The sequence below is a fragment of the Bos mutus genome, chromosome 2 (assembly GCF_027580195.1).
Source record: "Bos mutus isolate GX-2022 chromosome 2, NWIPB_WYAK_1.1, whole genome shotgun sequence".
Lineage (NCBI taxonomy): Eukaryota > Metazoa > Chordata > Mammalia > Artiodactyla > Bovidae > Bos > Bos mutus.
In genome coordinates, this window is record NC_091618.1 from 122,332,288 (window position 1) to 122,454,183 (window position 121,896).

General features: G+C 36.2%; 1 protein-coding gene across 1 annotated transcript; it reads right to left on the reverse strand.

The window, feature by feature from the left end:
* Positions 1-13,686: 13,686 nt before the first annotated feature.
* Positions 13,687-119,513, reverse strand: NCKAP1 (NCK associated protein 1). Its single transcript, XM_070359272.1, has 31 exons — positions 119,131-119,513; positions 104,529-104,639; positions 81,745-81,837; positions 81,531-81,587; positions 80,670-80,812; positions 80,497-80,587; positions 77,760-77,897; positions 76,693-76,741; positions 71,809-71,965; positions 69,158-69,214; positions 66,269-66,365; positions 66,087-66,193; positions 65,231-65,363; positions 61,326-61,407; positions 59,626-59,684; positions 53,147-53,292; positions 51,115-51,247; positions 48,407-48,526; positions 47,622-47,761; positions 46,997-47,128; positions 43,815-44,033; positions 43,498-43,628; positions 43,163-43,260; positions 32,701-32,794; positions 28,358-28,440; positions 27,855-27,935; positions 22,205-22,298; positions 19,552-19,668; positions 18,867-18,976; positions 17,606-17,695; positions 13,687-16,621 (listed from the first exon to the last, which is right to left on the reverse strand). The coding sequence occupies exons 1-31, from the start codon at positions 119,236-119,238 to the stop codon at positions 16,505-16,507; spliced, it is 3,387 nt and encodes a 1,128-aa protein (XP_070215373.1). The 5' UTR covers positions 119,239-119,513; the 3' UTR covers positions 13,687-16,504.
* Positions 119,514-121,896: the final 2,383 nt, after the last annotated feature.

Genomic DNA, 121,896 nt, shown 5'->3' on the forward strand with positions numbered 1-121,896 from the left:
AATAGTTACTAACCCCATTCTACATTTAAGGATACAAAATCAGAAGAGTCAAGCAATTCATCTATAAGTGAGAGTTGGATTCAAATCCCAGATTAATTTGATGACATGGTATCACACTTCACACATCAACCCCTAAAACCCTACCAAGAACCAGTGAATGCTCATTATGATTAAGACTACATGAAGCAGTATCACACAGCACAAAGAGCACGGTGCCAAGAATCAAGAAGACAGTATCCTAGTTCCAGTCTTTTTCTATGCAACTTTGGTATACTTAACCCTTGAGTAGTTTGAAGTAGCTAATTTCTAAGGCTCTATCTAGGTAAAAAGACTAAAATTCTCCTTTATTATAACCACTGCCATATTTTTCATTCAAGTATTATGTTAGCTATTATTTTGAAGATAAGGTCATCTTTCATACATGCAGAATCATTTAATTAGTCACGTTTACAGGGTTCCCTACACTAAGTGTAATACTAGACTAAATGCTGACTATTCCAAGGTAGGATCTCATGTCAATAGCTGGGTTAGCATCACAAATTCACTAAAATATAATTTCTCTTAACATAGAAAGTATAAATACTACATGAGTTTGAGCCTCAAAATGAAAATGAGTATTTTCAAAATTGGTAAATATGACGTACTATCTATTACATATTGGAGAGGCAGGGGAGCATGAAAACAGACTAGGAAAGAAATTAGGGTTGGTAGAGATTAAACTATGAAGGATCAGAAAGAAAGTGTAGAGGTAAACTCTGTCATGAAGGACAGAAAATGCCAGGAAGAACAAGCTCACTGTTCTTTACCCAGAAAAACGGTTTTCACTGTTTTGGCAAAGTGCACAATATAGTAGAAGTAGAGGCAAGAACTGATGCCTTTGATTGTGGTGCTGGAGAAGACTCTTGAGAGTCCCTTGGACAGCAAGTTAATCCTAAAGGAAATCAACCCTGAATATTCATTTGAAGCACTGATGCTGAAGCTGAAGCTCCGATACTCTGGCCACCTGATGTGAAGAGCTGACTCACTGAAAAAGATCCTGATGCTGGGAAAGACTGAAGGCAGGAAGAGAAGGGGAAGACATAGGACGAGATGATTGGATGGCATCACTGACTCAGTGGACATGAGTTGGAGCAAACTCTGGGAGATGGTGAAGGACAGGGAAGCCTGGTGTGCTGCAGTCCATGGGGTTGCAGAGTCAGACAAGACTGAGCGACTGAGTAACAAATAGGAGAGAAATCCAACAGCCATCACTAAATAATTTTAATTATTAGTGCTGTCACCCAAATAATTTTGTGACACCGGGGCCAGGGATTTAAAGCTGTGAGACAGCTTTCTATTTGTTTATGAAAATTCAGAAAATAATCTCTACTGAGTAATTTGGTTTGGAGATCAAATGAGATAACTAAAGAACATGAAAACGCCTAGCATTGAGAGTGACACAATGTAAGCACTGAGTAAGGGTTATTCTTCTGCTCCTTGAGCTGCAGTTAAATTAGTGAAGCTTTAAATACTTTTGGATTAAAAAAAAAACACAAAAGCCCACTCATATATCAGAGACAATGCAAAGATAAGAGTACAGCTCTGGGCCAGATTTAAATCCTGGCCGTGCTACTTCCTTGCAGTGTGAGTCGGTCAGGTTACTTACCTTCCCTGAGCTTCTGTATCCACACTGGTAAATGAGAATAATCATCACGTAGGGATACTGTGAAAACAAAATGAGTGATACTTAGAGGTTTAAATTAGATAAAACTTATACTGCAGTATCTGGTAAACAGGGATCTCTCAGCAAACATTAGCTCTCGATTACCCTAGCCAAAATTTTCAGTTTGGACAAAGCCCCTTTTAACAGTTAAGGTCAAATTTTCTCTTGGCTCCCACCTCAAGTTTTGCCAGCTGGGCCTTGCTTCAGCTGCACACAAGGACCCTTGTACATTTATGATTGAAGGTAAGAACTAGGAATGAACTAAGTTCAGCTTCTGCCTCAGAACTTTTACCTTATCTGCTCCACATTCAGCCTTGGCAAGGTGTAACACCTGAACGCCTACTTCAGTGTGTGCTTTCTGGCACCCAGAGCTTGTGTACAATCAATGACTATGTAATTAATTACACAAGGTTATGGTCATACTTAATTAGCATGGCATCTCGATTTATAATTAATCATTGAATGTTCTCTTTCAAATAAAAACTTTAGATGTAACTTGGAGTGAAAATCTCCCCGTGTGCTTTACATGTTGAATTCTATCCATCAGTTTAAGCATGAATTTGCATTTAGAATGCAAGTATTTCTTACTTGATACTTGCTGTAAGGATCCTCTTTCTACTGCAGAGAAGATGCTGAAATTGGTATGAATGTGCACGCAACTAAAAATGATATGTAACTTGAAATTCCAAAGCCATATTTTTATCTTGACAGCCAGTCACATCGCTTCATTGCCACATTGCTAGAACCTACATTTACTGACAATTGTTTTCTCAATCAAATGTGTGATGCAAAAAAGCTATGCAAAAAACATTAGAAAAAATAAACATGGCACCATATTTCAGGTTTGTTTTTGAAAATGTTATCCAATAGTGCACAGTTCCAGTCTGTGAGAATAATAAAATTTTATCATCACCACTGATCCCCAAAACTTTAAATCCAGGAGATAAAGAGGAACTGTTGTTAACTAACTAATGGAGTTAATGATGTGATAGCAACTTAATCATGAGTTGGTCTCTGCTGTATACCTGACAGTAACTATTTAATACCTTAAATAATTAGTTTAACATGAGGCTGGGAGCAATTGGGCAGTTGACAAAACTGAGAAATAAATGATTCTGAACTACAATTTTTTTTCTTTAAAAAAAAATTATTTCCAATTGAGAGATAATTACAATATTGTGTTGATTTCTGCCATACATGGATGGCATATCTATGGATCAGCCATAAGGTATACATCTGTCCCCTCCCTCTTGAGCCTTCCTCTCACCTCCACCCCATCCCACCCCTCCAGGTTGTCACAGAGCTCTGTGACACCTGCTCTGTAGTATTAAAAACTTTGCAATTTCCCCATGACATTTCCATTTTTATGAATCATATCATTAGGAGGGCTTCATTGTCCTATTAATTTGAGAGTGCAGGAGCTGCCTGGATTTTGAAGCTTTGGAAACAAGAGCTGTGGTTAAACGTGAGCTTCTAGCAGGTTTCAGGATATAATAAAGAGTGATGACACAGATTCCAGCTGCCGGATCCTGGAGATGCTGTGGGACCCTTAGGGACTGAGAAGAGGTAGGTGAGAAGCAAAGCATGCAGGAGAACGAGGAAGATATAAACATTGGACGGTAAAGCAAAGTAGATGGTTTAATTTTTTTTTTTTTTCCTTTTCTTTAAGGGGCAAAGTGAAGCAATTAGGAGAGTCTGGAATATGCCCCTGAGTGCTAATCTTGACAAACTTATGAGATCAGGTCAGATTTATTGATGGTGCCCATCAGCTTTCCATAAGCCATTTAAAAAGTAATACATTGTCAAAATATGTTTAAAATCCTCAGGTTGTTGGTTCTGTAGCTTAAACTGTGAAAGGAAGAAGCTGAGTAAATGGATAACTAATAATTGAAATAGCTTGAAGAAGAAAAAAGGCCCAGATTTTATATCTCTGAAATAGGATCCCATTAATGTGAATGCAATTTGCTTTTTCTCAATCTGATGATGACTTTGTTTCTATAGACCAGTTTCCAGAATGTACTGTCTGTAGCCTTGATTACCACCTAAGTTGCTACTCTGAATCTTTCCTATATAGAAATTTGATAGTCAAGAATGTTCAAAGTCATGGACTTCCCTGGTGATTCAGGGATTACGACTCCTTGCTTCTCCTGCAGGGGACATGTGTTCCATTGCTGGTTAGGAAACTAAGATCCCACATGCAGCATGGCATGGCCAAAAAAAAAAAAAAAAGACAGTTCAAAATCAAATCTTTCTCTGTGACCATTGGATACTGCCCCCTGCAAACTACCTTGCATAGTTCTTCTGCTGGGCTCCCATAGCTATTGTGAATATAAATACAGTTGACCCTTGAACAACACGGGTCCACTTGTAAACTGATTTTTTTCAGTAAATGCATTACTGCAGTACTACATGATCCAAGGTACGTTGAACTGGTGGATGAGGAACCACTGCTTTGAAGGACAGATTATAATGCTGTATAGATTTTCAGTTGTGCAGGGGTTGGCATCCCTAATCCCTGCATTGTTCAAGGGTCGACTATAGACACATTTTTTAAAATATAAATATTTAATTGGAGGTTAATTACAACATTGTATTGGTTTTGCCATAAATCAACATGAATCTGCCACGGTATACACGTGTTTCCCATCCTGAACCCCCCTCCCATCTCCCTCCCTGTACCATCCCCCTAGGTAATCTCAGTGCACCAGCCCTAAGCATCCAGTATCATGCATCGAACCTGGACTGGTGATTCGTTTCATATATGATATTATGAATGTTTCAATGCCATTCTCCCAAATCATCCCACCCTCTCCCTCTCCCACAGAGTCCAAAAGACTGTTCTATACATCTGTGTCTCTTTTGCTCTCTCGTATACAGGGTTGTCATTACCATCTTTCTAAATTCCATATATATGCGTTAGTATACTGTATTGGTGTTTTTCTTTCTGGCTTACTTTGTATAATAGGCTCCAGTTTCATCCACCTCATTAGAACTGATTCAAATGGATTCTTTTTAATGGCTGAGTAAAATTCCATTGTGTATATGTACCCCAGCTTTCTTATCCATTCGTCTGCTGATGGGCATCTAGGTTGCTTCCATGTCCTGGCTATTATACACAGTGCTGCGATGAACATTGGGGTACACCTGTCTCTTTCAATTCTGGTTTCCTCAGTGTGTATGACCGACAGTGGGATTGCTAGGTCATAAGGCAGTTCTAGTTCCAGTTTTTTAAGGAATCTCCAAACTGTTCTCCATAGTGGCTGTACTAGTTTGCATTCCCACCAACAGTGTAAGAGGGTTCCCTTTTCTCCACACCCTCTCCAGCATTTATTGCTTGTATACTTTTGGATCGCAGCCATTCTGACTGGCGTGAAATGGTACCTTATTGTGGTTTTGATTTGCATTTCTCTGATAATGAGTGATGTTGAGCATCTTTTCATGTGTTTGTTAGCCATCTGTATGTCTTCTTTGGAGAAATGTCTATCTAGTTCTTTGGCCCTTTTTTGATTGGGTTGTTTATTTTTCTGGAATTGAGCTGCAGGAGTTGCTTGTATATTTTTGAGATTAGTTGTTTGTCAGTTGCTTCATTTGCTATTATTTTCTCCCATTCTGAAGGCTGTCTTTTCACCTTGCTTATAGTTTGTTGTGCAAAAGCTTTTAATTTTAATTAGGTCCCATTTGTTTATTTTTGATTTCCAATATTCTGGGAGGTGGGTCATAGAGGATCCTGCTGTGATTTCTGTCGGGTTGCATTCCTATACACTAATAATGAGAAAATGGAAAGAGAAATTAAGGAAACAATTCCATTCACCATTGCAACGAGAAGAATAAAATACTTAGGAATATATCTACCTAAAGAAACTAAAGACCTATATATAGAAAACTATAAAACACTGGTGAAAGAAATCAAAGAGGACACTAACAGATGGAGAAATATACCATGTTCATGGGTCGGAAGAATCATTATAGTGAAAATCAGTACACTACCCAAAGCAATCTATAGATTCAGTGCAATCCCTATCAAGCTACCAGTGGTATTTTTCACAGAGCTAGAACAAATACTTTCACAATTTGTATGGAAATACAAAAAACCTCGAATAGCCAAAGCAATCTTGAGAAAGAAGAATGGAACTGGGGGAATCTACCTGCCTGACTTCAGGCTCTACTACAAAGCCACAGTCATCAAGACAGTATGGTACTGACACAAAGACAGAAATATAGATCAATGGAACAAAATAGAAAGCCCAGAGATAAATCCATGCACCTATGGACACTGTATCTTTGACAAAGGAGGCAAGAATATACAATGGATTAAAGACAATCTCTTTTAACAAGTGGTGCTGGGAAAACCAGTCAACCACTTGTAAAAGAATGAAACTAGAACACTTTCTAACACCATACACAAAAATAAACTCAAATGGATTAAAGATCTAAACATAAGACCAGGAACTATAAAACTCCTAAAGGTGAACTACAATTTTTAAATACAATTTATATAACAAAAAGAATTTTGGAGTAAAATTTAGTCATGTATTTTAGAACTTACATCCTATGATGGGTATTTTTTAACGTTCAGATCAGATCAAATCAGTCGCTCAGTCGTGTCTGACTCTTTGCGACCCCATGAATCGCAGCACGCCAGGCCTCCCTGTCCATCACCAACTCCCGGAGTTCACTCAGACTCACGTCCATTGAGTCAGTGATGCCATCCAGCCATCTCATCCTTTGTCGTCCCCTTCTCCTATTGCCCCCAATCCCTCCCAGCATCAGAGTCTTTGCCAAATCAGAGGGCAGACACACTGAAACCATAATCACAGAAAACTAGTCAATCTAATCACACGGACCACAGCCTTGTCTAACTCAGTGAAACTAAGCCATGCCGTGTGGGTCCACCCAAGATGGGCGGGTCATGGTGGAGAGTTCTGACAGAATGTGGTCCACTGGAGAAGGGAATGGCAAACCACTTCAGTAGTGTTGCCTTGAGAACCCCATGAACAGTATGAAAAGGCAAAATGATAGGATACTGAAAGAGGAACTCCCCAGGTCGATAAGTGCCCAATATGCTACTGGAAATCAGTGGAGAAATAACTCTAGACTAAAGAATGAAGGGATGGAGCCAAAGCAAAAACAATACCTAGTTGTGGATGTGACTGGTGATAGAAGTAAGGTCTGATGCTGTAAAGAGCAATATTGCATAGGAACCTGGAATGTTAGGTCCATGAATCAAGGCAAATTGGAAGTGATCAAACAGGAGATGGCAAGAGTGAATGTCAATATTCTAGCAATCAGCAAACTCAAATGGACTGGAATGGGTGAATTTAACTCAGATGACCGTTATATCCACTACTGTGGGCAGGAATCCCTTAGAAGAAATGGAGTAGCCATCATGGTCAACAAGAGTCCAAAATGCAGTACTTGGATGCAATCTCAAAAATGACAGAATGATCTCTGTTCGTTTCCAAGGCAAACCATTCAATATCACAGTAATCCAAGTCTATGTCCCAACCAGTAATGCTGAAGAAGCTGAAGTTGAACGGTTCTATGAAGACCTACAAGACCTTTTAGAACTAAGACCCAAAAAAGATGTCCTTTTCATTATAGGGGACTGGAATGCAAAAGTAGGAAGTCAAGACACACCTGGGTAACAGGCAAATTTGGCCTTGGAATATGGGATGAAGCAGGGCAAAGTCTAATAGAATTTTGCCAAGAAAATGCACTGGTCATAGCAAACACCCTCTTCCAACAACACAAGAGAAGACTCTCCACATGGACATCACCAGATGGTCAACACCGAAATCAGATGGATTATATTCTTTGCAGCCAAAGATGGAGAAGCTCTATCAGTTCAGTTCAGTTCAGTAGCTCAGTCATGTCCGACTCTTTGTGACCCCATGAATCACAGCACGCCAGGCCTCCCTGTCCATCACCAACTCCCGGAGTTCACTCAGACTCATGTGCATCGAGTCAGTGATGCATGCCATCCAGCCATCTCATCCTCTGATGTCCCCTTCTCCTCCTGACCCTAATCCCTCCCAGCATCAGAGTCTTTTCCAATGAGTCAACTCTTCACATGAGGTGGCCCAAGTCCTGGAGTCTCAGCTCTAGCATAATTCCTTCCAAAGAAATCCCAGGGCTGATCTCCTTTAAAATGGACTGGTTGGATCTCCTTGCAATCCAAGGGACTCTCAAGAGTCTTCTCCAACACCACAGTTCAAAAGCATCATTTCTTCGGCACTCAGCTTTGTTCACAGTTCAACTCTCACATCCATACATGACCACTGGAAAAACCATAGCCTTGACTAAACGGACCTTTGTTGGCAAAGTAACGTTTCTGCTTTTGAATATGCTATCTAGGTTGGTCATAACTTTCCTTCCAAGGAGTAAGCATATTTTAATTTCATGGCTGCAATCACCAAAGGCAGTGATTTTGGAGCCCCCCCAAAATAAAGTCTGACACTGTTTCCCCATCTATTTCCCATGAAGTGATGGGACCAGATGCCATGATCTTCGTTTTCTGAGTGTTGGGCTTTAAGCCAACTTTTTCACTCTCCACTTTCACGTTCATCAAGAGGCTTTTTAGTTCCTGTTCACTTTCTGCCATAAGGGTGGTGTCATCTGCGTATCAGAGGTTATTGATATTTCTCCCGGAAATCTTGATTCCAGCTAGTGTTTCTTCCAGTCCAGCGTTTCTCATTATGTACTCTGCATAGAAGTCAAATAAGCAGGCTGACAATATACAGCCTTGACATACTCCTTTTCCTATTTGGAACCAGCCTGTCGTTCCATGTCCAGTTCTAACTGTTCCTTCCTTATCTGCATACAGATTTCTCAAGAGGCAGGTCAGGTGGTCTGGTACAGTCAGCAAAAACAAGACCGGGAGCTGACTGTGGCTCAGATCATGAACTCCTCTTTGCCAAATTCAGACTTAAATTGAACAAAGTACGGAAAACCACTAGACCATTCAGGTATGACCTAAATCAAATTCCTTATGATTATACAGTGGAAGTGAGAAATAGATTTAAAGGACTAGATCTGATAGAGTGCCTGATGAACTATGACGGAGGTTAGTGACACTGTACAGGAGACAGGGATCAAGACCATCCCCATGGAAAAGAAATGCAAAAAAGCAAAATGGCCATCTGAGGAGGCCTTACAAATAGCTGTGAAAAGAAGACAAGCAAAAAGCAAAGGAGAAAAGGAAAGATATAAGCATCTGAATGCAGAGTTCCAAAGAATAGCAAGGAGTGATAAGAAAGCCTTCCTCAGCGATCAATGCAAAGAAATAGAGGAAAACAACAGAATGGGAAAGACTAGAGATCTCTTCAAGAAAATCAGAGATACCAAGGGAACAGTTCATGCAAAGATGGGCTCGATAAAGGACAGTAATGGTATGGACCTAACAGAAGCAGAAGATATTAAGAAGAGGTGGCAAGAATACACAGGAGAACTGTACAAAAAAGATCTTCACGACCCAGATAATCATGATGGTATGATCACTCAGCTAGAGCCAGACATCCTGGAATGTGAAGTCAAGAGGGCCTTAGAAAGCATCACTATGAACAAAGCTAGTAGAAGTGACTGAATTCCAGTTGAACTATTTCAAATCCTGAAGATGATGCTGTGAAAGTGCTACACTCTATATGCCAGCAAATTTGGAAAACTCAGCAGTGGCCACAGGACTCGAAAAGGTCAGTTTTTCATTCCAATCCCAAAGAAAGGCAATGCCAAAGAATGCTCAAACTACTGCACAATTGCACTCATCTCACACGCTAGTAAAGTAATGCTCAAAATTCTCCAAGCCAGGCTTTAGCAATACGTGAACCGTGAACTTCCAGATGTTCAAGCTGGATTTAGAAAAGGCAGAGGACCAGAGATCAAATTGCCAACATCCGCTGGATCATGGAAAAAGGAAGAGAGTTCCAGAAAAACATCTAATTCTGCTTTATTGACTATGCCAAAGCCTTTGACTGTGTGATCGCAATAAACTGTGGAAAATTCTGAAAGAGATGGGAATACCAGACCACCTGACCTGCCTCTTGAGAAATCTGTATGCAGGTCAGGAAGCAACAGTTAGAAGTGGACATGGAACAACAGACAGGTTGCAAATAGGAAAAGGAGGCTGTATAATGTCACCCTGCTTATTTAACTTATATGCAGAGTACATCATGAGAAATGCTGGGCTGGAAGAAGCACAAGCAGAAATCAAGATTGCCAGGAGAAATATCAATAACCTCGGATATGCAGATGACACCACCCTTATGGCAGAAAGTGAAGAGGAACTAAAAAGCCTCTTGATGAATGTGAAAGAGGAGAGTGAAAAATTTGGCTTAAAGCTCAACATTCAGAAAATGAAGATCATGGCACCTGGTCCCATCACTTCATAGGAAATAGATGGGCAAACAGTGGAAACAGTGTCAGACTTTTTTGGGGGGGGTGCTCCAAAATCACTGCAGATGGTGATTGCAGCCATGAAATTAAAATATGCTTACTCCTTGGAAGGAAAGTTATGACCAACCTAGATAGCATATTCAAAAGCAGAGACATTACTTTGCCAACAAAGGTCCGTCTAGTCAAGGCCATGGTTTTTCCAGTGGTTATGTATGGGTGTGAGAGTTGGACTGTGAAAAAAGCTGAGTGCTGAAGAATTGATGCTTTTGAACTGTGCATATAAATAAGTCAATAAATATTTTTCAATAGGACCAAATAACTCAAAAATCATTTCTCACTAAAGATTAAAACATTTAAGATTTCAAACTGATTCTTTTCCCCAAAGAGGGAGAAAGAGGTCATAGTGTACCTTTAGAAAAAAGAAAGCAAGGTGTCTGTTTTGAAATTCAGGGCAAGACAACAAATGAAATGATGGTTCATGCTCAAGTGACTATAAAAAAGGGATGAAGAACATACATGAGTTACACTACTTTAAGGATTATTCATTCACAAGTCTTTACAAATAACACAGGTGAAGTCTCCCAGAGGCAAGTCATTGTAATAGAAAGGTGTACATGATTTCATGCACATTAACTAGCAGATTATAGTTCACTGTCTGATAGAACTTGAGCCTGGCTTAGAAAACCTGATGGTATATAACAGACTTTATCATTCTCATATCAATGACACAGCATTTGTAAGTTCAGTTCATTTCCTTCTTTATAACCTACTTGTCTTGATCGGATCTGTAAACTCTTAATATACAATCAAAGAACAAAGCAAGACAGGCAGACCAGAGAAAGGAAAAGCTCTAGCTAGCCAAATTAGGCTCTGTCAAGCTCACCTTATGAAATACTAATTTGTATACTTCTACTTCTCATGTATGCCAAGTTTGTTTTTGCCTTCTGGGGCTTTACCTTCACTGTTCCGTCCATTTCTGGTTTCTTTTCATCCTTCAGGTCTTATAGAGGCCTTCCCAGATGACACTTTCCAAAGTGGTGCCCCCAAGCAGCTCTTTGATTCCTCAGCCCATCATCCCGTATATTTCCCTATCACCATCAGAAGTTTCCTCCTTTTCTGTCCATCATCGTTAAGATGAGAACTTAAGTGTAAAGTGGAAACTTCTTTATTTTGCTATTATACCCAGGAATCAATATATATTTGCTGAATGAATTAATTAGCAGAAAAGAAGAAAATGATTAGGAAGACTGCCAATGACTAACTGGAGAATCCAGGATGGAAGTCATGGGAAGCCTGTGTGTCAAGTTCCATGGTTACCTCTTGTAAAGAAAAGGAAGGGAAAATTAAGAGATAAGTTGAATAAACAAAAGGAATAGGAGTCTAACAGAAAGGAACACCTTATTTTAACTCTAAGGTTCTGTTTTAATGTGAAAAGTATTAGTTGCTCAGTCACATCCAACTTTCTGCAACCCAGGCCCGCCAAGCCCCTCAAGCCCCTCTTTCATTGAGTCACAGTCAGACATGACTGAGCAACTAACACTTTCACTTTTCACTGTTGTAATAACTGAGGAAACACAGGCTTGGTAAGGGATTGCTACTTTAAACTACACTGATCTCATCTGGCCAATACCTGGGCTTCCCTGGTAGTGCAGCTGGTAAAGAATCCGCCTGCAACGCAGGAGACCTTGGTTTGATTCCTGGGTCGAGAAGACCCCGTGGAGAAGGGATAGGCTACCCACTCCAGGATTCTTGGGCTTCTCTGGTGGTTCAGATGGTAAAGAATCCAACCCGCAATGAGGAGAGCCTGGTTTGATCCCTGAGTTGGGAACATCGCCTAGAGGAGGGCATGGCAATCCACTCCAGTATTCTTGCTTGGAGAATCCCCATGGACAGAGGAGCCTGGTGGGCTACAGTCCATGGGGCCATAGAGTCAGACATGACTGAGCGACTAAGCACACCAAGCACAGCATCAGCCAATATTTACTCAACTGCATCAGACTCTCACAACTATCACCATAGCACTGTGCCAATTACAACCCATAAAGCCAGGTTCTGACTTAATTTTCTGGACTCAATCTTCCCTTAACTCTAAGTTCCCAACTGTTTTTTCTCCTGAATAAACACCAGAGCCCTAGTCCTATGGTAGTGAGAATCTACTATTTTGCTATTTGGGGTGGGGGAGGCGGTGGTTTAAGAAACTGGCGACACTAGCACAATAGAACAAACAGTTGATTAAATTATGACTTAAACCAGTACAAAGTTCACTCTAAGGTCCTGGAAGGCAGGGGTAATCTCTTTCATCGTCAACAGTTCAGACACGTGCTCTCAAACCGACTGAATAGAGGACACTTTGTGCTCAGAAATCCTGCATTAGCTCTATCTAAAAAATAGTAATTACAGTAAATAAAGAGAAGATGGATTAATGACAGCTAAGGAGTGATTTCCTTTCTTAATTACATTTAATATATGATGTAGATTTCTATTTCCTCTGAATATTTAATAACAAAATGGCCACTTTACCTAGGTTCCAAAGTATTCCGTAAAAAGGGAACTTTCCAAAAAATGAAGTCTGTGCTGGAATGAATGATAGAAACACAAATTTAGCAAGCACATTAAAATATAAAGAGCTTTACAAGTTAACTTTACAGGATGTGATTTAATTGGCTATTTTATTGGTAATTTGAAAGGTCAGTATTAATTATATCAATTTAGGGGGAAAGTGTTTTTTCTTTAAAGTATGTATACCAGGCTATCAGTATGAAAGGCAAGGAAAGCCTTACAGCTTTTCACCTTTTGATTGGTAGATTTTTTTTTTTTAATTTATTTTAATTGGAGGCTAATTACTTTACAATATTGCAGTGGTTTTTGCCATACATTGACATGAATCAGTCATTGATTGGTAGATGTTTTTACTTGAGAACATAAAGTTTTCAAAATGACATATCTGAGAAATGAGGTTAAAATTTTTAGATAGTTTCCTACATATAGAGTACCTTTTGGAATTAGCTTACTGAGTAACTTAAAATGCACCTGTTTAACAGTTTAAATTTAGAATTAAGGAATTAGTGTCCTAGCATAATTTCAATCTACTCTGTAGTTTATATACTTAAATTGGATATATTTTCATTTTTTAAAATTTATTTTTATTTATTTGGCTGTGCCAGGTCTGATCTTCAATCTTCATTGCAGCGTATGGTAGTTGCGTCATGTGGGATCTAGTTCTCTGACCAGGGTTTGAATCCCAGGCCTCCTGCATTGCAGCCTGGAGTCTTAATCACTGGACCACCAGGGAAGTCCCTTCATTCTTTAACAGGTATATACCCTTTTATAGCAATGTTGTTCGGATTTGAAAATAATGCTTTATACTCCTAAAGGTCAATTAAAATTCAGTAATCAGAGTAGCTGTATACTAACATTAATTATTATGCACTATATTTTAATAGTCATATCACTATACTTAATATTGTTTGGGGGGGTGTTTTCAATTCTAAATACAGGAACATAAATAACACGCAAACGTGTCCCATTAGCATTTTTAAAAAATCTTTGGACCATTCCACTTGAAAATGAGTAATCCATTAAATAAAAACAACAAATAAACTTAAAAAAGATATTCCACTTTACTAATAAGCAAAGATATGCAAATTAAAACATTTATGTTTCATCTTTTAAAGAGGCAAAGATGCATCAACAACAGTAAAATTGGTATATATCAACAGTTTACCACAGGAGGAAATTGTACTCAAATACACAACTGTAAGAGTAAAACTGATATAATCTCATTGGAGGGAAATTTAATATGTTTAAAATGTATACACCCTTCCACCAAGCAATTTTACTTGTAAGAAATTATGCTATTTTTAAGGAGATAAAAGCCCAAGTTCACCAAGATATTATTTATAATACAGGAATACTTCCTTTTATTGCGCTTTCCTTTATTGCACTTTGCAGATACTGCATTTTTTATAAATTGAATGTTGGTAGTAACTCTGCGTTATCAGATGATGGCTAGCATGATTTTAACAATGAAACATTTTAAATTAATGTATGTGTTTTTTTAGACATACTATTATTTCACAGTTAACACACTACAGTGTAGTGTAAACATAACTTTTATATGCACTGGAAAATAAAAAAATTCATGTGACTCGTTTTATTGTGATACCCACTTTACTACAGAGGCCTGGAACTGAATCAACAATATCTCCAAGGTATGCCTGTAATGAACAAGAAGAAATCTGCCTAAATGTTCATCCAAAAGAAACTTTTAAACTAGTTATGGTATACAAGGAGGCATTAAAAAGAATATCAAATAGCAGACTTTTTCTACTTGAGTGAAATAAATAGATTACAGGCAAGTATATATGTTATGATTACATTACTGTAGAGAAAACAACAAAAACAGTATGTTGCAGTATAAATTCAGAAGAAAATGAGAAAAGTTAAGACAAACAAGATGTTAAAAATAGGAGTTGTCAATCTACTTTTAACTTTATTTAAAAATTTGTTTGGGGGGAGGAGCAGAAAGACTCTCTGCAAAGAACAATCCCGTAGTACACCAGTTAGTCAGTCAGTTTAGGAATATGAGAAAAAAACTGGGGCAAGATAAACTTGACAGGACTATGAAAGAGTGACTTTTCTCTTCACCTGAAGAGGGGTAAATAATGTCTTCACCCTTCCACATACTACCCCAATGGAAGTGTATATATTCAAAATGCCTGCTTTACCTTCGAGGATATTACTACTGACAAGTTATTACCGCTCTAGGATCCTAGTATTTCAGAGCAAACAGCATTTAATCTTACTTTCAACTGTTTACTGTGTATTTAGGTTATTTCAAATCTAAAACTATGTCATTAAAAAATTCCTGACCACTGGAAATTTTCAACAGATAGTGACAACTATTCCCTGCTTTAAATATAAACTGGAGAAACCATACACAAAATAGAAATATAGTCTTGTGGCACTTCAATTTCATTCCAGTATCTGAACTACAAAAAAATTATAACTAAGTTCACAGTAGCTTTCTTTTATCTTAACACAAGTTACCAGTGTATATATAAGAAGCTGTGAACAACAGAAGCTCTATGATATCCAGATACACAGCTCATGAGAAAAAGTCTTTACAATGCTAGTCAAAGAGCAAAACATCCACTTAGTTTTCAAATTAAATGAGGTGCTCTGCCTTCCATGCCAGCTGCCAAGCAATAGTCTCTTTATGTGTTTCTCATTCATTACTGACTGATATAGCAGTTCTCAACATTTTCATTAGTTCTGTGATCATTCCGTGTTTTTCCCCTAATCTTTCAAATAAATCTGTCCATTTTCTTACTGATAAAAATTAGCAAGCTAATGGCACACAAGTTTCCTTTTAGCGCTTAACTTTTAAAAAGTGTTATGCAACTTTATTTTCTAATTTTAATATTTTTTCTAGTGGAATATGTTTCAAAACATTTAAGCAAATCTTATAATAGGTGACCTAGTATCAATGTGCTACTTAGATATACCTAAAATAAACTAAAGTTTATTTTAAACTAAGTTTAAACAAAAAAACTTCCATTTTACTGAATAAATTTCTGAGGATCCCAAAAAGAAATCATTCAAAATGTGATAGTCTAGTGTTTATTTTGTTACGGCAGGTACACTTGAATTTCAAAAATTTAAAACATATAAAAAGTGGTTAGGGACTAACATTTGTATCAACAGTTGATAAATGTCTAAGATTGTTTATTATACAGCAGGGTACAATGGTAGTGCTAACGCCAACAGGGCACTGTGGAAATTAGTCTAAAAATTATTATTAGGCTTTATACAAGCAACATCATTTGCTGCTGTTTTAGAATTTGGGGACACAGTCTGCTTCTAATGCTAAGCAGTCCATGAACACTTTTAATGTTATACAGTGTTATAGTAATTAGTTTGGCAAATGTTTCAAAATAAAGTAGAAATGTATTCATAACATCACAGAAATGCACATCCAGTTTTGTTTTCAATAAGAACCATAATAGGTACAGGTCAAAACTCTTCCCTATATGAAATAATTTACACACGATGAATGCTATAATATCACTATCTAAAATAATCACTAAATACAATTATTTTTCAGAAATAAACAAGCAAAGGTTTTTTTCATTATCAAATATCAAAAACATAGAGAATGTATGTTTTTCAAACAAATGATATTCTAAAATTATTGGAATAATTTCAATGAATTCCGTAAATGTGCGACCTAAATCAACCAAGTATACTGAAGTACAACCATATTAAGAAATTGATGATCAGAAAATACAACCATATGAAATAAATTTATAATCCACAAAACTGTTTTTCAGGTCTTAAGGTCAAACAGTTCCACAGTTTACAGATAAAACAGAGGCAACAAAAATGCGTGCTTGTCTTCAATAAGTAGTTATTTTATGCAGAGGATGTAACACTTTGCTTGTAGACAGCATGGTATGCATTTCTCAGCAAGACATAGGGAAAACAAGATTCCAAAAGATCCATTGTCAGGAATGGGGATTCCTGCACAATCTGAAAAATTCCAAAAATGTATTAATTCAAGTTATTTATAATGGAAACATTTACTGACAATGAGTAAAGAATAATTTTATATTGCTCTTACTGGGAACACATAAATTTTTACTTTTACTTTTAAAGTACTTTACTTTTACTTTAAAATCTGAAATGTAAATGTGCCATAGTGCATGCATTAAAACATTTTAAATCACTACTTCTCAATTAAATCAGTTAATCAACAGGAAATACCAAGCACTTGTATTGCCCTCAACAATATACCATTTATTTAAAATATGGTCCATATCATCAAGTCTAATTGGTAACACAACACTAAGCTAAAAAGCCAAATCAAACCTCAGACCATCTATGATTAAGTGGAAAGCTGTTAAATTCTAGAGTTTTCAAAAGACAAGAAAAATCAATGTAGGCTAAAGTAATCAGTCTATCTAAAAAGGGATCTGAGCTACAAGTACGTGGAATCATTATTAGGCTGCTGTGGAACCATTGTTAAGCTAGACACAGACCTCTGCAGATAAAGGAAAGTATTCTAAGTGAGGAAACAATCACACTACAGAAACAAGCACAGCTGGCTTCATGGCAGTAAAGAGAAGGAATTGACTAGGCACAGAAGGTTGTAAGAAATGTTATTAGATGGGTGAGATGGAGTCAGAAAATAGAACATTCAGAAAACTAGGAAGAGATGAAACTAGGAAGACTTGGAAAATATAAAGCCTGAGTGTTTCCCAATAGGTTGAAAAACTATTTATAAAAGAACACTCTACAGGTAATGGTGATTCATTCTGTTGTTTTCTGAGATCCTTACCACATGGCAGTCTTTTCAGCGATTATTAGAAAGTGTGTGGCTTGGGTGGAGTGACTATAAATTGTCAAAAAAGTACATCAACTCTTATTACTATTTAATGACTAAAATACCAAGAAAATACTATCAGGAGTGACTGGAACCTTTTTGTGATTAACAAAAATTAAAATAAGACTTACCATATCTAGCAGTAAATAAACAGATTCTCTATTTCGTGTAGTTGTTTTATCTGTCTCCTGGCCAATTTTCAGTAGACTGGAGGATGCAAGCTTAAAAGTATACATACATTTTAAGTAAATAAGTTTTTTTAAAATAAAACTTTCACTATATATTTATAGTGAAAACTTTCACAGTATATTTATCTTCAGTACGCTTCAACTTGCAACACATTTCAATAACAAGGTGAGCTTAGGTTCCATACTTTCAAGCAACAATTTAAGAGCTATTAAGGTATAAACAGACACAAAGATAATAAATGATACTGAAAAATTATTAGAATGATTTCCAATAATAATTATTGGAATAATAAATATTTGGTTAATCAAATATTTTTACTGGTCTTTAAAACTGATTTTTTTTTAGAACAAGTTAAAAAAAAAATAACCACAACAATTTAAATTCCTTTTTCTCTTCCCAACATCTGTATTAACTGTATTTCTTAATTTCTAAATAAGAAAATTTCACACTGAGTTTGAGTTAATACTACTACAGTGAGATTGACATTAGGTCTTGAATGAAGGAAATAAAATGAAAAAGAAAAATTTTAACTCTTAATACTGTTTTCTTTGAAATAGATGTTATTTTATTCTCCAATTAGTACTACATTTGCTTTAAAAATTAAAAAAAGAATTTTTAAAAGCTAACAGGATTTGTAACTTGAAAAGATGCAAATATTCTAGTGCTCTTATATCATAAGTGCGTCTTTTAAGTAAAATATGAAAAGGTATGCTGATACAGGAAAGAAAGAGCTACACTACCACAGAAACTAAGAGCAATACTTCATGAGGCTAGAGTCAGCATTACTACTTTCTTTTGGCAGTGAGTAGTATTCTTACTTTTGAGTTTGTCTCCATTCACAGACTTTCTCCAAATAAATGGAAATAAATAAAATATATCCTTTTAGAGGGAACATTCATCCTTTGCCTCTATCTTTCTTTGTTTTGTTTTGTTCTCTTTCAAACACTAGGCAAAATTCTAGAGCAGTCCAAACATCAGCTCAGAAAAAAAAAGTCATATTGCAGAGCTCTAGAAACAAGAGACTGCTAAGCCAAAGGGGAAAAATGCTAAGCTAACTGCTCCTTGATTTTAATACCCTATCTTTACCTGTTTCTTCTTCCAAAAATAAATAAAGAGAATTTACTTTGTTACACCCCAAAGTTGTGATTTTTAATTTTCTCTAAAAAAAAAAAAATGTCATGAATTTTGCTTGATTATACATACCGCCAAAAATTCTTTAAGCCGATCTTCAATGCTTCCTTTGTGAATTGTAAACAAAGCTGCAGCGATCTGGTTGATGGCTTTGGCCAAGCAATGTATGTTGTTGCAGTGCCCTGAGAAAGTGCATATAGGGTTTGTGGTTTCTGTGTGACTCCAAAATATCAAATCTCTAATGACTTTATAATCTACATAAATAGTGGCATGATTAAAAACAGTTGGAGCATAACCTGCCTTGCCCTCTCTTCACTTTCATGAGAACTAGTGCTTTTAAAAACAGTGTAGAAGAGAGCAACAACCATTGCTGTATTAAACAGGCACATTTTCAAAAACCCCTAAAAGAAACCATACATCAGTTTTACACTGTTTTGGAAACTTATTAAGTGCTTAGCTGCTTTAAGAACATTTCCCCATTCAATCCTTAAAATAATCCTAAGAGTTGGATAGTCCCTTCACTATCCCCTGCCACATACACATGCAGGCACCCATAGGCTCACATGTATACACTTCATATGTGTATGTGAAACTGGGCTTAGAAAAAGAAAAATTCAGTCTTTTAAGATCACACATCTAGTAAGTAGCAAAACTTAATCCACTTTTTATTGTGTTAAAAAAAATGCACAATTACTTGAAAAGTACCTACTATATCAAAACTCATAACTCTCCTAATGACAAAACAAACTACTATTACCTTCTATAGCAGGGCTATACTGAGACATCACATTACTGGCCAGTGTGGGCAAAGAAACGGCCACAAACACCATGAGGAGGCAGGCAATTTTATATTCTTCTTCTGGACTTATGTTTTCTAAGGCAGAAAAATTACAAATAACATCAAGGTATTTCTTTCAAGATTAGTTAAGAGTTGATGATCTAAATCAGAAAAAGCACATTTTAATTTTTATGTATTTTACTCTCTATAGAGCTGATTATGATTTTGTTACAAGAAATATAGAATGCATAGAAATAATACACAATAGTATCAGCCATTATCAAGCTGTTAAGCATATTTCAAGGACATCTAAAAAAACAGTAATGCAAAATTTCCTTTTTCTTTTTTAAATTGTAAGGTTACAGGACTAAAAATATATTTAGAATAACTGGAATCCTAAAATCTTCTACTTGATAACTAATAATAAATTATTTAATAGGAAAACTCTATGTTTCAGTATAGAAAATTTATCTCCTAACTTACTGTGCCAAATCATCCAAAAAACTTCATTTTTTTTCTAAAAGATATACATGTGATCTGATATTTACTATTAAAAAGATATAAATGTGTAAAAAAAAAACTGGATTTCTAACTTCTTCATTTTAGAAGACAGGAGGAACCAGTCATAAATGAATATAAGTAACACTGTCCTAACGTTTTAATTATTTATTGTAAAATAATTTATCTAAAACATTTATTGTATCCATATACTAAAATCTGTGTGTTATCCAGGTACTTCACTTATCTGGCACCTGAGAGTCACTCCACTAACTATATATAATTAAGAATTTAACATAAGACAAGAGTCAGAATATATTTGAAAAATCTAGCTGATTATGACTATTCACAATAGCCAAAACATGATATCGATCCAAATGTCCATCAACAGATGAGTGGATAAAGATATCCATCAATAGATGAAGGGAATACTACTCAGCCATAAAAAAGAACAAAACAATGCCAATTGCAGCAACATGGATGCAACTAGAAATTATCATACTAAATGAAGGAAGTCAGAAAGAGAAAGACAAACATCATATGATATCATGTGGAATATATACCATATAATATATGTGGAATCTAAAACATGGGATGGGCTTCCCTCGTGGCTCAATGGTAAAGAATCTGCCTGCAATGCAAGAAACCCAGGTTCGATCCTGGGGTCAGGAAGATCCCCTGGAGAAGGAAATGGCAACCCACTCCAGTATTCTTGCTGGAGAATTCCATGGACAGAGGAGCCTGACAGGCTACATACAGTTCATGGGGTCTCAAAAAATCAGACATGACTGGGCAACTAACACTTTCACTTTCAAACAACAAGGTCTTACCATAGCACAGGGAATTATATTCAATATCCTGTGATGAATCACAATGGAAAAGAATATTTATGTGTATAACTGAGTCAGCTTGCTGTACAGCAGACTGGCACAACACCGTAAATCAATTATATACACTTTAATAAAAATTTTTTTAAACCTGGATGATTATAAAAAATACAGCCCTGGTAAATCAAGCTAGTTTCAATAATTATCCATGTGACTATAATTAACATATTGCATAAGTGATGAAACAAAACTAATGTCAAATCAAAAAAGAACTGATGAACTTAGTCAAACACCATGTTACATCCAAGGAAGTAGGGGAAGGCATTTTAGTACCAGAAACAGATGAAACATTTTACTTTGTGGAAAAAACTAGAATTCTGAGTAAGACATTTTAAAGGGCTGATCTTAAAATATTTTAAATATTTACATAATAATGCACAGACTTTCTATGGTAAGTAGCTCTAGTCCAATTAAAATAGGATATACTTTCATATTTTTTATACATTTAAAAAATTTACATATTACGGTTTCTTTTTTTGGCTATGCCACAGCTTGTAGGATCTTAGTTCCTAACCACTGGACTGTCAGGGAACTCCCAAGACACCCTTTTCTAGACAACAATGTTTCTATTAGATGATTTCCATCAGCAGACACTTATTTTCCCATCTGAAAAATATCCTTCCCTTGATTTTACTCTTGCCTCTAGCTACTACAGTTTTATTTCTTTGCTCCCCTTTATACAGTAAAACTCTTGCAAGAGAGTTGTTTTATACTCATTATTTCTAATTTCTTTTCTCCTATTTTCTCTTCAGCCCTCTTTAGTGAGCTTTTTGCCTTTAGGACTCCACTGACACTGCTCTTGTCACACCTATTAATTCTACACAGCTGGCCATTTCCTTTCCACTCAAATGGAAGTGATTCTTTCCTGGTTTGTCTTCTCCTTCACACGCCCTTCCTTCTCAGTTTTTCTTTTGGTAGTTCCTCCTCTTCTCCCTGAACTCTTAAACATGAAGGTGGCCCAGGACTCAGACTCTGATCCTCTTCACCTCTGCATACTAAATAGGCTTAATAACCTTATCCAGTCTTAATACTTAAATATCTAATCTCTGTGATGACGGTGCTATAACATAAGCTCCAGTAGACAAGGATCTTGGTATTTTCTGCACTGATATATTCCAACTACCAAAAAAATACACAAAAAAACTCACTGATATAAAGCAGACACTTGAACAGATAAGTATTACATCTATATTTGTGTTGCCCAGGTTATTTAATAAGACCACTACATAATTACTAATGTATTTTACCTGATTTTTGTGACGAAAGAGCTACCACCAAGGCAGGATCAATCTCACAAGGCAATCCAGCAGCTGATGATAATTCATACACATTCATTGCAACCTAAAAAATATAAAAACTAGAGTAAGAAACATACCAACAAATTTCTGAGAAATCTCACTTTAGTAAGAAAAAATACAGAATGTTTAAATTCGAGTTGCCTATAAGAACACTCAATTCAGTCAGTTCCGTTGCTCAGTCATGTCCAGCTCTTTGCTATCCCATGACTCCCAGCACGCCAGGCCTCCATGTCCATCACCAACTCCCAGAGTTCACTCAAACTCATGTCCATCGAGTCAGTGATGCCATCCAGCCATCTCATCCTCTGTCGTCTCCTTCTCCTCCTGACCCCAATCCCTCCCAGCATGAGTCTTTTCCAGTGAGTCAACTCTTCACATGAGGTGGGCAAAGTATTGGAGTTTCAGATTTAGCATCAGTCCTTTCAATGAACACCCAGGACTGATCTGCTTTAGAACAGACTGGTTGGATCTCCTTGCAGTCCAAGGGACTCTCAAGAGTCTTCTCCAACACCACAGTTCAAAAGTATCAATTCTTTGACACTCAGCTTTCTTCACAGTCCAACTCTCACATCCATACATGACCACTGGAAAAACCATAGCCTTGACTAGACGGATCTTTGTTGGCAAAGTAATGTTTCTGCTTTTGAATATGCTATCTAGGTTGGTCATAACCTTCCTTCCAAGGAGCAAGCGTCTTTCAATTTCATGGCTGCAAACACCATCTGTAGTGATTTTGGAGCCCCCCAAAATAAACTCTGACATTGCTTCCCCATCTATTTCCCATGAAGTGATGGGACCAGATGCCATGATCTTTCTTTTCTGAATGTTGAGCTTTAGGCCAACTTTTTCACTCTCCTCTTTCACTTTCATCAAGAGGCGCGTTAGTTCCTCTTCACTTTCTGCCCTAAGGGTGGTGTCATCTGCATATCTGAGGTTATTGATATTTCTTCTGGCAATCTTGATTCCAGCTTGTGCTTCTTCCAGCCCAGTGTTTCTCATGATGTACTCTGCATAGAAGTTAAATAAGCAGGGTGACAATATACAGCCTTGACGTACTCCTTTTCCTATTTGGAACCAGTCTGTTGTTCCATGTCCAGTTCTAACTGTTGCTTCCTGACCTGCATACAGGTTTCTCAAGAGGCAGGTCAGGTGGTCTGGTATTCCCATCTCTTTCAGAATTTTCCACAGTTTATTGTGATCCACACAGTCAAAGGCTTTGGCATAGTCAATAAAGCGGAAATAGATGTTTTTCTGGAACTCTCTTCCTTTTTCCATAATCCAGCGGATGTTGGCAATTTGATCTCTGGTTCCTCTGCCTTTTCTAAAACCAGCTTGAACATCTGGAAGTTCACGGTTCACATACTGCTGAAGCCTGGCTTGGAGAATTACTTTACTAGCGTGTGAGATGAGTGCAATGGTGTGGTAGTTTGAGCATTCTTTGGCATTGCCTTTCTTTGGGATTGGAATGAAAACTGACCTTTTCCAGTCCTGTGGCCACTGCTGAGTTTTCCAAATTTGCTGGCATATTGAGTGCAGCACTTTCACAGCATCATCTTCCAGGATTTGAAATAGTTCAACTGGAATTCAATCACCTCCACTAGCTTTGTTCATAGTGATGCTTTCTAAGGCCCACTTGACTTCACATTCCAGGATGTCTGGCTCTAGCTGAGTGATCACACCATCGTGATTATCTTGGTCATGAAGATCTTTTTTGTACAGTTCTCCTGTGTATTCTTGCCACCTCTTCTTAATATCTCCAGCTTCTGTTAAGTCCCTACCATTTCTGTCCTTTATTGAGCCCATCTTTGCATGAAATGTTCCCTTGGTATCTCTAATTTTCTTGAAGAGATCTCTAGTCTTTCCCATTCTGTTGTTTTCCTCTCTTTCTTTGCATTGATTGCTGAGGAAGGCTTTCTTATCTCTCCTTGCTATTCTTTGGAACTCTGCATTCAGATGCTTGTATCTTTCCTTTTCTCCTTTGCTTTTTGCTTCTCTTCTTTTCACAGCTATTTGTAAGGCCTCCTCAGACAGCCATTTTACTTTTTTGCATTTCTTTTCCATGGGGATGCTCTTGATCTCTGTCTCCTGTACAATGTTATGAACCTCTAGAGAATTTCAAAAACTTGGCTGAAGAAGGAACTATACAGTACAACGAACTACAGTGAACAGCTGACTTAGTACTGTGTATGTGTTGCTGATTATAACTTTATACTATCAGGCCAAACAAAACTTGTGTATTTGCAGTGACAAATTCCAATAGAATCATTCTAAACCTATTATTTTTCTTGGAAACATAGGTGTAAGAGCAAGATCAAGCCAAAAGGTATGAGGAAAAAAAAATGAATCAAAATTAATGACCTTATGTTTATGTCCATACTTTAAAAATTACCATAGTTCAGTGCCTAATCATGTTGTATATCTAAATACAGTAAATTCTTTATTAAAATAATTTTTAAAGAAGTACTAATTTAAAACCGTATAAAGCAAGTTCTAATGACTAGTGTTTTTTGGTATCACATATGGATCTCAAGGATATTCTGACTGCTCAACATTTCAGTTCAGAAACTACCTAAACAGGATCGCTTTTGATATTACAACAGCTTTACAATCTAATATAAATTTAACTGTAAAAACCCAGCTATAATACAAGGTTGAATATATTTAATTTTACAATGAACAAACAAAAAGTTCTCTGATAATACTAAAAGGAAGAAAAGGAAGAAATGAATACTTGGGGATTCAGGAATATTTCTTAGGAAATGGCAATTGAATCAGGCTTTAAGATAAATAGATTTCAAAAGGCAGAAATATAAAAAGCCAGGATTTTCATGAAGAATAATTACAGAGCAAATCAGAAAATGTGAGAAGGTACACAGCAAAATTTGGTCATCTTACAGGATCCGGATGAGAAGAGGGGAAAAGTAACAAAGTGAGGCGAGCAAGAGAAGGATGGAACAAGTGATAAAAGCCTCAAAAATAAATTTGAGAAAACAGCTGAACACCAGACAAAAAGTTTAGAAATAACTTTTTAAAGTCAAGGCTTTTCAAACTACACAAAACAAAATAATCTTTCTGAAACATGAAGATAATAATCTTTAAGAAATAGTAATCTTTAAGAATAATAATCTTTAAGAAACATGAAAATTTAGAAAATATGGATAAAATAGCTCACTTACTAGATGTGTGTGCATGCATGCGTCCTGAGTCCCCTCAGTTGTGTCCAATTCTTTGTGACCCTATAGACCATAGCCCACCAGGGTTCTCTATCCATAGGCTTCTCCAAGCAAGAATACTAGAATGGGTTGTCATGCTCTAGTCCAGGGGATCTTCCCAACCCAGGACTGAACCTGTGTTTCTTAGGTGGATTCTTCACACTAGCGCCACCTGGGAAGCCTGTTCTAGATGTGTAACCACTGGTAAATACTTGCTGTGATTCAGTCAGTGGCTGTATTTCGCTGCCAATAAATCTTCAAAATGAAGACTCATAAGGTTACTAACCTTTCTATTTAAAACAGGATATTAATTTAAAAATTATAACCCATAATTAACATCCTTTTATAAGACTTTTTAACATCAATTTTAAAAAGCTGAACTTAGCTTTATTTAAAACACAACAACTCTCATTTCATTGGTTTTTTCATTCTGCTTATGACCATGTATTGGAAAAGGAAATGGCAACCTACTCCAGTACTCTTGTCTGGAAAATCCCACGGACTGAGGAGCCTGGTAGGCTACAGTCCGTGGGGTGGCAAAGAGTCAGACATGACTGAGTGACTTCACTTCACTATGACCATGTATAAATAGCTATCAGTTTAAGGAAAAGGTGACTGACCTGCATCACCAAGAACGGCCTGGAGAGCATCAACCTGGGCCTCTGGTGATGACGGACAGTGAGAAGGTCCGGTGAGGCCAGCAGCATCTGTCTGTCCCGCCTGCCCAGTTTGCCCTCCGGCCATGGACGCGGTGGGGCGATGACCGGAAGCCCCTGGCTCCCTTCCCCTCCCCACTTCTTGTGTGTGTGTGTGTGTGGGGGGGGTGTCCACCTCTGCAACCCCTGCCCCTCTCCTGGACAGTCTGCCAACCACCCACTCCTCCCGGAGGAGGGACTGAGCTACTGTGCACCTGGAAGTGGGGGTTGGGATGGGGGTGAGCAATCCCTCCAGCCCTGGGGAGCTCATGAAAATGTGTGCCTTCACTTAAGCTTTCATTTGAATACTGTGATCTGGTTTTTATTTCAAAATATAAAAAAGCAAACCCAACTACAATAGCCTTTTCACCCTTCTTACACTTTGTAACCTATCCCAGTCTTGCCTCATCGCTCCTCTGACAGCACTCTGTTACTCATTCTCATTTCATTCATATTGTCTGTTTTTGTTTTTTTTTTTTAAGAAACTTGACATCAACTTGTCTATCTTTTTCTACTGAGTATATATATTATATAAATTATACATACACACATACACATGTGTCAGGCTAACTCGTTTTAGTTTATTTTTTTCTCTGAAGCCCTGGAGTTCTACAAGAGAGATATTTTGAGACTGAAACACTTGTGTGCCTGGACTAGGAAGATGCCCATTGGGTTTGTATTTCTTTTTCATTTTGGCTTCTTCCCAAACCCCATCCATCCGGTGTTTCCCACTTCACATTTCTGGCTCTTATTTTTCTTTTTCTCCTTGTTTCTAAGCATTTGAAGACCCAACCGTGCTCCTAAATCTTGACTTAATTTATATAGCACAAATGTGTGGGAGACATGAGAGTTGGACTGTGGTGGTTTTTTTTTTTTTTTGGGTCTGTCTTGAGATGCAGATTGTGTCCTGAAAATGATGATTATATATGCAAAGCCTCCGCCCTGCCCTCCCTCTCTTCCACACTTCCCCACGAAAAAGTCACAGTGAGGCTTCCTGTAGGGAGCAGAGGAGCTGGAGCTGGCTTATAGAGGCCTGGGGCCCTGGTGTGAAGAGGAGGAGACTGAAATTCATGTCTTATGGCTATTCTGTTAATAAAACAGGTGTTGGTGGGTTTTTTAAAATTCTGTTTCTAAATAGAGGATTATACGCCTTTCTTTATTTTGATGGGGGTTGGGACTTGTGGCTTTAAAAAAAAAAAATCACTTCTGAGTAGGATGTATATTTTTCTGTTGGGGTTTTTTGTTTGTTTTTTTTTTTAGAATCCTCCACAGCAACATGTGAGACCATGGAGTTAAAGAAACCCAGAGACCTTAATCAATTAATTGTACTGTTTGTGAATTTGTATAAATAATAACAAAGATCCTCTTAAAACATTTACATTCTTATAGTAAAAGGTTAAACTGATATTTATATAATAAAAGAGGAAATATGACGTATGTTTTTTGAAAAGAAAAAAAAGGTGACTGATATTAACCCATTTTACATTGCTAGAGGTGATCAAGGAAGACCGACTTTCAAAATGCCTATATAGTATTTTGGTGCTGAGCTTTCAAAGACGCATTTTCAAAGGCAAAAATGTTAACACATTACTCTAAACTTTATAATAGCTTAGGATTTACTAAATTTCACTTCATATATAAGTTAAATATGCCATTTTAGAAACCGTAAAATACAAATAGAAGTTTTACTACCTTCATATCAGTTTCCCTTGGAATGTGATCCTTGAAATCTTCAATTGAACTGACAAGAAAAGGAATGTGGTAGGATAAGACCTAGGCAGGAAAACAAGCAATTATTTCTTAAAGGCAATCTCTAAATTTATGAAATGTTACCACTCAACTACTTTCAGCTTTCAAACAATTATTTTACTGTCTATTTTCAGATGATTTTCTAATGTACCCATTAATGGAATGCATTTGATGGCAAATTGAGTATAGTCAAAATGGAAAATGCGTTAATGAAGAAAAAGTTGGAAAAGTAGCATAATATCCAGGCAAGTTGTATCTCCTGAATTATATCACCAAAACAAAAAATAGTAACTACGATTTCTATATGCTTTATTTCACATAAACTATGAAAACTGGCATTTTAGTTATAATACTGCCAACTATAAATGGTAAAAGTTACTTTTAATTTCTGGGAAATTAAAAAGGACTATTTGGCTATAGAATATGTACTTAAAATGGCTTCTTACGTCTCTGAGTGCTTCCTGTGCCAGTGATCGGAAGGATAAAATTACACCAATTATTGTCATCCTCTTCAAGACACTGTCAACAGCTAAGTGTGAAGGAAGGAGAAAAGAGAAGAGAGTGAATTGGATTCTTTCTTAACCTTGGAAAAACTCTTTGTCATAAAACCCCATGACAAAAGGCACAATTAAAAACAATTTGATTACAACAAATGATTAAAAAGGCAAAGGTATTGAAAGTTGATATTAAAACTAAGGAAATTACTGTTTACTTTCAGTGGAGTACACTGTTCTTTAAAATGGCTTAGATGGTTCATCAGAATCTTGAAATAATCCTGTAAGTAGCCTCCTGTATAATCCTATCACAGTAATCGTAGAGGTGGGAGGGAGGAGAAGAAAGACTAGGGAAAGAAAAAGCTGCTGATCAGAGTGGATCCTTAAAATCAAATGGCCCTGGAACTAGGAGATGCTACATGTTGAGGTCCAGAGTCCAGAAACAAAAAATAATTATGTAGATCATAAGCAATAAGACCAGGTTTCTGAAGACTATGAATGGATTTGATCATTTACATTTTGGTTAGAGAACATTATTCTGAAGTTTATTACCATTATATTCAAAATTAAAACTTGGTTAAATAAAATCAAGGGAAATTAGGATTAGAAGGATAAATACCTTCATTTTTAAAAAGCCAACATTTATTGAATTACTCCTCATACACAAGGCACTATACTATGTAATAAGAAAGCAGATACAAGTAGAACAATAACCTAGACCTTAAGTAACAATTTAAAGGCACTGTCAAGAAAACTAAGAAAACAGAATCCTATTTATATGAAACATATATACACACACACATATTTGTATATATATAACAAATTGCTAGACAGATGTATAGAGAAACTGTTAACTGCAGTTATACTTTTGAGCAGTAGGAATGAATTATTTTGTTTTGACTTCCTACCTCCTGTGGGGTTTGTTTAAATCTTTACCATAAGCATCTTTTATTACTACACATGAAAAAGCATAAAATAAACCAAAATGTGATGACAATCAAAATAGCAGTGTTAACAAAACAATGTAAGTCACAAATACAAATTCCACATGAGCAAAGTCCTATTAATCTTTTTATCTATAGGACTCAGCAGAGTGCCTAAGACCCAGAACACAAGAGGATGTTTAATGAAATAATTAGTCAAGAAATGAGACTAGGAAGTTGTTACTATCCAGAAAAGATGAAAGAAAGAGAGTAAAAGAAAAGATTCTCTAAGAATATGTCATCCAATTTATGGGCATTCAGGAGGAGTGAGAACAAAGGGGCATGCCAGTCTTAAAAAACAGGACAGGAAACCCAGAAAAAAGAATACAGAGAATAAGGCGAGCAATCAGAAAATAAGTAGTGTGATACAATCATATACTTCCCAAAGGATGTTACCCAGAATTTAACAAAGTTTGCAAAGACTGCATCTATAAATTCCTCTTAAATATGCACAATAACATATTAAAAGTTCTGAGAAACTTCACAGTAAGAAATCTTGTTTAATTTAGTTTCAATAAATAAAATAAATTTGTTCAAGTCACACAGAAATTCTGAAAAATTCAAAAGTTAATTGCAGACTGCTTCCCAATTCAGAGCTTTTTTGGTGGGGGGGGGCCACAGTGTGTGGCTCGTGAGATCTTAGTTCCTCCACCAAGAACTGAACCAGGGCCACAGTGGTGAAAGGACCTAACCACTAGACCACCAGGGAACTTCCCAGAGCTACTTTTAATAAATTACATAGCTTTCTCTTTTTAAGGGTATTTAAAAGAATATGTTAGCTGACTATGAAAATCAAACTGCTACAAAAGTACATCAATTTAGCACAAAGGTAAAAACGAGATTAGAGACAGAAGAGTATTCTGGAAAATAGTTCAACTCAAAGAGTAGCTTTCTCTATCCCCTAAGTAGATCACTCTTTAGCAGGCCTTTTATTTTTCCAAATCACAAAAAATATTTTGTTTCATTTCAACAAATAGGAGAGTTAAAAGTAATAGTAAACATGAATTGGACCTGCAGTGGGTTAGTTGCCTCTAACCAGATGATATAGTCAGAATGTTGTTTATTAGTATGAAATTCAGGCCAGTAAGGCCAGTTGGGTAGTCAAATGAGTATTTAAAAAACAAAGAAACATGAAAAATAAAAATAATAAGGATAAAGTAAAGCATACTAGAAAATATAAGTATAGAGTAGACCAATGAAGAAAAGAGATCAGATAGGGATTTAAATAATAGTATTCATTCACACTCCTCTTCTGTATAATGCTACCAAGTCAATCTTTTTTGTTTTAAAATTTTCATTTCCTAAAGTTCCCAAGAGTAAACCTGACTTTTCCTCCTTTCAGTGTACAGCTCTAGGAAAAACTTTTAACATGTGTAGATCTACTTATCATCATCACCACAGTGGCAACGTTTCATCACCTCCAAAACTTCTTTTGCTGCTTTCCCTCTAAAGCTACAGCAAAGGCTGATCTGCTGTAAAAGGCAACCTGAAATGTAGTTTAGTGGGACGTTTTTTTGCTTTTATTTACTTTTGGCTGCTCTGGGTTTTCATTATCGTGCATGGACTTTATATCTAGTTGCGACGAGTGGTGGCAACTCTTTGCTGAGGTGCTTGGGCTTCTCATTGCCGTGGTTTCTTTTGTTGGGAAGCACTCGCTCCAGGCATGCGGGCTTCAGAAGTTACAGAGTGTGGGCTTAGGAGTTGTGGCTCACAGGCTCCAGCGCACTGGCTCAATAGCTGCAGTGTATGGGCCTAGTTGCTCTATGGTATGTGGGCCCTTCCTCCCAGACCAGGGATCAAACCATGTCCCTGCATTGGCAGGTAGATTCTTAAATCACTGGACCACCAGGGAAGTTCCTGTAGTTTAGTTTTATATTAATTTTAATTAAATAAGTTTGTATTTTTAAAAGCAAGATAAGCTAGCCTAAAAAAGTGATTCTCTAAGTCATTTTATAGTTTTATAAAATTTGATATAGCTGCAAAACACTTAAAAGAAAAATATCAAAGGGGAAGTACATAAACTCTATCCATGTCTTTAATTTACTTCAGGATTATCTTTTATTTGGGAAAATAAACTCTCTGGTTTTCTCAAATATAGAAAGTATTTTATTCAGGATTTCACTAAGTCTTTAAAGTTGGAAAGGCTTTTAAATTGAATCAATAGGAAGTGTGACTTTTAGTTTTTAATTATAACTCTGAGTTCAAGGACAAAAAGCAGATGAAATTAACTGAAGTGGATCTAAAATAGTTAACTGGATAAACATACTTTAATAAACACTTAAGATTCACTGTTATTTCACAATATATCTCGAACAAAGAATCAGTATCAGGAAGATATGTAAAAAAAAATTTTAAGTTGGAGGCTCAGGTTTTCATGCAATGAATCCTAGGTTAGCAATACAAAGGAACAAGTTACTGATTCACATAACAAAGAGAGGTGAATCTCAACAAAATACACAAAAGAGTATACACTGTTTATACAACAGAACAGGCAATCTTAATTTATCATTTCTATGGTGATAGAAATGAGATCAGTCATTGTCAAGGGGTATGAAACTGACTACAAGGAATCATGAGTTTTCTGAGGTGAAGAGACTGTTCTTCCATGGGGCTGCAAAGAGTTGGACATGACTCAGCGACTGAACTGACTGACTGACAGACTGACGTACATCTTGACTGTGGTAATGGTTATGTGGATGTATGGCGGTGGTGGTTTAGTTGCTAAGTCGTGTCCAACTCCTGCAACCTTATGGACTGTAGTCTGCCAGGCTCCACTGTCCATGTGGATTCTCTAGGCAAGAATACTGGAGTGGGTTGCCAGTTCCTTCTCCAGGGGATCTTCTCAATCCAGGAATTGAACCCAGATCTCCTGCATTGCAGGTAGATTCTTTACCAACTGAGCTATGAGGGAAGCCCATGTGGATGTATACATCTGTCAAAAACCATCACACTCGTTCACTAAAATGCACATTTTACTTATACAAGCTATATCTCAATAATGCTGATTTTTAGAAAGTTACAGACCCAAAAGTTCAATCTCCTTTGGTCTAAATTAATGTAGATTAACTTATTTAATGGGTTCATGAGTTAACTGATAATGATATCAAATATTTAATATGTGATACTAAGAGTATGGTAAAAAAAAATTATGAAACAGATAAGCCATTCACTTAAAAGATCCTTTCACTGCTAAAATGTTCTAGTGAAGAATGCTTTTCATAACTTACTACTTGTATTTACATCTGAGCAAAAACTAATAAAGACTGAGTTTCAGGATCTTCTTAATTCTTATAAAAAGCATGAGTTACCCACACGATAATCTTTTAAAGAGGGCAGCCATCTGGTCGGGTTTGTCAAAGCTGGTCCGCATTTGTGTTAGCACATCAACATTCTCCACCACAAGTTTCTGAGAAAAAAAAAAAAAAAACAAGAAAAGAAAGATCTTGGGTCAGGCACAGACTTCCTTATGGTTGATGAGACAAGAACATGCTTGGTAATTACAACTGGCAAGTAGAAAAAACGATACAGAAAATCCAGATGCTCTATGCTTTGTTTTTGTTATTTTCATTAAAATAATCTTAAAATTAAATAAAATTAATGTTTTCCTTCAGCTTGCAAATTCAAAAGGGAGGAGTTCAGGAAAAAGCAATAAAGATAAGGAGTAGGATAAAGGATTATCTTATGCTTAGACACAGTACAGCACCTACAATAAAAAGCAGACACCAAAGTGGATATAGAAAGCAATAAATTCCAACCAAAACAAAAAGAACTTGCTAAAGTTAAAGCTGGCTAAAGATAGCCTAGAGCTCATCACTGGATGATATACATAAAAACAGAGGGAGAAAACCATAGGGGTAGGGTACCACTTCATAAAAATTATAAACAGAGCAAAGTTTCCCAGCACTAAACAGAAATGTCAACATCTACCTCCTCTTCCAAGACCACTGAGAAACGGGAAGAGAGGGAAGGGAGTGAAGGATAGTTAATTAAGAAAAGTACAACTCATTAAAGAATTCTTTTCTTAAAAGCAGTACTGGAAAAAGTAATTTCATTTAAAAATTATAACTAAAAAATATAATTAACTTTATTCTGGCAGAAATAATGGATCTGTATATTTGGAAAGCCTGGATATGTCAACTCAGCAGGTCTAGGTTTGGAGATGTTGCAAGCATACTGTTAAAATGCCACAGGAATTGTGTTAAAAACCAATGGCCGATGATAAGAGATTTAAGGGAAGCATAAAAAGACTATATGGAAAATCTATAAAAATAATTTTTCTTATACCAGTATGAATTTTATGTTACACTTTGGATTATTTTTGCTTTTACTCATATTCAGATGATCAGTTCCAGTCACAACTGTTTGCTAAATTCAACCTCTACAGTGTCTAATTAGAGACACTGCCTGCTCTCTCTGAGGCCAATTCAATACTTGTCTCATCAGTCAATACACACTCAAATATATGCCCAAGCTCGACAGTGTTCATACATCTTGAACATAATATCATGTATCAGTGAATCACAGACAGCATTGAGTTTTAAATGCACCATTATTTTATGTGTCATTAAGAAAAAAACTCTAATAATTAAACTGACACAATATTTTCTAATCATATAAGACACATATAATTTCAGAAATACTAATATAGGGTAATTTTGTTTCAGAATCAATAAAACAAAATAGTATATATTTAAATAGATACGGTGATCATTTTTAACTTCCTCTACTAGGCAATTTACAAACAATCCCATTTACCCTGATCCAAATGAGGAAGGTGACAGTCCACAATTTCACAACTGAGAAAACTAAGGCTCAGAGAGGTTAGGTAACTTGCCCAAAGTTACAGATATTAAACAGTGGAATTTGAATTCAGGTATGTCTGATTTTAAAATCCATGTTCTTAAACTCTAAAGAAATGGTTGTTGATCTTCAGCGTGCATCAGAATGATCTGGAGGACTTGCTGGGCTCCAACCCCACAGGTCCTAATTTAGCAGGTCTTAGGAAGAACCAAAAATTGTGCGTTTTTAATTAAGATTCAAAGCAAGGCTGCCTCTGCTGATCTGGATACCATACTTTAAAAACAATCAGCATAAAGTATTTAATTGCACATTACTCTTGAAAAGCTAATGATGTCTCTTCCTGACAAAGTATAGTTTATATAAATTTCTTCTCTCTCTCAATTGCATCCTGAAACAGAGTTTTCTATATATTTAAAGCCATGATGAATGATTATCTCTGACAAAGGGCCCCAAAGCTGGAAAACTAATACTAGGAATTGTAACTAAATGATATGGAACAACCTGAGATTAATCAAGTGAAACAAATCAAGACTACTAAAAAAAAAATGCTGGTTTTCTGTTCTAAAGTGTTGAATTCTTGGCACAATTCATATTTAAATTTCTTACTTCATTTGAAAAAAAACACCTTCTAGGACTCTGAAGAACTACAGAAGAAATGATCTGTAAAATGTCAAAACAATTCTTCTAGCAGGACTGGAAGAAGAAATTGACTTGATGGGCACAACTCCAAACACCCCAAGAATTTTAGTAGGAATGCAGACTGGTTTTCTTCTACAGAAAGTAATAAATGCGTTTTATCATTAGTACACATGCATAGTGTTGACTATGTCTCTGACATGATTTATTCACAACCATTAAATATAGAGGGGCTTCCCTGGTGGCTCAGCTGGTAAAGAATCCACCTGCAATGTGGGAGCCCTGGGTTGGAAAGATCTCCTGGAGAAGGGAACGGCTACCCACGTTAGTATTCTAGCGAAGAATTCCATGGACTGTATAGTCCATGGGGTCGCAGAGTCAGACATGACTGAGCGACTTCACATTAAATACAAAGAAACTTTTCCTTAAATTTATTTTATTGGCCCACAAACTTATTCTGAAACAAAAAGGTCCTCAGCTAAAACAGAAACTAAAAGTCAATTAATGTACACTTAAAGATAAAAAGAAGATGCAGCCACATAATATTTATGTCAGTTTAAATATAAAAAAAAAGAAAATTAAAGCTAAAAAGTTACAGAACTATCTTAAAAATATTACAATCTCCCAAAACAATGTACTCATTAATTTCAAAAAAGATTAAAATGCTATATTGGCACCAATATGCTTTAACATGCAGAGTGTGAGTTAACAATCTTTTCCAAAGAATATTTGATAATATCAGAAAGTAATGTAAATATTCATACTCTTTGATTCACTATCTGTAATTTTTCCTATAAAAATGTTCAAACAAGTATGTAAACCTCATGAAATGCTGATTAAATGTAGAAAAATCTCTATATATGTCTAAACTCTGCTTCTTCCAAAAATCCACTGAAATGAGGAAAAAAATTAAAAAGGCATAAATCTACAATAACAAAGGAAACAATAGAGGAAACAAGACCTAATGAGACAGCCCAACAAATTTCTAGAAGACGAAACCTGGAGCAAAGAATATGTAGAGGTGAGAAATTTGAGTAGTTAAGTTCTTTTAAGGGAGATAAAGCACAGAAGGCAAGTAATGGAAGCCTTGGAACCCAGGGAGGGCTCAGAAATTGTAGGCAGTGGCATAGAAAGGAAGACTTCGATTTGATAACAAGAGGGTCATTATATGCCTGTCTGGGGCATCTTCCACACCCAACTTCTCAAGTGATGCTGACAAGAGGACGCTACATTCAGGAATATCAGGTAAAGAAGGTGAAAGACAAATTAAGCAGGATTCCTTTCCACTCCCACTTTGGGTAGGCTTTGTCTTGGGTTTTGATTATAGAGCTCCTTGCTCCACAAGACCACCAAGACTACAGCTGGATCTTACAAATCTTACTTCTAAATTAGCAAATGTCTTCACATCAAAAGTGGCTTCCAGGGGCACTTCCCTGGTGGTGTAGTGATAAGGATCCCAGCTTCTACTGCAGGGGGCACAAGTTGGATCCCTAGTTGGGGAACTAAGGTCTAGAAATAAACACCTCACTGTCTTTTTAGCTCTTCTTTAGAAGATGCCTGTCTTCCTTCCTTTCTTCCTATCTCTATCTAGCTCCATTTTTAAAAAAAAAGTTGTCCTTAAGGTAAGAACTGACCTAAATAATCTAGCCTACCTGTACTGGAAGCAAAAATCTGTGTTATTTCTATTAATATAATTTTATAAACTCAGTATTCTAAGCAAAGTAATTTTACAGGACACTGAAAATGCAAAATAAAATTAGAATCAGCACTGATAAACAAGTACGAGGAGATTTATCTCAATAAAATACAACAGTGTAAAACAAACTGAACTTGTCTATATGAAACACCATTATATTATGACCATAATATTTCTTATAGAATAAAATATAAGAATACACACTAAGTAGGCCTCAGTACACCGAGGCTGAGAAAACAAAGTTATGAATAATACCTCCAGTTCTTAATAATACACAAGTGGTTACATTCACAGAAATCTGAATTACAACTTGGGATTGGTAAGAATGATCTCTAAGAAAACCACTGTAAAGTGCTGTGCAATTCCAGATAACTAAATCCTTAGGACTAGCTTTGTTTTGCAGAAATCTAAATGATAACGGGCACAATGCTGGAAATGTAAAGCTTTCATATTTATGGCTGACCACATTAAGAACGCTTCTGAAAAATGCTTAACTAAATCATGATTTAGTGCTGAGAAGCAAAAAAATAAAAATATAAAGCTCCTAAACAGCAAAACATAACCATGTAGTTTTTCTAAAAGTCTTACAATTAATAAAATATGCAAGGTTTTATGAAGGTAAACTGAAAACTTATGTCAAGTAAGGAAAATCACAAAGAAGATTACTAAAATCAGAAGTTTTAAAGAAAAAAAGTTTTAGTATTATAAACCATCTTGGTTTTGGGGTATATTACATTTAATGAGAAACCCAAGTTAACTCACACTGATATATCTCCAAAGATAATAAATCTAAACTCTTACCCAAAAAGTTTCTTTTGACTAGCTTTTAAACTCAGGTTTAATACTATCAAATATCTGAAAAAGAACCCAGCCAAGAAATAACACTCGAGTCAGAAAACCCATAGTATTCAAAAAGAAGTCAACATTATTTATAGTATTATTACATCAACTTTAAATTTTAATATCTAAGAAAATACTGTCACTCAGAGATATAAAAGAGAAATGTTAAAACATCAGCTTTTACCATTTATTTTAAAGAATAAGAATATACTTGATAACATTAACAATTAAGGACATAGCTAAGACAGTTAAGTTTATAAAAAGATTACTAAGAGACCATGAGAAAAATCTGAACTCAAAAAAGATCCAAAAATAATGAACAATAACAAGAAAAATTATGAAAATAATAAAGGTCTAAAAAACAGTATCATACAAAATATAAGATGTGGAAAACCAAATAAACAAAAGGGACCTAATTAAACTTAAAAGCTTTTGCAGGGCAAAGGAAACTATTAATAAACAAGATTAAAAGACAACCCTCAGAATGGGTGGAAATGGGAGAAAAAACCCTGCAAATAAAACAACTGACAAAAGATTCATCTCCAAAATATATAAGCAGCTCATACAGCTCAATATCAGAAAAACAAACAGCCCAATCAAAAAATGGGCAGAAGACCTTAACAGACTTTTCTCTGACATACAGATGGCCAATAAACCATCTGTATGTCTTGTATATACTAAGATTAACAGATGCTCAACGTGACTCATTTTTAGAGAATACAAATCAAAACGACAATGAGGTATCACCTCACACCAGTCAGAATGGCCATCATCAAAAAATCTATGAATAATAAATGCTGGAGAGATGTGGAGAAAAGGGAACCCTCCTACACCATTGGTGGGAATGTTACACTGATACAGCCATTATGGAGAATAGCATGGAGATTCCTTAAAAACAAACAAACAGGAATAAATCTACTATGATCCAGCAATCCCACCACTGGGCATATACCCTGAGAAAATCACAATTCTGAAGACACATGTACTCCAATGTTCACTGCAGCACTATTTACAGAATAGCCAGGACATGGATGCAACCTAGATGTCCATCAACAGATGAATAGATAACGAGGTAGTACATACATCCAACGGAATATTACTCAGCCATAAAAAAGAATGCATTTGAGTCATATCCAGTGAGGCAGATGAACCTAGCATCTATTATACAGAGTGAAGTAAGTCATAAAGAGAAAAACAAATATTGTATATTAATGCACAAATAGGGAATCTAGAAAAGTGGTTTTGATGAACCTATTTGCAGGTAAGGAATGGAGACTCAGATGTAGAGAAGGGACTTGAGGATGAGAGTCCGCAAGGAGAGAGTAGGATGAATGGAGAAAGTAGCTACATACATACACTGTCATTTACTAAACAGATAGCTGGTGAGAAGTTGCTAAGAACACAGGGAGCCCAGCCTGGCACTTTGTGATGACCCAGAGGATGGGATGGTAGGAGGAGAGGAAGGCTTAAAAGAGGGGGTGTATGTATAATTAAGGCTGATTTGTGTCCTTGTACAGCAGAAACCAACACAACATTATAAACCAATTTTCCTTCAAATAAAAAATAAATTAAAAAAAAAGTCAATCTGAAAGGACAACATACATTTGTTATGGCTTCCCTGGTAGCTCAGCTGGTTAACAATCTGCCTGGAATGCAGGAGACCCCAGTTTGATTTCTGGGTCAGGAAGATCCCCTGGAGAAGGGATCAGCTACCCACTCCAGTATTCCCGGGCTTTCCTGGTGGCTCAGATGGTCCCCTGCAAAGCGGGGGCCTGGGTTTGATCCTTGGGTCGGGAAGATCCCCTGGAGAAGGGAACAGCTACCCATTCCAGTATTCTTGCCTAGAGAATCCCATGGACAGAGGAGCCTGGTGGGCTATAGTCCATGGGGTTGCAAAGAGTTGGACACCAATGAGTGACTTTCATGTCATACATTTGTTAAAACCCACAAGATGCACAAATCAAGAAAGAACCCTAATGTAAATTTGGGACTTCAGGTGATGATAGTATGTCAATGTAGGTTCACTGATGATGACAATATGTACCCACTCTGATAGAGGATGTTGATAACGGCGAAGGTTATGCACATGTGAAGCAGGGCATGTATGGAAAATCTCTGCACCTTCTGTTCAATTTTGCTGTGAACATAAAATGTTCTAAAAATAAAGTCTATCTTATAAAAGGTCCATCTAGTCAAAGCTATGGTTTTTCCAGGAGTTATGTATGGAAGTGAGAGTTGGACCATAAAGAAGGCTGAGCACTGAAGAACTGATGCTTTCGAACTGTGGTGCTGGAGAAGACTCTTGAGAGTCCCGCGGACTGCAAGGAGATCAAACCAGTCCATCCTAAAGGAGATCACCCTGAAAATATACACTGGAAGGACTGATGCTGAAGCTGAAGCTCCAAACTTTGGCCACCTGATATGAAGAATCGACTCACTGGAAAAGACCCTGATGCTGGGAAAGACTGAAGGCAGGAGGAGAAGGGGTGAGATGTTGAGATGGCATCACCGACACAATGGACATGAGTTTGCGTAAACTCTGGGAGATAGTGAAGGACAGCGAAGCCTGGCGTGCTGCAGTTCATGGGGTCGCAAGGAGACAGACACAACTTAGTGACTGAACAACAACCTTGTAAAAAAACACAGATGTGGAAGCCATGGTTCAAGTTACTGTAGGAAAACAAAAGAGGGGAGTGAAGGGGAGGGGGGAGGAAGGAGGAGGAAGAAGGGTTAAGAGAAAGGGAAAAAAAAAAGGTATCTGATTCCAAGTTGAAAACAGCATGGTATTATAGCTACATAAAGTGCTGATGCTACACATTATCTAGTAAGTACAGTGTCCAGGGTAAGTAAGTGCACTCTCACTAATCAGATCTGTAGTTGAAGTTTATTCTCAGTTCTAGGCATTATTCTCTATAAGCAACACCAACAAGAGAATTTGTGACAAAAGAGAGTGAGACTAGAAGAGAAATGCAATATATTAAAAACTGCTTTAAACATGTGAAGGGTCATCTTATTACAGGCAGTCTCTACCTCTTGAGTTAACAGTAAGGGCCAATCAAAAATTACTATTTAGATATGAAAGTGAAAGTGAAGTCGCTCAGTTTTGTCCAACTCTTTGCAACCCCATAGACTGTAGCCTACCAGGCTCCTCCGTCCATGGGATTTTCCAGACAAGAGTACTGGAGTGGGGTGCCACTGCCTTCTCCAGGGGATCTTCCCCACCCAGGGATTGAACCCAGGTCTCCCTCATTGTAGGCAGATGCTTTACCAGCTGAGCCACCAGGGAAGTTTAGATATAAACATAAATAGAAATATAGAGTAATTGATGAGATTGCCTCATTTTCAAGATCAACTCACCCACCTAGAAAAATGTATGTTTCTGCACTAGCTAAGAGTAGGTTAGGTGATTGTTAAGATCTCTTTCATGTTTTGAGACAGTGGAGCACAGTACTAGTATAAGCTCTGGAGTCAGGGCGACTCTACATATAGATCAAATTTATTTAGTTATATATTAAGCATGTCAGCTTGGACAAGTTAATCTTTCTTGGTTTTACTTTTCTAATCTATAAAATAGGGACAATACCAGTTTTAAGGATTTAAAGGAGTTAATAAAATACATGTAAAGAGCTTAGAAAAGTCCTAGAATACAGTAAAAAATCAGGAAAGCTACCTGTTTTTATTTTTGAACCCAACAAATATTTACCAAGCACCTCTATCTGCTGGACATTAATTTAGCACCAAGGTTTTAAGAGAGTTTCTAATTAAGTTTTTATTCTAGTGAAAGTGACATAAGATGCATGACATGAAAGGTCACAAATAAAGCTAGATTAAAAGAACAGAAAGTAATGGTTGTTATTTTTAAAAAGTGTGGTCAAGAAAGGATATTCTGATAACTGAAAAATATATGAATGTTACATAGATACATAGATACATAAGACAGTATCTCAGGGAACAGTACTTTGAGATGACACAACAGCAAGTAGGCCAGCTGGGATGAAGAGTGAAAAAATGTGAGAAAAAGTGGAAGGCCAGATCCTCTTGGCACCTGACAACACTGTTAAGGACATCAGATGCCTTCAACTCTCACAGGTATGTATAGGCCAATTTTTATTATCACATCATACTGCTTAACCTGCCACATTAAATGGCAGAGAAACAATAAAAACACTAACAGTTCTGGAAGTGTCTGAAACAAACAACAGTTAGCAAAAGCTAAATAACTGGACCATAATTCTGCGATGATCTCATCCTGAGAGGAGCAGAAGAAAGTAGACTGGGATGACAGATGTGCTGCCAGAGAACAGGAGGATGGAAAAGAGATCATGAATTTACAGAGGGATTAGTCTAATAAGTAAGAATTACACTGTTTGTAAAGCAAGCAAAGCACCAAAACTAGAAGTGCAATGTTTGTGTATTTAAAACTATATAAGGTATGATATCTGTGCATTTAAAATCCACATTATAAAATAACTAAAGGCTGATTTCTAGCCAAGAATTGCAGATCTTTCTTTTAAAGAAGTGTGAGAGGATAATGACATGATGAATACTAAAATATTTACTCAGTTCTTATTGTAAGTCAGGGACTATGCTGAGTACCTAAGCAGCTGAAACTTATCACTTAAAGTGATTCTCAACCCAAAGTCAAAGCTCTTAAGTGACAGGACCAAAATCCATGATAGCCTGACTTGAAAGATTGCGTTCTTAACCACTGAGTAATACTGCCTCTCCTTTTAGTTATACTGAGTCTTGCTCCCTACTCACTCAGCAAAACATTAATCTTGCAGGAATTGACTTCACCTGTCTATCTGCCCAATTTTCAGTAAATCAGATGACCTCATTTAGACTTCTCGGGTGCTACACCTGAAATGCCAGCTACTTATTAATCCTATACACCATATTCTTAAGTAATTTAAAATAGAAGGCACAAGTAACCACCAAAAAACTTTCACAAAGAAAAAGCCGTATTTTTAAACGTGTCTTTCCTATTTTGTCTGTAAATTCAAAAATTTTGGTGGCACAAATTTAAATTCTTTAAAAAACTAGATAGCTGTTATATAGACTCATTCAGTATAAATCACTTTAGCCCTGATATCTTTTTACAAGACTTCTAGAATTACTTAAAACATTGCTTCAGCTCTTTCACATGTTTATTAAAATGCTATGCACATTTTTCATCCAGTTTAAAAGGCACAAGATAATTTAAAAGACTGGCTAATAATAATAATAAAAAAACAAACAAACAGTGGGAGGTGGGAGGGAAGTTCAAGAGGGAGGGGACAAAGGTATACCTATGAATGATTCATGTTGATGTGTGGCAGAAACCAACACAGTATTATAAAGCAATTATCCTCCAATTAAAAATAAATAAGTTTTTAAAAAGAAAAAAAAAACAATAAACCTAACAATGTTTATATTGGAATCTGTGGAAAGTAATACATTCAAACTACAAATTTAAACAGATGACTGGCTGGAACTTTGAACATGGTTATTGGAAGAAAGGCATCACAATACAACAGAATGAAGACGACTAACAGTCAAGAAATTTGAGTTTCAGTCTCCTTTAGCCAGTCAATTCACCTCCCTAGGCTTTCTGCTTTATCATTTGTAAAACAGAAGCAAATGAAGATGCTACTGAAAGAACTTGCTAGCTCTGTAATTTTGCATAATTTATAAATTTCATATAAATTCATATAGTTTCATTTCATGACAACTTTATGTCAGGTTAAAATAATTAACACTCTAGGTTTGTTTGTTCACATTTTTGAAATATTTTAAAGCTCAAATCAATAAAAACTGTATTACCTTAAGTTCAGCAACTTGTGATGAAATATGCCACATAAGACTTTCACTTAGGAACTTCATACCATATGGGCCAAGCAGCTCCGATAATGATCTCATTTCTGAAAGGAAATGGAATTAATTTTATACTTTGACAAAAAAAAAAAATTTAAGAAGCAAATTATTAATTGAAAACTCTAAGAAAAGTCTCTAAAATAAGAAAGAACATAAAGGCCTAGGTAAGTCTAAAATTAATTTTTGATTATCCATATAATTGAATGAAAATAGTCATAATGGAATCAAAACCCAAAAGAATCAAGGTTTCTTCATTCTCTAAAATATGCCAGAGTATTATTCACCTGATATGTCAGAATATTCCTCTGCATTAAATGTTAATTCATTTTCCGTAGGTAAGTTCACAAATGCTTTCATTGCAGGGAAATAAGCTATATGACCATTGCTGACTTGTCTTAACAAAGTTTCCAAATACCTAAGGAGAAGAGTAAATTTGCAACTGGAGAATTTAATTAAAAATTTATTAAGGTATACATTACTGCATATAATTTTAAAGTTAACTAATAACATGAACAAGCATTAATCCATTTAAAAAACTTTTGTAAGTCATTCATTACAAAGAAACTTTTTATCATTCCAAATTTCTGAATATGTTTCTTACCAATTTGTGTACAGACTTGTAATGGTTGGTTCTCCATGACTGTCTAAATGTTGTGTTTGTTGAAGAAGAACATTATTAAATACTCTTGTAATATCAATTTGCACATAGTTTTCTATTGACTGGAGTACAGTCATGTATGCTCTTACACTTGTTAGAAGCTCTGATGGTTTTGCAATTTCCTGTGTGGCTTGATTATACATAGTCATTCCAACAATTGACCTGGAGCGGGGATGGTAGAAAAAATTAAAAAGCTCTAATTCTTGTATTTCTGTAAATAGGCCATTCAATCTACAATTCATGAAATTACTACTATCATTAACTTCCAAAGCAACAACTTTAAAAAAGAATATACCTAGTAGACATACAGGAATGAAATGGGGATGCAAGTGATTAAAAAAATACTAAGGGCATCAGCAATAAAAATGATTTAAGAAGAAAGAGGGTTTTAAATATTCCTTTAACATGATATGTGGTCTCCAGCAAGTAAATGGACTATTCAAGTCTACAGCTTGAATTCCTTTAGCACTGTTACACATCAGTAGTTTTTAGGTCTTAAATATATTACCTACAGTCTTCATATTTAAAAACCCTGCTATGCAGTTATCACCATCATTTCATACAGGAAAGAACAAACCTGAGGTGCAGAACTCAAGTAAACTGATCAAGGTCACTTTGGAAGTGCATGCATGCGTGTGTGCCAAGTCGCTTCAGTTGTGTCTGCCTCTTTGCCACCCTATGGACAGCAGCCCGCCAGGCTCCTCTGTCCGTGGGATTCTCCAGGCAACAATACTGGAAGTGGGTTGCCATGCTCTCCTCCAGGGGATCTTCCTGACCCCAGGGTCCGAACCTGTGTTTCCTGTGGTTCCTTCACTGCAGGTGGATTCTTTACTGCTGAGCTACCAGGGAAACCCTAAAATTCCCTAATCATTAGATTTATAAAGATCTTAGACTTGAATCTGTAAGGATAAATTCATAAAGACAACAGACAAACCCCATGACTAGTAACAGTCCCAGAAGAACAACTCAAGATGAAAACTGCTGTCCTTGTACACAGCCACTAAGTCTTTACGATTGTATGCAAGTGATCAGCAAAAATCAACTAATACTCACAAGCTATTTGTTCTGGCATAAAAATATTTCCCAGGTAAACAAGTATACAGCCTTGCCTTGAACCTGATCACTAAGTAGATGTTTGATAAAAAGAACATCTGCTTCTCTGTGGATTAACGGACCAACTGTTTACAGAAGGAAAACAAGGGAGCTGTAAACTGAACCCTACCTTCCATACAACACTGTACCAATCCACCGAGCCGAGAGTGCTAAGTATCAGAAGCGTAATGTCCTATGGTCTAAATGCTGAAGCAGTTTTGGTTTCACTGTCAGGATGCCTTCCTTACTAAAGAAGAGCAAGAGACTCTGCTCAACACCAGACTGATGCTCAACACCAAGCAACTGATGACTTGACACTCAATTTACTGCCTATTTACATATTCTATTTTCTTCTATAGTTGTTGCAGCCCTGAGTTTTATACAGTTTTATTATTACTCATATTTCTTCACACAATATTACACATAAGGCACAAATACTTGTTAGTGACCACAACCTTTAGCCAAACCTTTTGAAAGTCCTTTGGCAAAATTTCTTTCATAAATTGCTCTAAGGCCTTTAAGAAAAATGTATTGAATCAATCAATATTTTCTTTAATAAATAAATGTGTAACTTTACAAAAAGGTGAAGCAACATTTACAAAATTTCTGACTTGTTACATAAAATATCAAGAAACATAACTTATTAAACTAATTAGAATTGAGTGCCTCATGGGTCTAGAATTCTGTTGGCATAACAGCATACTTTGGAGTTCACAAGAGTTTCATGTTCATCCAACCCTGAGGTTTTCACACATTTGACTGTGACCTGCTATACGATATGTGTCTAACATCACCAACTCAGTACACACAAATATATACCTAACTGAAAAGTTCTGTGAAACACTATTTCTACTTACTACATGCAATGCACTGAGTTTTCCCCCTATTTCTGCTTCCTTCTTTCCTTTCCTCCCTTTTTTCTTTCTTTAAATGTTCACTACAACTTTCTAAACTGATTCCATGATCCTACTGGGCTGCCACCTGCCAGCTGATGTATACCAATTTGCTCCAATCTTCTCCTTTTTCTTAGCATATTAAAAAGCAGAGACACTGCTTTGCCAACAAAGGTCCACATAGTCAAAGATATGGTTTTTCCAGTAGTCATGTATGGATGTGAGAGTTGGACCATAAAGAAGGCTGAAAGTGAAAATCGCTCAGTCATGTCCGACTATTTGCAATCCCATAGACTATACAGTCCATGGAATTCTCCAGGCCAGAATACTGGAGTGAGTAGCAGTTACCTTCTCCAGGGGATCTTCCCAACCCAGGGATCGAACCCAGGTCTCCCTCACTGCAGGCGGATTCTTTACCAGCTGAGCCATAAAGGAAGCAAAGAGGGCTAAGCGCCAAAGAATTGATGCTTTTGAACTGCAGTGCTGGAGAAGACTCTTGAGAGTCCTTGGACTGCAAGGAGATCAAACCAGTCAATCCTGAAAGAAATCAACCCTGAATATTCACTGGAAGGACTGATGCTAGAGCTGAAGCTCAAGAAGCTCTAATACTTTGGCCACCTAATGTGAAGAGCTGACTCATTAGACAAGACCTTGACACTGGTAAAGACTGAAGGCAGGAGGAGAAGGGGACGACAAAGGATGAGATGGTTGGATGACATCACCGTCTCGATGGATGAGAGTTTGAGCAAGCTCAGAGAGTTTGGTGATGGACAGGGAAGCCTGGTGTGCTACACTCCATGGGGTCGCAAAGATTTGGACGCGACTGAGCGACTGAACTGAACTGAACTGAACTGTCCTTTTTCTTATAGGGAAGTTAAGGCTCACAAAGATTAACTAGCCTCTCCGGTGTTACAACGAGTTAATAAGTGTGGGATAAGACTGGGTAATTTAAGTAATTCCCAGTTCACTATTCTTCATACTTACCAGTTATTTTTTTCATACTACAATTTTACTAATTTATATACCATTTCTACTAATGCTTTCCCTCATAAAAGTAAAGACTGCATAGATATGAAGAATAAATAAAACAAACTCATTAATCTAACCAACAAACAAAAAACAGTTTATATTCTTTCTTACTTAGTAAAGCGGATTTCCAGATGAGAAGTCAAATATTCTCGTGGGGTAAAGGTATGTTCCCAAACCACCATGTTTGGTACATAATTTATAGAGAAACACAACTCGGAAAGTGCAGTGTGCAACTTATCAAGGCTGAAAAATATTAATAAACAGTAAAGAAAAAAATTAACATCTCATAATAGCAATATGAAGTTAATTTCATATCAGAATAGTAATGGCAAAATTCAACTTTTCCTCTCTTAAACTGACATGTTCAATATATAACAAGATGCCAAAATAGTGTCAGACATCTAATTTCAAATAAACTGAAAATTACAGATTGCTTATAGTATACCCCCTCCAAATTTTTAGACAGATTCTTGGCCTTCAATATTCAACATATTAAAAAAATGACATCTATTACATGTATTTTCTTCAAAAATCCAAAATAAGTACTTTTGGATTAAATAAGCACTAACTGGCTAATCAAGTTCACAAATGTCAAAAAACATTAACAACTGGGAAATGAAGAATTTACAATTACTAGCATTTCCTCAGTACTAATGCCATACAAAAATGGAAAAAAAAAAACCAAAAAACCTCTTCTACCTGTAACAAAAAGATACAGTAATAGTGGATGGCTTACTTGGTCACGACCAGCCTGTTTTTCCTCATGCTTTCAACTCCTGGTTTTTCCCTTTCAGGTTCCCCTTTCTTACCAGTCTGTTTCTTTGACTTCTTATTCACTGCTTGACTGATGGTTTTGGCACAATGCTTGGGCAATAACTAAATTTAAAAATAAATGAAATCATACATACCAGTTACTCCGAAAACATTAACTACTGAAACAAACCTTAGCTAAACCCAGACTATGCGGCAAATATACTAGCACTAAGAACAGAGGTAATAAGTGAGATGCAGCATTTACCTAGCCAGCTTGGAGAGCCCATTCAGCTTGGAAAACACAGAAACAGGGAAATCTTGTGTGAAGAGACATTTCATAGAGGTAGTTATATCAAAGCTACAGTTCAAGGACAAATTAAAAAAATACCAGGCAAGCGAGGAATAACATTTTACTGAAAGGAAAATGGCCTATGAAGACCAAAACTATGATAGAACACAATGTGCTCCGAACCTCATCAGAATGACTCAGTAGTGGAGCATAAAATGCTGGGGAGAGATGTTCGAGCTACCTTGGGAAGGGACTTGAATGCCAAGCTAGAGGCTGGATTTAAAACCATAACCCTAAAGACAGTGGGACATTTCTTAAAAACCTAACAACAGAGCTTCATAATAAGAGGTAATGAGATTTACTGAGAATTTGAGGATAAGATTAAAAACGGGGAAAAAAAAAAAAAAACCCAGCTAAGAGATGGTTTTCTTGCCTTCAAGACAATTTTCCCATCTGTAAGGAAACATTTAAATTATTACCTGGTCACTAAGAGTACACTGTTCTGTGCAAATATCAGTGATGAGATTTCGAGCTTGTTTGGCCATTTCATCAAGGAACATATTACATAAGGAAAGACTGCGATCTCCAATATGATGTCTCTGTTAAAGAAAAATAGTAACAAAAACAATAAAAATTATAACAAAGTAATTTGAATTAACAAATCTAGACAAACCTAGAAAGCATATTAAAAAGCAGAGACATTACTTTGCCAACAAAGGTCCATGTAGTCAAAGCTATGGTTTTTCCAGCAGGCATGTATGGATGTGAGAGTTGGACCATAAAAAAAGCTGAGTGCCGAAGAACTGATGCTTTTGAACTGTGGTGTTGGAAAAGACCTTGAGAGTCCAGTCAGTCCTAAAGGAAATCAGTCCTGAATATTCACTGGAAGGACTGATGCTGAAGCTGAAACTCCAATCCTTTGGCCACCTGATGCAAAGAACTGACTCACTGGAAAAGATCCTGATGCTGCGTAAGACTGAAGGCAGGAGAAGGGGACAACAGAGGATGAGATGGTTTGATGGCATCATGGACTCGATGGACATGAGTTTGAGCAAGCTCCAGGAGTTGGTGATGGATAGGGAAGCCTGACGTGCTGCAGTCCATGCAGTCACAAAGAGTCGGACACAACTGAGCGACTGAACTAATTTGAATTAAAAGTTTTTAAATAAACATAGAAAATAAGGTTCAAGTCTATCCTACATAAGAAGTGAAGATGGGAGATGTTATAGATCTCTTTTATCTCTTATAAAAACTAACCTACCATAGACATTTGGATTTTGTTTAACCAAATTCCGACTCCTGAAAGATAATACATCCCTTCTTCCTGAAAAAAAGGACTTGAACTAGCATTGCTTCAAACTTACTAATTTATTTAAAATGCAGATCTGACTTCACTACTTCTCTTCAATGGCTCAAAAATGCTGAGACTGGAAAGCAAAACAACTAGAGTATAACTCGGGCTCTGTGCTGCGAACAGGATAATGGCAGATGCAGAGACCACATAGGAGGCAGTAACAATCATCCAGGCAAAAGATAATGGGGCTTCTTCAAAGGTAAGAAGAGGCAGGAGTCTGAATACTTATGTAAGAGTAGAGCCAAAAACAGAAAAGGTTTCAAGTTGGGGTAGATGTGGAAAAATTAATGATTCTATTCTGGACATGTTACACTTCAGATGGCTAAAAATACCTAGGTTGCAGTACAGAGAAAATCTAACTTGAAAGGAAAGATCTGGGCTGCAGATATAGATTTAGGAGCCATTAGCATAAACAAGGGAGAAGGCAATGGCACCCCACTCCAGTGCTCTTGCCTGGAAAATCCCATGGATGGAGCAGCCTGGTAGGCTGCAGTCCATGGGGTCGCTGAGGGTCAGACACGACTGAGCGACTTCACTTTCACTTTTCACTTTCATGCATTGGAGAAGGAAATGGCAACCCACTCCAGTACTCTTGCCTGGAGAATCCCAGGGACGGGGGAGCCTGGTGGGCTGCCGTCTATAGGGTCGCACAGAGTCGGACACGACTGAAGCAACTTAGCAGTAACAATTCGTAAAGATAATAATAATGCTACTGCTCTTTGTAAGTTTCTTTTCTATAAGTTCTGTAGTTCTAAGTAAAAGGATTCAACACTATTTTTTTTTTTTGAGGGGTGCAGAAATTTATTAGAATCCAAGACATGTCCTTTGGGGTTTATACATGTCATAATCATTTTTTTTTCATTTCTTATATGATATTATACATGTTTCAATGCCATTCTCCCAAATCATCCCACCCTCTCCCTCCTGCAGAGTCCAAAAGACTGTTCTATACATCTGTCTCTCTTTTGCTCTCTCACATACAGGGTTATCGTTACCGTCTTTCTAAATTCCATATATATGCATTAGTATACTGTATTGGTGTTTTTCTTTCTGGCTTACTTCACTCTGTATAATAGGCTCCAGTTTCATCCACCTCATTAATACTACTTAATTTTAATATATACTTACTATACTCACTAAGAGTTATTTTTCTTCTTGGACAATTAGAAGAAATACTGAGAGTACATTTTTGATAGATACTTGGTATGTGCAAAACTACAGAGTACTTTAATTACTCAGTAACTGTGTGTGCCAGTATGTGAATTCTTACAAACACCGGCAAATCTCAATTTTACTTACTGTATCTATTATATTAACAAGTCAGTGAAATTCTTCTTTGAAATGCTTATATTTAGCCAGCAATGTCTCCATTCAATTTGCAAGTATTTTCAATGAGCATTTCAGAGGAAAACTAAGCATATAAAAATCACTCATTATACGTAACTTTACCATAATATTAATGCCTGACTCACTATTTATTTTAATAAAGGTTAATTTCAAGTGGCTTTATGCCTGGGAAATCCCATGGACAGAGAAGCCTGACGGGCCACAGTCAATGGGGTATCAAAAGAATCAGACACGACTGAATGACTAAATAACAAGTGATTTTGTGATGTGTTCTTAGAAACATGTATCTGTATTTATCCAATCATTTAAATAAATATTACATCATATGCCTAATCAAGCATTCTTCTGACTGCACAGAGATACATTAGGTGGGCAAGTAGGTTAGGTAATTATGACTTTGTGAGTCTTTGTGAAATTTGGTCAGCTGTATGCTTGGAGTAGCTTATTCTGCATACTATATTAATCCCAATACTACTCTGAAATTACCTCTTCTGGACACAGTTCATGTGTGCAACTCATAAAATGAGTGCAAAGTAGTGGAAATGCAATTGAGTATCTTGATTGAGAGGGTAACTCCAAACACTGCTGAAACATCTTCTCAAAAGCACGACTATAAAAACTATAAGGAAACAAATTAAAAATCAGAATCATAATTTTTATAGTTAGAGTTAGTTTAATTTGATTCAAGTAAATGAAAATTACCAACTGTAGCATTTATTCTCGTAGGAAAAGTTATTTTTCCAAAGAGTTCTCTTACATATTAATAACCATTTCAGAGTTATAAAATATTATTTCTATAACATTAACGCATTTAAAAATAAAAGTTAAAGAGAAAATAAACCATATCTATGGCATTTGAATATATACCACTCGAACCTTACAGCATCAAAAGTCATCAAAGCTGAGTCACTATCAACTGTAAGAAATACCATTATTTTATGTACCACTAAGAAAAACATTGTCAATTAAACAATAATACACCATCAACTTTAAATTATTTCCAGATTGAAGAGATGTTAAATCTAAAAGAATATGAGGTGATAAAATATAGATTTAATACACTTCGAATAATAAAACAAACAGAAGTAGTAAACATGTCTTTATTTTGGATGTGACAAAGTAAGAATGTGGTTAAGACCAAGTATGAATATAAATTAATTAAATGACTGAAAATTTGCAAGTTTTAAACATTATTCAAAGTGCCTTATTTCCAGGAAAGAGAAGAGGAATTTATTTTTTTCTTTTTGAAGTTAATTTATTTGGCTGTACTGGTTCTTAGCTGCAGCACGCAGGATCTCTGGTCTTCACTGCAGTATGTGGGATCTAGTTCCCTGGCCAGGGATAGAACCTGGGTCCCCTGCACTGGGGGTAAGCAGTCCTAACCAATTGACAACCAAAGAAGTCCCCAGAAGAGGAATTTCTAATTGCTGTATCCTTCTTTTACAATATACAGCTCAAAAATACCTAAACATAAAATGTTACATTTTCTTTTCAAGGTAGCCTCTGGGTCAGACAATAGGATAGGGTTCCAAATCTTAAAACTCTTACAAACTTGTTACATAATAACTATATTTCCTGAGCTCCTTTAAGAGATCCTTGTCTTCCCTGCCAAGTAATTTGGATTTTTTCTGCAAAACTGCTAATTAAAGCCCCACTACAAACTGCAAAAATCAGGGTTTTTTGTTTTGTTTTTTTTTTTTGGTTTTCTCCCCAAAACAAAATTATTCACAAGCTTTTCAAAATGATCTCTATTCAATACAGAGAAACTACTACCACTATCCACTGAGAGTATTTCAGCATTTTAGAATTAAAGGAACCTACCTACCACGCTATTCTCATCAGCTTCCCTAAAGGAAAAAAGATCAAGAAGCAGAAACAGAGTGGACACTGTACAGCTTTGAAATCAGAATACTTAAGTTTGAGTCCTGACACCACTGTTTATTAATTTTATCACAATCAAGTTCACTTATTCATTGAAATACTTATTAAGCACTTACTCTGTTAAGACACTAAGGAAACAAAAACTTGACCTCCTTCAAGAACCACATAATGTGGGGAGAAAAGGAGGAGCTGCAGACTACTAAGAATAACAAAAGAACTTAGAAGCAAAGGAGAGTGGAGCACAGTGGAGGGGACTGTCACCACATTATCACAATATTAATATCTAACAATACTACAGAGGGAAACCACATGGTATTTAATTGCCAACATTTGCTCTAGTTGACCCCAGTCCAAATTTTTTTTCCTTTAATGACACAATTTGAAGAGATTGTTTTTCACTTCTTCAAAGAAAGCATAAAAAACAAATTCACATCAGTAAAAGGTGCTCCTATAGAGAATTAAAAACAGACATAAAACCCCAACATAGTAAACCTCACTACTGGCAGGTTGTTCTCTATTCCCTTGATTCTTAGAATCTCTTAGTAAACTGTCTTAAGCACCACACTAACGTAATCAAGAAACACATCTTTGGATAATAAAAATTTCAAATTCTAATTTAAAGAAAATTACAACATACCAAAATATGGACAGATCTGATGTTTCCACCAACATTTCCACCAAGGAATCTACCATTTTTGTGTGAAAAATTATTGTATTCATCATCTTTCCAAGTTCTCTGTGATCTGAAAGGCTAAGTGAAGCCTTAGAGACACTAGTATATGCCTGAAAAAGTAAAGAAAGAAACAAATGTAGTTTAGGTAATGACTTCAGGTATAGACCAAGTCTACAGGAAAAAAGAAAAAATACCCACTATTGAAGAATATTTAAAGTTTATTAAGAACATCATCTTTTAAAAACTGTCTACCGTGATTCAAACTTAAAATTCCTATCAAGAATTTCTTTATTACAGTAAACTGAAATACTATTCTTAAAACAGAATCTAATACATGGGTCATTCAGCTTGAACTCCTAAAGCAAGTGAAGCTACATATCAAAGATACAAAACAATGAATTGTCACATGGTGTCCCTACCAAGAGAAGTTTTCGACTTAGTTCAAGATAAAACACATATTCAAAACAGTAAGATGAAACTTAAGTACTGCACATGTTGACTCAGGAAGGTTTTTGATTATACTGAATCATTAAAAACTGGAGAGCATAACACACCGTACTAATTGACGAACTCTAGAGAAGCATTCTGAAGGTGGTAAAATTAGTGTTAAGTTGATAAAAAAGGCGACAGGTCTTAACCAAAACCATCAGGACAGGTTGTGAGGGAAAGAAATTCCACTAAGAGGTACCAACGCACTGAAAACAAAACCTGCCCTTGGGTGGTGGACATTTCACAAGCAAGGAAAACAATACGAGGGATGCCTACAGAATAAACATCATATATCATGCTGAAGAATTTGAACTTTTTGATAAATCACCAAAGAGTCTGTGTGATGGATAATAACTGCTTAGAAAGATTGTTCTATGCTGAGGTGGAAACAGAGAGGAGTGGAGAGGGAACAGGAGGCAGAGCTTCTTAGGAGGCAGTGGTGGTAACAATCCAGACAGGATAATGAGATGGTCCAGGGTGGTAAAGCTCAAAAGTGTTTAATCAGGGGAATGACTAGACATGGTAGGCAACACAAGAATTATGGTTGATGACCACGGTCCTGGCTTTTGGGAGGCATTCTTTCATGAATCTCACGTGTACTTACACACCTTGCTGGATACGCCAAGAAAGCACAGCCCAGACCACTCACTATCTCAGCCATTTCTCCAGGCCTTACAGCTACCAAACTTGAGAAAGAAAGTAATGTGTCCCTCTGGAACAAAGAGCAAATATGCTTCCTGTTGATGATGAAACAGAGGGTTCCTCAAACTCAGTCCTCCTTAGCTTAAGACGTGCCCAATGCATACACAGCATTCATCTGGGTCTCTCTGCACTACCCCCAAAAGACATGAAAGCAAGGGAAAAATAATGTATATATCTGGATGCTCATGGCACTTCCTGTGCAGTGAATTAAGTTCTCTGTCTCTAATCCAGGAGCCCCATGTCTTCTGCTAGTACCCATGAAACAGTAAAAGACTAAACAATTATTGCCTTTTAAGTAAGATAAAAATCAAATCTCAGTCTCTCCAGTGGGAAAAGGTCACTACACAGATGAGGTTACCATTCACTAAGGCAGGCGCATCACAAAGCAGAGCTCTATAATTTGATGTTTGTGTCTTCTACCAGAAAAAGGGAGAAAATGAAGAATGTGATGGCAATACAGTAATGGCAAGATGTATTCTGGACATTCATCACAAACTAAGTCTAACGGAAGTATAATTTACCTTTCATCAGTTTTAAAGTACAAAGAGGAACCAGTAGTGGCCATGAGTTCAATAAAGACTTCCACTAGCTGAGAATAATTTTAAAAATTCTGAATTAAAGTACTGTGAAAATAAATTCAGATGAAATGGATGGTGACAAAATGAGACAATTTAATTAAAAACTCATTTGAAATGCTTGACAACAGTGGAAGAAGAAACACACGTCATTTAAAAAAAAAAAAAACTGGTTTAAATACAAGTCTAAAATATGAACTACCCAAGTAAATTAGAAGGCAAAGAGAATCAGTGACTGAAGATACTTAAGAGACTAATGGAACAAACAGCAGAATGAGATCCTAATTTAGGAAGAGAAAAAATGGCAGAGAATACATGTAGAGAGGGAGAACTCTTCTTTTAAGACTCCAAAGACCCCAGTGACGGTAACAAAGCGTACTATCACATTCCCTTAAAGGCTTATTCTTCTAGCCCTGCCCTACTCAAGAAGTGATACAGAGCTCTACATCTCTCTCTGGCCATATACTTACACCTAGTAACTCTTATCCTTCTACCAGATCACTGATCAAACTCAGATCATTCATATCTTTTGTGAAGATATTTTTCTTCCTGTAGTAATATTTTACATTAAGAAGGCTCTTTTCTTGCCCTTTCCTGTGTAAGTGATTCTCCTACTCCAACTTGACCCATCTTTCAATGCGTGGGTAACAAGCTGTTTTCTCTACAAAGCCATTACTAGTAATTCCACTTGAAAAAACAACTTTCTCCTTCCTAAGAAAACTGTAATCAATTGATAAGCATACTCTGTCACTGTACTGATAATCATACTCTGTCATTCTAACTTAAGCTTTTAAACTATTTAATTTTCCCTCTCTTTTATGCCTTGTCTCCAAAGCCAGATGTATAAAATATCCAAATGAGGATTATACTCAACTATGTAAGTTGTCAGTATTTTATCTCCCACATCCTGTAGCCTAGTCTGTGATCTTGAAACCCTAACAGTTGACTTGCTGTTAGTCATCTATGCAAACATCCTAGTTTCTGGACACTGCCTTCTACCTTGCATTTGTGTCCTCTTTTCCTAGTTAAGGCTTAGTTTTATGTCCCATTACTTTCATCCTTGGTATGTTTTGACCTATTCTCACTATAAAGTGAGAGTCTAATACACAACAGAAAGGAGTTGAGTGACTATTTGTCCTAATCATGGTTGAGAGCAATGCTATGCATTGAACTGTCATTCCCAAAAAGATATGTTGAAAGCATAATCCTTAATACTTCAGAATGTAACTTTATTTGGAAGTAGGGTCTTAACAGACATAAGTTAAAATTAGATCATTAAAATGGACTCTAATCCAGTATGAACAGTGTCTTTATAAAAAGAAGACATTTGGACAAAGAGATAAACAAAGAAGGAAGATGATGTGAAGAGAGAGAGCGATGTCATTAGAGCATTCTATCTATAGGCTACGGGAAAACAAAACATTCTCACAAAGGGATATATCAACTCTATACCCCTAATGCTCACTCTAAAGCTTCAAACATTGCTGTATGACTGCAATAGACAACGGTAAAATTCTCAAGTGAATTTTTCAAATGAGTAAGTCTAATAATTCTGGAAGTATTCAATAAGGGTTATTTGAAAGTCATCTAAATCTGTAAAATTCTCTGAACATAAATGTTGGTTTAGGAACTCCCACAAACTGAGAGTAAGAGGCTGAAAACAGTTCAAACTTTGTGACGATGACTTTCAAATTTTTTAATGTGTATGTATCCTTTGGCACAGTAATTCTATTTTCAGTCATTTAATAAGCATGACTTACATACTGTTTCGTGTTTTTTTTTGAACAAGAAAATGTTAATTTCTAAACTTTATTTTTAACTAGAAGAAAATAATGTATAATATATCTCAAGTATCTCAAGTATTCTTCCCTGATCTCCCACTAATCAGCTCTGCGATTTCAGGGAAGTTACTTAAAACATTACTAATTATCAACTCATATCTGTTACAATGGCTATTATAAAAAAGGTAATATATAAAGACAGTTGGTGAAGATGTGGAGAAAAGGAAATCTTGTTTATCAATGGTGGGAACGGAAATGGGTGCAGCCACTGTGGAAAACAGTACAGAGGTTCCTCAAAAACTATGAACAGAACTACCATATGCTCCAGCAATTCCACATCTGGTATTCATCTGAAGAAAAGGAAAACACTAACGCAAAAAGACATCTATATCCCTTTGTTCACTGCAGCATTATTTACAATAGTCACAACATGGAAACTACCCAAGCGTCCACTGGTGGATGAATGAATAAAAAAATTATGGGGTACACACACACACACACACACACACACACACACACACATAACTAGAAATATTATTCAGCCATGAAAAGAGAAAGGAAATCTTGCTATTTGTGACAATATAGATGGGCCTTGAAGGTATTGTGCCTAATGAAAGAAGTCAGAGAAAGGCAAATATCATATGATCTCTCACTTACATGTGGAATCTAAAATGACAAAAACAAACCAAAATGAACAGAAGAAAAATCCAAACTCACATATACAGACAACAGATTGGTGTTTCCCAGAGGCAGGGAGTCAGGGGTACATGAAATGGGTACAGCAGTCATAAGATACAAACCTCCAGTTACAAAATAAATATATGCATCCTGAAGAGCAAAGTCAAATGGGCCTTAGGAAGCATTACTATGAACAAAGCTAGTGGACCTGATGGAATTCCAGCTGAGCTATTTCAAATCCTAAAAGATGATGCTGTGAAAGTGCTGCACTCAATATGCCAGCAAATTTGGAATACTCAGCAATGGCCACAGGACTGGAAAAGGTCAGTTTTCATTCCAATACCAAAGAATGTTCAAACTACTGCATAATTGTACTCATTTCACACACTAGCAAGGTCATGCTCAAAATCCTCCAAGCTAGGCTTCAACAGTACTTAAATCAATGTACAAGCTCAATTTAGAAAAGGCAGAGGAGCCAGAGATCAAAGTGCCAACATCTGCTGGATCACAGAAAAAGCAAGAGAATTCCAGGAAAACATCCACTTCTGCTTTATTGACTATGCCAAAGCCTTTGACTGTGTGGATCACAACAAACTGTGGAAAATTCTTCAAGAGATGGGACTACCAAACCACCTTACCTGCCACCTGAGAAACCTGTATGTAGGTCAAGAAGCAACAGTTAGAACCAGACATGGAACAACAGACTGGTTCCAAATTGGGAAAGGAGTACCTCAAGGCTATACATTGTCACCCTGCTTATTTAACTTATATGCAGACTACATCATGTGAAATGCTAGGCTGGATTGAACCACAAGCTGGAATCAGGATTGCGGGGAGAAATATCAATAACCTCAGAAATGCAGATAACACCAACCTTATGGCAAAAAGCAAAAATGAACTAAAGAGCTTCTTCATGAACGTGAATGAGGACAGTGAAAAACCTGGCTTAAAATTTAACATTCAATAAACTAAGATCATGGTATCCAGTCCCATCACTTCATGGCAAATAGACAGGGAAACAATGGAAGCAGTGAGGGACTTTATTATTTTGGGCTCCAAAATCACTGCAGATGGTGACTGAAGCCATGAAATTAAAAGATGCTTACTCCTTGGAAGAAAAGCTAGACAGCCTATTAAAAAGAAGAGACATTACTTTGTTGACAAAAATCCATCTAGTCAAAGCTATGGTTTTTCCAGTAGTCATGTACAGATGTGATGAGTTGGACCAGAAAGAAGGCTGAGAACTGAAGAATTGACGCTTACAATCTGTGCTATTGGAGAAGATTCTTGACAGTCCCTTGGACTGCAAGGAAATCGAACCCAGTCAATGCTAAAGGAAATCAACCCTGAATATTCATTTGAAGGACTTACGCTGAAGCTTCAATACTTTGGCCACCGGATGCAAAGAGCTGACACACTGGAAAAGATCCTGATGCTGGGAAAGATTGAAGGCAGGAGGAAAAGGGGATGACAGAGGATGAGACGGTTGGATGGCATCACCGATTCAATGGACATGAGTTTGAGCAAGCTTTAGGAGATGGTGAAGGACAGGGAAGCCCGGTTTGCTGCAACAGCAAAGTGTTGGACACAACTGAGCAACTGAACAACATGGGCTTCCCTGTTATGATAAAGACACTACCTGCAATGCAGGAGACTGGGGTTCAATTCTTGGGTCAGGAAAATCCCTTGGAAAAGACAATGGCTATCCACTCCAATATTCTTGCCTGGAAAATCCCACGGACAGAGGAGCCTGTTGGACTGCAGTCCATGTCAGGCATAACTGAGTGACTAACACTTTCACTGTCTTTCATGTGATATATAGGATGGTGACTATAATTATAATTAATAACACTGTATTATATATTTGAAAATTGTAAAGCGAGTAAATCTTAAAAATTCTCATCACAAGAAAAAAATAAACTTGTAACTACATATGGTGATGAATATTTACTAGATTTATTGTTGATCATTTCAAAATACACATATATACTGAAATCATTGCTGCATACCTGAAACTAACATAATGTTAAATGTCAATAATATCTCCATTAAAAAAAGGTTTTTCCTTGACGTAAAGACTATGTTAGTTATAACAATACAAAAGAAGTCTTTTCAATAGGTATACAAGGAATATTTTTTCATATTAAGTTATGCTCTCATGTTAACTGAGGTATTCAATAACAAACAGAACGACAACGAAAATTAATGTTATTCTTACCTGTAATCGAAACCAATCTAATCTCATTCCTCTGAAATCAAATACTTCCCCATCTTCAACTACAGTAACAGAAAAAAGATTACAAACCTAATTAATATTTTCCAATAACTTAAATCACACTTTAAAATTTAAGGGCTAGGACAATTCCACTTCTGGATGTATATACAAAAGAATACACCCATGTTCTTGTGTACACCAATGTTTACAGCAGCATTATTCACAACAGCCAAAAGGCAGAAGTAACTAAAAAGTCCATCAACAGTGGATAAACAAAATATCATATATACACACAGTGGTATATTATTCAGCCTGAAAAAGGGAGCAAATATTGTAGCATGGATGTCATGTCATGGATAACATGTTGAGGGAATGCTAAGTGAAATAAGGTAGTGATAGAAAGACAAATATTGTACAATTCACTTATGTGAAGTACCTAGAATAGTCGAACTCATAGAAACAAAGTAGAATAGTGGTTCCAGGGGCTGGGTGAAAGGAAAACGGGGAGTTGTTATTCTATAGCTACATTTTCAATTTCGCGGGATGAGAAGTTCTGAATATTTATTGCACAACTATGTCAATACACTTAACTCTACTCAACTGTACACTTTTAAGTACTTAAATGTAGTTAGAAATGGTAATGTGGTAAATTCTATTTTACGACAATTTAAAAATGATAGCTAAGAGTGAAATAATTCTCATATCCTATAAAGGTGATGAGGCAGCTGTGCTAAGAGAAGGGTAGTGTACAGATTTCTCTCTAAACCCCGTGATTCTCATTTTGCTTACATGTCAACTCAAAAGTACCTAAAACAGAGCATGAGGAATCCTGTGAATAGAAACTTTGGAAAGCATGCTGAAGTCCCACAAAGTAACTTTATTTTAACCAAATATCATCAGGCACGTTTATAGCAGATTCATTATATAAGTATGTTTAACTTAATTTATCAATTTATAAGTTTATCAAGTTATCAATTTATCAAGTTATAAGTTTATCAATATTGTTTGATAAAACAAATTTATTACTCAGAAATTTTGAAGGTTTCTGATAGTTTTTATTTAAAGAATATAAAACTAAAATATCCAGTCTACTGGAATGGAGGAGTATTCAACTAATGGAAAGGCAGTCTATGATATGACACCAACTTTTGAGATTGACAGATCTGAACTTAAGTTCCTATTCTAGAACTTAGTATCTGTTAAAAAGTGTGGGCAAACCATGTTGAATTAAGGTTAACCTTAAGCCTTAAGGCTTAAGTTTCCAAATGTGTTAAAAGTAATTAACAACTTTTTAACATTGATGAAGATTGAATAAGATAATATATATATAGTGCTTGCCCAGATTAATCATTTCATTGATCACTGTCATAGGTAATGCCTGGACCGTAATATAAACTTTATTATGATATAGGGTGCTCATTTTTCTTTTTTATAATTACAAAATACCTTTTGCCTCAAAAATACCATTTTGCCTCCAGCTGAATATGAAGAAATGTCAAGCTATACTTCTTGTGAATATCACCACACATCCATCTTTGAAACCTTTGCTTCAGAGCAAAGTTAAAACAAAAGAGAAGAGATTAAATATGCTCCAAAGTAGGATAAGTAATACTATAAAAACTAACTGCTAAGTCCTCTCCTCGTTAACAGAATTTGAAAACCTAATGGCAAGAAAATACATTTCAATTTAAAAGACTTATTACCTTGTTTTACACTTAGAGAAGTCATAGTGTTAACAAAAGAGGACATGATGATTGATTCATCTTCAGGGCAAACAGAAAGATTCTGGAAAAAAAAAAGTGATAAAAATAATGATTAAAAACATCTAGTTGGGAAAAAATTCACAGGTCCATCAACTAGTAGGTGGATAAACTGATACATCCATAGTTAGAATTTTTTTAAGCAATAAATAAAACTGGAATGTTTATACATACAGTAACATGGATGAACTCAAAAACATGCTAACTAAAACAAATGAAAAACAAGGATGATTTCATTCACATGAAAAAAAAATTTTTTTTCAAGGCAAAAGTGACAAAAAAGCAGACAACAGGTTGTTGAGGATCTAGAGAGGGAATCAACTGCAAACGTGCACAAGAAAATTTTTAAATGTTGGAAATGTTCTTTATCTTGACTGGTGGTGGTGACATGAATGTATACAGCTGTCCAAATTAAAACAGTACACTTAGAACAAGTGATTTTTATCATGTATAAATTTTACCTCAACAAAAGTAGCACCAAAAAAAGCCCTCTGAAAATGGCTTAAAAAGTGAGTATTTAATAAACTATATCTGAAGTAGATGCTAAATGATAAACTTTTTAAAAAAGTATATGCTTATTAGCTCACAAAAACCATAGTTTTCACAACATTAAGACCTGTACAACCATGTAAATGCACACAGAGTTCTATACTGTACAATTAAAAAGTTAAAATGACAACTTTAATGTTACATACATCTTTACCACAATTTTAAAATTTAAATTTAAGTTACCATTTTAGCCAATATTACAATGAACTATTTTCACAAGTTATCTTAGTTTTAAATTTAAATCCTAGCAAATGGTTAAAAAACTATGCATGTAAATACTGTACTTGCGGGTGGTAAAAAGCTCAGGCATTTAACACATTTAAATAGTGTTATTTGAATGTGTTATTACACATGTACTCATGAACGGTGCGATACTGATCAAGTCACATAGGGTCTTTTTTCTTCACTATACCTACCCTCAGAGCTGGTAATATACTATGGATAAATGTCCATTATTAATACTAGTATCAGTATTGCTGTTGCTACTATTACTGTATCAGAAAAATAAGAAATTAATTTTCTCAGTTCAGTTCACTCAGTCGTGTCCGACTCTTTGCGACCCCATGAATCACAGCACGCCAGGCCTCCCTGTCCATCACCAACTCCCAGAGTTCACTCAGACTCATGTCCATCGAGTTGGTGATCCCATCCAGCCATCTCATCCTCTGTCGTCTCCTTCTCCTCCTGACCCCAATCCCTCCCAGCATCAGGGTCTTTTCCAATGAGTCAACTCTTCGCATGATGTGGCCAAAGTATTGGAGTTTCAGATTTAGCATTAGTCCTTCCAATGAACACCCAGGACTGATCTCCTTTACAATGAACTGGTTGGACCTCCTTGCAGTCCAAGGGACTCTCAAGAGTCTTCTCCAACACCACAGTTCAAAAGCATCAATTCTTCGGCGCTCAGCTTTCTTCACAGTCCAACTCTCACATCCATACATGACCACTGGAAAAACCATAGCCTTGACTAGACGGACCTTTGTTGGCAAAGTAATATCTCTGCTTTTTAATATAACTAGGTTGGTCATAACTTTCCTTCCAAGGAGTAAGCATCTTTTAATTTCATGGCTGCAATCACCATCTGCAGTGATTTCGGAGCCCAGAAAAATAAAGTCTGATGCTGTTTCCACTGTTTCCCCATCTATTTCCCATGAAGTGATGGGACCAGATGCCATGATCTTAGTTTTCTGAATGTTGAGCTTTAAGCCAACTTTTTCACTCTCTACTTTCACTTTCATCAAGAGGCTTTTTTTTTCAGTTCCTCTTCACTTTCTGCCATAAGGGTGGTGTCATCTGCATAGCTGAGGTTATTGATATTTCTCCTGGCAAGCTTGATTCCAGCTTGTGCTTCTTCCAGTCAAGCATTTCTCATGATGTACTCTGCATGTAAGTTAAATAAGTAGGGTGACAATATACAGCCTTGACGTACTCCTTTTCCTATTTGGAACCAGTCTGTTGTTCCACATCCAGTTCGAACTGTTGCTTTCTGACCTGCATACAGGTTTCTCAAGAGGCAGGTCAGGTGGTCTGGTATTCCCATCTCTTTCAGAATTTTCCACAGTTTATTCTGATCCACACAGTCAAAGGCTTTGGCATAGTCAATAAAGCAGAAATAGATGGTTTTTCTGGAACTCTCTTGCTTTTTCCATGACCCAGCAGATGTTGGCATCTCTAGTTCCTCTGCCTTTTCTAAAATTTTCTAAAATTTTCTCAGTATTGCTAAAATAATATAAGACACAAAAAGACATGGAGTAGCTTAAAATTTTTAATACTTTAACACAATCTATAAAATTAATAAATATCCAGTTAGTCATAGCAAACTTCAAATGCCACAAAGCCAGGAGTTGACTTACTTTTTAGACTGTGACAGCACAGTAGCCTTTGATTTATCTGGTATGTATGCTATGCTAAGTCACTTCAGTCGTGTCCGACTCTGTGCGACTCCATGGACAGCAGCCCACCAGGCTTCCCCGTCCCCAGGGTTCTCCAGGCAAGAACACTGGAGTGGGTTGCCATTTCCTTCTCCAATGCATGAAAGTGAAAAGTGAAAGTGAAGTCGCTCAGTCGTGTCCGACTCTTATCGACCCCATGGACTGCAGCCTACCAGGCTCCTCCGTCCATGGGATTTTCCAAGCAAGAGTACTGGAGTGGGGTGCCATTGCCTTAATAACATTTTTTAAAAAATTAAAAACTGCATTGCTGTCCACCTGAAACTACCACATGTTAACTGGCTATACTGTGATATAAAATAAAAAGTTTTTAAAAAACAACTGCAGCAAAGCAGTAACACTTTGCTTTGGATAAAAGCAGCTTTTCTATTCCTTCTTTTAACAGACATTCTAGAAAGGAAGCGTATGAGCTCCATCTAGTGGATAAAAGAAGAAATAAACTAGGATAGTAAACTGTAAGCTGTTTATAACTGAGGGTAAACAATTACATGAACAGTTTTCTTCCTATTTGCATTTTTAGGTAGGTTTGAAAGAAAATGAGGATTTCAAAGTATGGTTATTTCTGGGGAAAATCAATAGTTTTAGATTCAGTTCACTCACTCAGTTGTTTCTGACACTTTGTGACCCCATGGACTGCAGCACGCCAGGTGTTCCTGTCCATCACCAACTCATGGAGCTTACTCAAATTCATGTCCATTGAGTCGGTGATGCCACCCAACCATCTCATCCTCTGTCGTCCCCTTCTCCTCCTGCCTTCAATTTTTCCCAGCATCAGGGTCTTTTCCAATGAGTCAGTTCTTCGCATCAGGTGGCCAAAGGATTGGAGTTTCAGCTTCAGCATTAGTCCTTCCAATGAATATCAGGACTGATTTCCTTTAGGATGGACTGGTTTGATCTCCTTGCTGTCCAAGGGACTCTCAAGAGTCTTTTGCTCTTTTGCTGTCTCTGACTTTTCATGTGGCCCCCAGTAATTTCTCATCCACACTAAGCCATGGTGATTTTCCTAAATATTAAATCTGATTTATGACTAACCTTCTCTTTTGCAAGATCCTCTATAATTTGGTTACTGTACACCTCCACCCACCAAGATAAAGAATTATTCTCTGCATGTGTTCACTTTAAGCTTTATACACCCTTAAGCATAATGCCCATCACACTGGAATACAACTAAATGTTTTCTTTGCTCTAGATAATGATCCCCTTGGCAAAATATGACCGTTTACTTATTTACAGTTGTGACTTCACCATGAGACACAAGATTACTTTTGTAAATGTTTACTGAGCAAATAAATCAATTATTGGAAAGGAGGGAAATAAGAAACAAAAGGGAGAATGCTTTCAGTTTTTTACCTGCACAAGCTCATTGAGGACAACAGCATCAAAGCCAGAAAGGTACTGCACGTAATATCTCTGCATTACAGGTCCGTATTTCCTTACATGTGCTCTAAGCTCTTCCATATAAAATATTAATTCAGCAATGTGCCTTTTTTATTTAAGAAAAAACATTTCAAAAATTAAATTCACTTACTATCAAGGAAAATATGAATTGCCTTTGATATTGCTACATCAAGTTTTTTCCTTATAAAAAGCATTGTTAAATATTTAGTGTCAACTACTTTCTTTTTTATATTATCTCATATACAAAAAGAAACTATGGAAAGCAAAAAAGCAAGAATAAAAAACTGATAAAGGAAAATACAAAATAAAAATAAAATTAAGACATTTCATAAATGTATCATTAAAAAGTCATAAATAAAAGAAGGTTAGAGTATTAGGAAAAAGTAAGATTTTTGTGTATGCTATTATTTCTCTGATTCATTTAACTTCTGTTGAGGGACTGTGGACTAAAATAAGAAAAAATATATTACAAATGACACAGCTGTAACTCCGTTAGGATTATTATTCAAATTTTTGTGTAATAAATAATTCTGAAACATGAATCCTATAGGAAATACTATAGTACAAAAACACACCTCTGCAACAACCTAGAGTTCTAGTGATAAAACATTTCAGCTTTAATTCAAAGCTAAAGTTGACTTTGCATTCTAATTCATATCACCTAACAATGTATTTTAAATATTCCCTCCATTATGACAAATATGAAAAGCCTTCAAGTTTTTCAAAATAATTTTACTTTAGTCCCTAAATTCCATAGCCCATAAAGCAAATATACAAAACATATATTTTTTTAATGTTGCTAACTTACTTATCTATAAAGTCATCTGCACTCTTCTTTGGCATGTTATCTGCATGACGAAGTAGCCAGATAATTTCATCACGGGCAAAGGATAATGCCATAAAAACAAAAAGTGCCTGATAAGAAAAAAAAAATTTTTAATTTTAATGTGGCACATTTGTTGTAGCCGAAACAAGAATTAAATCAATTACCTTAGGACCCAGCAAGCCAGGCTGATCAGAGAGGACAGTAGCCAATTCTTTCAGTGCAGACCTTAAAAACTTGCGTCTTTCTCTGTGCATTGAACCACTATAGGAAAAGACAACCACCATTAGAGTTTATCTGTTTCTACTAAACTTATTACTGGCAATTAATTAACATCATTTCAGAGTCAACTTCCAAACTTTTCTTAGGAAACAGAAACCCTTAAAAATATCTTCTATGTGTTTGTCATTAAATGACTCTTCAATCTCATCTTTATCCTTGCCTTTCTTGTGCTGCTATGGTAACTTTTTTCACTTCTACCTCTTAATTAAGATCCTACTCAAACTTCAAGACCAACTCTTCAAAAAGTATTTCCCAATATAGAGATGTCTAATCCTGAAGAATTTCTGCCAGTTAAGTACCATATAGCCTAGAACTCTATAAAATGGACTGTGAAATCCTTAAAAATAAGCACTTTTTTTATTGTATACATTTTTGTCACTCCCATGTAGAATCAATAAATATACCTTAATAAATAAGTGATTATCTATATCCTCATTTATTAAGTATATTGCTATTAAATATATCATTGTTTAGTCACTTAGGCATGTCTGACTCCTTTTGCAACCCTATGGACTTAAAACTGACTAAATCAAAGCTATATTCATTAAGGTACTGGGATGAAATCTATTTGGTGCTATTGTTCAAAAAGAAAGATGAGGAAAGGATAATCATAAATATTCATGTAATGGGTATCTTAAAAATAAAATACAAATTAGAAAAAATTTATTCTCACAAATTAACAACAACAAAAAAAAATCAAAGAATATTCCAAATATTCCAACTCCTCATACTGTTCAAAATATAAATCATTCCAAAAAAGTTTTAAACTTTAGATAGTTACAAAAAAATGACACCCCACAAACAGATGGGGAAAAAATGGAAACAGTGTCAGACTTTATTTTCTTGGGCTCCAAAATCACTGCAGTTTGTGAATGAAGCCATGGAATTAAAAGACGCTTGCTCCTTCCAAGAAAAGCTATGACCACCCTAGACAGCATATTATAAAAGCACAGACATCACTTTGCCAACAAATGTCCGTATAGTCAAACGTATGGTTTTTTCAGGAATCACGTACGGATATGAGAGTTGGACCATAAAGAAGGCAAAGTGCCGAAGTATCGATGCTTTCAAACTGTGGTGCTGGAGAAGACTCTTGAGAACCCCTTGGACTACAAGGAGATCCAACCAGTCCATCCTAAAGGAAATCAACCCTGAACAGTCATTGGAAGGACTGATGCTGAAGCTCTTATAGTACTTTGACCACTGGATGCTAAGAGCCAACTCATTGGAAAAGACCCTGATGTTGGCAAAGATTGAGGGCAGGAGCAGAAGAGGGTGACAGAGGATGAGATGGTTGGAAGTCATCATCAACTCAATGGACATGAGTCTGAGCCAACTCCAGGAGATAGTGAAGGACAGGGAAGCCTGGCTGTGCTGCAGTCCACGGGGTAAAAAAAGAGTTGGACACGACCGACAGACTGAACAACACATCTATTATATGCCAAAATCCTAAGGAAAAGAAATATGCAACACGAGAAATTTAACTCTTGACACCACAGATTAATTTTGAAGACACACTAAAATCCAACCTTTACCTATGTGACCTTAGGTTCTAGTTCTCTTAAGCTCCAGACTCTCATCAAGAAACAGGGATGAGGACACCTGACTCAAGATGTATCTTTCATGATATCTAACACACAGTACTTTCACAATGTTAGCATAATTCTAATGACAAGCTCTCTACTTACTGAAAATAATAAACTCATCTGGTGTAGTATCTAAATAGTAAGTGGGTAATGTTTCGATTATTTTACTATACAGGGTTGCTGCAAGGAGTATTACCATCAAGAGAAGATATAAACACTATGTTAATGAATGATAAGAATTACTACTGCTCACTACTTATAACTGTTTTATATAATGCAGGGGAAAAAGACCTTTATAAAAGATAGCTGTGACACCATATATCTGCCAAGGGTTTAACATATGAATAAGCAGGCCTGGAATGGAATTCTAACCCACTCCAAAGCATGTTATTTGTACTAGAGACTGACTTTATAATAATATAAGCACTTTATTTGGGTGAAAAACATGCATGAGGAAATAATAAACTATCAGTTCAGTTCAGTTAGCAATAAATAAAGATGATTTAAATTCCTAATATCTATGTTACAGCCTAAGCCTAAATTCTAAAATTTCTTGTAGTTTTATATTTTCACCTATGACTGTGGTGTTATCTTTTCTCTGCCTTGTAGAAATACTGATGGATCAGACAGTGTTATCTGTACTGACCTAGACTTACTAAAGAAGATATTCTATACAAGTATACCATGTAACAATTAAATGAATTACCAAATTATTTCTTGAGAAAATTGAAAAGTTGTTCAAACATTTTAAATACACTAATATCTAAAGTTATCTACATTTTCTAATAAAATATATTTACTAATATTTGGGAAAGGTATGGGATTACATACTTTGAAAAATAAACACCATTGGGGGGAGTGCACATGAAATAGTACAAAAATCATCATAACTTGCCAAGTATTGGTACCAGAACATAGGAGCAATAAGAGAAAGGAATGACACCAAAATAAATCCCTCTGTATGGTATTCCTTAAGAGCATGTTAACACTTAAAAAATATTAAAAATCTGTCCATACTCATACCAAGATGACTATATACAGTTATAAACATGTTTCTCATTGATTGAAAGTCCTCTACTTCTACTGCCACATCTCACACACCATTAATCTGCACTCACTTCAGCAAAATAATGCTTTAAGAAAGGAATTCTTGATCAAAAGTTTCACAGATAAGTTAAAACCACTTACGCATGTGACACAGCTGCCTCTTTGCATTCTCTTATGTCATTAATACGCTTATTATACCTATGAGCCAAAAAAAAAAAAATTGGAAGTTTTGGTCAATAACAGTAAAAACAAGTTAGTCAAATACTAGTCAACTAAAAATGTCTTATTATCAACAAGAAAAACTGGCTCTCAAACTGGAAATACATGGAAGAAGTCTACCCACATCATTTTGAGCACCTTAAATACCCCATTGGCTCTTCCTAAAATAATACATCTTGTATTACATTAAAATTCAGTAATAAAATTAAATTCACAAAGCAGACTTTTATTTTCTTAAATCTCCAATAGGGACACTAAATTATACTTCTAAAATAATGAACAGTGATTTCCAAAAACTGCAAGTGCTGAAAAAGCTATTACTTTTGGCTTTTTACGCTACCTCATAAGCATAAAAAAATTTCTCAAGGCACATATACTAGGAACAGAAATTTTGTGGTGGTCCAGAAAACTGGAGCAGGGAAGCATTTGATTACTTTAAATTATTTTAAGGGATACACCTACAGATGATTATTACTCACCATTTTTTTTAAAAAGCACATTTTTTTCAAATTAAAAAAACATTTAAAATAGAAGACACTGAATACAAGCATCAAATAGTCTAAAGGTGCCATCTATAAAATAAACTCTAATAAATATATGCTAATTTCCTGGCTACTAAATACATAAAAATTCAAAATTCCTAAAATGTTAAAGAAAAATTATCTTCCTAACCACTTATACCAAGAACTTCAATTTCTAAATTAAGTATGCTAAGATTTGTGTATTCTTTAAGCAAATGCCATAATTCTGTAACCACTGACCTGTATAAATTACTTATGGTCTGACTTGTTAATTACTATAATTCACATTTTAAATTGGATCACTCATTCACGATTTAAAAAAAAATTAAAACTTTTCAACTTTAAATACAGAAATTCTTAAATGGTAAATTTAACACAGAAAAAGCACAGCAAAGGAATTTCAAGAGGTCCAGTGGTTAGTACTTGGTGCTTTCACTGTGGTGGGTCTCAGTTCAATCCCCGGTCTAGGAACTAAGATCCCACAAGTCATGTGGAGTGGCCAGGAGAAAAAAAAAAAAGGTATAATGAAAAGACAATTGGTTTCATGAAGCCATTAAACTTATCTGTACCATATATACCTTAGGCTCACTCAATATTCAGAAACTCTCTGGTTCTGTTTACATATATTTAAATATAATTCCGCAGAGAGGATGTCAATATGCTAAGACATAAGTTTCAGGATTTTTGTTCTGAATCACTTTGAAAATGACAAAGCTCACAACTAGGATATTTCCAGGTACTCCACCATCTAAAATAAAAAGTAAACTAAGAGCTGAAAAATACAGAGGGTACTGTTTCTAACACTATGGCTGAGAGCCTACCTGCATGAGAATGTCAGAATCCCTTATGGCGACAGAAATCAAAACAGAGACCACCTGTGTAGGCTAGGGGAAAATGGACCAGGGGCAGCAGTACTGACCAGAAAGAGGCACAGGAGAATTTTCTGGGGACAATGGAAATATTCTGTATCTTGATCTAAGTGGTCACCAGCAGTATTCGTACACAAAATTATTGAGTTGTTCATTTAAAATTTATGCATTTTTCTGTCTGTAAATTTACCTCAATAAACTACTGGGGGGAGGCGGTGGGAGAAAAGGGCAGATTTCTTTACCTCTCCAAAATATAGATACAGGGGATTTAGGAGGTTAGGCGTGATGCCCAGGAACCTGGATTTTAATTCACATCCCAGGGTACTTCATATGCATACTAAAATCTGAGATGGTATACTGGCTTACACTGTCAGTACTAGACATATCTTTACATTTTAATAACTAATAGATTTTTTAAAATCTGAATTTCATTTAGGACATTATTGAATCGGATATGAAATAAATGTAGGGGAATTTCACTTCCATGAAGCTGACAAACCCAACCCAATTATTCAATATTTTTAGGTCCAATAGATCCCAAGATATTTTAGATACTCCTAATTTCAAAAGATTTTATAAAGGCTACCAAGTGTGAGTTCAACTTGTTTTTATATACTGGCTACAGAACCAAAAGTGGGAAAAAAAGCAAGCATTAAAAATTCCAAGGGAACAAATTTAAGAATTATTTGTGTTACAAGGAATGAGTATAAATGAGTCAGTTGGAATACTTCCTCATTATAAGGAAACATGATTTCCTTTTTGCAGTGGTCTGACTTCTGCAATGGCTATAAATAATTAATGAAGTATTTTTGATTGATTCATACACTTTTTTAAATGCACTGCATTCTAAAATACATTTCTAAAAACTTCATAATTCCTAAAATGTACATTGTGCTTTCAGTCATATTTATGTCTAAAACCATATAACGATACACAAAAGAGATCATATCTTCTTTCTCCTAGAATACAAATTTTGAAACAGCAGAAACACTAGATATTTCAGTCTGTGAAGTAACCTGTAAAAAACATCAGGATCATTGTTAAAAAATACTTGGTTTGACTGACAAGTTGGTACAGATTGTATCTTCTCGCATAATGTGAGTCTTCTCTACCCTAGAATATCAACACATATTCCACTCACTACTTTTCTCCAAAAAAGACAAAATAATTGAAAATGACATACCCTCGAATGTTTACAAATAAGTCTTCTGCAGCTTTATGAATGTGGAAAACTTCATCTCGAAAAAGAGAGAGGCAAGAGCTACTTTGAAGAGCTAGCTTCCAAAGGTTCAGTGCTGTTGCATCAGTATTTAGGATCCCATGGCACAAAATAAAGCCAACTTGAAACAAAAGGAAAAGAAATAGAAAATAAAAAGTTTTCCTAAGTTAGGTTATTTGAGTTTACAGGGTAGCTTTTTAAAAATAAGAAACATAAATACAGTCACTTAAACTGAGGCTTTTAAGTGACAGGTAATAATACATATACATACAAGATGGCAACAATATTTCTCTTTTTCAATAATTTTCTGTACTTTGTGGCACCCCACTCCAGTACTCTTGCCTGGAAAATCCCATGGATGAAGGAGCCTGGTGCGCTGCAGTCCATGGGGTCCCTAGGAGTCGGACACGACTGAGCGACTTCATTTTCACTTTTCACTTTCATGCATTGGAGAAGGAAATGGCAACCCACTCCAGTGTTCTTGTCTGGAGAATCCCAGCGACGGGGGAGCCTGGTGGGTTGCCATCTACGGAGTCCCACAGAGTCCGACACGACTGTAGTGACTTAGTAGTAGTAGTACTTTGCAAAACCAGTGCTTTTAACTGACTTTAACAAATGAGTAAAAGGTATTTTAAGCTAGAGATCAGAAGCTACCAATTTACATATATACAATTATCCTTACAGTTGTTACAGTAACTGAAAAAAAAACCTACTCTTCTAAGTCATTACAGGAAATGAAATAGCATGTCACAATTTCACAGCAAATTATAGTTTGTACTAATTTAGTCTTCTGACATATATTATCTGATAAGATTACCACATAGAGTGGAAAGACCAGTGGTATCCTTCTTTTACAACTGAAGAAATGAGGGTCAGTGACTTGCCTACAGTCACACTAATAAAGTACTAGAACCAGACTTTTCCTCAAGTAGTTGCCCTTAAAGGCCAATATTCTTTCAGTATGTTCCATGGCTCTCTATTCTATAAATTTAAGTACCTTACCTTCGGTCATCTGATTTAGAAATTCTTCAAAAATGTGTAATCCTGTATGTTTACTGAGGTCTTCCCTGACCCTCTATTAGAGGCCATAAAACCTCATCTTTCATTCCTAGAAAGTGAAAGTCGCTCAGTCCTGTCCGACTCTTTGTAACCCCATGGACTGTCCATGGAATTCTCCAGGCCAGAATACCAGAGTGGGTAGATTCTACCTACTAGAGTGAGTAGAAGATTCCCTTCTCCAGGGGATCTTCCCAACCCAGGGAGCAAACCCACGTCTCCTGCATTGCAGGCAGATTCTTCACCAGCTTAGCCACAAGAGAAGCCCAAGAATACTGGAGTGGGTAGCCTATCCCTTCTCCAGCGGATCTTCCCGACCCAGAAATTGAACCGGGGTCTCCTGCCTTGCAGGCAGATTCTTTACCAACTGAGCTATGAGGAAAGCCATAAAACCTCATCTTTCATTCCTAGAACATGTACTCAATGCTTATTATAAACTAGGTATCATGCTGGGCCAGTTAAAAACAATTCTATTTTCTGTAAGATTTCCCTCTGATTCTCAACAGTCATTTCAATCTTTAAACTTTTCAATCACTAACATTTAACTTGCCCTGCATCTTTTATTCTTAAATATTCCTTTCAAAGGGCCACTACACAGGCAAACTAACTCTTTAGGTAGGCATATATTGTAGGATTATACATACAGAAGTACATTTATTAATAACTTCCTTAAAAATCCCTGAAATATATTAAGATGTTTTTTATACTTAGGGTCCCTAAATGCAAATCTAATTATTTGATCTGGTACATAACCAAAGAAACAAAACACCTTTATGGAAATTTTTACAATCCTCAAGAGAAGTTCTGTGAAAATTTTTGCCTCATGCACTGATACATGATACTCGAATCCCTTTACTAAAATGAGATTTCACTTAGTGTCTTGTACCTCAATTTATACTTAGACTCATAACACTTCTGTTGATAATAAAAGTTTCTCCGAGAATATTATCAGTGTCATTATGGGTCATTGTAAACTTTACTTACATAAGACATGGGTTATATTATAAAGTATATTCATTTATTATAAGGTCAATAAAAGGTAAATTAAAATAGCCCAAGATTAGGAAGATAGTCTATTAACTAAACCACACATTAACCTCCTTTCCCCACTAAGTTCTTGGCAAAAGGACGGGAAAAAAAAATTTTTTTTCAGTCATAAAAATGTAGGAAATAAGACAAAATCAATACTAAACAAGAAAGTTGGAGAAAATCTTTGAAGAGAGAAAGACTGTACTATCAATTTAAAAAGAGATCTTCCATAAGGAGTCATCTGGGTACAGTCAATAAAGTAAGAACAAATCCTGAAAAGAGTACCAGGATAAGTTACTGTATAAAGTTACTGTGTTAGTCACTCAGTCATGTCTGACTGTTTATGATCCCATGAACTCCAGCCCGCCAGACTCCTCTGTCCATGGAATTCTCCAGGCAAGAACACTGGAATGAGTAGCCATTCCCTTGTTCAGGGCATCTTCCTAACCCAGGAATCGAACCCAGGTTTCCTGCACTGTAGGCAGATTTTTTACTGTCTGAGCCACCAGGGAAGCCCCAAGTTACTGTGAAATCGCATTCAAAGGAGCTGGATCCTCAACATTCCAGACCCTCAACATCCCTCATGCTACGTGCTAAGTCACTTTAGTAGTGTTTGACTCTGTGACTCTGAGGACTGTAGCCCGCCAGGCTCCTCTGTCCAAGGGATTCTCCAGGCAATAATACTGGAGTGGATTGCCATGCTCTCCAGGGGATTTTCCCAATCCAGGGATTAAACCTCTTATGTCCCCTGCATTAGCAGACGGGTTCTTTACCACTAGCACCACCTGGGAACCCCCAACAACCCTTAGCCCCAGGCTAGAATCTAGACCAGTGATTCTCAAACTTTGGCTTCCTATCAGAATCACTGGGAAGGCTTATTAAATCACAGGTTGCTGGGATCCATTCAGAGTTTTTCATCAGAAGTCCTAGGATGGAAATCAATATTCTGCATATCTAATAAGTTTCAAGGTGATACTACTACTCTTTCAACTAACCTACAGCAAAGCTGTAAAGAAAATAGACTATCTTTTATAGAAAGTTCTAGTGCAGGAATTGGTGTCAAAAACAGAAAAGTAAAAAAAAGTGGGAGGGAGAGAGAAGTGCAAAGTTTGATGTAACTCTATTAAATTCTACTCAAGGCTCAAATAAATGAAAGCAGCAAAACTGAGCAAACTGTCTTGACTTTTGGCAGTTGCAGCTCTCCCGAATTAGTTTGCCTTTTCCATGCCCAGGCATCCTCCATTAGGGTATTCTGCCTTCTGACTTCACCTCACTGCTCATTACACAAAGCCTTGCATTCATTACTCCCATTTAAGTAGTGGGACTGGGCTTCCCTGGTGGTTCTGATGGTAAAGAATCTGCTTGCAGTGCAGGAGACCTGGATTCAATCCCGGGTCGGGAAGATCCCTTGGAGAAGGAATGGCTACCCACTCCAGTATTCTTGCCTGGAGAATTCCATAGACAGAAGAGCCTGATGGGCTACAGTCCATGGGGTTGCAAAGACTCAGACAAGACTAAGCGACTAACACTTTGAACACTTTCAAGGTAGAGACTGGATAGAAATAGTTCTATATAACATCAGAGGTCACTCAAGCCACCTAACTACTAATCACATGGGTTCTTCATCCATATATCCATAAACATAAAACAATCAAGGATCACCATGCTTTTGAGCAAAATTAATACTCCGAAAGCTGTCTTTTTAAATCCACAAAAGCATAAAAACCTTAACAATCATTACAGAAAAAAATATAAGGATCACAAACCTGATCAATGTAAAAGTTATAATTAATAAAAATGGCTAAGGACAGGCAACGTGTGTTAAATTCTTCCTCTTTCATACTAGTAACAGCATTACTCAAACCGCCAGTGCATGAGATTAAGTATAGAACTCAGAGTATTTAGAAACTTTCATTTAGAAAAATTTTCACTGATAGCAACTTAGGGGTAGAAACCTAGTAACAATCAAATTGTTAGATTAAATATTTAATTGTTAGATTAACACTTAAATATTGAATCTAATAATTAAAATGTAGGCTTTTATTTCATTTTTGCTTATTATTTTATTTCTGATAATTCCACTAATTCAGTTTCAATGTATTTTATAAAAAAGTACCAGTCCAAAAATCACTAAAAAAGAAAAATTGGTCATTCACCAGTTTTAGAAACAGTATAATAAAAAGTCATCAAATAATGCCTAAATGTTAATAAATTAAGAAACAAGAACTATAAGAACTAAAAAGTACAAACTGCTCAAAATTATTCCCCTCTGCAAGTGGACCTGGGGGTGGTAGAAAAAATTATAGTAGTTTTCATTTATACGGTATCTGTGTGTCTATTTCTCTCATAGTTTGTGAACTCTGTAGGCATGCAAACAAGTAATTTTATTTCCCATGCAAACATATGAGATGTCTATTATATGTACTAAAATAATTTAAAAACAAAAACAACTGAATAAATGCAGTACCAAGAAAATGATTAAAAATAAAAATTTACTTTTGATGGCCTTGTTGAGAGGCAATATAATGTAGACCACGAGCCTTGAAGGTCCTCTGTCTTTGTCACTTACTTGTCATGTGGACTAAACTTTAATTCCTCATCTATCAACTAGACCAACCTACTCTAACCAGATCAATACAAGGACTGGATGATGCACACAGAAGGCTTAGCACAGTGCTTGGTATTAAAGCAATCCATGTACTGTTATTTCTCTCTAAAACTTAAATCTGAGGAGCAGTCATAAAACTAACCAATTTTACTTACAGATAATCCATTTTTCCATGGCATCCAAAGAGAGATATTCACAAGGCATCTTAAAAAAGAAAATATAAATTTGTGATTTAACGGAAAAAATTCTGCACTGAGTCACTCCTCCTCTTCCTTCTAAGAAGTCTGACTACTCAATTCTTGGTTCAAATACCACCACAACATAGTTGAAAAACTGGATGCAAGTTTTATAACCTATATTTATACCCGCAGTCCATAAAAGACAATGAAAGCGGTGCCTCTTTCTCAGATGTATAGAACAGTCTTTTGGAAGAGTTTAAGTTTGAATGAAAAACACAGGGTTTCCATCAATTCGAGAAGATCATAGCTACGTGGAGAAGGGAGTGTGTGCCTTGGGGTGCGGGCAGGGGGACTGTAATTAAAGACAAGGGCCAGACAGATACATGGGTAAGTTGGAATAAACATAATTTGGAAGCTTCCAAACCAGAAAAAAAAAAAGAAAGCTGTGCCTCTTTCAAATTCACACACACTGAAACTTCTCTTTAAAAAACACGGTTGCTAAATTGTTTTCAATTTAGTAAATAACTACTTCCAAATTTCCCAAGTTTACTGCAGAGTTTGCAGTATTTCAAAGGATAAAATTTTATTAAAAAAAAAAAAGTATGTGCCTGGATGCTCACTATATCACCCAAGTCAGTAATTATGTGTGTTTATTCTCCATATGCATAACATCTCTGTTTATATACACAGAAAAAAGACTGAAAAGAAACTTAACAGAATACAATAGTGACTTTCTCTAGTAAGTCTGTAAGATTTGGGGTGATTTTTGTTTTCTTCTAATTTTCTGAATCTTCCAAATTGTCTACCATAAGAAAACAAAGCAAATTTTTAAGCCTTAAAAGAACTCATACTGCTAACTGTACTCGGCATCAGCATTTAGAAATTAAAAAACTGTGAATAGTACAATGTAAATAATGAGCATTTTACAATAAACTTCACTGACAGGCTAATACTAATTAGAAGAAAAAGTGCAACAGCATTGCTTGATTTAAAAAAAAAAAATTTTACTCTTTTCATTCAAAAAAGAAAGTACAGAACCATACAGTGTCAGACTGTGCGGGATTAAGCATTGTGCTGGGGGCACTGATGAGACTCAGCAACTGGGCATTTCTCCACTGGTCAGCTGAAAGGTTCCTTCGAGGATACACCATCTGAAGAGAAATTAGTGCATCTGAAAGAGACTAATTAAAACAGAAAAACAGAAAGTTGAAGAATGAGTTGGTTTTTTTACTTTCCATTTAATTTCCAGCTACAAGTGCTGTGTGTTTCTAACTGTACCATCATAAAACAAGAGCCTAATTATAAGTATGCCCCATATGACACTTGAGGTGGGTTCCAGTTATGCTCTAGATTTTTGTTTTTAATTTCATGAAAGTTACATAGATTCTGCATTCCTCAGCTAAAGCTTAGCTCAGCAAATCACGTTACTTTCTTAAAGGTGAAAATGTAGGGCAATCGTGTGATCTTTACTTTAAAAATGACACAGAGTCTAGCGTCACCCTTTTGTGTATCACTTTCTACTCCAATAGTGCTCACTGCAAGAAAAAGTGGTACTTAAGGTTATATGACTAAGTGTTAACAGAGCTCAACATGTTTCATATTTCTTCAAAGAATGCCTTCTAAAAATGATCCACTGTACTTTATCTCAATAAATTATTTCTATTTGCCATTTAGTCTATTAATGATTTCATCTCATTTGCTTCTTGCTTGCTTTTAACTCTTTTGCTAGTCACTCCTGGTTCCTAAAAATTCTGTACAGAGTGGTCCTTTAATCTGGCTATGCATAAATTGCCAGGAGAGTTTGTTCAGAAAAAGAAAATCCAGGGCTCTGCCTGAGCCAGAACGTCTGGGAGTAAAACCTAGGAACTGTTTTTATCACTGCACCAAGTGATTTTGAATAATTTTTTAAATTAATTTGAACAAATCCTAGTAAATATATGGTGGTCTTTCTTGGGCTTCCCTGGTAGCTCAGTTGGTAAAGAATCCGCCTGCAACGCAGGAGACCTGGGTTCAATTCCTGGGTTGGGAAGATCCCCTGGAGAAGGGATAGGCTACTCACTCCAGTATTCTAGCCTGGAGAATTCCATGGACCAAGGAGCCTGAAAGGCTACAGTCCATGGGGTCGCAAAGAGTCAGACACAACTGAGTGACTTTCTATTAACATCAAAGCCCTGAGATATCATAGAATATTGGAAAAATCAAGATTAGGAAAATACTGATCTAATCCAAATAGACAATTCTCCTCAAGTAATTATTAACAGTCTAGTATGTGCTAATGGCTATGGAGAACTTAGAGATATATGAGGTGAAAGTGAAGGTGTTGCTCAGTTGTGCCTGACGCTTTGTGATCCTGTGGACTGTAGCCCACCAGGCTCCTCGGTCCATGGAATTCTCTTGGCAAGAATAATGGAGAGGGTATCCACTCCCTTCTCCAGGAGATATTCCAGATCCAGGGATTGAACCTGGGTCTCCTGCATTGCATGCAGATTCTTTACCATCTGAGCCACCAGGGAAGCCCTAAATAAAGATATAACAGCCTTTAAAATAAATGTTTATCATTTAACTGGGAAAAGAGCCAAATTTGAAGTGGGTAACTAAAAGCAAAGCTATATCTGATTGGCAGAAAGTTAGAAACAGATCCAGAGAAAAAACAAGAGATGAGTAGCTGAGGTAAAAGCACTAACAAAATCAAAGAGACAGGTGGTGATGATCTGTTTAGCACTTTGAAAAACCTGACACTTCCATCTACAATGCTGATTTTTACTTCAAAATTGGTATCATCTACTAGACTCTTTCAAGCTAATGGTACAACTAACTCTAAGACATTAAATCTACATAAATTTGTGGGTATAATATAGCTCTGCAGAGAAATTAAACTGGAAATGCATCTTTAGAATTTTCATGGGAGTAAGAAAACTGAAGGAAAATTCTTGCTGCTAACTGTATGTCAAAAAAATAAAGCACAGATTCATATAAAACACTGTATTATTAAAACCTAACTCCCATCATTCAAAGGGAACAATGAACCAAGATTCTAATACCTCAGCCCTCGTTTTGCCACAACTGCTGCCAAATGGCTTACTTCATCACACCACTTCCAGTCCTCAATTTCCTTATCTTTATGAGGATACCTATAAACTTCCTTGACATGCTAAGGAACTAGCCCTCCCTCAGAGAAGCCATTATAATGGCATGACCCTAAACCAAAAATATTTCATTAAGAACTATTTTTTAATATATCATAAAAGACAGACATTTCAAATTATCACAAACTCCTGCAATTTTTTCTCATTACGAGGCTATATTCTAATAACATAACTAAGACTTATCAAATACTATGTGTGGAAACACTTTGCACAAAATAACTCATTTAGTACTCATAACAGCCATATAGAGTAGGACTACTATTACTGCATTTTTATAGATAAGAAAACTGAGATACAGTGAAGTTGGTTAAGTAATCTGCCCAATAATACACAGTAACTGTCAGAGTTGGGATTAGAACGAAGCAGTCTGATATGAGTCTAGTAGACATTCTCAGGTACTAAACTTCACTAACTCTATATCCTATAGAGAACCAAAATGGATCAATATATTCCAGACTTTCCATTCATGATTCTGGATATAATTAAGGAGTTCTCTGGTTCACAATTAGATAAAACCATACATAACTATAAATCATATCTCATTAAGATTTTCTTTCTTAGAAGCAGTTTATCACTCTATCCACCCTAAAGCTCTCATATGCCTATTGAAGCACCCCTAAAACCCAGCTCTTACCTTGCTATGGGGCACAAATTCTTCCATCATTTTCTTTAAAGGGTTTTCATAATCCACAATCATCTGACCAAGGCGTGGGTATTCTCGGTCACTTAAAACAGACACATAAATATCACTGAATTGTAAGCCATCAAATTGAGAACTTCACACAGATTTCTTTAATGCAGGTATACCTTGCCCCATGGGTCATCTCATGAGCATAGTTGTATAATCCAATGATTGCCTTCCTTTCTTCAATTCGAGACAGCAGTATCATTAGTGTTGTATATGTTATGATCAAATCTAAGTAGTTCTTTGTTAAATCAAAGTTTACAGTCTAAGAGAAAAAAACATTAAATTCAACTTTTTATTTCACAAACTTTTAAGCACACACAAAAGAATCTTCATGGCAGCTACTGGAAGCTAATAATTTTCTGTAGTTATTTATTTTATCCCCATTTCTGAAATTCTACCTAATTCCTTTCACCAAAAACATGTCTAAACTTTGGGAGTTACAGATAATAGTTTTGTGCTTGTAACACAATTTTACAAAGAGTTGGTGATCACCCTATTCAAACTGCTAACAATTTAAAAGAATAGCCAAAACCAGAATAATAAGCATGGAAGCAATTCTCACTAAGTAAGAAAAAAGGAGTATTAAGTTAATGAATAGGTTCACCATTAACTCAGTGATGTTTTTCACTGATTTCTTATATCTAGAAACTGTCTTATTAAGAAAGATTTTATCAAGTATGCCTTTTATGGAGAAAAAATTATTTGTGTAACCTTTTAAAATTGAGCCTATTAAAATAAAATACTAAAATTAACAACTATTTCCCAATATGTACAAGATTTATATTCAATGACAATCAAATAAGTAAGTAAAAAGAGAGATACAGTATAACTCCTTACCTTAAAAAATAAAGCCAAATTCAATGCTGAAATTTTATATACTAATTATATAAATTATCTCTAAAGAAAAGCATTTGATCCCCTTAGTTCTACTACTATAAGCAGAGAGAAGAATTAGAAATTTTTCTGAAAATTATACGTACAATGTCAAAGAAGACTTGGCAAACATCAATAGTATTCAGCAATTCACAAACATGGTCCTGAAAACAAAAGTTTATTTTAATCTTTTACTTATATGACTACTACTAAATTCAGAAAAAACATACTTTATTATCCACAAGTGACAGAACAATTTATACAATTAACAAATACCAATTTATCTCTGAAATATTAAACTGTATGTATTAAAATACATACCTTAAATTCCATAACATCTACAAATGTGAAGTAATATAATGCCAGATTTTTCAGAATCTCTGATTTTTCTTTCTGCAGTTGTGCAAGCTGTTGCTGTGAAAACAAAATTAGAATGCACTGTTTACTGTGAACAAAATTATTACGTTTAATACAAACTATCTTCTTTTATGATTGCTATATGAAAGCACAAGCTTTTAGAAGAATATTTCTAGATGATTAAGGCTCTTTTAAAAAACCAAAATACTTGAAACAGCAACTTCTAAATAGTGGCCAGCAACTGACAGTGTGAGGCTATAAAACGAATCAAAGCGGATTAGTACCAAACTGCACTACTATTAAGAAAAACTGGAAAGTGTTAGGAAAAAAATAACTATCAAATGAACTCTTAAAAAAAAACTGAAAGCAACTCATAAGCGTGATCACATTACTAAAAGTGGGAGAAAAGAAGGTGAAAAATATTATAACTTACACTACAAAAAACAATATGCTTTATAAATTCGGAACTTACCAAAAAGAACATCCAGGCAAAGCCACGTTACGCATGCAAAATAAAATGTAGATACAAACATAAAATACAGTAACGGTTCCCTGACCAGATCCACAAAACACAATAATACATTAAAGAAAAGCAAAAATCACAACAACAAAAAAGAAATGAGAAAGAAGCGAAACTAGAGTTAAGACGCATAAACATATGAAGAGGGAAATGTGAATACAAAAGACAAACATTATTTCAATCAACTGTATTATTAAATTTACAAAAGTCCTAAGTTTTCTTTTAAAACAACTATTAATATAACTTCTGATAGAATCCAGCCATACTGGACATGTATGCAGTAAACCATAAGTCTGCCAAACTTCAACACAATCATCTAGAACTATCTGATATTCTGAATGTAGCCTACAGAATAGAAATGTCCACATCATGTAGAAACTTGTTAGAAGAGGAGGATCTCAGCCTCACCGCAAATCAGAATCTGCCATTTAACAATATACCCAGGTGATCTGAATGCATGTTAAATATAATTTACCTAGGACATGAGAAAACCAGAAAATACGAGAAAATGGCTCAAAATATCAAACTGGCTATCAAAGGCCATCCAGTTTTAAGACCCTCCTGCAGTTCTTACTGACACCTAACACAGGAGAGTTGGGGGTAGGGGTGCCTCTACACATTATGATAAGTCAGAAAATTCTTAACAGTAAGCATAACATCAAAGGATTAAAAATACACCTATTAAAAGGCTATTTACAGTAGCAAGCACAGCGTTCTGGTAGACTCTACTACTATACAGTATCCTAAATACTGCAGTCCCTGCTGCTGCTGCTGCTGCTGCTAAGTCGCTGCAGTCGTGTCCGACTCTGTGAGGACATTTTTAAAAAAGTATAAACAAAGTTTATACTTCGTTATACTCTACTTCCCCTTAAAACCAGGCAAACTGAGGTATATACTTACAGTGATGTGTGTAACTGTTCTAGCTTTAGCTGTGTTACTAGTTGATTTTATTTTGAACAATATTATCTGTTTCAAAACAATTCTATATTTACATGCACACTTTTGGAGACGGCAATGGCACCCCACTCCAGTACTCTTGCCTGGAAAATCCCATGGACGGAGGAGCCTGGTAGGCTGCAGACCATGGGGTTGCGAAGAGTCGGACACGACTGAGCGACTTCACTTTCACTTTTCCCTTTCATGCATTGGAGAAGGAAATGGCAACCCAGTCCAGTGTTCTTGCCTGGAGAATCCCAGGGACTGGGGAGCCTGGTGGGCCGCCGTCTATGGGGTACCACAGAGTCGGACATGACTGAAGCGACTTAGCACCAGTGGCAGCATGCACACTTTTAATCATTACCACTCACAACATCAAGCAGATACTTATTTTAAAATGATTCTATTCCCTCAGATGATACTACCTTTACCTTGTTCAACAACATTTAACATTTATAATTGATATCAATCCTTTTCCCTGCTTTTCAGTACTTTAAATTTTAATTTTGAAATGTAACAGGTGAAAGTAAACTCCTAACAGGATAAAAAGCAAAAATATAACTTGGTTGCTGCTGGGTTTATATTTATAGTGCCTCCTTTCAATTTCGGTGTCTAGTTTGAACAAAAAATGACAGATTACCATCTTATTATGGGCCCTAATGATCTTTTATACAAATTCTCATTTCGCATATTAAGAAGCTAATGCCCACAGAACTTAAAAGAGTCTTCCCCAAAGTTTTATACCTAGTTAATATGAATGGGCCAGGATTAAAATTTCACATCCATACTCCTAATAAAGTGTTCTTCCTACCATTTCACACGGAGGTGGGGGGATTTCATCCCCACTCCCATCTTCTTTTTTAACAGTAAAATCTCATCATGGTCTCAATTTCTCATTACAATGTATTTCCCCAAAATGGTATATAACTACCCTCTACTGTATATTGTCACCCTGTTTATTTAACTTACATGAAGAGTACATCATGTGAAATGCCAGGCTGGATGAATCACAAGCTGGAATCAAGATTATGGGGGAAATACCAACCTCAGAAATGCAGATACTTACTCTAATGGCAGAAAGAGAAGAACTAAAGAGCCTCTTGATGAGGGAGAAAGAGGAGAGTGAAAAAGCTGGCTTAAAACTCAACATTCAAAAAGCTAAGATCACGGCACTCAGTGCCATCATTTCATGGCAAATAGAAGGGGAAAAAGTAGAAACAGTGACAGAATTTCTCTCCTTGCGCTCCAAAATCAATGCAGATGGTGACTGCAGCCATGAAATTAAAAGATGCTTGCTTCTCAGAAGGAAAGCTATGACAAACTTAGGCAGAATATTAAAAAGCAAAGACATCACATTGCTGACAAAGGTCCATATAGTCAAAGCTATGGTTTTTCTAGTAGTCTGACAATGGTCCGTATAGTCAAAGCTATGGTCCAATGTCTGTATGGACATGAGAGGTGGACCATTAATGAAGGCTGAGTGCCGAAGAATTGATGTTTTCCAATTGTGGTGCTGGAGAAGACTCTTGAGAGTCCTTGGACTCCAAGGAGATCAAACCAGTCCATCCTAAGGGAAACCAACCCTGAGTATTCATTGGAAGGACTGATGCTGAAGTTGAAGCTCCAATACTTTGGCCATCTGATGTGATGAGCCAACTCATTGGAAAAGACCCTGACACTGGGAAAGACTGAGGGAAGGAGAAGAAGGGGGCGACAGAGGATGAGATGGTTGGATGGCATCACTGATTCAATGGACGAGTCTGAGCAAACTCAGAGATTCTGAAGGACAAGGAAGCCTGGGATGCTGCAGTTGATGGGTAGCAAAGAGTTGGACATGACTTAGCGACTGAACAACATCAACAAAGCCTCTACACTGGTTAAAACAAATTTACTGAACTAATTATATATGAATTCAAAATAATTATTCAAGTTTTTAAAGCTCTACATACCTTTGTCTAAATATACCTTCCAATCTAAATTTCCCCTACATCTATTCACAGACTATACTAAGTAGCTAAAACAAACTATCCACTATTGTATATACACATCTCACATTTTCTCTACTGTTTCCTCTATGGATATGTCCAAATTCCTCTACTTATACATGTCCAAATCTCACTACTCCTAAATTACTCAATTCAAATGTTAACCCCATTTTCAAGAAACCATCCCTGACTGAACTGCTTCCCTTGATGCAAATAACACCTCCCTCTTCTAAATGTGCACAGTTTCTAATAATTATCACTTTCTACCTTGTATCATAGTTCTCTCCAGCACTGTGAGGCAGTGTGTCAAACTCCACAGCCTGTATCATACAGCTGTGCACAAAAATATCCAACATAAAATCTATCAAATGAGTGATTAGAACAAACTGAAAAGACCATTATTTGCTGTATAACTCAGGGAACTCAAAGCAGGCCTCTGTATCAACCTACAAGGGTGGGATGCAGAGGGAGACAGAAGTGAGGGTCAAGAGGGAGGGGACATATGTATACCCATGGCTGATTCATGTTGCTGTTTGACAGAAACCAACACAATTCTATAAAGTAATTATCCTTCAATTAAAAAAATAAATTAAAAATTAAAAAGAAAAAGACCTTTATATGGCAGTGTCAGATAACATTTTAGTTAAGTTAACACTAGCCAGCCCACCTCTTATTGTGAAATCATGGCTAAATAACTTAACCTCTCACAGTCTAATACCCTCAATATTAAAATGGGAGCTGATGTGGGCAGTTTAGCCAAGACAATGTACAGGGCACCCAGAAGCTGCTCATTAATTCGTAAGTGAATAACAGAAGACACTCACAAACCACTTCTTCAAAATGAGCAAAAAATAAAGCTATTTAAAATAATCTCAATACTACTCATAGTATCCTAAAAAGAGCTGATATTAACTGAGCATGCTCTCTTTCGCAGGTAGTTCCAAAAAGTGTGCAAGTATTTTACATGATCCTCTCAACATCTCTATAAAAAGTTACAATTATGTTCCCTATTTATCAAAAATAAATTCCATAAAGTTCTACGTGAAAAATCAACTATAACAACAAAGAATAAAAGTGTCTACAACTCTTGAGCTTCAACTGCAAAAAATATTCCATTTTCATTTTTAAAGTGAAAGAGAGCAGACACTACCAAAAAGTATTTACCTTCTAGGTTCAACATCCAGAACAAGTCCTCTACCTCCTATCTCATTATTTCATAGTAAATAAAAAGTAGGAAATGGTTTAAGAATATAATCAGTAATAGACCATAGAAAAGTACAATTTTGAGAAGGTAAGATTCTATTTGCTAACACTTTAAAAGCATATCATGGATACATGGGTTAAATATATTACCAAAATATCTGTACAGTGCTTTCATTAAAGTTTTTAACTGTGGACCATTATTCTTAAAATTCAAAGTAAAAACAAAATAAACAGGATAAACAGCCATGCAGATCACAAAATAAGATCATATCTCTTCAATGAAAAATACTGGTAATTAATCTTTGTACAATGAAAAAGCATTTTCTACACAAAATATAAGTATCTTAAAAACTGATTGAGGGACTCCCCTGGTGGCGCAGAATCTACCTGTCAATGCAAGTAGATCCCTGGTCTGCAGATTCCACATGCCACAGACCAACAAGGCCCATGCATGTAGAGCTGGTGCTCGCAACAAGAGAAGCCCTGAGAGAAGAGGCCTGTGCACCGCAACGAAGACCCAGTGCAACCACAAATAAATAATTTTTTAAACTGATTGAAATTTAGTATTTACTAACTTTTATTCTTTCAGAGAAAAGATACTAACAAATTACGATAAGGAACCAATGACAAAGACAGCTAACTCACAGACTTTCAATATAAAGGAAAGTGACTCAAGTTCTTTATTCACCTATGTCAATTATTCTTTCATCATCTAAACTGCTTATGCATAATAAACAGCTTTTCTTGACCTAAAATATACTAAAGTATTTTATTCCTCTTAAAAAAACAACCAAGTACAGAAGTTTGGTTGTTCAATTTCTTAGTAGATATTCTAAACCAGGTTTTTTAAAATAAGAATGCAGAGAGACTATTTGGTAAACCTCCTTTAAGGAACGGTCCTGCCACCACTCTGTAATCAACACTCATAGCACAGCAGCCTCCTGCCTGGTCTCTGTATTCTGTTCTTGCCTCTTCAGTCTTCTCCACATAGCAACAGGAGAGTGGACATTTCAAGGCAACACACTACCCTGAAGAGAGGATCCCAATGAAGGAGAAGGAGACGACAGAGGATGAGATGTTTGGATGGCATCACTGACTCAACGGACATTAGTTTGAGCAACTAATGGAGTCCGTGGGGTCGCAAAGAGCTGGGCACGACATAGCAACTGAACAACAGCAATACAAGATATTAACAATGGGTAAAGAGTATAACGTGAATTCATTATACTATTTTTGTTCAAGTCTAATATTATTTCAAAATAAAGAGCTTTAAAAAAATTCTAATAGTCTCTCATCATACTTAAAATACAAAGTCCTTATCAATGTCTCAATAAAATCTAAATAGGACCCCTGCCAGTCTCCACAACTTCATCTCCCCTCACACTCCTCCAGATTCTCTCAGTAGCTGTCATACCAGTCCACATGCTGTGCTCATCAAATAAATTCACCAAGGCTGGCCCCACCCCACACCTTTGCACTTGCTCGTTACCATGTCTGGAATGTTCTTCACTTCTCATAGCTCAATCTTTCACTTCAGAGAATCCATTGTGGAGCACTTATCTAAGATAATCTTCTCACTCACGTTACTCTCTTAATTCCTTATCCTGCTTTCTATTTCTTCCTACTACTTATCTCCAAATACAAGTACCTATTTATTCACTTTAGTTCTTTGTTGTCTCACATCCCAACTTGAATTGAAATTCCACAGAGGCAAGGTTGTTTTATTTCATGCTGTTATCTCCAAGGTCTAGAGTATTAGAACGTAGCAGATATCCTTTAAATAAATAAATAAATGATCAAGTTTCTCCACAGAAAAATCACGAAATCAATTTTTACACTGCAGTGCTAACTATAAATGAATGCAATATCAGTATCAATTCACGTCTCATGAGTTCATGTATCCTAATACAGAGTGGTGATTTAATCCCCTGAATAAATCTCTGTTGGGTAAAATACTTCATTATGTCCTTACAGGATAAAAAATGAGAAACATCTAAAGAGAATTACATACTCATATCAAATATACATAAATCTCCTAAGAGTACATGAAAATCCAAATAAACACCAAGATTAGTCATTTCTTAAAAAGGTTCATGGGACCTTATCAAACTTTCCTTTTATCATATACAAATAATTCTACTGGCATTCACTATTTCAGAAATGCATTTTTCTGAGCAAAAGGTAGTAAGTAAATTCTAGGGAAAGTTTTCCTAACACACCTAATAAAAATGCATGATTGACTGTTTAATATTTGTTACTAAACAATCTTCATAACTGCTTTTCAAGGTTCATTTTTTTAAATTATGGTAAAACACAGCATGAAATACATCACTAAGGTCATATTTGATAAGTGTGTAGTTCATTTGCATCGTTGTGCAGCCATCACCCTCATCTACCTCCAGAATTTTTGTCATCTTCCCAATCAAGGCACATTCTTACCATTTTCCAGATATAGAAACAGACTAGAAAAGGGTAATACGTTAATACAGATAATCAAATTTCAAAGTTCAACATACCTCTTCAATACACTTCAAAATTCAAGTTGCCATACAATGACAAAAGGAGTATAGGAATAAGTAAAGCTAATGCTATTTTCTTCTCAGAAAATACTTCTATTTAATTGTAGTTTCATCAATCTCACAGATTGAACTTCTAAGAGCTCTAATTCAACCTGTTCATTTTATACATTAAAGCAACATTTTTCAAGTATATATTGGCATTTGTTCAATTCTGAAAAGCAGAGTTTTGTTTTTTAAAGAACCGAAACACCAAAAAACTTAAAGGTTGTATCCATGCCTCTTTGCAATAGAACTTTCCTGTTCCTCTCATCATGAGTCTATTTTCCCACCCTTACCATCTCAGGGAGCCTTGAGACTTGCTTTGACGAATGGAAAACAAGGAAAATGATACTCTTATAACTTACAAAGCCTTATAGCTTCATATTTTGTTCTTTTTTAGGACACTGTCCTGAAGTGTCATGAGCAAGCTTGAAATATCGTATCCCACCGAAAGAGAGGTTCAACATGCTGCTATCCCAACAGGCCCCATGCCTCAGCCACCCACCAGATGAATTCAGCTGTGACCTAAGACTGGTGAGACCTGCAGAGGAACTGCCTGACCAACCTCAGAATAAGAAATAAGTTGTTGCTGTTTTAAGTCTATTAAGATTTCAGGTGGTCTGTTATATAGCACTAGGTAGGGAAACAAGACTAATATAAAGTTTAATAAAAGAAATTAAAATAGTCTTTATTTCACTACCTGAGCAACGATAACTTGCACCAGGAAAAATCTTGGAAATCTAAGATTTCTGGTTACAAGATGGTTGAAATAACGCAAACTGATGAAACTAATTTTAAGTATTAGAAAAGCACTAATTATATACCCCAGTATAGTGTGGTCAGTCAGGTCTAACATCTTTATAAAAGATATCACACTGTGTTAAGGACAATACAATTCACCTCAATTCAGTTCAGTTTCTCCGTCGTATCCAACTCTTTGCAACCCCATGAACCACAGCACCCCAGGCCTCCCTGTCCATCACCAACTCCTGGAATTTACCCAAACTCATGTCTATTGAGTCGGTGATGCCATCCAACCATCTCATCCTCTGTCGTCCCCTTCTCCTCCTGCCTTCAATCTTTTGCAACATCAGGGTCTTTTCAAATAAGTCAGTTCTTCACATTAGGTGGCCAAAGTATTGGAGTTTCAGCCTCAGCATCAGTCCTTCCAGTGAACAGCCAGGACTGATCTCCTTTAGGATGGACTGGTTGGATCTCCTTGCAGTCTAAGGGACTCTCAAGAGTCTTCACCCAGTTCAAAAGCATCAATTCTTCTGCGCTCAGCCCTCTTTATAGTCCAACTCTCACATCCATACATGGCCACTGGAAAAAAACACAGCCTTGACTAGATGGACCTTTAATGACAAGATAATGTCTCTGCTTTTGAATATGCTGTCTAGGTTGGTCATAACTTTCCTTCCAAGGAGTAAGCGTCTTTTAATTTCATGGCTGCAATCACCATCTGCAGTGATTTTGGAGCCCAGAAAAATAGTCTGACACTGTTTCCACTGTTTCCCCATCTAACTGCCACGAAGTGATGGGACCAGATGCCATGATCTTCGTTTTCTGAATGCTGAGCTTTAAGCCAACTTTTTCACACTCCTCTTTCATGTTCATCAAGAGGCCCTTTAGTTCTTCTTCACTTTCTGCCATAATGGTGGTGTCATCTGCATATCTGAGGTTTTGATATTTCTCCCGGCAATCTTGATTCCAGCTTGTGCTTCATCCAGGCCAGCATGTCTCATGATGTACTCTGCATAGAAGTTAAATAAGCAGGGTGACAATATACAGCCTCAATGGATGTACTCCTTTTCCTATTTGGAACCAGTCTGTTGGTCCATGTCCAGTTCTAACTGTTGCTTCCTGACCTGCATACAGGTTTCTCAAGAGGCAGATCAGGTGGTCTGGTATTCCCGTTACTTTCAGAATTTTCCACAATTTATAGTGATCCACACAAAGGTTTTGGCATAGTCAATAAAGGAGAAATAGATATTTTTCTGGAACTCTCTTGCTTTTTCCATGATCCAGTGGATGTTGGCAATTTGATCTCTGGTTCCTCTGCCTTTTCTAAAACAAGCTCAAACATCTGGAAGTTCACGGTTCACGTATTGCTGAAGCTTGGCTTGGAAAATTTTGAGGATTACTTCACTAGCATGTGAGATGAGTGCAACTGTACGGTAGTTTGAGCATTCTTTGGCATTTCCTTTCTTTGGGACTGGAATGAAAACTGACCTTTTCCAGTCCTGTGGCCACTGCTGAGTTTTCCAAATTTGCTGGCATATTGAGTGTAGCACTTTCATAGCATCATCTTTTAGGATTTGAAATAGCTCAACTGGAATTCCATCACCTCCACTAGCTTTGTTCATAGTGATGCTTCCTAAGGCCCACTTGACTTCACATTCCAGGATGTCTGGCTCTAGCTGAGTGATCACACCATCATGATTATCTGGGTCATGAAGATCTTTTTTGTATAGTTCTTCTGTGTATTCTTGCCACCTCTTCTTAATTCTTCTGCTTCTATTAGGTCTATACCATTTCTGTCCTTTATTGAGCCCATCTTTGCATGAAATGTTCCCTTGGTACCTCTAATTTTCTTGAAGAGATTTCTAGTCTTTCCTATTCTAAAGGCAGCATTTTCCATTATGAATGAAAATGTAAATGAAGCTAATCCCTTTACACTCAATTTTAATAACAGTCTTTAAAAGTTTTTCAAATATGTGATTAGCTTGTTTTCATAACCTAGGTATAGAGAAATAAGTTAGGCTTTTCTTACTCGTTAGACATCATAATTGTAACTGATAATTATACTGCACTTTTATGTCAAGACAGCCTCATGTGCTGTTGACATATGCAAGGCAGCATGACCACATTACAGAGTCCTCGCCAGCCATACTTTTCACTTTTTAAAGTTTTTATTTCTTTTCCTATCAATTATCATTTACTCCTGATGAAAGTACCTTTTAACATCAATGCTTTGGAAAATATATTTTTCACAACTTTACCTAGGTAAACTCAACAAGCTTGGGCACAGGGAGAACCGAAAAGCTTATTTCTGAATAAACTTCACTTTTTATAAACTACTATTTCTGGTTACTCAAAATAATTTTTTTTTACAGGTTTACTGAGGTATAATTTATATATCGTAAATTCATCTACCAATTAAATAACTGAAAATTAAATAATTGTAGTAAATTCATAAAGAGTTGTACAACCACCAACCCTACCCAGTTTTAGAACATTTACATTATCCCAAAAAATTCTCTTGTGCCCATTTTCAGTTAATACCATTCTCGCCTCCAGTCCTAATACTGATCTGCTTTCTGCCTCAATAAACTTGCTTTTTCCAGACATACCCTATAAAATGAAATCATATATAAACTTTTTACAACCAGCTTCTTTCATTTAGCCTAATGTTTCTGCAGTTCATCCATGCTATAACATGTGTTGGTAGCTTGTTCCTTTTAATTGCTAAATAGTGATCCATTAAATGCATATACCAATTTAGTTTATTCATCAATTGTTGGGCATTTGAATTACTTTCATTTTTAAGCTATTTTGAACAATGAATGCCGCTATAAACATAGCCATGTGTGGACATGTAAAGTACTTTCATTTTTCTTGACAGATTCCTAGAAGTGGTATTGCTTCCTTCTGAGTTCTCAAGTGCAACTCAGAGAGGCATGTGATAAGAAAAGTAACCTCTAGATAAGAGTCAAGTTGCTGCAATTATATACTATGTATTTATTCAGCAAATACCCCAACCTGACACTGTATTGTCAGACACTGTTGGAGGAGCTGGGGATAAAACTATGAATAAAATGCTGACCCTGGCCCTAAATGAACATACAATCTAGTGAGGAATATTTATGTAGGTTTACAGGTAACTCTTCCTTTTTTTAAGGTATATACAGTTTTAAAATCTGGTTATACCACAACTAACTTACAGGTGCAAGGTTCAAAGCTGGTGAAAATTTGTGATGATTAATTCCCACTTTCCCTTCAAGACAGAGACTCTCATCAACTTGTAATAACGTAAAAGAAGTTTAAAGGAAAAAACAACCCATACACAAAATGCTATGAGAAAGACTACAACAAGAAAGGTCAGAGCTTCAAAGGGTAGTAAAGATGATGAGCAAGATGGAGAAAATTAAAGAGGGCCTTACCCTCAAGGATTATTTTTGTTACTTGATTACATGATGACGGAGAGTGGAGGCTCATATTAGACTGCCTCAATCAGGAGGCCTGTAAAGAGGAATAAAGTTGATGCTTAAGCTGCCTTGCATTCTTTCTGACCTTCCTGGACATCTGATGTTCTTGGGAGATTTTGGAGTTAGGGTGAAGTGGTGTCAATGAGAGAATAATTCCCACTTGATACCTGATCTTTTAATACCCACTTTCTAATACCACCCTAATACCCACTTAATACCCTGAAAGTGAAAGTCACTCAGTGGTGTCTGACTCTTTGTGACCCCGTGGACTATACAGTCCACGGAATTCTCTAGGCCAGAATACTGGAGTGGATAGCCTTTCTCTTCTCCAGGGGATCTTCCCAACCCAGGGATTGAACCAGGTCTCGCACATTGCAGGAAGATGTTTTACCAACTGAGCCACAAGGAAAGCCCAGGCAGGGTAGGGTACCCTACCTTCATCAATTCTTTGAACTCAGAGGGAGCTCCTACCCACACACTCTACTACTCTTTCTTGAAAACATACCATCTCATGTTCAGTCTCCCCTTTTATCTATCTTAAGATCAACCGGCCCATCATTATATTACTCCCTTGTAACTCTCTGCCTCTGTCATACTTGCCAGATAAAACCCACAATAGGAGAAAGCCTATACCTATGCTCTGACTCCATCTCAACCTGAATTCACTATCACCAACCCTAAATGAGTTGCAACATTATGCCATTTTCACCATTAATTCCCTCTCCCAACTCTCCTCAGTGATTATGCGACTCCTCCTCTCTCTCAATAATGCCTCTTCATCTTGATTTTTAGGTTAATGCTTGCCTAGATGGCAATCCACTCCAGTACTCTTGCCTGGAAAATCCCATGGATGGAGGAGTCTGGTTGGCTGCAGTCCATGGGGTCGCTAAGAGTCGGATACGACTAAGTGTCTTCACTTTCACTTTTCACTTTCATGCACTGGAGAAGGAAATGGCAATCCACTCCAGTATTCTTGCCTGGAGAATCCCAGGGACGGGGGAGCCTGGTGGGCTGCCATCTATGGGGTCGCACAGAGTTGGACACGACTAAAGCAACTCAGCAGCAGCAGCAGCAAGCCGGACCTTATATATATAGCTGGCTACTCAACATCTCCATTCAGACTTCTAGTAGGTCTCTCAAACTTAACATATCTAATTTTGAGCTACTGAGTACTATCCCTTCTATAATCGAACCCTAAATAATCTTATTTCATCATCCCAGTAAATCCTGATATTTCCTAATCGAAAAACTTTAGGTCTTAAATTTCTCACTGTTTTATATACCCCATACCAAATCCATCAGCAAATACTGTAGGCTCTGTCTTCAAAACATCCAGAATATGAACATTTCTCACCTTTACCACCCTAGGCCATGCCACACTCAGCTCTTTCAATGACTACAAATTGCCTAATCAGCTTCTCTGTTTCTACCTCTGTTTTTTCTCCAGACTATTTCTCAATCCAGCAACCACAGTGACCATAGGTATATCACTTCATTCCTCTATTACTCTTCTACAATAATATCTCAACTCAAGAGTAACTAACCAAAGTCCTTACTATGTTTGAGAAAGCCCTTTATGATCTGCCTACCCCTTCAACCATCGTCTTTATCTCCTACCACTATCTCCCAGCTCCTTCCCCAGGGGGCACTCTGGCTTACCTCCGTTCCCTGAACAAGCCAGGTATGCTTCCACCTGAGCTTCTGCCAGTGCTGCTCGCTAAACACAGAAGGCTCCTCCCCCAGCTCACCTCACATCCTCCTAACTTTAAATCTCCGCCCTGCTGTCTCCTCAGTAAGGCCTTTCTCAGGTCAAGTCAATTAGCATATCCCCATTATCACTCTGGAGAACGCAATGGCACCCCACTCCAGTACTCTTGCCTGGAAGATCCCATGGACGGAGGAGCCTGGTTACAGTCCATGGGGTCGCTAAGAGTTGGACACAACTGAGCGACTTCACTTTGACTTTTCACTTTCATGCACTGGAGAAGGAAATGGCAACCCACTCCAGTATTCTTGCCTAGAGAATCCCAGGGATGGGGGAGCCTGCTGAGTTGCCAGCTATGGGGTCGCACAGAGTCACACACGACTGAAGCGACTTAGCAGCAGCAGCAGCAGCAGCACTGCCACTCTTCGTTCTTTTTAGAACGCATCTCTACCTGGCAGTATATTCCTATTCTAACCGATCTCTGTCCAGAAGAGTATAACCTACAAGACCAGTGATATGATTTATTTGCTGCTGGATTCCCTCTCCCAGAATAGGACTCAGCTAATAGAAGGCACTCAGTAAATGTTTTAAATAAATAAAACTATGGGAACACATATAAGCGGTACTTAACCTAATTAGAAAGGGTTAGAAAAAGCTTCTCCGAAATGGTGACATTTAAGGATAGACCTGAAAGACAAGTAGAATTAGCCTAGTCAAAGAATATGGTAGAGAAAGATTTTTCTAGATAATAAAAATAACAAAAGGCTAGAGGCAAGAGAAAGAATGACCATTTGTGCCATCAAAGTGTACAAATACCTCTCCCCAAATAAAATACTGCTTTAAAAATAGTCTATTCCCCCAATGAGGAAAATGAGGGCTAACACAGTATACTATCCCATATATTCCTGGCCAAAGACCACTAGGGTATGTATTTAAAACAGTATTAGCCAAGATGAGTGCTAAGAAGAACAAAAGTAAAACAAATATTTTGCAACATCTGTTATTTATTTCCTTATAGTTCCTTTTGCTATCTTTGATTTTAGAGCTTGGCAAATAATTTGATTTGACAAAAGGTAAAACTGGACTGGCCGTGAAAAACAATAATCAGATACCATGTCAAAGGTACTCAAAGGATACCAGGTTAAAAGTGGCCAAAGGCCCTTTCAAAGAAATGACTCAAGAAAACAAAACTAAAGATCAACAATACCACTAGGTTTGGTAACATACTTTGCTGTTTGAAGGAAATCATAATCATCATTGCAGTCAAAGGGATTAGCTAACAACATCTGGAAGATGGCTGAAAAACTGACAAGATATAACTTTAGGAAATTTTAAGAAAATGAATAAATAATTGCAAATGGCAGGAATGCATCTCCTTGGGGACTATGCTATGAAACCCCAAGACAAGGCTCACTGGCCCTTTTATCTGCCGAATAACTGACAGCATCCTTATTATTGTAGTTTAGTATAATTAGAACATACAATGCACAAGACACAAAATAAGGTGATTTTAAAACATATGTGTTTTGGGATCACAAGAACCACCCTTGGGAATATGACAAAAGCTGAAAAATACACTGACACATCAACTCTGTACACAATTTCAGGGGATTCCCAAACTCTATCAAATTCAGTGTGAAAGTTCAATCAGTCAGCTCAGTTGCTCAGTCGTCTCTGACTCTTTGCGACCCCATGGACTGCAGCACGCCAGGCTTCCCAGTCCATCACCAACTCCCCAGAGTTTGCTCAAACTCATGTCCATCGAGTCAGTAATGCCATTCAACCATCTCATCCTCTGTCGTCCCCTTCTCCTCCCACCTTCAATCTTTCCCAGATTCAGGGTCTTTTTCAAGAGTCAGTTCTTCGCATCAGGTGGCCAAAATACTTGGAATTTCAGCTTCAACATCAGTCCTTCCAATGAATATTCAGGACTGACTGCCTTTAGGACTGACTGGTTGGATCTCCTTGCAGTCCAAGAGACTCTCAAGAGTCTTCTCCAACACCACAGTTCAAAACCATCAATTCCTTGGCGCTCAGCTTTCTTTATAGTCCATCTCTCACATCCACACATGACTACTGGAAAAACCATAGCTCTGACTAGACAGACCTTTGTCAGCAAAGTAATGTCTCTGCTTTTTAATACACTGTCTAGGTTGGTCATAGCTTTTCTTCCAAGGAGCAAGCATCTTTTAATTTCGTGGCAGCAGTCACCATCTGCAGTGATTTTGGAGCCCCCCAAAAATAACGTCTCTCACTGTTTTGTTTCCCTATCTACTTGCCATGAAGTGATGGGACCGGATTCCATGATCTTCATTTTCTGAATGTTGAGTTTTAAGCCAGCTTTTTCACTCTCCTCTTTCACTTTCATCAAGAGGTTCTTTAGTTCTTCTTCACTTTCTGCCATAAGGATAATGTCATCTGCATATCTGAGGTTATTGATATTTCTCCCCACAACCTTGATTGCAGCTTGTGCTTCATCCAGCCCAGCATTTCTCATGATGTACTCTGCATATAAGTTAAATAAGCAGGGTGACAATATACAGCCTTGACGTACTCCTTTCCCAATTTGGAACCAGTCTGTCGTTCCATGTCCAGTTCTAACTGTTGCTTCTTGACCTGCACACAGATTTCTCAGGAGGCAGGTAAGGTGGTTTGGTATTCCCATCTCTTGAAGACTTTTCCAAAGTTTGTTGTGATCTACACAGTCAAAGGCTTTGTGAGAACCAATACACTTGGGATAATAAAGAGAAATATATCCCGGGATGAAAGCTATGCAGCAGGCTTATGAAAATTGTCCAGAGGAAAGTTGGAAGGCAGAGGGTTATAGGAGAGTGGGCTCCAGAAAAAAAGGAAAGCTTATAGAAAGGTGGCATGAATTTTAGACTGGATAAATTTTAATATTCTATAAAGAAAACTAATTCAGGAAAGTAATAATATTTATTTATGGAACAAATTTAACTGTGAAATAGTTCTGGAAGACAGAATCCATTTCATTTTGATAATAAATATATATATAAATACATGTCATATAAACATATTATATTATTTGGACTTCTAAGAAAGTCCAAAGTGTGATTATGGAGTGAAGCAACGCAAATCAAACATTCAGGTCTTTGCCAATTATTTTAACTTTTAGAATCAGCATATAATTTAATCTCAGAACACTATATGATTACAGGACCAAAGGACAGCATTAACAATTCTGGAAACATGAAAGTAAAAATGACCAAGGTTGATGTTATAAATATAGAGAAATACACTATTTAAAGTTTAAAAAGGAAGTAACCAACAAAATAAAAATATTAACCAAAAAAAAAAAAAAAAAACCATCAAACATCAGGAAGAGGGGAGAGGATAGAGGAGGGGAGGAAACAATGAGCTAAACCCTCATATTTTATAGCAAAGAATTAACAGATGCTATCTAAAGTTGGCAAATAAATATGTAAAAGAATGAGCATATTTCTTATAGTTCTGAAGGTAACCTCCAGATATACTAAAAATATATTCCCTGAGAAATATGAGCAGGATAGGAAAGACTGGAATAGGATTACATACCCTCACATTTCATCCTAAATTCTTCTAGACTATTTAATTATGATATATTCATGTTAGCGTGGTAAAAATTAAAAGAAAAAAAAAAAAGCCAGTTTAGGTAGGTCTTTAGTGCTGATGCAATTCCTGCCAGCACTTGACCTATTTCAAATAGTTTTTAAATATATCAAAGCAAGGTTTACTTGTTTTTTCTATTGAGGGGTTCACTCTTTTATTAATTTTCTTTCTTATTTAAGCTAGAAATTACATGTGGAAGAGATATTAATTGAATGTTGATCACACTTTTAAAAAAGAATATAGACACAAGTTAGTTCTCATTGTATTAAAATTTCTTGAATTTTAGTCAAAATCAAGCATTTCTTTTAAGTTTCCATGAGGATACACACATACTTCTTTAAAAAAGTATACATCATCAAAACTGTTACATTACTTTTACTGTAAGATGATTCCTTCTATAATCAAAGTATTATTTGCTAGCCTACTACATCCAAGTCGACAGAGATTGAAAGATGGGTGCACGGAAAACAGGAGTGAGGTTTCACAAATAAAGAGATTACTTTTGTTTTGCTTCCCCTAGTGGAGGCTGGAAGAAAGGAAGGAGGGGAGTAACAGGAGGGACTGGGAGGCGTGAAAAGCCTTGATGGGACCATTACAGCACTTCACTTGTCAGAGCAGGATTCACAGATCTGAAAGGATACATTCAGAAGACATTAAAAGACAGTATTAAAAGTGACAAACCCTCAATGACCAGTGTAACATTTTGTAAAAGTTAGAGGGGTTTCTGAAGATTCTAGGTTTAGGTAACCAAGTGAATTGTAATGATTCAAAACAAAGAATACAGAAAAGACACAGAATGCAGGATAACCATGTGTTCAACACTGGACACAAAGTGTGATGTTCAGGTTGTGGAGCTGTCCAAAGTGTAACTATACACAGTATATTACTAGATAGTATAGTATCTAGCGTATTACTTAGTTGATGATATACTATTTAGATGAAGCCATGGAAGTAAAATGTTTTCTTACATACATATATTGCAGGAAGTGAAAAAAAAGGTCATTGAGAAATATCTACATGAAAACAGCTGGTAGAAAAAAAAGTGAAGCAGACCTAAAAGTTAGAGACGTAATATAAATAAAAGCTTCCATTTTTCAAAAGCAATGTGTTACACAAGTCTGCTGAGTGGTAAAACCAAAACTCAAATTTTGGTTTGTTGTCCATCCCTTTAACCAATATAGTATCACCATGATGGCAGCCATGACAAGACAAGTAATGCCCATTTTAGAGACTAACTAGGAATAAGCAAGTTTCCTTACCCTTTCCTTCTAACTCCGGACTAAACCACAGTGCATGTGTCAAGAGCCTCCCCATACCCCCAAAACACATTTATGCTTTTAAGAAGCTGGGGCTTCACTAAAAAGTACAATTATTTTTATAGCTAATAATATAAAGTGTTTTAAAGTGCTGGTAAATTTGGATCTTGACATAGTTATAGACAATATTTGAATAAATGAAAGCTAGCTAAGTTAAAGCTTATCAATCAGGTTCATTTACTCATCGTTATTTACTGTCTCTCATGAGCCAAGCACTAGGGATAAAATGGTGTCTAAAAACAAGCTTTAACGCTGTGTCTCTGAACAAACTGTGATGAAATTATGACACTTTTAGAGTTGCTCTGTCTTGTCTTGAGTGACTTTGTAAGCTACTTAATTAAAAATGTTTGTTACATATAATAGCATCTTGTAATACTGTGCTCCAAGAAAGAGGAAATAAACAATAAGTATAACACAAATATTCCTCTAAGTTTGAAAGCTTAACTTCAAATTATTTCAATAATGGCCTATACCTAAGTCCAGAATCCCTGTATTATTGTACCACCCCACTCACTAATAATGTCTTCATTCTTAGGGAGTTAAGACCTAACTGAACATACATAAGACAGTAATTTATATCATTTTCTCCTTAATTTGGGAATCAAATCCAAAGTTTTATACTAAATGTACAATAAATAAGAAAATTCCTTAATGATACTTTTGAGCCAGATATTTTTACAGTTTTAAACTAGCTTTTAGATGTAAATACAGCATAGGAAGAAAGGGGGGAATTGTTTTTAGAAGTTTAGGAAAAAAATTTCTTAAAAGTTTTAATATACACCTGAACATTAGCTTTAAGAATTTCTTGGGCAAAACAACTTTTACCTATTGATAAAATAAGGAGTTTCTACTCTTTTCTTCATCCAGGGAAATAACAGATTTCCCTCTATATGTTCATAAGAAATCTATGAGAAACAAACCATAAATCCATTTGACAGTTATACTTTCAAAATAATGGAAGATATGATATAGACAAATAACCTCTCAGCTCAGAAATGTTTTCCTTATCTAAATTAAATAAGAAAATCTATAAAGCCTATTAAAATATATAGCCAGGGGCTTCCCTGGTGGTCAAGTGGTTATGAATCTGCCTGCCAATGAAGGGCACATGGGTTTGATCCCTGGTCCGGGAAGATTCCACATGCGAAGGAGCAAGTAAGCCCATGCGTTCCAACTACTGAGTCCACTTGCCCTAGAACCCATGAGCCACAACAGAAGAAATCACCAGGTGAGAGGCCCGCCTGCTGCAGCTAGAGAGTGGCCTCTGCTCGCAGCAACCACAGAAAGCTCACTCACAGTAGCCAAGGCCTGGCTCAGCCAAAAATAAATAAATAAATCTTAATTAAACACACACACACACACACACACTGTTCAGTCGTAAGTCGTGTCTGACTCTTTGTGACCCCATGGGCCCTCCAGGCTCCTCTGTCCATGAGGTTCTCCAGGCAAGAATACTGGAGTGGGTTGCCATGTCCTTCTCCACACATATATATTTTATATATATAGCCCGGCATATATTAGACACTCAATTAAGTAGCTGCTATAATAAAACTGGCTTTTATTTATATGAATTTTATTTAATTGACTGCTTTGAAGCACATAGGGCATTTAATTCAACACCACGATCCAGGAAAAAAAATCACATTCCTTGGTATGGACTCTCCCTACGTCCAAAATTGGGGGTGGGATAGAATTTGTAAATTTACAACTGGTCACAACTACACAAGACAGTAAAAGTGACTCAACAGATTCAACATCATCACTACTGAAGCCATGTTAGGAACCAATCCTATTAGTTGGCACTGCCCTCCTTCACTGTATACGAGATATCTGTGTGCTCCCAGTTTCTACTGGATTTAAAAGTATGGGAGCTGGCACAAGAGCAGATACCTGAGAAACAATAAAAAAAAAATCAACAATTTTTCGCTGCAAAATAAGACTGGCTTTTTTGTAAGGATCATTTTAGAAACTTGAAAGCAAAAACTTTGCTGAATTTTCTACTGAAACAATCTTTCTGTGACTGCCTTTTCTGAAATTGAGGACAAGTGGTGCTTGTGTAACATGCATGAAAACAGAAATACTGCTCATCAGTAATTCTCCTTGATCCCTGAGATAATACAAGCATGTTCTATAGCACATATCTCTACAATGGCCCAAAGACCAGGAATAAGAAGAGAAAAAAGGCAACTGTGATGTCAATACCATTTCTTCAGTGTATTTAGCCAGAAATCGGTAAGCTCCGATCATCCCAGACACTACTGTCATTCCCTGTCCTTATACTTCTATTAACCACTTCTCTAGAATTAAAAAATTACAAGATGAAATCCCTCATTTCCTAACCCAAACTCACTAGGAACTTAAGAGGAGTTTAGCTCTTAAAACTAAGATCACCAAACTTCACAAACAGTACACACAGTACTTTAGCGTGTAAAAAACAGCAGAAGAGCATTACACAGAATAGCTGTAAAGGCCGTAGGACAAAATTCAGACTTTGCAAACAACACAACCAGAGTACCTTCTACAGGTAGAGATAACATTTAACAATGGTGTATAATTGATATTATAGGTTAAACATAGAATTATCACATGACCCAGCAATTCTACTCCTAGGTATATATTTCCAAGAGAAATAAAAAACATATGTCCATATAACTTTTACACAAGCATTCATAGTAGTAGTATCCGTAATAGCCAAAGAGCACAAACAACTCAAGCATCCATCAATTGATGAATGGATAAATAAAAGGTGATATATCCACACAGTGGAGTATTTTTTGGCAATAAAAAGAAGTACTGATATATGCTACAACCTGAATAAACCTTGAAAACAGTATACTAAGTGAAAGAAGCCAGTCAAAAAAGACACATTATTTATTTTATCTATATAAAATCTACAGGACAGGCAAGCATACAGAAGGAGATTCATGTTTGCCTAGAGTTGGGGTGGTGGGGATACTGGCAGGAGTGACTGCTAATGGGTCTTGGGTTTCTTGTGGGGATGACAAAGATGATCTAAAATTGACTGTGGCACTGGGACACACAACTCTGTGGGTGAACTAAAAACCACTGAATTGTACATTTTAAACAGGTGAACTGTATGCTATGTGAATCATATCTGACTAGTTATTTTAAAAATCAATTTTGTGCTACAAAAGTTGAAAAATAAACTATTAAAAAACAAACAACAATAACAAAAACCTAGTATTATTGTAAACAGCATGCCCAGCAAATCAAGAACAAAGATTATCCACTTATTCAACAAAAAATTTTACTGATATGAAATGTTTAATCAGATCTTGCTAATTTTCTAATAAAAGGTCTTGTATCAAGGAACTATGCTTATTCTCATACAGAAATTTTCACACACTTATAAATTAAACTGAAAAGATTCTCTGAAGAGCTCATATCACAGATTTCATAAGCCATGATAAAGAGAAGCATAAAATTAAATGTAAAACAGATTTCATTATAAAATCTTTTAGAGTGAATATATAACCTCTCAGATGAGTTAGCGAACTAATATCAACAATTGAAGAAAGAGTTTTCCACACAATAATAGTGTTCTGAAGACATGTTCATTTTCAGTTATTCATATCTAATCAGGAACTGTGATATCTTAATATACCAATGATAAAACAAAATCTTCTGTGAAACGAAAGAAAGACTTCTATTAACCTATATTCACAAAAACAGAAAACTTTTAAAATAAAACTTTAAAAAATTATTTAAAAAGCACTTCAGACTTATTTTGTTAGTTCTGACTGGTATTTTTCCTTCACATTAGAATATTTTTAAGTGAAAGCTGAATAACAGGCTAAATACAAATCTTCAATGAACATACACATGATCTGAAGAAACCACAAGATGACAAAATATCTTTTAAGCAGAGCTTCTCAAAAGTAGGGAGATTGTATGTAAGAGGAAATTTCTAGACTAAGTTTGTACATTAAGAAAAAGAGAAAAGAATTATAAGGCCACCAGAGAAAAAAGGAAAAAGAGAAGACACGCAGAAAGAGTCCAAGTCAACAAAATTTAAATGAAAAGACCACAGTAAGGTGAAAAATAACCCTAATTTCCTAAAGTGAGTTATTCGTAGCAGTTGTTATAAAGAATTACCAAAAGATATGTGAAGGAATTGGCAAGACTCTAAATGTTACCATCTTTCAATATAATACTATGAAAAACTTTACCATCTGAGGAAATGTAATATGGAATAATAAAGATCCTAACACCATCAGCTTGTTATCTTGTTTAATGTAACAAGTTTTTCTCAATTATAAAAAGAAATACATTTTAAAGTTAAACAGCTAATTATGAAAAACAATACAAGCTCTATGAAGACATTTTCTAACTTCAAGACAAAGTTAAACCTATGACTGTAAGAAAAAAGTCCCTAACTGGTCATGCAAATACTAATATTTGAAAATATATACATATCTATTACCTTACTCTTTGTTGCAACTTGAAAGGGAATAAGTATATGTAAGAAATTAAGATCCTATTTTTCTATAATAAAATGGCAATGTAGCTCAATTGTTTTTTTCACCAATTTCTGAGATAAGAATATTATCTCTAAAAGCCTTTAATGTATATAGTTTATATATTCAGAATACAAAGAATTAGATAAATAAGAGCTACTTCAAGTACTGACCATTACTTCCACTACAGATGGCTAAAATCAAGTAATATACAAATTTAAATGACTTACATTGTTGTTACGAGTTTCTACAGCAGGGAATTTTCTGACTATGAATTTCACAGCAGATTCCAGGTTTTTGTCAATAAGGTAGGATGGTTTTGCCTTGGGGTCTCCACAAGCCTATAAAACAACAGTAATAAAAAAAAGTGAAATGCATCGTTTTTCTAAAACCAAAAAATAATAGCAAATCTGTAATTAGAAATTAGAGAGATACTTGTTTTTGGTGAGCAGGTGATAAAATGAATAGGCAAAGTGCAGGGATTGTCACAGCTGAAATATGCAATGGGAGACAGTACAGAGATGTTCTTCTACTGAAAAAAAATGCATGGAAAGTTTCAAAGCAGTTAGCGCAGAACAGCAGTGAAGGAAAAAGCTCAAACCTAAAAAAAAAAAAGAAAAGAAAAAGAAAAAAAAATTCTTGGTTTGAGGTAGGATTGTATTCATCTGAAGCTAATAAAGTATGACAAAATTAAATATTCAATAAGAGTACTAGAAATGTTTCTATGTGTTATATAATAAAAGCTTATGTTTAAATGTCTTTTCCAAAATGTTCTCCTCATTCACTCTAAACATTTTAAATACAAGAGCCCTAGTTCAAAAGAACTGGAAGGCGCTAAAACTGGCCTTATAGTATTAACTTGTGTTGCCGAAAATCTGAGTTACAACATTGTTTTCCATCATACCAGCAGCACTTCAAACAATGAAATCTACATCTATTCTATATCTCATAAGCACAGAACAAATGGAAATGTTTACATTTTGACCACATCAGCAGTACAGCATTCTCTGTATTAAACTGTAAAGCATTGTACAAATGTAAGGCATTTTTATTAGAAAGAACTTTTTATCTGAACTATTAGCAATACAGAATAATCTTCAATACTGTTCAGTTTCATTCTGTGACATTATTAACTGCTTCCTAGTGAATTACTAAAATGGTAACATTTCTACTTAACTTCATTGTATTTTAAAGAGGGTATGTCCTTTGAAAAGTTATCTATTATGTGTGAGGAAATACAATACTGTAATTTAATGATTTTTCACTGTTTACTATAGCTATGTTGTGGATTGCAGAAAGAGAAGTTATGAAACATGAAACTGATCTGAAAGCGGGCAAGCGGGCAAAGGGAAGGTGAAAAGCTTTGCAAACCTTCCAAACTTGTCCTTGCTGGGGAAGCATTGTAATAAAAAGAGAGAAAATTACTTGTAAACAATGACTGTCAAACTCTGACATACGTTTCAGTAGAGAACTTATGCACTGCAGACTATGAATAACAAAACAAGATGGAAACTATATGGTGCTACAATTTTAAAGGTATTCTAAGCAGCAAGTTTTAGTACACAATAAGTATAGAGTTTATATTATTCATATATATTTAAATACTACTGTGAGGTGTACAACCATGTCAGTTTCTTGGTGCTCTTTCTAAATAACTTAAAAATAATACTAGAAGGAAAAATAAAGACTACATGCAAGTATAAAAACAGGAGCAAAACCATCAGTGAAATTTTACATACCTTAAAAAGAAACGGTAGCCAAGAATAAAAATAAGTCGTTATTGGATGACTTCTGCACTTTAGCTCAAATTCCAACTGTTTTTCAAATATCAACTAACTCCTTACCAAGCCCAAGTATAAAAATCAATGCAAAAATTCCTATATTTTCCAAAAGGAAATAGGAATGGAGTAAGAATTATCTTAATTCTCAAACATAATTAGATAAAACAAAACTAACTATAAGAAATTTAGAACTTCATAATCTTTAACCAGACTGACACAAAGCTATTGTATAAATTTCATTTCAATATCATAAATACTAATATATCTGACTTTTCCTCAGAGTCAGCTTTTTAAACTAGCTTAAAATACTATTTCTCATAAATTAATCTTCCAATTAACCCACATCCCCCAAAATATTATATATAGGAATAACTGAGAGCCACATAACTAAGAATTTGTACCAATGGAAATAGCTACATATTAGCAATTTCTTGTATCAATGATAAAATGAAAACCAAGTCTCAAGAACATGCCTGAGGTAGTACAGAATACTAAAGTGATTCCAAATTCTTTTTAAATATTATGTATCATCTTTCATACTCTAATTATTTTAAAATTCAGTTATTCGTTCTAACAATATAAGTGAAATAACTAATAAAATATAATAGACTACCATACCCATTCCCAGAGATCACGAATTTTATTGTGTAAGAATTTAATCAAGTAACTAATAAGATATATCTGTATATAAACAGCTCTTCCTTACTGCCCAGAAAATAAAAAGAATGGAATTTCATTTCAGTGGAAAAATAAGTGGTTATATGGTCTTTCCTTGGAATTAATTTAACCTTTTCCCACACTCCTCACTGAGCCATATTTAAACAAACTACGCTGGGAGACAGTGTGCCATAAAGATGAAGAACACAGACCCCGGAAGAGAAGACTAAATTTCAGTCGTCACCACTTACTATCCATGGGACGATCCATACTTGAATATATTACGACACATCGCCTAACCTCAATTTCTTCATGTGTAAATGGGGAAATCAGTATTTACCTAATAGCTACAATTATAATTACCTAAGTAAAAGTCTTATGTGAATAGTAACCACTGAATAGTCTTTAACATAGTAAACAGAATTAGAAATAATGACTAAGATTCTTTCCTCCAATCATTTATTCTTTATATACCCCAAGTCTAAACATAACCAAATTTGCTTTACTCATAGAAAACGAGTAGCCTAGTAGTTAAGAACATGAGTTATAAGATAGGCTGTCCATGTTCAAATCCTGGCTCCTAGCTATAACCATAAACGAGTAATTTTCTGTGCCTCAGTTTCTTCATCTGTTAAATAAATCATAATTGCAATCTACCCTAAAAAGTTTTTGCCCATTAGATTAGTATCTGTGGGTGCTTATGGGTGTGTGTGTGCATATGAGCAGAATTTTTAAGGGTATCTGGCATACTACATTCACTCAAAAAATGCCAATAAAAAAACAAGATTCACAGACACTATACAAGAGTACTAGGCACCATTTTATTTTTTTCTGAAATCAACCTACTCGAGATACCAATAGAGACATTTGCAAATACTCAGGCAAAAAAAAAAGTGCAAGAAAAAAAACAAAACTTGACTAAAAGCTAGTATTTAGGTAACTACATCTTGGCAAAAAGCCATTCTTAATAATTAACTGAAGAATAATGTCCTACCATACTGAAAGAATGCAAATATCCCAATACAAATATCCCAACTAACCAGATGTCTCAGTTTATAGAGATTAAATCTTCTTCACTCTAAGATTTTCATTTTAATGACACCAACACAAAGAAATCATAAGATAATAACCTGTATTTTAAAAACACGGCCTGCAGTTGGTACACCTAAAACTCTTACCTCTTCCTCCTACAGTAACATTACACAAAACTCATCTTTCACTCTTAAAAGTATTACCCTTTGAAATAACATATTTAATAAAATGATAGGGGATTCCTTGGCAATCCAGTGGTTATAACCCTGAGCTTTTACTGCCGAAGACCCAGGTTCAATCCCTGGTTGGGGAACTAGGATCCCACAAGCCACAAGTTGCAGCCAAAAAAGAAAAAAGAAAGGAAAAAAAAAAATTTGAATATACTACTATACTTAGTTATCAGTATATTTTAAACTAATATATTCCAGAAAGGCTTGCCACAAAGACTGAATCAAAAGGTTTGATATATTCAATTAAACTAGAGTACATCTAACCTGTCCATCACCCCACCCTCCAAAAAAAACAAAAGGGGAGTAAAGGACAAAATTTTGTCTAAACTCCTGAATCTCATAGCTCTACAAAAGGAGGAAAAAAAAAAAAAGCTTTTGCATAATTGGTTAAGGGGTTGCCCAAATGGCTCAGTGGTAAAGAATCCACCTCCCAATGCAGGAGACTCAGGTTTAGTCTTTGGGTTGGGAAAATCCCCCAAAGGAGGAAATAGGAACCCACCCCAGTATTCTTGCCTGGGAAATCACATGGAACAGAGGAGCCTGGAGAGCTACAGTCCATGGGGTCACAAAAGAGTCAGACACACTTAGCAACTAAAACAACAACAATAACTGGCTAAAAGGGGTATTTCATCAAGAAGCAAACAGGAAACTAAACTATATCTGTAATTTTAGAATTGTTGTAAAAAGCACCACTCTAAATCCTTATTTTATCTTTACTCAGCATGATTTCATAATGCATAAAGCATAAATATCAGAATTTAAAATTCCAGAAGATCTAAAGCAAATTTAAATATTTATACACTTAAATTTCCAGTTTTCAGAACTGAAACTTTATTTCCCATGAATATTCTAATTATCTTTAAATTTAACAAAGCTAAGACTAATCTGGCAGATAAAATTATACTAGTGTTAAAGGACGTACTTAAATGTAATAATCAATAACTATCTCTAAGTGGATCACAGCCCATACAGCCTTAGGCAAGTTGCTTCCCTGAGCCTTAGTACTTTAACCCATAAATTAAGGATACTATTATTACCTACTTAATAAGGTAGGTTGTTCAGATTTTTAAAAGACAAAATACACAAAAAGTGCTTATTCCAGGTGCCTGACACACAAATTCTTATAAGTTTTAATTATCTTCTATTTTTTTTAAATAGAACTTTTCACAACAGATGGATATCTATAATGAGTTCCTAATTATCAAAAAAGATCATGCATTTAACCAAATTAATGTTAGTGTTGTCAATTTAGTATTTCTTAGTTCATTTTTTTCACAAAACACAAATATAATGTTATTATCCAAAATAAACAACAAAGACGTTTCAGAAAACCACATATTATTTTATTCAGGCCACAAAATAAACATCTTTGATTAAAAACCTCAAAATCAGACTTAATATAGTTTTAAAGTATGACTTTTCAACAAATTTTCCTGCCAAATCTACCACTGAAATCCCTTCCAAGGTCTTTCCTTGGGTTGTCACAATACAGATTACGTACCACAGCTTAACTTTGCATGGTTAATGCTACATATTTTTCCAAGAACTTCCTTACCACGATGTTTAAAAAATAAAAATTAAAAGTATAGAAACAGTCCTCTATGCATAAGAGATTAAGCAACAATCAAGAGAAAACAAAACAGTAAGGATTATAAGAGTCAAGAGTAAAAGGAACATTTACTAGGCACCTGTTGCATGTAAAACATCTTGGTTTAGAAATTATCTCAATCTTTACTCAACAGAGAGAAAAGGAGCATCAGAAATTAAGTGACTTGCTCAGGGCTTTATGATTACTAACTTTGAGTACTCAAGTATTTCAAAACACTAAAAACAAAACAAACAAAAAAACACTAAAAACATTTACTGAAAAATATATACACCAAAAAAAGTAAGTAAAAATTGTTCCATTACCTCAGCTGCTCAAAATTTTTATTGAAGTAATCATTATTAAAGGAAAAAAAATCTGATTACTTCAATCAATTTTATTTTTTAATTTCCACTCTACCTTAAAATACATTCCTTTGCCAAAATATTACAGAACAAAATAATTTCTTTTAATACAGTAACTTAATTGGAAAAAAACATGAACAAAGTCCCAGGGATCAGAATGAGAAGGCTATTTGTGAGAGTATAGGAAAGAAATCAGCCTCACCTGAATCGTATTAGGAAAGGGAAAAATACAAAATGTGATCAAGATGAAAGATGAATTTAACTTTTACTCCACAAATAAGAAATAATAAACCTGTGTTAAAACAGGTTTTGCAAAACTGAAGGTACAAGGGGACTAAAATTCTCCCTTGAGTCTTCAACAAATTGATACTAACGCCTAGAGGAAAAATGGACATCACTTAAGACCATGGATTGTAAAAGCAACTTGCCTATAACTCTTTTATTTTCTAATTTTAAAAATAATGAATTTCAGTGTGCAACTTTCCAGTAAGTATTAAAAAAAATCTAAAAAAAAAAAAACAACCTATCAAGACCAAAACAAGCCTCAAATTCTAATAATACTGATTAAATTTTTCATTTTTTTTTCATGCATATCACCCACATTTTGGCCAATCAATCTGCTTGCAACTTCCCCCTTGAGATTGGGTAGGTGAAAAAAAAAGGGGGCAGGAAAAGAAAAAAAGTAACCCACTTCTATAGTTTGGATTAAAAAACTTGATAGGAAAGTAATGGAAATTACTGGAAATGCTTTAAAATTAATGTAATTTTATAAATCATCTCTTATAGAGTCAATAATAGCTGATTTAAAGGTATATAAATATTATGATTATTGTTTCCTAAGGACAAGTTCTCAGAAAGTAATAAATATTTTGACTCATTATATATTTCAAAATTCTTTATTAAAAATTTTAATAAATCAAAGTTTCTAATTACCATTCAATACTCAAAAAGATGTCTATGTTACTGTTTTCAAACATTTCTCAGCTTCTCATATACAGAAACATTTCAGTTTATATCCAACAAAGAGTAAAGGTTATATGTGGTTACACTGTTAATATTCTAAAAGAAGTTGGTCTTTAAAAGACTGCTGGGAAACATACTTCTGAAGAACAAATACTTATTTTATATTAGCAGTAAGTAGATATCAAACTATAATACCAGGCAGTAAAAAGGAATAACTAAGTAATGTTTCTAAAGATGGTATAGACCTGGATTTATTAGGAAAAAGTGAACACTTAGTACTTGCCCACTATGTTTCAAGCTCCAGAAATATCCAACATCTATTCACGTCTTACTCTTGTGCCAGGCACTATATTAGCACTTTGTGAATTAACCCATTTAATTCTCAACTTTATAATGCTAATTAAAGAGTATTCCACACGTGGGAAAACAGGAATATCTAAGATTGCAAGAATTAGAGTCAGCAAGACTAACATGGCTTAGAAAACCAAAAAATGTAACTTGAAGTGTACGAGAAGCTGAGAGCAAATAAGCACCCTGTAGATGGTTTTGCTAGTACAGAGTCTATGTGCAGCCGAGCATTCCAGGAATTTAGTTATCCCTCAAAATCAAAATTAAATCATTGCAATTATCAGAAAAAGAAATCAGAAGTATTAAAAAGTTAATTTTACTTATTTCAGTGGTTTTTCAGAACAACTTCAGGGGCTTTTGCTTATTCAGTAGATTTGGGTCATGATCCAGATGTACTTTTAAAAACCTTTTAAAATGATTATGTTATGTATTTCTGACCAAGAACCAAGGGGCTCCTCAATTTATAAATAAAGGAACTCTAACTCAGAAAGATTAAACAACTTGTCCAAAGTTTAAAAAAAAAAAAAAAAAGTACCAAGGTTTTATCCAGAATCTAGCCCTCTCAACCCACAGAATGCTACAAGTATGGGGGAAAAAAAAACAGAAGTTTAGAGTCTATATGCCAGCAAAAAGGATTAATACAGGATTTTAAAACTTTATATATTTTATATCTTTATATATTCTACTGAACAAAAGTTTGGAATCTTGAATGACTGACTATTCCTTGTCATTGCCTAGCTGAAGTTTCTATTCATACTTCAAAACCAAGCACTAAAGTCACTATCTCTTCTTCCCATCTCCCCCAGACAGGAATCTTTAACTCCGTTCTCAAGACACCCACAACAACACTTAATCACTGCATTTTAGTTAATTATCTACACATCTGTCTCACCCACTACAATATGAATTTCTTGGCACTGGAGACTGTATCGTAATTTGTTTTCCCAGTGTCCAGGAAGCCTTTCAACAAATGAATGAATGAAAACTCCCAATATTTGCTACTAACTGAAAGAATAGCTCATCATATGACTTCCAAAGTTTTATTAAAGATATAATTTTATTACTGTCAAGTATCTAAAATAATCAAGTATGCAATAAGAAGATACTTTCCAAGACTTAAAACAAGATATTCCTTCAAAAACTTTAACCCGTTATATATTTCAAAATTATTAAAAATGTTAATGATTCAAATAAAAGTTACTGTCATTCAGTTCTCAAGATGTATATGCCATTTTCTGCTGTTCAATTCTCCTTATAAACTTGCAATTTAAGAGACTGTTAAGTTTAACTTATTGAAGTAAAACATTTCAGTACAATAGTATTTAAAGACATGATTTAGAAGATTCTCTGTCATATTAAGTGAGTCAAAATTAATAATTACAATACTGCAAATTCCTAATAGGATCAAAATTAAGAAGATCTTACTACATTTACTAAAATGACAACATTAAAACCCGTCAACAAAAAAACACATCTTGGGAACAGAAAAGAATAGTACTAATTTTGTAAAGTTCAAGACAGAAAGAAACACACTTATTGGTTGTACTTCCTTAATGGCATTTCTTTTATTTCATGCAGGTTTCTCAATGGAAAAAAAAAGTTGCCATCTGACTTTAAAAATCCAAATGTAGAATGTATACTTGAAATCTCAAGAGACAAAGCCTCTTCAGTGAAGAGACGCCTGTACACATCCTTACAATGAAGGAGGGTAAGCGCTGTCTCACTGTCTGAGCTCACACCTTCTTCCTGTCTTATACGTGCTCTTCCCTCAAGCAAGGGTTTCTCTTAGTTTTCAGTTTTCTTAGTGTTATTCCTATGGTTAGTCTTCTCAGTTTGTGCTTTTAATATGTCATGGGCTAATTTTAGAAATAATCACAAAGAAAAAAATCCATATAATATAAAAAGTAAATATAAAATATTTACAAGTTCCCCAAAATGTCAATAAATTGAATTTTAAATTTCCTAATTCTAAACTATTTCTCATTTCAATATACTACAAAGCTAAATAGAAGTCTTTAATAATCACTGGTGGACTGTTAATTATAACCTCAATGACTTTTCATAACAAACCCATACAAAGTTCATATAAAAGTAGTCTACAGTAAATAAGAAAATTATTTCTATAATTGCCTATTTCTTTTAGGTTAAGATTATTGTGTGTTCAAAATTATATGTGCCAGAAAAATTTCACTAATGATTATAATCTAATGACAAAAATAAATTAAGAGCCCAGACTTAGCAGTTAAGAAAGAAAGGAGTCAATCCAAACTTTCATTTTTCAGAGTAAGACTTGGACAAGTTAACCAAATTCAACCGCTTTATCTAGAGAATAAATCACAGATCTAGAGAATAAATCACAGATCTGTAGACAACTAAAAGAAAAAAAATTTTTAATTTAGGATATAATAGAGATTCAATAAATAGCCAGCATTACTTTTACTTTTATTACATGTTCTTTTTGCTAAAGAAAGACATAAAAGGGAAGCCTGGCATGCTGCAGTTCATGGAGTTGCAGTCAGACATGACTTAGCAACTGAACAACAACAAAGAGAGAAAACTATTTTTAACATATAAATGTACACCTACTGAACATGATCTGAAATTATTGTTGGAATTTACTTAACACTAACACTGCAAGTAAATTATCAAACAAGAATACAAATTAAATTTTCAATCACCCTTGCCAGTAAAGACAAAAATTTTCAATACCAATACTTTCTCATCTGAGCCTCCTCATTTTCCACATATTGCATGTAGCTAACTAAATATGTCCATCCTTTTAATTTTCTTAAAATATAAATATACAAGCAACAGATTAAGAATCCTAATTTCATTTATATGTAAACTGTACCATGCTGCTTCTTCATTTTTGGAAATAATCTATTTTAGTCATAATATAATAAAATATACATGCACATATGTTAGCATTTGTACAAAAAATTGTATAAGTATACCCTTGTGGCTCAGACGGTAAAGCGTCTGCCTACAATGTGGGAGACCCGGGTTCAATCCCTGGGTCGGGAAGATCTCCTGGAGAAGGAAATGGCAACCCACTCCAGTATTCTTGCCTGGAAAATTCCATGGACAGAGAAGCCTGGTAGTCTAGAGTCCATGGGGTGGCAAAGAGTCGAACACAACTGAGCAACTTCACTTCACTTCACATACACAGCTTATTTTTTAAAAGTGGGAGATGAACAGGCAGAGAATTTCTGAAGTCATATGAGTTTTTGACAATAACAAGTATTCCTTCTGTAATCATTTAAAAAATTTATTATTTAAGTTATTTAACAATTCCACAAAGGAAACAAAAGGTGGACAATTTACCACTGCCACTTAAAAATAATAAAAATAAGCCTCTTTCCTAAGTATTTTTCAGTGATCTTTATCTCCTCAGCCTACCAACCAGTATAACAAGAAACAGAATTATTAAATCCTCATTTTTACAAGCAGCTTCCTTGAAAAGTAAGGAAGTAGGATTTGTTTACATAAATATATACATGTTTTATATATATATATAGAGAGAGAGAACTTAAATACAGATGATGGAGAGACAATGCTTTCTTAACATGTTTAAAGGTTTTGATACTAAAAATCTCCCTGAGGAAAAAATCTTATAGGTACTAACAGTACTTCTACAACTTGCCAGAATCCAATCTTTGAACATGCTTTCTTCTCCTGATTAACCCACACAGAAAGTAAGGCCCTTAAATGAGGAGAAATGTAACACTGAAAGGGAAGACTAAAGCTGATTCCCCTTTCTTTACCCTGATTGCATACTTCACATACATTTTTTTTACCTCCATTAGATAAGCAGATATCAGGTAAAGACTTTCAATTTTACACTGCTATTAACTTCTTTACTCATAAAATAAATTTATCCAAAATCACGGGCAAAAGCCTGTAATAAAAATACTCCATTAAAAAGAAGTTTGCAATAGCTGGATAGGTATTTTCACCTTTCTGTCCTTTAGAATTGAGGCAGTAATTTAACAAGATGAAAAATACGAAAAGTATTAACTGAGACCTTTTTGGTATAGAATTATCAAGTTCATGTTGGTGATGGCGTAGGAAAAAATAGAAAAAAGTAAGAAGGAATAAACATACACACACACACAAAATTAAGCTCAGCTAAAAAATGTTTCCTTTTTGGAATTTTGGTCTATGTGTTTGCTAAACAGCAGTAAAATTTCAGAAAAAAACAAATGTTGCTCCCAAAAGTTACTGAGAGTCCTAAACAAATACCATCTTACATTCATATAAGTTTTAAACTATTTTCACATTGTTATAATTTTTTATCTTCACAGTCTTGTGCAGTAGACAGATCATGTATTACCATCCCTGTATTAAGAAAAACTAAACTGAGCTCAGTTAAACTGTTTAAAATGGGTCTTAACTTCTACTTTGTAAAGATAACATAATCAGAGTTGGAACAGACTTGAGTGTTCCTTTCAGTTAATTTTCCCCCATCTCACAGATGAAAAACAATGAAGCTCAAGGAAGTCAAGACACCCACCCAATATTATAAAACTCTCAGTGACATACTGAAGACTGGAAGGCAGGTCTCCTAACTTCTGGCTTGATACTCTTTACTTCACCACACTGCCCTGCCATATCACAATGAGTGATATACAAGTAGCCTGAAATGTTAAAAGTCACTATATAAGTGGGTAGTAGTATTAGCTCCAAAAAAGGGAAGACATTTTTAATTTTTAAAAAATTATGACATTATGAAATAAACAAATTTAAATGTAAAACTACCTACCACCTTTACCTTTTCCCCCTAAAATCCTCCTTCACATCTTCTTAAATCTCTGATTTGATTACAAATTCTTAAAATTTTCATAACCTGTACATATTTGTTCATTGTTGTTTAATCACTCAGTGGTGTCCGACTCCTTTGAGACCCCATGGACTATAATCACAAGGCCCCTTTGTTGGTGGGATTTCCCAGCCAAGAATACTGGAGTGGGTTGCTATTTCCTTCTCCAGCCTGTACATATTAAGATATCAAAAATTACTCAATTGATAAAATTTTATTTCAAAAAGCAAAATATTTTTCAGGGGCCATGCTACATTCATTCCCCTAAGTATTAAAGCCTCTTATTCTTGGTTATAGTAACTCAAAGTTATTTTATTGATACCTAAGTCACTGAAATATTTTTCACTCTATATGCTCACTAAAATATTGCCATTGCAGACTTTTAGTTGAAACAGTAATCAGATCTGATAGACAATCTAATGCAAACACGAATTAATGAAAATGTGGTAAATGACTGGCAGACATGTATTATGCGGTAGAAGGGTTTTTTTTTTTTTTTTTTTTTTTGGACTATAAGAGATTGAGATTGAAAAGATTACGTGGGTTTATACTGCCATAAAAATGTAGACAGCACGAACCTTATAAACACATGGTAAACAGATCTTATTCACTTTTGGGGGCAAGATTTTTGAACAAATGTTTCAATCCCAGTCAGCCAGGAAGATACGCCAGCCTTTATACACAGCTCTATACAGGCTGAAAGACTCAAAATCCATCTGATGTATTTGTATATAAAATCACGTGAGGAGGGCAGATCAAAAGCTATTATTATTAAAATTAGAGCAAGATTACACATACACACTCATATATATGTTGCATATACATACATACATAATATGCATAATGTATTCATCCTTTTCAACAAGTCCTAACTGAAAGCTTCATGGACCACATAAGACCTCAAGTGGTAGTAATTAAAAAATGAGTAACACAGCCCCCACTGAGCGGGAACTCACAATCACTCAGACAAGGTAGAAGTATTTCTCAAGAAATTATAAATGTGTTAAGTGCTGAAATATAACATTTCAATAATTCAAAATATTAGACACTTGGATATAATGATCAACTCACTTTAAATTGTACTAGTTCAATAATGCAAGAGCCTAAAGTTTCTCAAAAGAGGAAGTGAAAAAACAGGCTTTTGAGAAAAGGCAGTGAACTGAAGCATCTGAACGCTTAGAATTTAGTCTAATCTTAGATGATTTATGAAGATGAAATTTGTAAAATCCGACTATTTTCATGCCATAAAAATGTGTAACGAATGCTTTAAAAAGAGGAATTTTGCCTAAATACCCGAATCACTTTTGATGTTACTCTCACTTCCTCTTTTGGAAACCATCATAACCATTTCCTTTAACCACAATACCACACGTCTAGTAACTTTTAGCGACGTTTGTCTTGCTTGTTTCTTTGCACAAAGATCGTATAGGAACGAATTTCCAAGTTAAAGAGCATCTCACAAAAAAGTTCAGGTCAATGAACCTGTAAGTAATACTATCTAAAATTATTACAAACTTACATAAACTTATAACCAAGTCTCTTCTCGGTAAATGCAGAGGGTTTCACTGGAATGACCCTGAGCTCCTGTCACACAAAATATTAAGTGTGAAGAGGCATTTTACTCTCCAGAGTGCACTAGGTTTAAAGTCAACCAATCCTCATATTCAGGGATGCCAATGGAACACAGCCATCGCTGCACAAAATTTATCCCTATTAAACCAGGACAGACTTCTCCTCTAGAATTTCAGTGTCTTACATCAAATTGCTGAAATAGGTCAGTTTTATATTGAACTCCATCATACGAATTTTTAAGTATTTTTTTCTTCAGGGGCCCTAATTTACAAGGGCTACAACTCTACTGCTACGATTAAACTAAAAGGAAATATTCAGAATGCATTAAAAAGCAAAAAAAAAAATAATTATTAAGATATAACATCAAATACACACTGGAAACTGTCAGGATCTAACTTGCATCAAAAAATCTTAAGTTTTCTCTTTATCAAATTACTAAAAACTTACTAACTTTGCCTTAAAAGGAATGGAATTCTGGTCTTTCTTTTCTAAAGTAAATTAATGTAATATTTGCTCTTTTAACCTATTTTTCTTAACTCCAACTCAGCCTTCCATTCCTTAATCTTGCAAAGCCATGTAAAGACGTTCAATGGGCCTATTAGCTAGAGCTCCTCAAATGATCAGACTACACCATAAAATCAGCATAATAGCAACACAATCACAGCTTTTATTTTGTATAGACACCAAACGTAAAGAAATTTAAGAAACGATGTTTCGGTATTATCGACATGGTTGGAAAAACTAAGATGAGGAGGAGTAAAGAGAAAAGAGAGAAGAAGGCTGTTATTCCTGTCCTAGTGACTCACAACCCAAAAGTATTTCAGGAGAAAACTGGTTCCACCCTCACTACCACCTCCTTTCCACCTTCAAAATGAAATACTTCTAAATCGTCAACACACTCTTAAATGGCTTTTATTTGGCAATCCAGAATAAAATGGCCAAGTGGTGGAGATGCAGGGCTCATCCAAATGAGCCATTCCCTTCTCACATTCCCACTTACATCCAAAAGAACTGAGGGGAAAAAAAAAAAAAAAAACTGCTACCATCTCCGCCAGATTTCTACCATTCGATCTCAGTTATGGAACACCCAAGTTTTCCTATCCCCCTCCTAGGATCTCATCCATCCTCCTCCCTTTCGCGCAGACCCAGTTCCGGGGGCCCGGGGGCCAGGGCGCCGAGGAGGGGGCGGCAGCGGCGCCGGCGCCCCTCACCCCGCGCCGGGCCGGCCAGTTCCCAGTGCTGGGAGCGGGCAAATGGCTGCTCTCCGCCCCTGGCCGGCCCGCGAGCCGGCGGGAGAGACGCCAGGGCTCCGCATTAGGCCGCGGCGCACCCCGGCAATCCCGGTGGGGCCTGCGGCCGCGAGGCCGTGCTTTCTGCCCCGGGCGCCGCCCGCCGCCCCCATTGCCCAGGCCTCCCCTGCCCTCCATCCCGCCTCCGCCTGCCCGCCGGCCCCGCCGAGGCCTCGCCGGCCCGTGCGCACCTTCTTGATGTTGTAGAGGCGGGTGAGCATGCCGACGCCCCGGTCGTTGAGGATGGTGAGCTTCTCCGCCAGCTTCTGCTGACTAGGCTGCAGCACGGAGCGCGACATGGTGGCGGCGGTGGTGGTAGTGGTGGTGGCGACGGCGGCGGTGGCGGTGGTGGGGCCGGCGCCGCCGGCCTCGCGCCCAGTCACCGGCCCACGGCCTCCGCAGCTACCTCGGTTGGGCCTCCTCCCCTCCCGCCCGTGACCTCCGCCTCAGGGGAGCGCGCCCATGGCCCTCGCGCCCCAATCCCGTGCGGGAGGACAGAGCGAGCCGCGGCGGACGCCTCGTCGTCCCTTTTCCCGCAGCAGCCCGTGCCCCGGCAGCCTCCTGCCTTCGGTCCGCCGCCCTTCCGTCCCCACCCCCGGCGCTCTCCGCCCCAGCCCCCACCACCGAGCCGCCTTCCCCGGCTCCTCCACTAGGTGTGGCGGAGGCGGCGGCGTCTCAGGCGGCTGAGAACGAGGCCGCTTCCCCGCAGCCCCGGACGAGCGCTCGGTCACCTGATCTGCCGCGCCGGCGCCCTCGCGAGGCCGGACGGGGAACTGCGCCTAGTTGGGGCGGGTGGGGGCCTCGGCCCGCCTCGCGCGGCCTCGCTGCAGCCGCCGCTCGGGACGCGGCTCCGGCTCCACACGCGACCCAACCCGGCCTGGCCCGCCCACTGTCCGGGAAGCCTAAGCCCGACCTGATGAGGTTACGTTTTTTTGTCCGCCACACACCCCTCCGCTTTCAAGTTTCCAAAAGTTGCCTTTCCACCGCCTCCCTAAAGAAACCAGCAGAAGCCCGCGGGGAGGGGGCGGGGGCAGGGCGGGTTTTTTTTTCTGGCGAGTTTCGCCCGAGTGGGCTGGTGGCTTCATGCGCTTTTCCCTCCCACTGCTTGACAGACGCTCCGGCTGAACACAGCAGATGTGCTCTGCGAGGCGGCCTTCGCCTCTCCCTTCCTCCCCTTTCCAGCCTATCTCCCCCGCTTCAAGGCAGTTCAGGGGAGAGAGGGTCGGAAGCGAGGGCGACTCAAGTTCCTCAGATAATCAGAATCTGACATTTGTCGACGGGATTACCCCTCCGGAGAAGACGTCAATAGAAGAGGCCCTGGCCTGAGGGAGGCAGAAATAAATGTTTCTTCAAGTGCATGAAGGAACTTTCCTATTTTTTTTCTGGCCTCCACCCCAAATCCCACCCCTTCTTGGCAACATTCTGCTTTTCCATATTTTTTTTTTCCTTTTTTTCCTGATCAAACACCTCCCAGTCACACCCGAAGGCTGCCCCCTCTGATTCCAAAAGTGAGCAAAACCAAGGACTTATGTCATTGACTTGGGTGAGGAACTCCAGCAAAGAGGAGTCAAGCTGTTTTGATGGATTTTTTCGCCTTAATTTCGTTTGATGTATTAATTTTTAAGTAAGTGACAAAATATTCTGCCACCTTCAATAAACGACATTACAAAAGTAAGTGTCATTGGATTGATCAAAACACTTTATGGAAAGGAAATTGTGAGGAATATATTCTGAAACTTTTTAAAAATCTAGTGTATGTAGAGTTCCTTCAGAAATTTTCGTTTTAATATTACAAGATCAAGGCAGTAGACTGAACTTGATTTAAGGAGCTTCGAAAAGAGTCCTACATTCAGCGAAAAATCCTACCTGCCATTATACTTGGAGTCCTATACACAAAATTAACTTGAATGAAGGTTTTTTAATACAAACACCTCAGAGAGATCACCTATTGAGCTAGTATTAGTTATTAGCATATTGGGGGGATTTAATTTATCTGGTTGCATTCCAACTTCATAGTTTAAATATTAATTTAGAGAAGGTAAGAGTCTGGAACCTGAGATAGTGAGGGCAGACCTGGGAAGGAGAGGGTGTAGGGAGAGGGGTGGGGAATAAAGATGTGCTTTTTTCAGGGACCAAAGGCAAATTTAACCAGACAGAATTAGAGTCCTACATAGAAAGGTTATATCATTTTCTAGTTTTTCAAACGGAGAAGGCGATGGCACCCCACTCCAGTACTCTTGCCTGGAAAATCCCATGGACGGAGGAGCCTGGTAGGCTGCAGTCCATGGGGTCGCTAAGAGTCGGACACGACTGAGCGACTTCACTTTCACTTTTCACTTTCATGCATTGGAGAAGGAAATGGCAACCCACTCCAGTGTTCTTGCCTGGAGAATCCCAGGGATGGCAGAGCCTGGTGGGCTGCCCTCTGTGGGGTCGCACAGAGTCAGACACGACTGAAGCGACGCAGCAGCAGCAGTTTTTCAAAAGTGCTGTCTAGAGAGAACAATAAAATGGTGCCACATTAAAATCTGAACACAGCTGTCATTTAGAAAAGCCACTATCATGATTCCATATGAACTTGAACACTTGAAGCTGCTTATAACTCAGAAGCACCGGATAGAGGGAGAGCTCTGTAGATTCTAGTCTCATTGTTGAATTTTTATTATAACTAACTTTTAGACATACTGGTCCTAGATTGAATAGAATATTTATATTAGGTGTAAGTGAAGTATTCATAATTCTTGCATTTCTCTACATTTTGCATCAAAAAGGATTTTGTTACTGAGCCAACCCTTTTGAAGTTTACCCATATGTGTAGTGTGAGTGGGCTTCCCCAGTGGCTCAGCAGTGAAGAATCTGCCTCCAATGCAAGAAACCTGGGTTTGATGCCTGGGTGAGGAATATCCCCTGGAGGAGGACCCCACAACTCACTCCAGTATTCTTGCCTGGAGAAACCC

What these genes read in the sequence shown, in the direction of transcription:
- NCKAP1 (XM_070359272.1), bottom strand. Translation starts at nt 119,238, where the DNA reads ATGTCGCGCTCCGTGCTGCAGCCTAGTCAGCAGAAGCTGGCGGAGAAG. An exon ending in GAGATGACCCATGGGGCAAG is followed by an intron (nt 80,588 to 80,669) that starts GTATACCTGCAT and finishes GTCTGTTTTAAG; the next exon opens with TGACCGAGAATACCCACGCC. An exon ending in AATTTGTGCCCCATAGCAAG is followed by an intron (nt 77,898 to 80,496) that starts GTAAGAGCTGGG and finishes TGTTTTAATTAG; the next exon opens with TCTCTTTCAGATGCACTAAT.